The sequence below is a fragment of the Ambystoma mexicanum genome, chromosome 4p, assembly GCF_040938575.1.
Source record: "Ambystoma mexicanum isolate Mex_15411 chromosome 4p, UKY_AmexF1_1, whole genome shotgun sequence".
NCBI lineage: Eukaryota > Metazoa > Chordata > Amphibia > Caudata > Ambystomatidae > Ambystoma > Ambystoma mexicanum.
Genome location: NC_090927.1, coordinates 268,997,572 through 269,141,750, shown reverse-complemented (window position 1 = coordinate 269,141,750; position 144,179 = coordinate 268,997,572).

The following is a 144,179-nucleotide window of genomic DNA, read 5'->3' as shown; positions in this document are numbered from 1 at the left end:
GATCAATGTGGTTGAAGGCATCAAGAGTGTGTCCAGCCAAGTGGGTAGGACCAGAGGGGAGGATGGAGAGGGAGAGCGAGGTGCAGAAGTTACAGAAGAGAGTGGATGCCATGATTGAGGAGTCAAGGTGGATGTTAAAATCACCCACAGTAAGGAGTTTAGAAGTGGTTGTGAGGAGAGAGGAGGATAAATCAGCCCATTCAGAGAGGAACCGGGTGGTCATGCCAGGAGGCCTGTAGATAGTGGCAATGGTCAGAGAGGAGGAAGGAGAGCTGACCAGCTTGCAAACCACGCTCTCAAAGGAAGAGTAGGGTTGGGTGGGTATGAGGGAAGAAGGGACCCACTTAGGGAAGATCGGAGCAACCCCATCACGGTTAAGGCAAGGATTGGAGATGATCTTATAGCCATCGGAGAAAAGGGAGTCAAAAGCAGTGACTGAGCTGGCAGTGACCCACGTTTCGGTAAGAGCAAGGATATCGAGGTCAATGCTTCAAGAAGGAGGCAGATGTCAGCAGAGTGTTTGATGGCAGAACGAGTGTGGCAAAATGCAAGAGGTCTCCACCTTTGAAGTTTTTACGAGGCGGGGAACAGGGGCATGGTACACCTGTCGGAGGAGGAGGACAGAGAGAGTGCAGGAAGAAGTAGCAAGTGTAGGAAGGAAGTTGATGAGGGACGGCAGGTGCCCGTCAAAGAGAAGGAAGTTGGGTTTAGGAACCTGAACCAAGATAGTGCCAGTGTGATAGATATTAATGATACGCCTGGATGATGCAAAGCCCGCCAAGAGGACTTCCCATTTGGTGCCACCATTAATGGAAGAGGATAGGTAATTTGAGAGTATAGAGATGAGATGAGGAGTCCACAGATCTTGGGAGGGGACAGAGAAGAGGATCTCATTGAAGACCTGTCTGGAAGTTGCGCTGACACATATGTCTTCAATGGGTAGGCCAGGGTGCATGGTCAGGATGTCTTTTTTATGTTTTCTTCTTCCAGGCATCGTAAGAGAGGAAGGATAGATGATAGTGTAGCAGTTGGAAAAGATAGCGGAAATGGTGAGTGCCATAGCAGCGGCAGAGGATATTTGATGGTGAGAGGAGTGGCTGCACAGCACAGTTCTAGCACAAACTCACCAGGCGGCCTACTAGCTGCAAAAGGACACAAAATGCAATGCAAATTGGGGTGCAAAGATGTTAAAAAACACAAACCTAAATTCAAATTTCTAAAAAAGCAACACAAAATGCCATGCAAAATGGGGTGCAAAAGATGTTAAAAAACACACACCTAAATTCAAATTTCAAAAAGGGACACAAAATGCAACGCAAAATGGGGTGCGAAAGATGTTAGAAAACACACACCTGAATTCAAATGATATAAAACACACACCTAAATTCGAATTCTAAAAAGGGACACAAGATGCAATGCAAAATGGGGTGCAAAGATGTTAAAAAACCCACACCTAAATTCCAATTTCAAAAAGGCACACAAAATGCAGTGAAAGAGGAGGTATATTAGTAAGGCAAGGAAAGGCAGAGTGAGAGGCACAGTTTTGGTTCAGAGGTTGTTAGTTGAGAAGGCAATTGAAAAGTTCATCCATCACTCATGGGTAGATCTGCAGAGAGCGTAGAGGTGCAGTGGCCCAAGTTCATGGGTTAGCAAGCTGTCAGTCCAGAGGCTGCTTCATAGTTTGCAGAGGGGAAAAAAAGTGGGGGCCCTCCTCGGCACAGACAGGCACAGTCAGGGCCTAGTTGTGGGCCTTGACTGGGGGCCGGTGTTCGTCTGCTGGCTACCGTGATTGGCTGGTAGATATGAGCAGCTGGCCCATCAATGCAGAGCTGGGGAAGCAGATGAGGCACTCTGGTGCAACGAAACAGCGGAGGACATGCTGGAAGTACCAGGCAGGCCCAAAAAAGCAGAGCCCACCAGGGTTTCACTGCAAACGTGCTCAAATGTGCACCAAAACATCAGAAGCAGCGAGGGCCTCCACACGGGCAGTCTCAATCCTCCCAAAAAAGGTAGCAGCTGGAGATCATTCACCGGCAGAGGTGCGAGAGCGAGCGCTTCAGCCCACAATGCCTGGCAAGGCTTACCTTGCTTAGTGATCGTTGGCGAGGCAGCATCAGCTGTTGCCCACAGGCTGGCAGTGACAACGAAGCTTGCATCCCCATGACGTCCAAAATCAAGGGGGAGAGCAACAGCAGAGGAAGGGGCATGTGTAGCATAAGTTAAGCACTTTGCCATGGTGAAATGCCTCCCATACTTCACGCACCATGACCCTTTCTCACCCACTTTAAATCCTTCAGGTTACTTTTGGGAGTCACCATATCATTGTGTTTCAAAAACATAAGAATGAACATGAGAGCGCCTCCAGGTCACACAATTACCAGGCGTCTGCTCCAGCTCTCAGTAAGCTCTTGCCCTCAAATAAAATAAGGCAGAATTGCTCAACCAATGGCGGTCATTATAGATGGGGAACGTAGTTTAATGTAGCCTGACAATACGAATACAAACAGAGGCAGTAGAAAGTAACAATAACTTAACACAAAACTAAAGTGGAAAATTCACTGAAATACCAATGTGCAGGGAAATATATCACCCTTTTAAAAGCATGATTCCCAAAGCTCTCTTCTACTTGGCTTGTTCTCTCAGCACCCAACAATGTCCACTGCTCTACAGAGCATTTCACATGATGCACCCATCATGCTTGTCTAAATATGTTCCTAAAAACAGAAGAAAGATATAGAATTAGAGGAACAAGAAGGAAAATTAAAGAAACAGTAAAGCTGAATGCTGACAAAAATGGAAATGAGGAAAAAAAGGAAAGTAATCAGCAGAAATACAGAAGAAAAAAAGACAGAGAAAAGGAAGCGTTAGGAAAGGAAAGAATGTGGAATAATGAGCCAGATGATGAGGAAAAAGAACAAAAGACAGTAAAAAGTAAAAGAGCCTGACAATGCAATTAGGTAGAGGGAAAATGTGTCTATGTCATTAGGCTGGAGTATGAATGGCACTGGTAAAACATTGCTGCTGGCCTTCCCTTTATGTCTTTATGTATTTTTGTATTTGTTTATTATTTGTATCGCGCACCAAACCCTGAGGTAACTGGGCGATTGAAAAACCTAGGGGTTACATACATAATAAGGCAGGCAGATTACAATCAAGTGTGGAGACAACAAGTGGGACTCTGGTTACAGGTGGGTCAGATAAAGGAGATAATGTACAGTAGTATAACTAAACAAGATGATAAACGGTAGCGTAAATAGACAGTGGTCAGATAGCATATTGATGGCATCTTAGTGAAGAGGCTTGTTGCTCAGCCAATTTTTTATATTGGCTTTAAAGGTGAGGACAGAGGGTTCCTGTCTAAGAGGGATGGGGATAGAGTTCCATCGTTTGGCAGCTTGGACTGGGAAGCTGGCTCCTCTGGCTGTTTTTAGATTGAATCTTGGTACCACCAGGTTGTGGGAGTGAGATGATCTGGTAGTACGTGTGGGTTGGTGTTTACAAATTATGTCAGCCAGGTATTTCGGGGCTGAGTTTGTGAGGCATTTGTGAGTGATGGCCAGGGTGCGTAGTGTGATTCTGTCACGGATGGTCAGCCAGTTGGGGTTGCGTCTGTGATCGGATATACGGCAGGATCTGGGAAGACTAAGTGCTGCTCTCAGAGAGTTATTCTGGAATACCTGGAGTTTATTTAGGTTGTATTCAGAAGAACCAAGGAATAATGTGTTGCAATAGTCAAGTTTAGATAAAGCAAGTGCTCTAGCCAGCCTTAGGCAGCTGCTTGTAGATAAGTAGGATTTACAGCTGTAGATCAGTTTATTAATGTAGGCCGTGGAAGACGTCACAGTGTTGACCTGTTTTTTAAGAGAGAGAGTTGAATAGAGGCAGACCCCCAGTGTTTTTATCTCCTTAGAGACGTTGATTATATTACCGTCAATGACGAAAGATGAGTATCTAGTGTCGAGTTTATTCAAGCGTCCCTGAGTACCCACAATCATTAACTCAGTCTTGTCGTCATTGAGGCAAAGACTTGGTAGCCATCCAGGCCTCGATTTCGACATAGATATTATTTAGCAGTTTGTAATAATGGTTGTAACAGCCAGTGAGGGGGATGAGGACTTGAGTGTCATCTGCATAGTTAGTGTAGATGACACCCAAGTTGTCCAGACGGTCGAAGAGTAGCTTCATAAATATATTGTATAATGTGGGTGACACACAAGACCCGTGCGGGACACCACAGAGTATCGGTGTGGGGTCTGCTGAGGCCGAGGGGGAGAAGACTCTGGTGGTTCGTTTTGATAAGAAGGATTTAACCCAGTAGGATGCATTAGAGGAGAATGCTGCCGCTATGTCAAGGTGATTGGTGAAAATGTGGGGGTCGACGAGGTCGAAGGCCGCGGATAAGTCAAGGAGTAGGAGGATTGCTAACTTACCTTTGTCCTTCGCCTCATCCATTTGGATCTTTAGATCTAAGAGGGCTGTCTCAGTTCCATGTCTGTGTCTGAAGCCTGATTGTCTAAGTCCTAGGAGTTCATTCTCCTTAGGTGCTTCTGGGTTTGCAGATAAGCCACCGATCCAGAATTTTTCGAAGGAACAGGACGGTGGTGATGGGCCTATAGTTTGTGGGGACATTTGGGTCAAGTTTGATTTTTTAATAAAGGCATAACCCAAGCTTCCTTGATGTTTTTAGGTACATGATTGGAAGAGAATGAGGAATTTATCAGTGTGGTGTTGAAGGGGGCTAGCTCCCTCTTTAATGGTGGTGGCAGGGCAGATATTGCCTTGGCAGTGGCATGATTTTAGGCTTTTTATGATGTCTGCAAGTTCCTTTGAAGTTACTTCTGAGAAGGCGAAGGGAGTGCAGGGATGAGGGGTTTTCGCTGGGTCAGGGGTGGGCTGGGAGCCGATAGTAATGCTTCATTTTTTAGCTTTGATCTTATTTTGGAGTAGAGTGATTTTATCTGCAAGGGCTTGCTGGATTTTTGTACACCACTCAACGTCTTTGTTGCAGTCTTGTGTGGGTGGTGCAGGGGATTCAAGCTCTTTTAGGATGCTGAAGAGTTCCTTAGTACTGGATTTGGCTTTAAGGATTCTGGAATTATAGGTTTCTTTTTTTGCAGAAAGGATAGCCGTTTGTAAATGGCAGAAGCTGACGTAAATGCTGTTTTGTTGGCGATGGAAGGTGATTTACGCCAAGTGGATTCAGCTGATCTTTTTGTGTTTCTAAGACTTTTTAGTTTGGGGGTGAACCATTTATTGAGGTGAGCCATGGGTTTGGCTTTCCTAAGTTTAAGAGGGGGCGCAATATCTAGTGCAGATTTAGAAGTGTTGTTGTTGTTGTAGAGGTCTACCAAATTAGGAGGGTCAAGGTTGCTGAATTTAGTCTCGTTAAGGAAGTCGCTGATGAGGGGCTGGAGGCTGTCTATGCTGATGTTGCGGCATTTTCTAGATAGCGAGGGCGGTGCTAATGTAGCTTTAGCAGGAGAGGATCCTGGGATGGAGAACGAGATGAGGTGATGATCTGCCCAGGCTATGGGTTCATTTTGGATAATGGAAATAGAGCAGTTAAGGTCAGACACCCAGTCCAACATTCTGCCTTTGGAGTGGGTGGGTGTTGTGATTCTGTGTATAAAGCCCAGGTTAGAGATAGTGTTATTCACAGCAAGGGCATGATGGTCGTTAGGGTCCTGGAGGCCAAAGTTCAGTTCTCCTAAGGGGATAGTTTGGGATCCAAGTTTGGTATGAGTGGAGAGGAGGTTCAAGATGTCATCCTCGAAGGAGGGAGAGGGGCCGGAGGGCCGGTAGACAAGATGCAAGCATATTGTATGGGTGGGTGCAAGAGTTAGTTTCACTGATAGGAGCTCTGCACAGGGGAAGCTGGACGGGGGAATGGCTCTGAGGGTTAGGTGGGATTTGGCAATGAAGGCCACTCCTCCACCTTTGCACGAAGTTCTATCAGCCCTGATAATGGTATAACCTTCAGGTAGGGCTAAGGCGAGTGCAGGACCTGCTGCCTGGTGTAGCCAGGTTTCTGTAACAGCCAGGAAGTCTAGGCTGTTTGAGATAATAAGATCAGCGATCTCTGAGGCATGGGCAATAAGGGAGCAAGCATTGATAAGGGCTCCTTTAATATTGGAAGATGATGGAATGGTGTTAGGTTCTTTACGGGTTACGTTTGGGGGGAGGGTTGATTGTGGGGTGTGGGAGTACGGTTTCGGGAGAAAGGACGAGCCGTGTCACTACCGGTGTTGAGTTGAGGGTTTTTATACTTAGCAGTGCCTTTGTGGTTAGGGAAGAGAGAGCCTGGGATCTGGCTCCTAGTGTGGACAGAGAGTGGGATAAGTGGCGTTGGTGGTGTGGCGAAACGATGTTAGCATTCGAGAGGGCTGAGTGGGTCACTGGTTGCTGTGTTTGAGGGTGCTATGCTAGAAGGTCCATGGTTGAGTGTCGGTGGGAGAGGTGGTAGAAAGTATGTTGGGGTGACTGAGTGAACTAGAGGAAGGAATGAGGCCAAGGCCAATGTAGCTCTGTGGAATGAGGACATGGTGGTTTGTCAGATGGCTGTCTGAGGCTGGTTCAAGAGTTAAAACAGTGGGCAGAATATCAGCAGTAGGTTGGTTCAAATGTTAAATCAATGGGCAAAATATCAGCAGTAAATTGGTTCAACAGTTAAGTCAATGGGCAAAATATCAACATTAGGTTGGTTCAAAAGTTATCTCAATGGGCAAAATATCAACAGTAGGCTGATTCGAAAGTTCAATCAGTGGGCGAAATGTCAGCAGTGGGGCTCAACAGTTGATAACAGGTTTGCTTATGGCAGGGGTGACTGGTGCTAGCCGACATCTACAACAAGCTGTTTTGAGATGTATACATTTGTAGGAAACAATGCTAGGATCAACTAGTCAGCAGAGTAACAACAGTAGAGTACCCGCAGTATCTGCAGGGTATCAACAATGCAATAGGTTTAATCAAGGGGCACCACAAAGGGTAAGTAGGGTACAATAAATGAGGCTGGCTTGTAACGTGAATGACTGGAGCACAAATGTTGTCCAGGACAGTGATATGTGGGATGAAAGGTTCAAGGAACATCAATACCTGTGATGTGGGATGTTGTAGGAGCAAGTCTCATGGTGAGTATTGGTTCCGAGCCTGGCCTTAAGTGGAGAGGTGGGAAGGATTGCCTCTTAACAGGGTGTGTTATAATGAAAGTACTTAGGGTGGGTTAAGCCATACATGTGCTGGTGCTCTTACCTTGACAGCAGGAACGGGTGGCAAGCGGCGCTCTCTGGCGAACAACGGTAAACAAGGCCTTTTTCCCTGGCCTTCTTCAAATGGCCGGCTTCCTTCCGCATGCCGGCGGATTTGTGTGACCTAAATCAGGATGGTTGCTTAGTAACTAGTGCTATGCAGTCCCCTAAACCTATTCTACATATCACTCTGCCAGCATCCATGCCTGCACCCTTTCCACCTGCAAAGGGGGTGTACAGGGGAAAGGCAATGCCAGAGGTTTTACCAGCCGACATAGTGACCAGGAATGGGAAAGAAAGCATAAAAACATAGGAAGGAAACTGTAGAAAGAAAGAGGGAGAGAAACCTGCTAGAGTGGAAGAAAGAGCAGCTGGAGACTAGCAGAAGAGCAAAGAGAGAATAGAGAAAGAGTGAGAGAAACATTTACCGCAAGGTGGGTCAAAGGAGAGAGAGGATGCCAAGGTAGAACAAGCAGGCACAAGGGGGCAGTAGACGAGTTGATAGATAAGAGGAAAGCAGAAGGTATACAGTAAGGCAAGGGAGAAAGATGGGGGGCATCTGGAGAAGCATACAAGTAAATATGACAAGTGGGGAAGCAATAGAAACTTGAGGAAGGTGCCAGGGGCTCCGGTAGAGATAAAGGCGAGAGGCAAACTTTCACAAATTAAAGTTTGTGAACACAAGAGCCGTTGAGGAAGAGCCTGAGAGGGTTGTAGGTGCAATGTCAATTGGGAAAGGTGGATATGGGAGAAGCAGAGGGGCCTCATCTGGATTCTAGTTGCTTTATTAAAAGGAGGTATTAATATTACCCAGTGTAATGATACTCAAATTGTGGCTGCCTAAAGGATGAAGGGATAAGGCAGATCTTCCATAGTTTGAATCAGTGTTTTGGGGATTGGACACATAAATCTGGGGTGAGCTGCTTATTTGATAAGATACCATACCAGCAAACAACACATCACAATACGTTTGCAGAGTAAGCAGAGTAAGCAACACAGAGAAAAGGTTAATTTTCATATTAAATGAAATTGAGCAGAGGCTTTTTTGCAAGAAGCAGCAGCGGTCTGGACACTGCAAGCGAAGATGAGCAGAAATATTCATGTGCAGTGAGAACAGTAGAGACACTTCTGCATGTACACGAGAAAGAAGAAAGGTGTTTTTACGAGACTGATAGTGGTGTGTGCGAGAGAGAGGAACAAGATCTACATGAGGGTATGAGAGGTGGAGGCATGGTAAGGCAGAGTGTATGTTACAGTGTGAGCGAGGGAGGTGTGTGCAAGAGCAGTGTGCTTCAGAGAAGTTAAGAAGTGAGTCAAATATGAGGGATGGTGAAATAGGTGGGTATAAAGGGGTGGTCAGTCATTTCTTTGAAAACAAAATGTCGAAAGACCATTTTTTTGAAAAAATAATATTGAAAAAAAAAGTCGAATTCCTTTTTTTTAAATTATATTAATTATATATTTATTTTGGGGCCCGGGAATAAAAAAAATGGGTAAAACCAAAATAAATTTAAAAAAGGGGGGTTGGGGGGAACCCCCCCATTTCGAATAAAAAACGTATTAAAAAAAATCGAATTCGAAAAAATGATTATGAACCGTATTAAGGGTATCAGGTAATATTATCCCCACCAAAAATATTGCCGTCGGGAACTGCCATAGGTGATATTTTTAGTGGGGATAATATTTGGGGTTTTTGGGAGCGGCGGCTGGGGGTGTTCCCCGCTCCCATTAAATTATATGGGGGTTGCGGGGGTGTCCCCCTGCAGGTTCCATGCCTTAATATTGCAGCAGAAATATGGCAATATTTTTGTACAGTGATATTTTTGGGGGATATTATCACATGGAACCGTATAAAGAGAGCAGGTGAGTGTTGGGTGTGAGAGGATGGTGTGAGGGTGGTAGGCGTAAGAGAGGATAGCTGAGCAAGATTGAGATAGGTGTGCAAGAAAGAAGGCTGGTTGTCAGAGGGGGAAAAGTGATGGTACAAGAGAAAGGGGTCAGAGAGGCGGTGTGAAAGGCAGCGGGCAGATAAAAGCAGAAAGGGAAGAGAGACCGGAGGGTGACTACAGCACACAGTATAAAGAATGAGCCGAGATGAGAGTGGAAGACTAAGGAATGAAGGGTGAGAAGGCGGAGGGGTATAGAGAGATGACATTGGACTGGATGAGTGGGAGGGGAAGAGAGTGGTAGTTTATATGTGAATGGTGAGAAGGGAACGGGAGTGTATCAGTGAAAGATGATGACAGAAGACTATGAGGGTGAGGACATAGACCGGGAAATTAGTGATGCATGTGGTAAAAGAGGAAGCAAAATAAGAGTGGGGTGACTAAGAAGGGAATAACACCCCAAATAAAAATTAACACATTTGCTGATGGATAAGATGGACTTGGCGGGAGGCATAGTTTTAGTGTTTGTCATGAGAGCCCTTTTGTCTCCAAAAGGTCCAGGACACTGAGACAAGCAGAAGCAGTCACATACTTCTGAGATTGATGAAGATGGCCGCTGGCTGTTCTCATTCCCTCGTGAAGCTACAGACACACTTCTGCTTAAATGAGATTGAACAACTTGCCATAGTGTGGTATCGGTCTATCGACAACGGTTAGCAGTTCAGTTCTGTGTGTGCATGTGTGTGCACTGTGTAGAAACTCAAGCAAACCCGCGGCCATAAAACAAGTGAAAAGGTTGCATTCGGAGGCCAGCAGCATACCACAAACACACAAATGAGTCAACACGAAAAGGCAGAAGTCAATTTCTGAGAACAGTTCAGTGTATTTGGGGTTGACTTTATGAGAAATGAGGACTGACACGATACTGTTCCAAATTGTATGGTTACTGGAGCCAGAAATCATTTACTTCTTTCTTGTAAACACATTTTTTCTAAACTAGCGGATCCAGTTACCTATGCACAAAGTTTTGCAGAAAAATAAATTGCATGGAAAAAAAATATTGTCTTAGCAGCACGTTGCTGGTTTCACATCTAAACATGTGGTGGAGCAGAAACTCCATGTCAGGGAAGTGTCCTCTTGGTTTTCAACCAACATGTTCCTGTCAGATCTACCCACCCCCAGCCCCACCACCCCAAAGAATGACTCAGAGCTGGTAATGGAAAGGGGCATTGCAGGGAAACTAAACATTAACGGTCAGTGTCACATGCAATTCAAATTGGGAAAATGAGGCTTCCCAGTCAGGAGGCTGGCCTGAAATTGTTACTGTTAAGGCAGGCCAACAAAGGAATTCACGCCGTAATAGTGGGTGCAAATTCCTCCTGCGTCATCGTTGCAAATCTTAGATCAATAACAGTGGTACACTTTGCAATGATCCTACCTTGAAGGGAGATGTTTTGTATGTTTCTGATTTTAGCTGAAGCAATTTAGCACTTTATTGAGGATGGGACCGAAATGTGCTAATTTCTTCTAATGCTTGATTCACCCCTTGTGTCCAGGAAACTGACTAGAGACAGTGATCTATCTAGAACTCCTGTGCATGTCCTACTCAGTTTTGTATGAGATCTGGAATTTTTTCACTCCGAGATTGTAATTTTGACATCCAAATTATGTCCAGTATCCTTCAAAAGTGGAAAACGACCTGCCTCTTCAAATCCTGGTATGATCACTCCGAAGAGTTTAATGTCTACAGTGCTTAGATCATGGATCAGCAAAGTGTTGGAAATACTTTGAAAGTAAAAGATGGATTTCAGCCTTTTGCCCCCCTGCTCTTTATCCGGGGTGCAAATGTTTTTTTTTCCTTCCTCTAGAATCTCCAGAGAAAGGGAAACAAAACCAAGATGGCCACCTCCATAAGGAAAAGGGACTATGGTGGCTGCCGGAGTGGGAGGTGCGCCGGACCGGTGCATAAAGCTCTGGTCCTGCAGGTTAGTGGGGAGGGAGGGAGCAGGTGGGGAAGAGGTTTAGTTTGGTTTGTAGGGATCTGGGGGCAACTGGGAGAGGCTCCCGGTTGCCTCCACATATTAAAATTCAAAAGAAAATGGCACCACACGGACATGGGCCTCTGGTGGCTGTAAACAGAGTGTAGAGAATGTATATTTTTTCCCGCTGTTCCAGCCACCTGATAGGCTCAGCACCCTCCCTGTGGTGAGAATATTGTATCACGTAACTGCATGGAAACACTTGTGTATAGGCACCATACAAATATCCAATAAATAAAATAAATGTTGAGAGTAAAAAATAAACAGAAGGCCTCTACTGACCGAACCATAAACGGGGCTGACTCATACAATTTGCATAGGTAGTAGGTGAGTTTGCACAGTAGGCAGACAATTTTGCCCTGCCTTGTGCACCTATGAAACCATGATAAATACCGATGGACATGGGTTAACCACAGGTCAATGAAAATGTCAATACAAAATTGTCCAGCACATGTGCCAAAGTGCCCGGCATTAGTGCAAAACTGTTTGCCACCAATGCATATGATGTGCTTCAGCACTGAACAGTGTGAAAACAATGTACCATTGAAGCACTGCAGTCTTATGTGCACCAATTCACTAGCCAGAATGCCTCAAGCCCAATCCCCACTTCAAATTGGTGCCCGAAACCTGACCTTACATGCAGTGCTTTACAAAGTTCCAGGAAACAAATAAATAAATACCTAGATTAAAAAGAACATTAAACATTGTAAAAATGCAATTAAAAAGGATACGTCCGTTCACTCCACCGTACAAATCCACATGCGTCACCATCATCATCTGATTTTCATGCTGGCGTAATTAATTGGACTCCTATTCTGAACGAATGCAGAACCCTGGGCCGAGTAAAAGGTGGATAGTAAAAATCATGAGTAAAAAACCTGGGAATTAAAGTGAACCTGTTTGGGGAGGAGGCGTTTACGGTGAGGATGGGCAATGCTGCATGGGCATCCCAAAAGCGAGGCAGGGTAACTGCTATTACCATCAGCAGCTGGGAGAGGGGCAGCCCCAACCTTACCTGTGCCTGCTCCTCTCATCCCCCAGCTACAGAGACACGCAGTCTCTGCAGCACAAAGCCATGGAAGGGTGAGGTGTGAACAGTCACCTCACCCTTCCTCCAAACACCAAGGTGTTAAGCACCATAAGGAAACCAAACGTCAGGCAGGGCCCAGGTTCAAAGACCTGCCCCCACCAGTGCACCAGTGGACCAGACAGTCGGCTATCCGGCCGGGGGGCTGCGACAACAGCAGCCCCCACCACATACATAACAAAGACCGAGGGCCTCCCTGGGTCCTATAAATATGAGCAGCATGCTCTGAGTAAACACAATCTGTTTGTGGACCCTGAACGGGGACCCAAGCAAACAGGAGGTTCACTGTTTACTCAGTGTCTTCCAAATCTTTTTTGCTTCTTTACCACAGAACCCGCCCACCCTACAAAAAGGGGAGAAGAACAAAAAGAAGTACAAGGCACTGTACGGTGCCCACAACAAGTCGTGGGACACAAGAAGGCAGCACGGGTCAGAGGGGGTAACCTCAGGACCCGGTGCCCAAAAGTATGATACCATTATGATATGTGATATTGTGTATTGCCATAACCCATATCTGTAAATAAAATCCAGGATCTACGGGACATATTTAGATAGGTGCTGGAGGGAAGAAGGTAATATGGGGGTGGCAGCCCCTAAATACACATATGATGAAATTTCCCTAAAACTCAATCCTTTTTGTAGAGTGTCACATGACACATTTCTCTCACTACAGATTCTCAGTACCCTGCTGACCCAGGGATAACATACCTATCGCCACCCATGAACCAGGTATTTGCAGTTTGTTCAGGAAGGGGAGGATGATAGCCACTCTTATGTTTGAAGAAAGATAACTGAATGATTGCTGTTGTGGGTCATACTCTGTGATGGCTGGTGATTTTCTTATTTGAAGAGGTGTAAATTTGCCACAAATTTGTGGGGGTAACCGAGCGTAGTGATGTAGTCTGAACCAACCAAGAGTGATTCTGTGGGCTATCCCCTGGAGAAAATGTAAAAAATAATAGCACATTTTCTAACACACTTTTGTAAAATAAATTGGTGATGTAGTTTGGAATCGGTTGCTAAGGTTACGGCTGGTTGTTTAGAACAAGAGTCAGCCATCTTAACGTAGCTTACTATGTGGAGAATATGCACGTATACTATTCCTATAGGCAGTGCATGTAATGTTGACAGCCGCCCCTTACAACAATCCTTTGACTTATGTTTTTTAGATTACGAGTTGGAGAAGTTTGATACAGGTCTATTCTAAGAGGGCAGTGTATAACAAACTTTAATGTCTCACATACATCCAGTTAACTTACATCTAATTTTTGCTTTCTTCTGATATTTTTGACATCATATGCAATCTTGATGTGTCACGTACGTATTTGTTTGACTTATTGCAAACTGGTCTGGGTTAACACACACATTACTGCACCCACCATGCATGTTGTGACCTGATAACCGATTAATATGCTTTTTTGGGGTGATTTCACACTGCCGTCAGATTGCGCAATTTATGGTGTTTTTGCCTACTTGATTACGGTTATTGATTATGTTTTTCAATGATGATTCTGATGATTATATTGTAATGTGGAATGAACATCCTGTGTAATGATGTGTGCGTTTAGTAACAACATAAATTAAGATGAGCAGGTCCTGAGGAAGGATATACATCCGAAATGCATAGGCCAACCACAGCTCATTTGACGCATCTGTTAAAACAGTGACATACATCTGTATAGCATGAATATGAACATTAATAAAATTACAGTCTACGCACCTCAATGATTTTCTTGGAGTTCAACTATTTATAAAAGCAACAGCACAAATATTATACCACATTGTGGTAACAGGGAGTGCAGGCTGCACCGCTGGCTTCATGGCCAAGGTCTTCTTTTTCGCTCATATAGTGTGCCTGTTCACGGGGGCACCTTTCCAGTGGGTTTGCACCCCATCATTAATTACACAAATATTGGGCATAGTTGGTTTAAAGACAACAAGTAACTGGTTGTGCACGTTGACCTCGTCCACAACAAAAGCAGAGACCTCTTCAAAGCAGTTAACCCACTAACCAACCCAGCCATAACACACTCCATTGAAAAGTCCACCGCCATTAGTATCTTCTTCATCGACAAAATCCACAGACGCACCTCACGTCCCTCCTCACAAATTCTCCACAGCCTGGACAACATTCAATACACTCTCTACAGAGGACCTGGTAGAAGCCCTGATCACCCTCAAAGCCAAATTGTATACAGACAACAATCTCCCAGCATCCATTGTCAAGACCCTTCCTGCAGAAGTTCTCCTTTCCTACCCGGTGATCATCAACAGCTCCCAAACTCTAGCCATCTAAAGCCTGGACAAATCCTCTCTCTACTAAAGAAACCTACTCTGGATCCCTACAAGCTAGGTAACTATCGCCCCATCACCCACCTTCCCTTCCTAGGTAAGATCATTGAGAAAGAGGTAGGTGCATAACTGCAGCAAAGACATTGACACCAATAATCTCCTCCAAACCTACCAAACTGTGTTCAGACCCAGATGCAACTTGGAGACGGCAACCATACAGGTTGTTTTCGACACAGTAGACCACCAGGCACTTACTAATACCCTAAATCGATGCATGGGGATCAGCGACCTTGTCCTATGCTAGTTCAAGTCCTACCTCATCAAACACCAGCAGTTTGTTCAGATGGACTCCTCTAGATTGTGAATGCTACCTGTCACCTGTGGAGTCCTGTAGGGTTCCATCCTCTCTCCAGTGATCTTCAATCTATACATGGAGCCGCTGGGAGCCCTCTTAGACACGCACAACATCCACATCAACAACACACAGCTATACCTTAAGATCGACTCCATCAAGGACATCCGCAGGCTCAAAACCTGCCTCTCGCTGATCCAGGCTTGGATGTCCAGTGCCTACTTGAAGCTCAACCCCTCCAAGAACGAATTCCTACTCCTCACCAACAACACCCAATACCCAGACATACACACCTGGCGATCAACCATGAACCCTGAGGGCTTCACACACGAGCTCACCGACTGCACCAGGTCCATCAGTTTCCACAACAACAAACATCTCTCTTTCAAGACACACATAGCTAAGAAACCTCAGACAGCTCGGTATCAGCTCTCCCTCCTGTGGAAGGTCAAGCCCTTCCTCCCCACGGACAGCTTTAGATCCACCATTCTAGCACTGGTCCTATCCCACCTGGATGGGTGCAATGCCCTCCTCAAAGTAGTCTTACCTAATGACCCTACATGCAGCCGAACACCTCATCAAGGGTCTCCGACCATATCACCCCAGCTCTCATTGATCTTCACTGGCTCCCACTGCACACACGAATCACCTTCAAGTCTTGCTGCATCATCTATAAGGCAGTCGCCCTCAAGTCATCCAGCTACCTCGCAGAGAATCTCAGCATCTCTGGTGGACAGCACACCACCAGAAGCCAGGACACTTGCCAACTTGAAATCCGTCGCTGCAAAAAAGGAAAGGACCAGAAAACAAGCCTTCTCTGTCTATGCCCCAAGACTATGGAACCTCCTCCCCATCAGCATCAGACTTGCCTCCACGCTACCACAGTTCAGAAAGGAACTCAAGACCCACCTCATCAAGGAGTCTCTGCTCCTCAACACCTAGACCACCACGTCCCCCTCACTGCCACCTGAATTGCTAGGCATCGTCTGCCCCCTAACCCCACCACCCTGTGCAGCTGTACCCCTCCTCTTTGCCCCTCTGTATCCTACCCTGCTGTATTTTTGTTTTGATTTTACCTCTGAAAAGCACTCCGTTATGCAGGACAGTCAGTCAGCAGCTATTACACCAGTGAGAGGCAGAGGGGCTGATGTTCGTGTGCCACATCGGCCTCTTATCATTATGCTCTGTTCATTCTGAGGAGCCTGAAAGGCACCAATTTGAAAATGTTTTACAAACAAAGCGGCGGGCATTTCAGTCCACTTGCAAAAAATTAACTGAGCTGCCTGCCATTCAGGCGAGTGGGGTCACCTCCCAGCCCATACATATGGGTCCCCACTGGCTGCAGTGACATGCTGGATGTAAGTTTAGGGTTGGTCAAGGTGTGCAATATCCCAGACAACGAACTCTTGACTCCAAGCATAACTGAACAAACAGGCACCTTCGAGAGACCGGGCAGAGGGTATGCAGTGATATTTCAAATGATGAAAGAAATGTGTTTTTTTTTAGATGTTTTTTGTTTGTTCAAAATTCATTCTTTGTTTTCTCATTCATTATAATCACATGTAACCCTGACAGACCTCCATGGATTAGATGGCCAACGACAGCTAAGACCCATCATGCCCAGTATGTCCAATATCATAACATCTATCTCTGCCTCTAATGAACGCTTATGCTGATGGTTGAGATAAGCAGATAACACCACACCCGCACTGGATACAGTTTCTTAACCACAACCAACTTTGGTTAACTGTCCACTACACATTCTGTATAGCTACTGCCTGGTTTACTTTGTGGTTGGCAACTCCATGTGTCACTTTTTATCTGCCTGGGGAATCAGGTTATTGGGCAAAGGGGTCAAAACAATAGTCAATTAATATGTGCAACTCCACTTCATCTGAACATTGGTACTTCGAATGTATACATATTAAACTAGGTTCTCTGTTATGCTTCATGTATTTAGTTGTCAGGATGCTGCCATATTAAGCTTTTTTAACAAATATCTACTGATACACATCATTCACTGCTATTTATACAGAAACCTAAAAAAAGTATTTCATAAAACACAATGGGCCTCATCACGAGTTGGGCAGTATCCTGGCGGTATTACTGCTGGGATACCGCCCAGGCTAATAGCGTTACCACCAACCAGTCTGGCACTGTTAGTGCCAGATCTTGGGTTGGGCGGTAATGGGTAGTCCCCATTTTCCATTGGACCGAATGGGGCATTTTCAGCGCAATTAGCACGCGCTAATAGCGCTGCGCTAATTGCACCTGAAAATGGGTGTTACATTGGCACATTTACCCCCAACACTCAAACTGCACCTCATCTCATTCGCAATTTAGCCCACAGTGCTCACACCACCCTCTACACTGTTCACACTGCAGCAACAAACACAATGGGCCTCATTACAAGTTGAGCAGTGCAGGTAAAATGCAGCGGTATTACCGTATACCGCTGCATCGGCCAACTATAAGTTGGGCGGAAATTTGGAGGGTTCACTTCCAGCTATGAGTTGGAGGTATATCCGCTGACTTTCTGCCAAATTTCGGCAGAATTACCTCTGTGGTAATTCTGCCAAAATCCCCTATTGAGTCCTATGGACTCAAACTAAATGGTGACTTACACCTGCTACCGCCACTTGTAATCCGGCGATACCGGTAAGGCTGTTTGGTGGTATCTGTGCAGATTTACTGCAGAGATACCACCAAACTTACAATGAGGCCCAGTATCCCAGAGTACACCCTGCGTACCACGACGGAGGGTCCCAGCATGCACATCATGTGTCACAGCACTCACATGTCACCCTACAATTGCAAACAAATGATTTGCCTCTGTCCTCTCCCATCACCTTGTTTGCTACTATCCCTCGTATAAACGTATTTGAAGGCATTGCTCTATGGTGTGAGAAACAGATTACTGTCATTGATAATTTTTTTCTTCTTTCTCCATATCTGCCTAGGCACACTCTTTAAAGAATCGCTTATACGTTACAATATTTGCTCCTTTCCTACATCATAAACATATGGCCCACCAACAGGACTGACACAACCCCCCTCCCCGGCTGCAGCATCCCTCCCTAAATTTTGTTTATATTTTACATTTTTTTATTTTATTGTTTGCTTGTTAGGTGCCTATACAATAAGAAATACTGTTTCAAAGCGCCCACAGGGCAGAGAGGGAGCAGGAGTGGGGAATACATTAAAATACATTAAAAACTAGCATGCTCTTTGTATTTGTATTTTTCTGTATGTAACTAAATTATAATCCCACTGTAACAAGTGCCACGATGCCCGCGGGATGCTGAGCGCTCAACAAATGTGAATAAATAAATAAATAAATAAGGGCCTATCACGAGTTGGGCGGTATCCCGACTGGGATTCCGCCAAACTGTATTAATGTTACCGCCCAACCCTCTGGCAGCATTACCGCTGGATCACGGGTTGAGCGGTAACAGTAATTCCCCATTCTCCATTGGATCCATTGGATCCAATGGGGAATTTTTGGTGCAATTAGCACGTGCCAATAGCGCGGCCCTATTTGTGCCCGAAAATGGGAATATTCCCAGCGCATTTACCCCCAGCTTATAGCTAGAGGAAAATGCTGCCACTCCGAGATTGGGCAGACCCATAATTGCAGCGGTAATAGCGTTACCACTGCATTTAAGGGTTACCGCCCAACTCGTGATGAGACCATAAATATAAGAGCATTTGGGGGGTGGGTGGAGGGGGAACCTGCTATGCCTTGTGAGTATTCAGAAGGTGCAAGTGCAGCAAGGAAGAAGGCAGGGGTCAGTGCTGTGGAGGCTGAGCTCACGGTGAGCCGCGCCCATTCCATCTTCCCCTTCGTCTTGTACTTCCCCTTGCTATTGTCACTCTGCAGACTAAAGTCTGGATGACCCTGGCAAGAGCACAACTCGACAATTTATGGACATGGCTAGACTGTCCCAGACTACTGAGGTGGTGATGTGGTGCGGCATAAAAGACCCATCACACAACACCTGCTGGCTGACGTCTGTGGGGGGGAGGCAGGAGGAGCTGGCCTGGTTTATCTCGCCGTCCACCAAGGACACTGCGCCATTCAATCACAGGGAGGCCGCTGGCCCCAAGCGCCCAGAGACATTGGCATTTGCCTAACATGCACGTACGCCACGCTCTCTGTAGCTGAAATACCGCCTTTGGGGCAACGCCATAGGAATTCCGTCCTCAAGAAAGAAATAAACGCCTCGTGAATTCTGGCTCGCGCTGTAACAAAAAGCTGCGTACATGAAAAATAAAAGACATTTTCTAAGGCCCTTGGAAATGACCGGCCAGAGATTATGGAATCGAAATGCCTACAGGACATTTGTAGTGTAGTCACGTGACACTGGATTCTTAATTGCATTTATAAACACACTTTATATGTAAGCAAAATAATGCTGGAAGTTGGCCCCATGGCAGGGCTGCCTCCGTGTCCAGAGTGTGAATAATTGAACTGAAGTCTCTGTCTAGTGAATACACACATGAAGCAACACCGTGTAGGGCGATGTGGGCGAAATATGGTTTAAATCGAGCTCCCACTAATGAGCCCAAGCCTCCCAGACTGACCATTCGGGGGAGGGCACTGCCGTGCCAACACCCCGGAACGCTTATAACCAGTACAGCTGCGGGGTTAGTCAAAAGGCGATTACTGTTACTAGTGTTATGCTAGGCACGCCGCCTCGTGTTTGTTTTTGGTTTCCCGTTTTTTAAAAGAGCGGTTTGAGAATTACCGTGGACGTCGTCAGCGCCCCAACGTACCACATCCTCCGCCCACATCCACGGGTTTGGTAACACCACCGTCGGCGCAGGGCAGAGGCGAGTAGTGTGCAAGTCTGGGCTTGTCTTTTTGTGGGCAGCGGGATGTGTAGACTGCGGGCTCTGTTTACAATCATCTGGAGATTGTTCAGGAAAACACAATGAATGCAGAAGACGGAACAACATTGGTCGCTGACCAGAGAGAACCCGGTCGCGTTGCCCCTCCCCTGCCCTCACAGGCTGGTTGCTCACACGCTCGTTTTTTTTGTTTGGGCTATTAGGTGCATAAACTGAAACGATTACACTAGAGTACAGATATGGAGAAAAGGCTTGAAAGTGTTGTTTGGTAATTTGCCCACCCATTGACTGTCCATGCCAATCCCTATAGCCATTCCTACCCACTTCCTGCCCCTCCCTGCCCAGATCACCTCCTCATGGAAAATCTTTTTGCTCACTTTAAAGAAGCCTTCCATCAAACTTTGCACTCAAATTGACTGGCAGTATTTTTTCAAAGCAGTCTTCTGAGTGTTAATGACTGGTGTAATACAAATGCCTAAACTAGGTCTGCCTTCAGCCCCTAGATTTATAAGCACTATGCATGTCCTTCACTGAAGTCTTGTTAAAAACAAACATTGGCAAAGCAAACAGTTGTGGCTTGTGTATAAGTATTAGGCATTTGAGAGGCACTCCGATTAGCTGCCCAGGTACTTGCACCATTTTGCACCTGCTACCACCGTCAATGGCCAGCATCTGGCAAATACCTGTTCTGGCAAACACCACACAGTTACAAGACAGCATAAATCCCAAAAAGCGGTATCCTCCGCGTGGAAGGCACTGAGGGCATAGGAGGAGCTGCAGTCGGAGCATCCAGTCAACATGAGGCTGGAGCGTTGAATGCCACCTCGGACTCTGTATGCCTAATCAGATAGCCACAGACCCCATGCTAATGGCCTTTCAAATGGCAATGTAACCAATCACACAGCAACATGTATGTTAAAGGTAATGTTAAAGATCATTTGTACCGCGCACTATCACCACCAGAGTGGTCCCTTGGCACTCTGGATGATCTTAAAGGTAAGAGTGTGCGGGAAGATAGTAGGGTATAGCGGGAATAGGTAGAGCCAGAGTTGTGATGTGATTTCCTGTTGATAGCTTCAGTTGGGTTTGCGCCATTTGCTGAACTTTGGTGCGGTTTATGGCTCGGTAGATTCCCATGTGCTGTTGTGCAGAGCTATGTGTAGTTTGTTTTGTCGTTGTAGTGTGGTGAAGTGCGTGCGGATTAGTGTGCAGAGAGGTGGTTGTGTATGTTTTGCGTTTGAGAAGTGTATGCAGAACTTGAAGTTTTAGGGTTAGGATAGTAGGCCTTTTCTTACCTCATTGCTTAGTACGTCTGTGCTCATTGTTTTTGTCTGTGCTTTGTGTTGGGCGTTTTGTAGTGGTTTATTCTCTCGATATGGGGCATGGGCACCGTGGCTTTCCTCTGTAATTGTTTAGTGGTTTGTGGGCGTGAGGTTGTGAGGGCCTCCCCCACCCCCGGGCTGGATATGGTTTAGGTTGCCTCCCCGGGTTTCTTGTGTGGGACCCCCACCCACCCAGGACAGGGTATATGATAGTTTATTTATATAGCACCTATACACAATTTGTTTCAAAGTGCTTCAAGGCAAGAGAGTGAACAAGGGAAAATACAATGACATTCTTACAGGCCATGAACAGTAAGGATGTGAAATTAACTATCGCACTTGGCCTGGCGACATTTCAGATAGTGCAAGAGCTAAGACACAGATAAGGAAAGGAGGGGGAGAGTGGGAAGGAAATGGAAACAGACAGGTGACCGCCGTACTAGGCCTGACGACATTTCTGGTAGAGCCGGAGGAAAACAAAAGGTTAGGGAGAGGGATGTAGAAAGAGAGGGTAGAACACAACAAGCGACTATCGTACTAGGCCTGACAACGTTTCAGATAGTGCAGGAGGGAGGGCAGAGGGACAGTAAGGGGATGGAGGAGCGACAGACGAGTTTGCTATCATACTAGGTCCAGGGACAATTCTGATAGAGTAAGTGCACAGAAGAAAGTAAGGGAAGGAGGGGAGGAGATAGGAAAAGGGAGAGGGGAGGGGCGAGAGAACAGTGAGTAAGCAGTCAAAAAGAGTGGAGAAGCAAGAGGGGAGAGCGAATACAATTGCAGAAGTCAGTAGTACATAATGTTGCAAGCCAAGATACAAGATGAAGATGGGAACAGCATGATTCAGGGCCACCATGAGGACAAGATGGTAATAATAATGATCAGAGTGGTCTTGCTGGTAGGTTTATGGTTATTTTCTTTTGTAGGAATTCTGCTCCTGGGCCGTGGATTGCTCTGTGCGTTATGCACATTGTTTTGAACCCTATTTGTTGTCTGATGGGTAGCCAATGTAGCTGGGGTAATGTAGTCCCTCCGTGGTAGTCTGAGCAGGAGTCTGGCCACTGCGTTTTTGGATATGTTGCAGTTTCCTTATTAGGCGTTCCAGCATAGAAAGTTATAGGCTGTGGGCATAGTCTATTCTGGACATGATGAGGGAGATGATGTAAGTGTTTTATGGGTGAAGGAGAGGAAAGGTAGGATCCTTTTAACTGTGTGCAGGAGGAAGAAACATTTCTTGATTATGGTGTTTACTTGTGGTTCTAGTGTTAGTTTTTATTGTCCATCAGGACTCCCAGATTTTTGATTGTTGTCAACGGCGTCGGTGCAGTTCCTAGTTCTGTGGGTCATGTGGTGTAGTGGTTGTTTTCCTGGTTTTTGGGTATAACTATTATTTTGCTTGGGCTGAGTTTGAGGTTGAGTTTGAGGCTGTTTGTGTTCATCCATTCATAGAGTTCTTGTAGACAGCCTTCCGTGTTGTGTTTCCTTCTTGTGCCTCTTCTATTTTGTATATGATTTGTGTGTCGTCTCCGTAGTTGTAGAATGTAAAGCTGTGTCTTTTAATGAGCTTTATTAATGGAGTCAGGTAGATATTGAAGAGCAGTGGGGATAGGTACGATCCTTGTGGTACTCCACAGTTGGTGTGCCTTTGGAGTGGATTTAAAAGGTTTGATCCAGGTGGCTTCCATTCTATCTATTAGGAATGATTTAATCCAGAGTAGGGTTAGGTCGGTGATTCCTATTTGTTCTAGTCTCCTGATGAGGACATCATAGCTGACTGTGTCGAATGCCGCAGAGAGGTCCAGAAGTATCAGAGCTGACCTTGTGTCGGAGTCTGCATTTGTCTTTAGATCATTCCAGATTGAGAGGAATGCCATCTCAGTTCATCTCTTAGGCCTAAAGCCACCCTGTGCCTGGTCCAGCAGTTGGTGTTTTTCTATGTGTTCAAGTGTTAGTCCATAGACATAGGTTTCAAGTAATTTTCCTGGGTAGGAGATGTTTGAGATAGGTCTTTAGTTGGAGAGGTCTTCCACGTTGCCTGCCTTTTCCTCGAGGAGTGGTTTGATATGCGCCAAGTTGAATGATCACAGTAATTTCCCTTTTGCGAGTGATAGTTTGAAGAGGTTTCTGTAATATTCCAAGCGTGTGCCCTGTGTAAGGATTGAATTGTAGATGTCTGGATGGCAGGGGCACATGGTACAGCCTGCTTTGTTGCTTTTTCTTACCAGCTTGATGAATGTCTCTACCTATATTTGGGGGAAGCTTTAGAGTTTGTTTTGACGATCCTCCGTTGGGCGTGTGGGTTGTGTATTTTGGTTGACTCGTCTGCTTTGTATAATTTGGTGGATGACAATGAATTTGTTTTTGAAGTGGGCTGCGAGTTCATTGCATAGTTTCAGTGGGGGTACCGGAATGTTGTTGTATCCAAGTGGGTTCCTCATTTCGTTTATGATGTTGAACTGTTTTTTTTTAGTGTTTGTGGCTTTGGTGATCCGGTTGTCGTAGTGGTTCTTTTTGGCCTTTTGAATTTCCTTTTTGTATGAACAGATGTGTCGTTGAAATTGTGAGAACATCATGTCCAAGGTGGGACACCATGTCCACAAGACTGTGAAAATAGAAATATACCATTTCATTTATGGGCATGCAATCAATAGAGATTCTCATCAGCAGACACTCCCATCAGGGTAGGGCATGATCGTGTGCCAACAGAAACCCCCTCTGCCCATATACATCCCAGAAACACCCAAAAGCCAATCAATCCAGATAGGAAACACCACATCAACTACTTGCCCGGCACATGTTAATGTCATTTGATCAAACCATCTGCCAATGAGAGCCTGCATACATGGCAGGGAAAGTCCTCATGCCATCTCAGCCTACTCCATACTTTCAGGTGCAATGTATGGGACCCATCAAACTACCCTGCCTATGTCCCATGCTGACCCCAGTGAACAATCCACAAATGAGACTTCACACCTAACATCATGTCACACAAAAGTCAGTCCTCATTCCCTACAATGTGTGTGAGCCACACCCACACCTGCTGCCATGATCACTACTATGTATGCCTCTTATGAGACCAGTGACAACCCCCATACCACCATGGCCATCAATGTGGTGACACAGGCAACCACTCTCCTGGCCCCTGACTCTCTCTCTTCACCTGTGTACTCGATTCAATGCCACCATCATCCAGACTCTAACACAGGGACTGATGATGATGGCATTGGACCCGTGGGTGCATCTGGTCAGGGGGAGGTGCCCTAGTGAGAGCTTCCGAGAGTGTGCAACAGCATTCCTTAGAAGGGATATGGAGGAGGTTCAACGTGATCGAGCAGCACCAGGAGCATATTGAGAACATAGCCAAGCTGCAACAGCAACACCGACAGTCTTTCAGAGATGCCGTGCAGGGTTCATCCTGCAGAATTGCAAGGGTCATGGATTGGCAGTGTCATCATACTATCAGCAGCAACTGCATCAAATACTGTAGTGGGCCAGAGTGTCAGGGAGCCAAAAGAGGCAATTGTTTCAGGTGCAGAGACCATGAAGAGTACCCTGGTCCTCACATTGCAACACAGCCGATGGCCAGGAATCTCAGCCTTCCACTCCCCTGTCCATGAAAGAGTCCTCACTGGCTGGCAGCCCCATCAGTGGTCACAATGAAACATGACGCATGTGCAGACACAGAAAGCTGCCATGCCCAAGAAGTCGTTCAAACTACACTGCAATATATGTGACGCTCATACCAGGCACAAGGGAGGTGGAATGGCATGGGTGCTGGGGATTGAGGGAGGTGGGAGGGCATGGGTGTTGGGAATTGAGGGAGGTGGCAGGCCATGGGTGTTTCTTTCTAAATAAATTGCCTAAAAATTAACACTTGAACAGATGTGAGGACAGTCATTTTTGAGTGGGACATGTTGCCTAATGCACTTGCTGTGCAGCATGGCACCCACCAGAACAATGTTGTCCACTTCGTCTGGTTTGTACATCAGGGTGTTTCCTGTCTGATAGAGACACCAGAAATGTCCCTTGAGTAGGCTAAATGTATGCTCTCCACACCATTTAAAGCCTGGTCCTTATATGTTGCTCATTGCAGGTCTCCTCTTGTGCTGTTCATGGGTTTCAGACAGGTGTCATCAGCCACACAAGATCAGGATATCCAGAGTCACCTGCAAAGGAAATGGGTGTAGGTGTTGTTTGCATAAATATGTCACAATTGGTCATGACATATTGGTCAACATGTCTCTTACTATCGTTATGGCACATTTGGGATCACTATGGTTGTCTAACCCTCCATCATATGATGCCTCATATACTACAGGGGGAATGGTCAATGTCCCTAGTGGAATCCCCCATTTTACACATCATTGAACCACCAGATGTAACATACACTGTAACCGGATTTGTGAAATAACATGTTGTCGGTGGAGGTCCTGTATTGGGCTCTTGTTGTGAAGTTATATGTCACCCCGTTCCACACGGAACAACAGAATGTTCTCCCCTCCTTGTTCCACATGGAACACTGTTCGCATTTCCCCTCCGACTGCCCTTACCTCCGGGGGCCGTTGAATAAAGCTCCTCTCACATTACCTCTACCTCGCATCGGTATTTGTTTCATTTGGCAACGAGGACCCACGAACGAGCGACATCCGGCCCCCGGAACTCCCCGCCAGCATACCTGCCATCCTCTGGCATGACAGCGGACCCGGCGGCTCCCCTGTGGCCCTCTCCCACCGCCGCCCCCGGCCACCCCCCACCCCGCTGCCCCAAAGGGGGTGGAGGAAGGAGCCGAGCCGCCAACAGCACAGATGCAGCGACGCTGACAGAGGTACGATCCCTCTATATTCATTTTCGGCCAAAACCCCCTCACGCTATCACTTAGCAATGCACGAGCGCGCATCATTCGAACCGCCGATCAACGACAATTAGAGGAAAGAACCTCTATACGTGCCGTACGTGCGGCCATTTTGGCAGGCCCGATCATTGTTTCCACGGCGACGACGCCGTAATCAGTCATCAGCTGTGTTTGACGGCCCCGACACAGTAAAAGATAACACATAATTCACAATGTCATGCACTGCTTCAAATTAAAGGGGCACCAAGTAAAGATTACATATCAACACAAGCAATCAGCTCGGACCATATTAAACACCAGCATTCAAGTGGTGTTATGGTGAAACTGTGACACCAGGCACAGTGCACATTCCCTGGACTGAACGTGCATCCAATATTTACACTCAAGCGACATTATGAATTAACTGTGACCACGAGCAACGCTGCACAGCCCCCAAGACACCCAGGATTGAAGTGTACCAGAAATTACACTCCTCATCACACCGTCAGCCATCCACAGCGCCACGACGGAGCACACCACTATGAACACTGCCCGAGATAGTTCACCAAGCGCCATAACGCATTGCATCACTGCCCCCTTGTCTTCCTCCACCGGCAGCGCAATTTGAACCGCAGAACTTCCACCATCCATACCAACCAACCATGCAGAACGTGCCACACCCCACTAAGTTTCTTCCCTGCCCTGTAACCCCAACCTGCCCTTGGGAACAATGGCTTGACAGCTTCCAGATATATCTCAGGGCCATCGGAGGAAGTAAATTCAATGATGACCTCAAGGAAGCAACCCTCTTAAACTGCATAGGAACCGAGGGCCTGAGAATATTTAGAGCGCTTACAGACCCAGATGGTGCAGGGGGAAATGGCAATCGAAAGCTTGAGAGTGCCTTGGCAAACCCACTAAGCACTTGGGCAGCAAAACAAATGTGGTGCTAGAAAGATACAAGTTCTTTTCCCGAAAACAAACCAAGGGCAATTCAGTTGATGCATACCTTGCTTCACTTAGAGTATTCATGTCCACGTGTGAATTCACAGGTGTCTGCGACGAGTACTTGAGAGATCAACTAGTGCTCAACGTAGCTGATCCCTGCATACAGCAAAAACTATGGCAGACAAAGACTCCCTCAATAGATCAAGCCACTGAAATAGTGAGAAGTATGGAATTTGGGGACCGTTGCATGAAGAAGAGGCTGGTCCTGAAAGAAGGTGTTGAGGTGAAGTCTGTGGAAGGCGGTTTTGACCCCGACCGGGATGGGGCGTTAGTAGCAGCTGTAAGAAGTGCTCCTCAAAATACTAGAGGAGACTCCAGAAGGGGAAGAGCATCAGCCTACGACAACCAAAACCCCACGCGCTGCCAGAAGTGTGAAATGTATAAACGCCACGACGCTGGGAAAACGTGCCCAGCTAATAATGTTGAATGTTACAAGTGTGGCCAGTTGGGTCACTTTGCCAAAGTCTGACGAAACACCCGAGGGGTCCACGTAGATCTGGCAACAACAACAGACGACCTGTCAACAGATATGGGTCAGTGAAAACAGTGGACTACGACCAAATGTCAGACAGCATGCTGTCTGTGAATGAGACATGCCCACGAGTACAAATCCTCACAGTCACCTCCTTCCAAGAATCGAGTGGCCCATGGGTTGACATGTATATCAACGACATACCATTGAAAGTGATGGTGGACACGGGGTCCCCTATACTATGGTGGATCTCGAAACCTTCGTGAAAGTGCTTTCGGGCAAGGTCCACGATCTACGAAGCTCTTCGGTGGGAGCCACAGGGTATGGAAAGACACCCATTGACATCATGGGGTACACGTGGATCAAACTCAAGTTTCATGACAGACAAACTTACTGCAAATTGTTTGTAGCCAAAAATGGATCCTCGGTAGTAGGATGGGAAGAGCAAGCAGCCCTCCAAGTAAGAATTCACCCGGGGAGGATATCCCCATACTGAGTGTGTTCAAAAAACACTACTAACATCAAAGCTAGCTTGGCTGAACTTTTTCCCAAAGTGTTCCGCAATGAAATAGGATTGCTTAAAGGGTTCCAACACAGAATCATATTGCAAAGAGGTGCTGTCCCTGTGGTCCATCGAGTGCGTGGAGTACCTTTCGGGACCAAAGCAGCAATTAAGGACAAACTCACACGTCTGTGCAAGGAGAACATCATACAAGACATAGAGAGTTCTGACTGGCTTGCCCCCATTGTCCTAGTAAAGAAACCCGACAATTCCATACGAATGTGCGTTGACCTAAGAGATCTAAACAAAAACATATGGGTCGACAGACACCCACTTCCTAACATATCCGAACTTCTCTCGACCATGCTCGAAAGCCCTCACGTCCTTTGTTACACCACTAGGAGCATACATGTTCAACAGAATGCCATTTGGACTTGCTTCGGCTGCAGCAGTGTTCCAGAGACTCATGTCACATCTTTTCGGAGGTCTCAATGGAGTACAATGCTTCCAAGATGACATTCTCATATCAGCTAAATGCAACATAAAGTGCAGTCAGGTCTCCTATCTTGGCCATTCCATCGACGCTAGAGGCATCCGTCCCAAAAAAAAACTCCTGGACACAATACTGAGTTTAACAGAACCCACCAACAAAGACCAATTGAAACATTTTTTAGGGATGACGGAGTACTAGTCCAAATTTGTGAGCAATTATGCCAACAGCACGGAAAACATGAGGAAACTCATGAAAAAATCATACAGATTTGAGTGGTCCACAGAATGCAAAAACGAATTTGAAAACCTCAAGTCCGATATCAACCAAGCTCCAGCCCTAAGCATGTTTGATTATAAAGCCAAAACAATGGTGTCAGTAGATGCCAGCAAGATCGGCCTTGGTGCAGTATTAGAACAGCAACAGAATGGCAATATCGTGACCATCGCATTTGCATCCAGAGCACTTAGGAGTGCTGAACTTAACTATTCCACCATCAAAAGAGAGGCTTTAGCTGTCAAGTGAGGCGTACAACATTTCAGGAACCTGATCTGGGGCCTACCAATCCTTCTAAAGACTGATCACAAACCTCTTGTCAACATCTTGCAATCGAAAACGCTGCACCTTATATCGCTGAGAATAAGGCGCTGGTTCCTAGACATTATGCAATACAATCTTCAAGTCTGCTACACTCCTGGCCCACAGAACCAAGTAGCCGATTGCCTCTCCAGGTTACCCACTATCCAAGACAAACAAGACATTGAAAACGAAGATCTATATGAAGACATCATAGCCACCATAAACCCTGCCATCCCCTCCGATGAATGGGCACGCATCACCAAGGCCGACACAGAACAACAAGAAATCAGAAGAGCTGTGATGAACGACTGGGTTGATGTTAGTGAAGAATTGGCGAACTTTTCACCTTTTAAAGATGTAATATCCATGAACGAAAATCACATCTTTAGGGGAAATAGAGTAATTCCAGCCGTGGCACTCAGAAGGAAACTGCTTGATCTAGCCCATGAAGGGCATCTGGGAAGGAGTTTGACGAAGAATAGACTGAGAAACAACTACTGGTGGCCCAACATGTGGAAAGAGGCGGAAGAGACAGTCAAAAACTGCTATGCCTGCGCTTCCAGTGACAAATCTAAAAGCTTAAGGAAAACACCACTCCAGCCTGTGGAAACCCCTGAACATGTATGATCAAAGTTGGCGATAGACATCATGGGCTCCTTCGAAAACCTAGAGGCAGTAAAAATATTCATCATCGTAATTGTTGACTACACATCCAAATGGACCGAATGGGGAGTGGTGGAAGGCAGTGTAACCACTAAGAACGTCATCGACTTTCTCACCAAAATATTCAACAGGGAAGGTGACCCCAGAGAAATTGTATCAGACAACGGGTCCCAGTTCATTTCGTCAGAATTCAAAGAGTTCCTAAAAAACAAATCTATCAATCACATCACCACATCACTGTACCATCCGATGTCCAATGGATTGGTAGAAAGAATGAATAGACTGATAAAAAGTGTCATCCAACTAGCTACAGCGAATGCTCTACCATGGATAGAAACCCTCAAGGAAGCTATATACGCATTTAGAACAACGCCACACTCCACCACCAAATTAGAGCCCTTCACCTTAATGCGGGGCAGAACCGCAACCAACCAACTGAGACCAGCATGGATCTTCTTAGATACTGGTGAGGGAAGAATGAAATCGAAAACCAAGAGTAGATATGGAACAAGTCCACAAAACCATAAAGGAGAAACAAAAGAAGTATAAAACATACTATGACCAGAAGAATGGGGCAAAACAAATGATCCTCCAAGAAGGAGATTGGGTTTGTGTCAGAGAACCCAAGAAAACACTCAAGGGTGAATCCACATTCAGACCTCCACAAAAAGTCATACACTGCCACCGAAAATCTGTCACATTAGATGATGGAAAGAGATGGTCCCACGATGATCTCGTGAAAATAACCAACGACACATGCAGACCCAGTACTTCCACAAACTCACATGATGGTGCAGTGTCAAGAAACAAACTCAATCCTAAAGGGACGTACCACACCAAAAATACAAGAAGCAGCGAACACCGTCCCGATGATAAAGAAATTTCCGCTAGCAGCCTGTCGAAGAGGAATCGCAGGATCATCCGGAATTTCAGCAACGATTTCGTCTACTATTGATCAACCACTGCCAACCTGCCTAGCTCCCTAACCAACCTTCCCGCTCCCTCTTCCCTGTTTCTTCCCCCCCTTCCGAGCCCCTTTTTTCCCATAGATAAGGAGATGTTGTGAAGTTATATGTCACCCCGTTCCACACGGAACAACAGAATGTTCTCCCCTCCCCGTTCCACATGGAACACTGTTCGCATTTCCCCTCCGACTGCCCTTACCTCCGGGGGCCGTTGAATAAAGCTCCTCTCACATTACCTCTACCTCGCCTCGGTATTTATTTCAGCTCTCAAGCATGTGCTCTGATGAGGGTATTGGTAATTTTGTGCACTTTGCATTAGCGTTTCTGCTCTTGAGAAATTACATTCAAGGTTTGCATCATACATGCCAGCACTGCCTATCAGTGTTGTGCTGTCAACGTGCACTGGAAAACTGTGCTGTTGCCTGTGTAGTTATGGTTTCCCTATTGCATTGTGGTACCTGTAGCTCACTCATTTCTTAGTGCATTGGGCATCAAGCAGTTCTGTCATGCTATGACACTGTCCTGCACAGCCTTCTTTGGTGGGGTGGTGCTGCTTATGAGTTGTGTCAGAGGGCAGGACCGTCATGCACAGGGCTGTGACAGGGCATGAATTGTATTGACATCAAACCTGTGTTTGCTCCACCCCCATCATCGGGACCATTTTCACTTGTGAAGCATATGTATGTTGTATGATAGCAAATATACTTACCCAGAACTCCGGTTTGTTGCCCTCTGTGGATCTCCATATGTACAGGCAGTGTACTGTTTCGCAGTATAATGTCATTATGGGTGGACCTGGGAAGCGGTGCAGCAGTGTGGCATGGTGAGGTCTGAATCAAAGGTCACCTGTACCTTAAGGGAATGTTGTTGTTTCATGTTCCTTTAGACCTCTTCCAGTGCCTGGGGGCCCACCAATGCCACATATATGCAGTCCAGAGTAGGAATGATGTTAGGGAAGTGGGCAGCTGTGTAAAAGAGTGGCTTTGTTGCATTTACCTATGCAGGGGCAGTGGGTAGAGAGATGTTCCGGGGTACATGCTGCATAAGCACGTCCAACAGCTGGCAAAGCATGCTGGAAAATGTGAACTGTAAAATGACATGCATGCGCAGAGTGTTCTGGAAGGTGCTTGTGGCAAGAATGTGCAACATCGAAACAAGCTTCAGAAATGGTGGTATTGCTGTTATGATGTTGATTCTGTTTTGTACATCATCCTGTATCAGACTGAGTAGCTGTGCTGTGGTCTCCCTGTTGAGGCGGTATATTGTTATTAGCTGCCTATCAGCAAGTGCTTGGGTGATGTCCTGACCTGGGGAATGTGCACACTCCTCACATGGTGTCTCCTCCCCCTTTCTCTTGCTTACACTCAGTAGTGCTGTTGTGCATGCGTGTGCAGCTTGATGTAGGGCAGGAGGTACTAGATATCGAGGTTTGCTACTTCTAGTGGCAGCATGGTGTTCGGAAGTGTGTTTGGGGAAGGTGTGGCTCTTACTTACCCTTTCTGAGTCTATTGGGGGAACCTGTGCCTTTATTTCCATCATCTGTTTGCATTAACCTCCAACTTTTGGGTGAAGGTAACTGCATTGTGTTTTTGGCAGAATTAGTACCCATTTCTGTGGTCATTCAGCAGTATTTTGACTTGTAATACAGTGACATTTCCGTTTTTGTTTATGGTGCTAATTCTGCCAACAGAATTACTGTCATGGCTAATTCTGCCGGGTTCCGGTGCTAATTCCGCAGCCCGTAAATACAACAGGGCTGATTCTGCCAATGGAATTTGAGCCCATTTTCAGCTACCCTTAATTTGTCAGAGCGCTAAAAGTGGCAGTAATTCTCTTACTGCCACTTTTTCCACTTAATGTTGTCGAATATTTATAGACAATAAAGATGATAGCTAAACTGTATAAAAAGAGAAAGCCCTTTCTGGAAGGAGTGACAGAAATCAAATGTTTGAACTTTGGCGCTTATTAGGGATTTCTGTCTCTTGATTGCTGTCAAGTTAAATTGCGATGCACATCCAGATGTTAGAAAAATTACTCTGGAAGTAATTGAATTTCAAAGAGAGAATTCATAATAAAAATGTACAGTGAGATAGGTTCTTTCAGCCATTGTGCATTCCACAGAATTGTAATTTCATAAATGCCATCTTGAATGTGTTGTGGAGTATGCAAGCCTTCTTGTAAAGCAGCCCCATGTTGTATGTGAAATCCTTGAGCCCAAAACATTAAGCGCATGATGTGGGCATTTGTAATGCAGTTTCGAGCAGAGAAAACTGTAAGGTTTAATGTGTTTCAAGAATGAGCCATGCTTCATGTGAAATGCAAGCCCAGAATTTAAAGTAGTTATTTTGCAGTGAATGCTACAAGCCATTTAATCAAAGGTTGTGCTCGGAATTCACCATGTGTCTTTGAAGGTGGCTTGCATATGCAAAGATGATGTAATTACAGCAAATGATTCCTGGCAATGTGAAAATATATAACATGTTTCTTCACTCTGCCATGTTAGTAATTCAATCAGACTATAATGTTTGAAACTCGAGACCACTTGTAGGCATGCTGAGGAACACACACTAATGGCACTTGGCCTTGCTTCTAAGAAATGTCACATGCTTTATTTTACAGCAATTTATGACCAAATCCATTAGCCTATGAAAAAGTCAGCAGAAAGGGTCACTGACATTTGATGCACAGCATCTGCAAGCTGCTTTGGATTAGTTAGCATTAAAGGTCACTGAAGATATCCATAACCAAGACCTTTTACTAGGAATAGAGAGAACATGGAGAATGGATATTTAGATGGCATGTCATTTCTATCCTGTTGAGGGAAACTGTTCAAGAGCACATCAGAGACAACTCAATGCATTCACATGTACAATATAATGCATTAAAATGTGCAAATCTAAATTAAGCCTTGCATTGTCAGGAAAGCTCTGATTAATCTGAGATGTTGTTACATTGTAGATAAAATACAATAATAGAATATTGAAACACAGTTTTATGTGATCATTGGTAAGTGGCTCAAATATGCAAAAAACATGTAAAGTTATCAAACATTATCAGAATTCGATGATTTCCAAAATATCCGCCCCAATGTGTAGAAACGAAAAATATAAGTTCTATCACGGTAGCACCAATGAGTCAAAGGTTAGAACATCACAACAAAATTAGCTTCTCTTTTGAAAGAGCAGCGGCCCCCTCCTTTTTGGTAAGGTGGCTGGGAATCCACACCTCTATGCTTAGAGCAGGGATGGGGTGAAGGATTATAAGAATAGCAGATGTGGGATTTACTACATCACTCTGTGCTTATCACTCATATGGGTTCCAACACATGGACTGTCACTACATGGAGTGATCTAAGGTATCCTCATACCTTATTTAAATGAAACATAACACAGTATAGCACTTCTTCTTTGTGCCTCTCCCATTAGGCTTGTAATTATTGACTTAACTCCAGTATTGATATTTCACATTAGACTTTATTTGTACGTGTTGCCTTATGTCAATACGTGTTTCGACCATTTGGTCTTCTTCAAGACAGGGCTAATCTTACATATATAATATACTATTTTTTTTTTTATTTGGTTTTGAAAAACCTTTACAAAACAATTTATATAAAATTTCAATTTACAAAATATGACATATAAGGAACAAACAAAATAAGAAAGAATGAAAAAAAATCTCACAATAGTTAATAGTATTGGAACAACAGTTACATAGTTTGTTAATCCAGTTGTATTGTTAAGCTGATTCATATCAGAGTCCGCCATGTAGGTGATGGCCCCTTACTAAATGTACCAGTGAAACCTTTAAACGTTTCTAACCAGCAGGCAAATCAATACTTCAATATGAACATGGGAAATGCTTGTTGAAATAAACCAAGAATATATATCCCTTACAAATGAAGGCAAAATAAATATAATGAATAAAGTGGAGAGAGGCCAGATTATTTTCCCTCCTAAAAACTAGTAAAATGGAATCCAACATTAAACAATAAGACATAAGGTTGCATAAAGGGGGAATCAAAGTTGCGTCTAAATTGAAGCAGACACAAGATCATTTGTAAATAGGTATGCCTAAATTGGGAGATATTGTTTATGCGTGGGCTTTTGAAAATGGTTCTGCACATCCTAGGGGATTTGCCAGCATGAATAATTAATGACTTATAGTAGGTCTGTAAAACAACCATAACGCAATACATGAGGAGTTGGTAATATAGGGAACCAATGCTAATGCTTCAACAATACTGTTAGGTATTATGAAATGGATAAGAACCATCGGAAAATGGCTGCAAGAAAAGCATGATGTTCGTGCAACATCATAATGTAATCAAACATAAAACATGAGTCCAAAATGGCACTAGAGACTGAAAATGACTGCGGAATGCCAGCATAGTGCTGCCCATTGGCAAAATGAGGGCGCATTCAGGTAAGCATTGGGTTTTGAGTATGGTACTATGCTGTGAGATAATGGGACATCAATTCCAAGTGGAATGTAGAATGTATATACAAGGCTGGCATATCTTATATGCTATATATTACAGGTAATAACCTAACAGGTGGATTTAAGTTCAAGAAGGGGTGCATTAGCTAAGATCCTATGAGATACATTTTGGAATGGGCTATAGTGATTAGTATCATCTGAATTAAATAGATAATTTACAATCAAGAGCAGTGGAATTGAATGAATATTAAGCATATAGAATACATGTAACATAAGAATGTTTGCAGTGATTGAAAATGGGAAACCACATATATAAGTATATCGGAATATTCCTCGGATTGGAAATGAATGGTTAGTGGATGAATTATCAAAACTTGGGAATTACAGGAGGAATTAAGGAAGCACCTAAAAAAGGGATTGTTTTGAAAGGAATTAGACCTGTGGAATTAACTCGAATTTGGAATTGGATATGTGATTGAATACTCAGGTGAGAAACCTGTTGCTAATGCACTTTTGGGCACCAGAAACCACACTAAGCCTATAGGTTAATGGGTAATGTAGAAATTGAGCATGATCTAAGAATAATTCTGACATAACAGATGATGGACACTAATACAAATCTAATGGTGAATTTGATGCAAACAAGTACAAGTGAAATCACACAGGAGATATAGAGAACAAGAACATGGATACCAGAATTATCACTGTGGTGACAATATTTTAACACAAGGTGAAGGTTTCACTAATACAAGGAGCCATCACATACCGGTGGACTTTGATATCAATCAGGTTAACAATACTAATAAAAATGTATATATATATAGTTGGTCTCTCCCCCCACCAACCCTCCTTTTCTCCAACCCTATAATTTTTGTTTTTGGTCAAAATAGTTATTTTATATAATTATTATTTTTTGTACATTGAATATGCAAACATGTGATAATTATTACTTGTGATAAGGAATGATTATTATTTTATATATGTGAGATTAGCCCTGTCTTGAAGAAGGCCAAATGGCGAAAACACATGTCGACATATGGAAGCACATACAAATAAAGTCTAATGCGAAATATCAATAATGAAATTAAGTCAATAATTACAAGCCTGTTGGGACAGGTGCAAAGAAGGAGTGGTATACTGTGTTATGTTATAAGAATAGCATTCACATAGGAAAGAGAAAGGAGAGGATTCTTGATTCTGAAATATTGAGCAAGGAGGAGACATAAGGGGAAAAAACTGAAGTTTGGAGAAAAAAAGAACTGATTGCACCCAGAAATGGATGACTATTCCATTTTAAGAGGGAGGCCAGAGCAGCCAGTTGATGTCCAGTTTGCACAGGATAATTGGCTTCTAAGCTAGTCACCTGATTTGAGGGCTTTTGCTGATGGAATGATGCTCCCTGACTGGTTCCCTGGCTTATCAGAAATCAGAAATTGCATCTTGAAAAGGTAAATAAAATAATAAAATAAATGTCTACCCACTCCCTAAATATTGTCCAACTATTATCATGGTAAAATTTAGGAATGTAAAAGGACTGGCAATGCAGAGGGGTACAAATCGAAATCGGAGGCACATGTGCTAACATCCTAATGCTTTGGGTTTCCTCATGTATATATCAAATACAAGGTGAGATGAGTTTGTTCTTTTAGTTTCCTTCCACTCTAGACATTTTGGAATTTCTACTTTGGCAAAACGAAATAAAAAAATGAAAGTGTTTTGGCTGCCACCTTAAAGTGGGACTGCATTGGTAAAGTTAAATATCAGTTGAGAATATAGGCAATGGTGAAAACTGGTGTTGAGTCATGGTGGGTCGTAGTACAAAGCTAACAATATTGCCTGGGATGATATCATGCAGTTAATGACAACAGCGAAGGCCATGCTATAGAATGTATATTTGTGTAACGAAATGTAAGATGAAAGAATTGATTCTATGTATTAAGAACCAACTGTGAGAAGTGAAAACCCTCGGCATTATCCTGTCTTTCAAGGCCTAGGCAGAGGCAGCTACTGTGTGGGAGGGAAGGGTATTCTCAAATAAGTATCTGTTACTGGAGAACAGTACATCTCCAGCCCAGACATGTAAACCATTCAAAGCATCACATGCAGGCCCCTTTAAAAGTATGCATGTATATAAATTGAGAAGAACATTCTATATTTTGCAAAAACACACACAACTGCATTAATATTGTGCAGGTCTATACACACTGAAAGATGAGCACTCCAGCAGATGGGAAACACACAAACACGCATCTGACCATCCACAAACATGCTTACATTGTAAATCACAAATTAACTGTGAATCAAAACTTACATGGGCCTTAATAATGTACTCCCTTCTTTCCATATATACAGAGGAGTAAGTGCATATGTATATTTTTCAATTTTAGTGAGACCTCAGTTATGTTCAGAACGAGATGAATGCTAAGCAAACATGTCAGTATGGCTAGTGTTTATTAGAATGCAGCAGATTTATGTGACGATCATTGTAATTGGAAGTGGATGCCTGTGGGGACTTGTAATAGTGAAATTCATATAGGCAGGTAGGATTTTGTTTGAAAGATCATATATATACTACATTGTGGTGGGCTCCATGGTAAAGCTGGAGACCCAATTATATAAAATTGATCTATTTCTTTTAAGTACATTTGGATGTTTGAATACCTCACTGTCTAGCCATTGTCCAGAAATGTGAGTGGGATTGTATAAAGAGGGGGTTGTTAAATCGGCAATTCAGATCTATACAAACCAGCCGAATGTATATCAATTACACCTACACTGCTCAACACGTAATGAAGCCCAATGTCGTTTTCATATTTCATATACTTTCCTACTCTGTTTATTTCCATTTCTATGGTAATTTGGCACACAAAGAAAACATGCCACCAAGAACTATCACCACACCGGATGAATGTGCTAGTGTGCTAGTAGCAACAACCCCTAGGTTCAGGGTCTGACAGGGGTACTAACCTCCTGACTACATATTGGCCTCGATTGGGCTGGTGGGCCATTACCACCCCTGTCTGCACCTGAATGAGGGGGTTATCACTATAGGAGTGCGGTAGAGGGGGGATGCCATATCAGCAGAGCCGTGCAGCATTCAGACATCCTTTGTCTATGCACCCACTATCCAATGCCTTTGGCCATGGTAGGACCTTTTATGCATTTGTGCCCACTCTCCAATCTTCTCAGCCCAAACCTTTAAATTGGGTTCTTAACTCCAGGCACTCACGCGAGGTGCTCATCTTGTAAGGGCATGTTATTGCAACATATTAGACAAATGCCATCTGATAAAGAAAATACACTTCTCCTTATACAAATTTGCTTGGACAGCAGGTTTTAATTGGTAATTATAAGAACAGTTTTTTCACACAAAAAACATTGCCTGTTTATAATATAACATTAATATTCCCTTTCAAGATGGTCACCCCTTTTGCATGCCTCAGGTTTAGATGACAAACTAGTCGCTTATCTTTGTCTATGACAGTGTGAGCAGTCAGGTCCACAGCCAAAGAAGTAAAAGGGCTGAGCTAACAGGGCAAGGGTTGAGGAGCAGAGCTCTTGCAGGAGTCGGAGCCAAAGGCAAACCAAAATTAATCCTGTGCGGAGGTGCACCAGTTCATTGGGCATCAGGGCACTGCGACTGTCTGCTCCTGAAACAGAGGAGCTTCCACCTCAGAGGAATGTTGCCTTCTTGACACTGCATGCTGCCCAGTGTCCCAGCCCTCGCTGCTCACTTAATGCAGCCCTCCAGCAGGTTGAGAGAGGCAGTGCGCTGTGCTGTGCCTCAGGACCACTGCCAATCGTCATGTGGCCCTGCTACCCTTCCCAACTTTCTAGCAGGCATGGGGGTATTAGTGCAATAATAGTATGATAACATTGTGTGCTGAGTTGGCGATTTGATTAATACATGTGCTTTTGCCATGGGCGTATGACATGAAGGGTACAGGGGGGATAAATCCCCCCCACAATTTTAAGTGGGGGGATACAATGGCATGTATCCCCTCCCTGTTTCCCCCAGTTTGTGTGTCTCTCTGGAGTCTGCAGGCATGCGCACTGATGCGTGCAAACTTCAGACTCTGAAGTTTGCATGCAGACAGTTCAGCAGCAGCGGGTATTGGATTCTTGTTACAACAACAAAAACTCTTGCTTGTGCGTTCCCCTCCCTGACCCTCGCCCCGCGCCTGCACATTTGAGCATCACGTACCCATGCCGGGGCATGGGGAACAAACTGCATGTGCCAGCCACAGCCAGTCCATGCGACTCAAGTGCGTAGTTCACTGCTGCGCAGCCTCCTCCTCACCTTCCAGAAGCCACTAGCCCAGCAGGCAGTGACGCGTAATTTGGCAGCTCCTGAGAGTATGACTAGACTGCTCTTCCGATGCAGTCACGCCGACTCGACCTCCTGGAGTCTAAGTCCTGGCAGAGACTCGACGAGACCTCACTAGTTACTACACGGAAGGTGTTAAGGGTTAACGGTCGCCGGTAATGCTACCGGTGACCGTTAACCCTTAATGCCTTATTAGGAGGTCCCTTTGCGGGTTGGTACTTTAACGCCTGCTTTTAGCAGGCGTTAAAAAACGAACCCGCAAAGGGACCTTGGTGCTAATTACGGTACCGCAATTTGAGGTACCGTAATTAGCGCCTTCCCCATTCCCATTATGCCCTATGGGGGCAAAAATGGGAATGGGGAAGGGCCTTGGTGAATGGGGAATTACCGCCCCCGCTCACCTTGGAGTAGGGTGGTAATTCCACCATCCACCAAGGCGGACACGGTAAAATACCGGAGTCAACCGTGGTGCTAATAGTGCCATGGTTACCGCCTGCTGTGTAATGAGGCCCAGCTAAGGTAAGTCAAAGTGGGCGGCCCGGCCGGGCCGCGGTGCCGGGGGCGCATTGGGTCGGAATGGGGAGGTGGGAGCCTTGGAGGAGTGCAGCGGTGTGCCTGCCTGCGATTGGGTGTGCGTGTGTGACTGTGTGTGAATGGTGAGGTTGGACTGTGGACAACATTGGCACCGAGTAAAGTCTGTAGTATGGCCTGTCTGGGATGGGAGCAGATCTCATTCTCATCACACATAACATAGCACTGGGATGGACCGGGCAGGATGCATTGGCGCATGCTGTCTTCTACTCCCCAGGTGGCTGTTGATATGGTACAGTGTCTCATGCACAATTTGGTGGCAAGTGTGCCAATTGTTGATTGAGCACTGCACGCGGCAAGTGTGCCAATTGTTGATTGAGCACTGCATGCAAGCATTGCATGTCCACAGGGAGAGTGATCCGCTTTCCTGGAGACAGATGATATCGACGCACAGAGAGATGCTCAAGCAGCACTGCGTTGCTCACTCCATGCGAATTGCCACTGGCTCCCAGCTGTGGAACACGTCACAGCGGGGCCTTCTCTGTGAATGAATGGATGGAGGGGATTTGTAGATACCATTGAGGGAAAAAAAGAGAAGTTTAGTTTTGCACTTGAGATTGGATCTTGAGTCCCGGAGTGGCACTTGAAGGTGGTCTGGTGTGGTGATATAGTGCAACCTTCTGCCTGACTCCTCTTGGTGCCATCATGGGCAAAAAGCAGAGCTGAGAATGATCCTGGACCTTGTGTTGTAAAAGTAAGTGCCATGCAGATGGAGTAGTAGAAATTGGCATTCCGCATTCAGCCTAATAACAAAGCCTATCACCTATTCAAATTCCACCGGCGTTATTGGTGCACTGAAGTGTTTCCCAGGTTTCTTGCAGCACCAAGAGCTAGCTCCAGACAGCAATGTTCAGGATTGGGGTGGGGGGGTGCAGATCAGTGTCCTGACTGGCTCATTGAATCAGGGTCAAGGATTTCAGGAAGAATTGCAAGCACTAAGTCTAATGCACAGTAGGCCCTCAGAATGTCCCTTCCTGCCCGGCTGGACCAATTCAAAGGTCTTCAATGTTCGGCCCTTTTCTCAGCCATAACCTTCCAGACTCTTTCCCAATCACCCCCTCTTCGGGACCCTCATGGAAGATGCTGACCGCTCCGTTTTGGCGGATCCTGAGGACACCTTTCTGTGCACGGCATGGCTTCCTCATGTTTGACTGCCCTACCTATGCAGTTCACTCCTGTCTGCATACCTGCCCCTTCACAGAAGCCATTGACCGCTCCATGCTGCAAGGACGCCATGTACTGTGCCAAAAAGGTTTTTTACAGATTGGGAGTACAGCCACCCTCCAGTTGCTAAATGTTTTAGGGTAGCAGTCCTCGGCATTATATGTGCCATAGCGCCCTCCTTAACGGACCTTGCTTCGCTCATGTCTGTTTAGATGGGATTTCCAGAACCTACTGCCTACATGTGACACTCACTGCGGGCAGTAAGGCTTAATTACATGTCCTGCTGTGTTTGTGTTTGTCTTTCTCTCCCTCTCGCCCTCTATTTCTCTCTCTCAATCTCTCTGCTTCCTCTGCTTCCCTGCCGAGTGTCTCCCATAGCCAACCTTCCACCACATTTCAAGAAACGTTTTTTGTTTTTTTACCTGTTAAGTATTTATTAATCAGTATTCATGGACAAATAGATAGTGTGTTAGCAGGCCCCCAGCTACACGGCACGCTTCTCTCCTCCAGCTGTTACCGAACCGCCATCCCATTTTCACTAAGGTCAACTTCTACATTTGAATCTCGAGCGCACATGAACTATGTGCATATTTACACAGTCTCCAGGTTGGAGTTGCTTTGAAACCAAATACAAACACAAGTTATAACAAGTACACATGTTACATTGTCCTAGAACTCTGAAGGGGAAAAAAGGTGCAACACAAATTAACATCACTAAGGGAGGCGAAAACCTCAACATTAGGCAACATGAAAGAGACAAGATCTGACTTAGCCGGCATACTGAGCCGTGTAGAGATGTGAACATCAAGTGTCGTCTCAGGTAGGTAAGCTGCCCTCACAGGGCTTGGGCAACACAAAAATAGACAATTCTCTCCAGAAGGTCCAAGATCACATGTATCTCATTCTCCCCTCACGATTTTGCCAGCTTGCCTTTGTGGGGCTTCTAGTGGTGGCATTATGGCCGGTGGACAAGGGCACTCTTGTGCAGCAGAAAGCGCTGCTCTTCCCCCAATGAAACGCATGCACCGCCGCGTTCTTTCCTAAACGCCCACGTAGGCTGGAGTTCTAGGCTTGCCCTAAACTAGTTAACAATTAGCCCCTTTTTTCATCGGCCAGCCACCTTACCCGAGCCCTGGCTTTTTAGCCTACATCACTTTGCATGCTGGGACATGTTGTCCTGTACTTATAACGGGAAATCTAACACTCGTGTAGCAGAATGCAAAGCGCTGTGGGTTAAAAGCCTAGGACTCATACATGTGACTTTAATGGCATGGGGTCACCCCATCGGGGCCAGTGTGGGCACCTGTGGAAGCCTGGCTCGTACTATCACTTTAAAAATAAATCATCATCGGTATAACCGAAAAAGTCGGACTGTTGGCCACAGGATCTGATGCAGGGCTGGATTGGCCTATAGGAAACTGTAAAGGTTTCCTGGTAGGCCTCTGCACCCTGGGCCTCTTTTGTGTGGGAACCTAATGAATGTTCTAATTTTCTCATAAGAAAAGGGTTGAGCCTGCTGAAAATGTGTAATATAGGGCCACTTTGAACATTATTTTTGGTTACCAGTCCACCCCTGATCTGATGTGCTGTTGGGCAGTTCTGGCTGAAGGCTGTGAGGGCCGCTAAAATACTCATTTTAGCATTTAATGTATTAATCGTTGCTGCCGATTATTTGTTGTTATTGCTCAAGTCATGTATATGTTTAATCTCACTTGTCAAATGAAACTCCAGCTCATGGTCTAGACTCTGATTGTACCCATAATGTAAACTGTATAGACCTAAATGATATAAAACACACTATTCACTCGATCCAGCATCCAACACATTTTAACTCTTTGCAAGTTTTCCTCCTCTGCTTGTGTTCAATACTCTGTCGCATTATTTTCTTTTGGTGGAGGGGGCGTACGGCTTTTTCTTTTCAACATGTTTCAACCTTCAAACACCCTATGTTTTATGACAGTTTATAAATGAATCTATTGCCTAAAAGGGAGGGCCTAAACCAAACATGACTGTTTGTGTGTATTGTGTAGGATTTCATTTAGAACAAACATACCAACAGTGCCCTGCCTGATGCCCCTCGTTGAGGTGTCCACATTCTTCCCCTGTGTCCCCTCCCAATCTGGTGGACATACAAACAATAGCAAAACAATGTATCATGCATACCGAACGCCGGAATGTATTTTTTGTTTTTTTGGCCAAATGCTCATGATCATCACGCACTACAAAATAATTGGCAGATCATTTTACTCTGTGGTTTGTGTCTGCAGCAAATCCCCCGTTAAGAGGGTTGTACAGTGTGTGAGATTTCTGGACAAACCAGGAATGGTGGTGGACAGCCAATCTTCTTGGGACGAGCTATGTGCAGGCCATGGAAGCTTTTTGACATAGGAAGACACGTTTTTACCCGACCTGAGCCTTCTGATGTGAGACGCCAAATAAAAGAATTTTGTACTCTGAGCTACTTTTCTTTTTCTTAATTTTCTTCTGTTTTCTTTTCTTCTTTTCTCTTGTGTTATACAGTGATGATATATGTGATTTAATAGGTACTGCTATTTTTTTTTGCGAAAAGTCGAGTTTTTGACTAAAACACAATAAATAAATAAATAAATAAACAAACAAATAAATAAATAAATAAGGCAAAGTCCCAAGGTGTCTCAGTCCCCCCACCAGATTTTATGGGTCTCCTACGCCCCTGGGTTTTGCTGGTACTCTGTAATCCTGTACTACTCTTCTACTATTTACTATTTACCCTTCTTCCACTTGCACAGCACTCTGATCCTGTCCAATTGTGTGTTTTCCCACACATACCTGAAAATCTGGTGAGTACAGTGCTTTGTTGTTTACGAAGCTAGGTTTACACCATATATAACCCCAAATACAAAAGTGGGAAATGTGTCTGCCTATGTGGTGAGTGCCTGGCCTCTGATGGCAATGACTGACAATCAAGTGAGTTGCTGACCCTTTGATGGCAATACTTGCTAAATATGTGAGTGCCTGGCCATTTGATGGTAATACCTAGCAATGGTGTGAGTTCCCGAGCATTTGATGGTGATGCTTGTGAAGTTCCTGGACATATTCATCGGAAAGATTATCAGTGCTTTTGATAGCAATGCCTGGTATATGAAAGCAATACCTTCAGGATCATGTGATGTGATTACCAAAGCAGGTCCTAGTCATTCCTGATAAATAATAGTAGCAGGTGTATGCTATGGTTACACACCAGTATAGAATGGCAGATCCTGGCAAATGCATATACACTATCATGCGTGTGTTTGTGTGTTAGATACACACACACACACACACACACTCTCTCTCTCTCTCTCTCTCTCTCTCTCTCTCTGATGGGCTAAAATGAGGGAACATGTTCAGGGGTTTACATACAAGAGTACAGCTTTAAGTGGCCAATAGAATTCTATACGCCGTGCATGGGAGCATCACCAGGCCACACAGTAGAGCCGACTAAGGCCATGTTCTCACATTATAAATGCTGAATACAGTTCAATTGAATACATACAAATAAAAGCTTCTAACAACTGTTACTGTTAACATCTGTCATATGGTAAATTCAATTAAACATTTTGAGAAAATTGAAGAACTGAACCTTTGAAGAATTGACTCTTGCACAGTGTGTTAACATACAAGCACTTGAACCACACCCAAACTCAGTGGGGTGGGAGAAATTCCATTTTAATACACTTTTAATACATTTCAAATTAACTTTGTTGGCGTGAGGAGATATACCAGTGTTTGCCAATGTTAATACATGACAAAGCCCCACAGAAAAAAGAGCTGTGTGGGCTCATTGTTACTCCTCAGGTTTGACACAATTCTATACACATTCAGATAAACACAGCTGGGCAGACACGCGTGCCATTGCATTTCATGTCCATCCTGATTACAGAATGACACACGCCTGGCAGTGACTTCTTCCCTGCCTCTGTGTTCTCTTCAGATGATGCTGTGGTATCCCTACATCTTCGCGGGAAGACCTTTCCCTTGAGAGCTTTAGAAAGGGGCTTACTCCCAGTTCTCAATATCTTGGCTCCTGAGCAAGTGGCTCTTAGTATCTCTGTCTCTTCTGCCCCATTGCTAGAGTTTGAACACTCTGGACACTCCTTCTCTGTTTGCGCCATCCTGTTTGATCTCCAGGTTGCGGTGACTATGCCTGCATCTGGTGAGCATATGTCTCTGCTGTGTACACCTGACAGTGGAGACGTGCATTTCTGAGCTAGAGTTCCTCTAGAGAGATATCCAGCTGTCTAGCACAGTCTTTATTTGTAGATGCCATTTCCAGTGACCCGTGTTGACTTTCTGATGCTGGCTTGCTCTTGTTTCGAGATGCTGCTCTCCTCATTAGCTGAGCTAGAGACGTCATAGTCTGAGCTATTGATGCTTGCATAGCCTTTCTGGGTTGGTATGAAATTGCACTCCGTTCTGCTTCTGTTGTGGTTTCTGTTCTCTGCTAACTGTGCACCTGGCAGTGCAGTCAGATTGTATCACATGTACTCTGGTGGAATCAAAATTTTACTGTCCATTTGTGGATGCTTAACCACAAGGAACCCTCCTTAACTGTGCTTTGAAGCCATTGATCAGGGACTTTCTAAGTTAAATTTATTTAGGGTTGAAAGCCGATCCTCACTGATGATACCCTCAAGGGAAATACGTGCCCCTTCTCTTTCAAGCTAGACTGGCTTGACTGGTTTGCCCAAAAGGGTTGATCACAGACTTTCTAGTCCAGAGGGCGTAGCTTGCCCAGACAGTATGGCTGAAGATTGCCTAGAGAAGCTCATTGACTGTTAGATTAATGAGAGTGCCAAGAGAGGCTATGGTGGTATCATGTTGTTTGGTGACTAGGGCATCCCTGATCAAGTCAGTCTTACGGATGCCATTTTCTGCCATTTTGCTTTCGTTTGCTACAGAAGCTAAAACCTTTTCTTGTTCATTTGCATGATCATATTTTAGTGGCCTAAAAACAGGTTCTTCCAAAATCGTTGTTAGAATCACCCTTTGTATTTGAATGCCTTTGAGTTTAGAATACAAACTTCATGCAACTAAACAAATGATGCCCAGGCTGACACCTAGAGGAGCAATTTCATAGTGAGCACTACCACTGGATGTTAATGATTTCTTAAGCTTTAGTGCACTTCCAGGTGAAACATCGTTAAACGTATATTTATCTCAGGTCTTCAGAATTTAATTTATTTAGTAATACAACTAAACCGAACAAGTGGAATATTGACTTACAGAACTTTAATGTTAAATCTTTGATGGATACAATACTGAGTCATGTGACAAAGTGACAGTGTGGTTTTTGTCACATAGAGCTTGGAATGAGAACCCCAGGTACATGAAGCAATCTGTTGTATTGTAAACCAAGAAACTTGGACCAATGGGGAAAATCCAATGTACAAGAATTGCAACTCCAGAAGTCAACTCTTTCTCAGAGGGAAAGCCTGTATGGAATCTGGGAAAGTCATTTGCAGGTTAGCGAGGAATCAGGCCTCCAAGATAGGAACAACAATAAAGAACATGAACCAAGCCCAGACTTGGCTGACAGACCAAACAGACAGCAACCTCAATTCCTATAATCCCCTCCTTCCCTTACTACAAGACAAAACCCCAGTTTCCCATTGGCTATTGGCACAGAAGTGGGAGGAGAAGCTTTATCCCTGCCACACCATTTCAAAATTGATGGGAAAAAAACACTTGACTTTTAATTTGGAAGAAATCGGTTTTTAGCCTCCCCAGGAATAAGAAAGATTGCCCAGAGCTGGCCTTGAGCTGCTGGATATAGATGTCAGAAACAATGAACTCCAGAGGGGAGGGGCCATTCAGCCTGACCAGGGAGGAAAACGAGCACCTGCATCCTCATCAGTAGCCAACAAACAATTAGAACACATTTGAAATGTATGTGTTGCACAGATCACACTCAAGTCTTCAGATAAGCTTTATAGGTACGTTTCTTTATCCACTTAACATTACTTGAAATAGTAACTATGCACATGGAACCACTGGGGCCCACCACCAAGATAACTGTTCTCAACTGTCCTGGGTGGAACACTATAGGGAACATTCCATATGACATCAAGCTCAATGACAAAACTGAAGTCAGGCACACACATCGGGACAGGGACAGGCAACCAGGACACCTCACATCTCCCCTCTTTAACAAGATTAGGATAACCAGGTATCTGGGTGTCGTATTTAAGAATACAATACAGATGTCAAATGTTGTTGCCAGCTGCAGTTAATGGAATCCTAGGCTACCCCTACCTAGTACAATGGAAGAAGAATGCAATGCAAACTGAGAATGCACAAAGCCACTTTGACCACGAAACCCAGACCTCTGTACACTGAAAGGAAACAATATCTCCAGATAGGTCTTGGACTTTGTTACATTCTCACATTGAAATCTGGAGGCTGCACAAATAAGTGTAATGGTTTTATGTTACAATGTTCCAAACATCAGTGTTAAGCTGAGTGTTCTGAAAAAATCCAAATAAGCACTAAATTCAGGGTGCATTATTTGCTCAGTGATTCAAGCATACAGCCTGTTTATCACATGTATATGTGTCATATATAAATGTCTGTGGTCATTCTTATGTTCCTAAATGTGCTTCCATTTCATGCAAAGCAGTCTGGAATACTCACTGGTGCTATTTGCTACATTTCTCCATTTATTGGGAAATGTTCAAAAGCATGCAATATGAGTGTATCAGCCCTACATATAAGGGGTGTATTGGCCACTTTTACTCCCAAATTGGGAAAAAGCCAAGTAGAATCTTGCTCACCTGCTTTTACCCTCACAGCTCACACTACAGCTAGCCGGCACCCAGCCAGCCCTCCTCATCTATCTACACCATGCCAGGTTGGTTACTACTCATGATGTTTCCCTTTTGTATTGTACCGCATGACACACCCTGTATAGGCTCCCACTTTATTACCCATGATAATGGCTTCTCTAGAGGAGCATTCCCCCGTCACCACCCCATCCCCTGCCCCACGCCCTTCTTGCCTCTCACCAACCTGTTTCCCCAATATCACCATCTGATTAATAGTCCTACAGACTACATAGGGATACAAAAGTCACAAAGAGCCAGCACACCCTATTCATCTACTACTAATAAATTACCTAAAATGACTACTCCGGTCCTCAGTTCACTTAGACGTTCCAGACTCAGGTCACGGACCTTCACCACTTTTTGCTCTCCGAGCAGGGACTTCCCCAAAGTTAAGCAAACAAAAGAAATCCCTCTAGTAGGACTTATAAGAACCCAAAGACTCAGAACCCGATTCATAAACCATCCCAGCATAAGTGCCTCCTCCATCTCTGCAGTGGAGTAACTTTGCCGAAAATGTGGGGGGGGGGACATGACATCTGAAGAAAAGGTGCCCCAGCCAAACGAATGGGGACAAAATGATGTGCCATGAAAGTTGGGGTGGACAAACACCCCCGTTCCCCCCTAAAATGATGCCCATGCACCTCTGCCACCACAGGAAGCTCACCTCCACTAGTGACCCAATCTAAACGCCCCAAAAGGATCACCACAACTAAACAATCCATAATTATAGGGACCTCCAATACACACCCATCCCCCCCAGCCCAAGAGCCATCCCCTCCTATACACCTCAAAGCAGCACTCATTAATGCCGAACCTTCACTCTCTATTGCCATCCCTCCAGATTACACAATCCTTAGGACAGACAGAATGAAATCAGTAGGTGGGGGAGTAGCTATTATTGCTAAAACCCATCTCAAAATAAGAACCTGTCCTATTAAGAACCCAGATGGTTACGAAGTCCTGTTAGCCAAACTAGCTATGAACCACAAGACTACTATAAACATAATAACTATCTATAGAGCACCTAACGCCAAATCCCAGCCAGAAATAGACATATCTCTACTGCTAGCGCCACTTATCAAACTGAACACAAAATGTCTAGTCCTAGTGTGAAAACAAAACAAAAATATCGAGGCTGAGTACCCCAAAAGGAAATACGCCGAACACGGGTTCCAAAGGAACATACAAAGATCTTTTATTTTATACTGAACAATTTTGAAGAAAAGTAACAGATAGCTATCGGCCCTCAGTACAACACAACAAACTCCAGCGTGGTTCAGTGTGCTTAGTGAGAGACGCTGTACATTAGAATTCGTTGCTCTTGTATACCATTTGCGAACATGATGTCCAACCCTACTTTGGGTTAATATTCCTCTAATACATTAGTGAACTAGGGTTCATGCCGAGTTCGCATATCCACATGTAACTAGTTTGCCTTTAATACATATGTCAACAAGCCTACACAGCAACTGTGTATTTTGGGATTTCCCATGCGGGTCTACTCAAACATTAATACAATGTAGTTAAACTAGTGTTCTCAGTTCAGTATTTGAATAGATTGTTCTTAACATATGCTCGCGGATTAGATTCATTGGCACGAGTAATCCTTTACACACAGTTCAACGAAGGACAAGGTCTCAGTTCATGACCCCAACAAGTGGCCTGCAGGCAAGTTACATATTAATTACACACAGAGGTCAAGACGGCCATGTTGTATTTCGGAATGGCATCGTCCACCATTTTAACTCACAGGGTGACTTTACAGAGAGAACCTAAAATGGCGGATTGACCTAAAATGGCGGCTTACATTGGTTCTAAGGTCAGGACCTTGAAACAAGTGGCTTATAAGCAGCTTGGCGTAGGCTAATATACATATATTTGTTGCAATAGGAGGTACGATATAATTTCCCATTTGACAAACCCTCCTTTTGGCCTATGCCAAGTGTTAAACTACTTCGGATCTCCTTGCAAATAACTCCATGCATCATCGTCCATGCACCCTGAATCGCTGTCAGAAATATCTATTGCCATCAGGTCATTCGCTAAAATTTCCTTTAACACTTATTCCTTGGAGGTTTTATCCAGGGCATACACTTTATGTCCTATCGTACCTATCGCTTGTGCGCAACATCCCCCTAGCATCGAACATATACTAGGTAGACACTGGATACAACAACAAAGGAACAACAGAATTCCCAAAATGATCAGTAAGACCGAAAGTACCTTCCAACCCCAAGATCGCAAGAAGTCCCAGAACCAAGCGCTAACATCCCAGTTTCCCTCCGGAACATGCACTTCTGAACTGAAGACGTGCAGATTCTGCATTGCCTTGAAGATAGTTGGGGAGGAATCTGGCACTAAAACACAGCAAGCGGTCCCCACTAATTTACACACTCCACCACGTTCAGCCAGAATGACATCTAATGCCATCCGGTTCTGAAGCGCTACTAGTCTTATCGCTTTCTGTTCTAATGTCATATTATAGAGTATGTCCGTGGTCCGGTTGATGGTTCTCTCCAGTACTCTCGCTAGTCTTCTGATATCTTCGGAGTTCACTATCTGCCCCCAAAATGGCAAAAGTTTGTTTTTGCTATGTCACCCCGAGTGGGACGGGTATGCCCAGACGTGGGTCCCGTGCCTGCTGAGCCTAGAGACCCAAGCTACTCCTCACTGATGAGCCCCAACAAGGGCGAAACATGTTTGGGGATGCTTGTGGTCTCGTGCAGAAGGGATGTGGCCTAGCAGTTCGGGCTGGACCGCCCCTTTTGGGGTGGGGCCAAGCCTGATTTGCATATGGTCTTTCCCTTCTGTGATGGCTTGGCAGGCAAAGAACGGTGGTCTGGAGGGTTGCCCAGAGCATTGCCAGTGGTTAAGATTAATTCTAAACCTTCCAGCCATCACCTCTTTGTTTTTGCTATGTCACCCCGAGTGGGACCGGTATGCCCAGACGTGGGTCCCGTGCCTGCTGGGCCTAGAGACCCAAGCTACTCCTCACTGATGAGCCCCAACAAGGGCGAAACATGTTTGGGGATGCTTGTGGTCTCGTGCAGAAGGGATGTGGCCTAGCAGTTCGGGCTGGACCGCCCCTTTTGGGGTGGGGCCAAGCCTGATTTGCATATGGTCTTTCCCTTCTGTAATGGCTTGGCAGGCAAAGAACGGTGGTCTGGAGGGTTGCCCAGAGCATTGCCAGTGGTTAAGATTAATTCTAAACCTTCCAGCCATCACCTCTTTGTTTTTGCTATGTCACCCCGAGTGGGACGGGTATGCCCAGACTTGGGTCCCGTGCCTGCTGGGCCTAGAGACCCAAGCTACTCCTCACTGATGAGCCCCAACAAGGGCGAAACATGTTTGGGGATGCTTTTGGTCTCGTGCAGAAGGGATGTGGCCTAGCAGTTTGGGCTGGACCTCCCCTTTTGGGGTGAGGCCAAGCCTGATTTGCATATGGTCTTTCCCTTCTGTAATGGCTTGGCAGGCGAAGAACGGTGGTCTGGATGGTTGCCCAGAGCATTGCCAGTGGTTAAGATTAATTCTAAACCTTCCAGCCATCACCTCTTTGTTTTTGCTATGTCACCCCGAGTGGGACGGGTATGCCCAGACGTGGGTCCCGTGCCTGATGGGCCTAGAGACCCAAGCTACTCCTCACTGATGAGCCCCAACAAGGGCGAAACATGTTTAGGGATGCTTGTGTCTCGTGCAGAAGGGATGTGGCCTAGCAGTTCGGGTTGGACCGCCCCTTTTGGGGTGGGGCCAAGCCTGATTTGCATATGGTCTTTCCCTTCTGTAACGGCTTGGCAGGTGAAGAACGGTGGTCTGGAGGGTTGCCCAGAGCATTGCCAGTGGTTAAGATTAATTCTAAACCTTCCAGCCATCACCTCTTTGTTTTTGCTATGTCACCCCGAGTGGGACGGGTATGCCCAGATGTGGGTCCTGTGCCTGCTGGGCCTAGAGACCCAAGCTACTCCTCACTGATGAGCCCCAACAAGGGCGAAACATGTTTGGGGATGCTTGTGGTCTCGTGCAACAGGGATGTGGCCTAGCAGTTCGGGCTGGACTGCCCCTTTTGGGGTGGGGCCAAGCCTGATTTGCATATGGTCTTTCCCTTCTGTAATGGCTTGGCAGGTGAAGAACGGTGGTCTGGAGGGTTGCCCAGAGCATTGCCAGTGGTTAAGATTAATTCTAAACCTTCCAGCCATCACCTCTTTGTTTTTGCTATGTCACCCCGAGTGGGACGGGTATGTCCAGACGTGGGTCCCGTGCCTGCTGGGCCTAGAGACCCAAGCTACTCCTCACTGATGAGCCCCAACAAGGGCGAAACATGTTTGGGGATGCTTGTGGTCTCGTGCAGAAGGGATGTGGCCTAGCAGTTCGGGCTGGACCACCCCTTTTGGGGTGGGGCCAAGCCTGATTTGCATATGGTCTTTCCCTTCTGTAATGGCTTTGCAGGCGAAGAACGGTGGTCTGGAGGGTTGCCCAGAGCATTGCCAGTGGTTAAGATTAATTCTAAACCTTCCAGCCATCACCTCTTTGTTTTTGCTATGTCACCCCGAGTGGGACAGGTATGCCCAGACGTGGGTCCCGTGCCTGCTGGGCCTAGAGACCCAAGCTACTCCTCACTGATGAGCCCCAAGAAGGGCGAAACATGTTTGGGGATGCTTGTGGTCTCGTGCAGAAGGGATGTGGCCTAGCAGTTCGGGCTGGACCGCCCCTTTTGGGGTGGGGCCAAGCCTGATTTGCATATGGTCTTCCCCTTCTGTAATGGCTTGGCAGGCGAAGAACGGTGGTCTGGAGGGTTGCCCAGAGCATTGCCAGTTGTTAAGATTAATTCTAAACCTTCCAGCCATCACCTCTTTGTTTTTGTTAAAAATGAATTTGCTACATCTCCCAAGACCTGTGCTGGAGTGTCACCATTCTCGTCCCACCATGGACGAGCCTTTGAAACCTCTATTGTACTAGCTTTAAATACCCCAGGTAATAGGATCCCCAAATAACAGGTCCCCTGCCAATCCCTGCGCAACCATGGAAATGCTACATTACCGCAAACAAAGTAGACAGGTTCGGCTACATACAAAGGTCTGTATTCCCCAGTCAAATTTGCAACGTTGGCACAACCTCTAAAATCTCCCATTGACTGAGTACCATTCCTCTGTATGCAGAAAGAAACTGAATCGGGGCTATGGTTAACAGTGTAAGAAGGAGGCATGGCATCCTTATTGCCTATCGAAGCCATCTTAAAGAAAATCAAAGATCGGAAAGGACGAGACAGACTATCAGAAGGCCTAATAGAAGCAACGTTGAGCTTACTCCTGGTTGCGAAAGCGAGCATCCCAGGGGAGTCAGAACACGTTTCTCAAAACTATTCAAATTAGTGCCATCAAAGTTCCCTGAGATGCTATTGTTCCAACGGCCAAAGAACAGTGCTCTAAGAGAAGCATAACAAGCAGTTGTCAAAGGTAAAGGATGAATATACCAACCTAGCCCCTTATACCCGTGTTGCGGTAAATGTGAGCAGACCCAACAGTTGGATTTATTAAAAATGGCATGCGTGGCATTCATGATAAGTAACAGAGTATTATTGTGGTACCTTTGTCTATGCTGGGAGTCCCTTGGGGACAGAGTATGAAAATGTACATAGGGAGTAGGAACAGTGGGTACATTTTCAGTCGGTAACAAGGACTCTAAAGGATGAGTTTCCTCGAGGTACCATACGCCTAAGACAGTGACTATTATAAAACCAAATATTATTATAAAAACAGAGCAATACGTTTTCAGGGCCCGAGTACTTTGTCCATTATCCCGGGTGGTCACACAATCATTTACAAGTCCCATACGAGCGTTAGCGGTGGCAGGCATTGTAGTCTTCAAACGGAAACCCCCAACGTTCATTGCTGGCGACCTCCCGGCCGCGTGACTTCTTAGTCCTTCCACAACCCTAGCCAACAGAATCCCCTTTCTCAAATTTGGAAAAAAACAAGCCCTCAATGATCCTTTCCTTCTCCAAATGCACAGCCGAACCGTGCTGTAAGTCTATTTTCTTGGACGCAGATTGTACCTTGCTTTTCTTGGTACTGATTGATCCAGAAACAATGCATCGTCGTTTCCTGTTGGAAGCAACGTATCAAGAGCAAGTGAAGATGCCAAATTTGAAACGACAGTTTCCGGAAGCAAAACTTTTGGAGAGTGTGGAGACAAAATGGCAGGTTTCCCAATCCTCACGGGCTCAGAAAGATTCTCCGATACACTCTCAGCGCTATCTACTGCTTTGGGATCGTTAGTTGCAGCGTTAGCGAGGGGTTCTGTTTCTTCTGTATCATGTGGCACTGAGTGAGGATGTTTCTTGACATGTGACGCGTGGATCCAGTTTTTTCTGCCAGAAACCCCCACCGCCGTCTGTGTGACCAACAGGACCTTGAATAGGCCCCGCCAGCGAGGTGCAAGGCAGGAAGAACGCTCAAATGCCTTGATGAGCACCCAGTTCCCAGGCAATATGCTGTGGCCCGGGCCCTCGTATCGCACAGGTAAAGCCTCTCGCACATGGTGATAAATCAAATACATGTTTTTAGTCAACTGGCTGCAATAATCTGAAAGTAATACATTTTCAACATTTCTCAATGATCTACATTTAGGAAGGTTCCAGATATTGGCAGGTCTCCCCATTACCACCTCAACTGGAGAGAGCCCAGTCTTAGTTTGAGGGGTTGTACGCATGGCTAATAACACGATCGGTAAGGCTTCCGGCCATTTTAATTTAGTGCCGGCACACGTTTTAGCAAGTTTGTTCTTGATGATACCATTGTGTCTTAGTCCGGCGCTCAGAGCGTGTCTGGCCGAATGGAACCGTTTGTCGAATTGTAATGCCGCACATATCTGCAGAATTACAGCAGCAACAAAAATGTGGACCATTGTCCGACCAGATGACTCTTGATAGCCTGAACCGCGGGAAGTATTCTCTTAACATGGTTTTCGCAGTAGTCATGGCTGTAGCATCTTTGACAGGGAAAGCCTCAACCCATTTACTAAAAGCACAGATGACCACTAATACATACTTCATATTATTGCACCGTTCCATTTCAATAAAGTCGAAATGGATGAGTTCGAAGGGGACAGAGGGTGGCCCAAAACTTCCCCTTGGAGTTGCTGTCCCCTTTCCCACATTGTGTTGTAGGCAAATCATGCAGTCCTGAACATAGCGCTGGGCAATTAACGAAATTTTGTCAGTTGTCCAAACTTTCTCTAACATTTTCGTGACTTTCTGGGCACATATATGCGTAGGACCATGGGCCATGATGACCATCATCATTACATTAGCGTCAGGGAGTAGCCATTTCCCTTCAACTATGTCCACCCAACACCCATCATCATCGAGTTTCCCCAAGCCTTCAGCCCACCTCATGGGTTCCTCTAATGTGGCATTGACTTGGATATCCCATACAGACCCAACACCCTTGTCCATTGCATAGGCATTTACAGTCTCCCTTGAAACACACATCTCCGTAAAGAGATTGGTAGCAGTTTGTCTAGCTATCTGATCAGCGAAAGCATTCCCTTTTCCTACGTCATCTGTAATCGTTCGATGTGCTGCACATTTTATGACAGCTAACTGAATTGGGAGCGCCAGTGCTGAGAGTAGTTGTACTATTAGGGAGCCATGCTGGATTTATATGCCATGTGAAGTTAAGAACCCTCTCTCTGACGAAAGTCTCCCAAAGTTGTGAACCACCCCAAAGGCATACTGACTATCAGTATATATGTTTACTGTAAGCCCTTCGGAAAGTTCACATGCTCGGGTCAATGCTATAATCTCTGCGGCCTGCGCAGAGTTATGCGTGATTCTCTTGGTTTCCACAACCGTGCTTAATGTAGTGATTGCATAAGCAGCTGTGGATGTACCATCCGGGAGTTTGAAGCAGGAGCCATCACAAAACAGCTCTCCTTGCGGATTATTCAAAGGAGTGTCTTCAAATCAATTCTACCTTTTGTCTCTTGTTCGGTAGTATACAGACAGTCATGTGACTCTTCATCGCCGCAAGCAGTACCTTGCGAGAAAGGTAGGAGTTCAGCCGGATTAAGAACACAACACCTCCTAATTGGATGTGAGGAGCAAACAAGATCAATTCATATTTCGTCAACCGTGCGGAAGTGAGGTGTTGCGTTTGGGTTCGGCACCATCAGGGTTAGATCATGGCCTAGGACCATTCCCTCACACTGTTTTACAGACGCAGCAGCGACAGCTCGCAAACATCTTGGGAAAGCACATGCTACAGGATCAAGGGCGGAAGAAAAGTAACTGCACGGCCTATTCTTCCCTCCATGTTCCTGCGTTAATACTGCCAAAGCACATCCATCACATTCATGCACAAACAACACAAAGGCCTTTTCATAGTTTGGTGTGCCCAAAACCGGTGCCGAGCATAATGCAGTCTTGAGCAAGTCAAACGATTGCTGGTGCTCCGTGTTCCATGGCAATGGCGAAGAAATGCCCTTCTTTGTCAAAGCCAACATCGGTTTGATCACTAGTGAGAAATTTGGGATCCACAACCTACAGTAAGAAGCCATACCTATCGAGGCTCTAACTTCCTTCTGTGTATTTGGGACAGACATGCCAGAAATGTGTTTTATTCTTTCAGGTGTCAATCTTCTTCCCTCCTTTGACAGGAGATAGCCTAAATAGGCGACCTCCTGGCAACAATATTGAAACTTTTTAAGCGAAGCTTTGTGACCATGTTTAGCTAAATGAATAAGCAACAACACAGTGCCCTCCTTACAGGCGCTCTCAGAGTCAGCAGCTAAAAGCAGGTCATCAACATATTGAAGCAATGTACAAGTAGAAGGCAATTCAAGGGTATCAAGCTGTTCTTTCAAAGCCCTACTGTAGATAATGGGACTCTCTGTGTACCCTTGAGGTGCACAAGTAAATGTGAACGAGCGTCCCCCTAAGGTGAACGCGAACAAGTATCTACTATCCGTGTGTATAGGAATACTAAAGAAAGCAAGTAGCTGTAGCTGGAATCATGGTCAATATTGTCGTCACATCAGGCACAATTGGAAATTGCGGAGCGACGACTTTATTAATGGCACGTAAATCAATTATGAAACGGAATGGAATTGCATTATTGCCTTTCTTGTACATGGGTAAAATTGGACTATTGCACAAACTTCCTGAAATTTCCTTAATCACCCCACGATGCACAAAATTGGAAACAATGCATTTCAAAACTCGCTCGCCCTCAGCTGAAATCTTATACTGGGGAATGCGTAGCAGCTCAATTCTATTTTTCAAGACTATCTTAACAGGCTCAATCTGTAAAACATCGACATCATTGTCGTCAACAGCCCATAAGCACTCTGGTACATCACTGAATTCTGGCAGCAAAGGTCTGGTTAAGAATTGAGAGACAGAAAGTTGCTGTGGTGAAATCGTCAAGCGCACTCCATCGGAAGAACAATAAATTATTGCATTTAATTCTTTCAATAGATTCAACCCCAGCAAATTCTCTCCACAATTTGAAGTCAAAAAGAATGGACAGTGGTCCGTAAAGGGACCCAAAGAAATAGGTACCGGCGAAGAAACTGGACAAACAACTGGTGTGCCAGAAAACCCTACAGAAAGATTGGTTTGCCCTGACAGTGGAATGTTTGGAACCCATGAATGATCAATGGAACACTTCTGTGCTCCAGTATCTATCAAAAACCGATGTTTCCTATTTCCCACCACCATTTCAATGTAGGGACTTTTCTGATTGACGGGAATAGGTGTAGCTTTCAAACCCTGCTTCGGGCAATCCTAACGAAACAGAATATCATCAAAAGGAAGCTCTTCATATAGATATGCAGCAGAAGGATGATCAAATATGTTCCTAGTATCCACACTCGGAGTATGATTATCCTGTGAAAAAGGTTGCCTAGGATCCTGTGCAAACTGACCTCTACCAGGACCCCCTACATCCGGACGACCTCTGGATCGTCTAACCATATTCCCAAATGTGTTATTTGACCTATGTCGAAGAACGGGGCATTGTGCATGCCAATGACCCTCTTGTCGACAATAGGCACACTGATTAATGTTCACAGGACCCAAGAGCACATTCCCTTGTGGAACATACTGACCTCTAATCTGCAAACTACCCCCTCTGGGGCCTCTAACAAGTTGCTATAATAATACTTTAGTCTTTAAATCACCTTTTCGTTTTTCAACTCTATCTTTTTCATTGTTGACACGATTCTCGTAGTACTGAGCCATGTGCAGTACTTCTGATTGGGACTTCGCCTGCCAAGCGCTCTCAGAAGACATAATTTGTGACTGGATGTCAGGCAGCAATCCACACATAGAATTTGTCCACAAATAATCTTTTCCCAGACTCTGTGCCTAAGTCTTGTCTGCTGAAATCCGAGAATACCTGTTCGAACCAATTAAAGAACTCGGTAGCACCCCCAGACTTCCCTTGGACACATGCCGTAAATTTGTCCCAAATAATTCTTTTCTCAGGAATTATGGTTTTCAATTTTGTAATAATTCTATCAGGCAAAGTTAGTATCACCTGGGTCAGTCTTTCACCAGCTGGCCTTTCTCCATCGAATCTAGTTATGTTCGCCCATGTATCTCCCAACCCCGGTACATCGTCTATAGTCCTAACTTGTTTCCACAAATATACGGGCAGGAGTACAGGAAATAACAAATCAATATCGCCTAGGGTGAACACTGAGGACTGCAAGACAGATTTTTCCTAATATCAGGAATAGATTGTCTATTAGTATTCACTTCCTGTCTTGAGAACGGGACATGAACAAACTGCAAAACATAATGTGCAGGAATGTTCACAGCGATTACATTTGTTGCAGGATCAGCCTCAATCTCAACTTTCAGGATAAATGTCGGAGGAACCTCTTTCATAGGCAACTGAGAAGTAGGCAACTCCGAACGCTTACTAAGCAACAGAGCACTAAAGCAGTCGAAGAAGTGTCAAGCGAAAAAGTTCTCTTATAAATACTCAATAACTCTGTGGGACAACTAATCTTTCTCTTTACACAATCATCCTGTAGGTACTCTATCATTGCATGTATCACTTTCCTCTGCATTTCTGGCGTATACTGACTGTATGTGTCATATACCTCAACTGGAGTTATCGACATATCTGAAATCCATCTAAGCGCGTCTTTCGTACAAATTCGTGCTTCCTCAGATATCGGTTTTCAACAAGGAAGGAACCGTTTCTGTACATACATACTTTCCCCCTCGTCATCCTCATTCTGTAACCTTTCCAACTCCTTTCTATACTCAAATAACCTCTCGACATGCTCATTTACTCTCTCCACAGTGTCTCTTGAAAACGCTAAAGTGTTTAGATCCCTTAACTCTTGCGGGAGATCTGTATTATTTAATTTGCCCCACATTACACATAAATGAATCCTTAAACCTTCAATAAAAACATTTTTCTCAGGAAAATTATCCATATTAAAAAGTGTGGCAAAAACATTAGTTTGATCATCTCTCTCCATACAATGCTTAGCCCATGAAATCTAATCCCATTTCGTCTCTGGAGGTACAGTATTGCGAGTGACAACCCTTGACCACGCACCCTGATCAGCTACAAGCGGCACAAGACCACTTGGAAGAGGGGGAGCAGGCAAATTCAATGGAGGTACTGTTACTGGTGCAATAGGAAGGGGTGGAAGAATAGGTGGAGGAACAGTAACTGGAGGAAGAGGAACATTAGGAGGAGCAGGAACAACAGGCCGAGGCAAAGCAGCGGGAAGAGGAACATACAGAGGTGGCGCAGAGGCACCAGGCCTTTGTTCATTTAACAATTTGTCAATGAATTCGTCGGAAATATGAAGCTCTTTAGAAGGATACATTTTCTGAATTCCAAGTGAGAAAGCCCTATCCATATTCCTAGTCTACTCAGAATGTTTATCTTGGTCATACAATAATGCTTTTTCGGTGTTCGTTTTATGACGGTGAGCATGTTTTTCTCTACTCTTAAGTTGCTGCAACGCTTCTTTTTTCCAATTCTGCAGAACATCGAATGCTGCAGGTCTAGCTTTTTTCTTTAATAGAATTGACTCTAAATACTCAATACGAGGGATTTCAAAATTACCATTGATTGGCCACTGAAGTTCGGAGGCATGTCTGGTTTGTCTGTGCCAAATATCATCAAACACTATACTTCCAATGCCATGCTTACAGTACATAGTACACACAGACAACCCCTCCTGTGGTGCTGGATGGCTAAATTCCAAAGATTGTCTATCGCTGCAGAACAACGCCCTGAAGCAGGTAGACAATTTCCCAGGCATATCAAATTATTGGTTTTACCGGGTCAATAATTGTGTCTGCAGATACAACACGCCAAAATCAAACCATCAGGATATTTAAGAATCGGGTCACGACTCACCTGATCAATCCTAAGGGGGTCCGATCGGATTACAAAGAATCTTACCTAACTAATCTTACCTCGTGTTTGGTGATTTCGGCAAATCTGCCCGTCTCGATAAGTGGACCCTCGTCAAGATGCCGCCTCGGACCACAAGCTAATCGACCAGGAATCGGGTCATGCAGCGCTGCTGAGGTGTCACGTCTCGTTCAGAAGGGGCCCCTTATTTTGTCACACCGTCCAATGCCGGTCCGATAGCGTGTGTCAACCTTCGACAATCCGGCATCAATCTTTAGGGTCCCTATTCGGGCACCAACTGTGAAAACAAAACAAAAATATTGAGGCAGAGTATCCCAAAAGGAAATACACCGAACATGGGTTACAAAGGAACATACAAAGATCTTTTATTTTATATTGAACAGTTTTCGAAGAAAAGTAACAGATAGCTATCGGCCCTCAGTACAACACAACGAACGTGGTTCAGTGTGCTTAGTGAGAGACGCTGTACATTAGAATTCGTTGCTCTTTTATACCATTTTGCGAACATGATGTCCAACCCTACTTCGGGTTAATATTCCTCTAATACATTACTGATCTAGGGTTCATGCCGAGTTCGCACATCTACATACAACAAGTTTGCCTTTAATACATACGTCAATAAGCCTACACAGCAACAGTGTATTTTAGGATTTCTCATAAAGTTCTTCTCAAACATTAATACAATGTAGTTAAACAAGTGTTCTTAGTTCAGTATTTGGATACATTGTTCTTAACATATACTCGCGGATTAGTTTCATTGGCACAAGTAATCCTTTACACACAAGTCAACGAAGGACAAGGTCTCAGTTCACAACCCCAACAAGTGGCCTGCAGGCAAGTTACATATTAATTACACACAGAGGTCAAGACGGCCATGTTGTAATTCGGAATGGCATCGTCCACCATTTTAACTCACAGGGTGACTTTACAGAGAGAACCTAAAATGGCGGATTGACCTAAAATGGCGGCTTACATTGATTCTAAGGTCAGGACCTTGCAACACAGATTTCTTCGCAAGTGGCTTATAAGCAGCTTGGCGTAGGCCAATGTACATATATTTGTTGCCATAGGAGGTACGATATAATTTCCCGTTTGACACTAGGGGACTTTAACTTAGGATTCAACTATACCCAAGACCACAAAGCAGAAGCACTACATAGTGCACTCAAAGACATGGCATTCATACAACTAGTGAACGCCCCTACCCACACAAAAGGGAGAATATTAGATTGGATACTACCACTCAATACCATAGTATCCATAGACTCCATTAACTCGGTGCCCTGGTCAGACCATCACAGTATAAATTTCTCTATTTTGTGCAACAAACCAGACCCACCCAAAACGGTCATTGAGGAATCTTACATAACTAGAAACATCAGCAAACTTAGAGCAGAAAACCTCAACCCTTTATTAGCCACCTCCCTCAATAATAAAAAGATCAATACTGAAAACCCCTGTGCCCTGGCTGACTTTTATCATAATTGTCTCACCAGTACAATTGATACCTTAGCACCCTGTGTTAACAAAACCAAACGCAAGGACAAACAATCTTCTTTTTGGTTCAATGAGGAATTAGTCTCTCTTAGATGGATTAAAAGATCGCTCAAACACTGGTTAAATAAAACCCATACCCTGGAAGCCATGAAAGCATTCAACTCCGCAAACAAAATCTAGAAATCAGCCATCATTGCCCATTAAGCAGACGCCTTCAATACTAGAATCAGTAATGCATCCTCTGACAGCAAAGAACTATTCACCATACTCAAGTTGGAGAATCTGACCCAGTCCAACCAAGTAAAGAATGGTGTACCACCATCCAAGATGCCCTGGCATCAAAAATCAAGCTATTACAAAATAAAATCATCTCCAAAAGAAATCTCCTATCTGACAAGCACTCCAAGTCTAACCAAATCACCATGAACATAGAAGATACCACCCCTCTCTTCAACTTCACTCCAGTCTCCCATGATGTAGTACTTAATACTATAGCCAAACTTAAAGCTTCAAATTGCAAAGGAGACAACTTTCCAGCGCACCTAATTAAAGTTTGTGCCTCTACCCTCACACCTATAATTACCAATTTTGTGAATGCCTCTTTCTACACCAATCAGGTCCCAGTCAGCATTAAAGCGGCATGGGTCACCCCTCTACTAAAAAAAACCCACATTAGATGCATTAGTGCCTACGAACTACCGGGATTTGACTGTCCCCTCCTTACTTAAAATTATCGACAAAATAGCCTACAACCAAATACAAACCCACCTCAAACAAAATAACTTACTAGGAGCTAGACAATCTGGCTTTAGGCCCAACCACAGTACGGAGACAGCCCTCTTGGATTTGAAAATCCAACTGGACTCTATCATAGACTCAGGGAAATTAGCCACCCTACTGTTACTGGACCTATCAGCAGCATTCGACCTGGTAGACCAGGACAAACTATGCAACACTCTAAAAAAAGATTTTAATTTCTCCAGTAACGCCACTCAATGGATCAAATCCTTTTTAACAGACCGCACATCCAGAGTTGCCATCGGAAACTATGCAGCGGACCCTATAGTTGTACCCATAGGAGTCCCCCAGGGATCCTGCCTCTCTCCCACCCTCGACAATGCATACACTAAACTCCTATTCTCGGCCCTTGATGATATGGGTGTCAGATACACCAACTTTGCAGATGACACCCAGATCCTCATCCCCATCACAGGCACTACACCCAAGACACCTACACATTAATGAAGTATACGCTATAATTCAAAATTGGATGGCCCTAAACAGTCTCTGCCTTAACGATGAGAAAACGGAGGTCCTCATCATGAGCTCCCAAAAAAGAATAAGCACCCTCCATTCTGACTACTCTCACATCAACATTGACGGTACACTGATCCCAGTACTCAAACAAGTCAAAACTCTTGGTGTATATATAGATGCCAACCTCACTATGCACAAACAAATAGCAGCCCTCTCCTCGTCCACAGCTTACACAGCAAAACGTATTGCACACAGCCGCCAATTTCTCACCCCTACAAATTGCATTACTTTGGCTAGAGCGCTGATCTTAACGAAACTGGATTATTGTAACATCCTCTTTCTAGGAAGCTCCAAAACCAACTTAAATAAAATCCAATTACTACAGAATAAAGCCCTTAGCGCGGCACTGGGTATAAAGAAATCCGAACATATATCTAGCATCAGAAGAGAAAACCACTGGCTGCCAATTGAAGCAAGAATCATCTTCAAAACACTTAGCATCGTCCATAAATGCATCACCAACAAAGCGCCTAGCTACCTCAACAACACCATCAAGAAAAAACTGGCCCTCTTGGAAGTTCCTCAATACAAATACAGTAGAGCAGTAGGAAGTAGTTTCAAAGCCCTAGCCCCATCGCACTGGAACGCACTACCCCTTAGCATCAAAAAGGAGGACTCCCTATTAAGATTCAAAAAAGCGCTAAAAACTTGGTTATTCAACAAATATTAATCCCAACTAGTCCCACTCCACCTCAGTAATGGAAAGCTTCTGGTTTACCTCCTTTCTTTGAACAAAACACTATAGTCGCCATGGGTATCATGTATCTCCAGGGGTCACCTCTAGATCTGCAACTAGTGATTAAACAAATTGTGACCTGCTACTTTGACCGATTGTAACTTTGTATAAGAAATCTGATCACATGACTTTATTTGTAATTTAGTATAAAATATGTTTTATATGATTGTAACTGTAACACTGTATAAAAATGCGAGAACTCACCTGAAATTTCGCTGTGATACCCTCGGGTCTGGGAGAGTAACAAATGTAATAAATAAATGTATATCTTTGGACCAGTAGTACGCATAGTACGACAGGAAAAATTACAATTTTAACTGCTCGCTTGTAAGAAGTAAACATGTATCTTTTAATGTCAGTTAAAACATATTTTTACTCGCTCATATAATACTCTCACTGGGAAATTGACTTATATTTTTACCCCCTAAAAAATAATTTTACTCCCAACTTTAAAAAATAGGAAGTAAAATTCTCCCATTTACAAATCTTATCTGGAGCACTGAGTGTACCACATGTCTCGAAAGTATAGCCTTCTATCAGAAAACAATGTGTGTGGTTATTCTTGGTTTAAATAAGGTCTTATCATAACTGTCAAAATATCAGAAGTGCAGATTAGAATTAAATGGTACCATTTTAAACATGCCAAGTTCACAATGCTAGTAAAATTATATATTTTTATTTTTTTCAAATAGCTGCTTCCCTCCTCATCCTCCACTCCAAATATCATTTGTTTACCTCTGGTCACATAGCTGTCCCCAACAATGGAGGTGGGTGCTCCTAGCAAACAACCTTCTTACTATGTAAGTCTCATCCACACAGCAACAGAAAGGGAATGCAGGGAACAAGCTAGATCCGTATATGATAGACCAGCTACTGACACAAATTAGGTGCTTGCTACTGCATGTCCTATTCAGAAGGTGCACTCAGGGGCATCTGAGAAGGCCATTTTCTGGTAGCTTTTACAGGATGATTGTTTTGCAAAGTACTCAACCTCTCCTTTTTGGATATTGAATGTTGGAATTATGTAAATATGTATATCAAACTGCTTCTATCTTGTGTTCATTCCAACTTTCAGATAGTGTTTTCTCCACTAACAGTCCCTCAGGGCTTCTCCATGCCTCCCTATGTTCTTCATTGATTACCTCTTGCCTTTCACCCCACCGAGCTTGCCCTTTGGCCTTTCATTATACAGCTATTCAGAAGACACCTGGATTCTTTTGAATCTGTGGCGATGTTATGAGTGTATATCTTCCATCCATAAATATCCTAATGTACATCAAACCCTGCATGCCAGAGCCTAACTCCACCAACCCCCCCATCCACCCCAAAGTTGTCTGAATGCCCCACTCAGACTGTGGCAGGTTTTGCAGCAGAGAATAGTGCTGTACCTGAAGCAAGATTCTGGAGAAAATTAGGTCTCTGCAATTTAGTGCAAGAGAAACTACTACCCCTGGGCACCAGACAGGCCTACTATTGGTCAACAATATTGTTGTGCATTCCCCTTCTGGGGGAATCTATCTATCAATGCTTATTACCATGATGTGTATGACAACCATTAGATGCTATCGATATCTTCAATACACTGTCTATCACTAACCCAAGTATTTGCACTTGTAATATAGTGTCTCATTCTCTTGTTTAGCATGTATGTATATGTATTCTCTTGCAGAGATAAAATATGAGCATTACAAATTGAATGTTATGTTGTGTTGATTTATACCATGCACCGCTACTGCACGGGACGGTCTCCAGGCGTTCACGTAGCTCTGCAAGAAAAGAGGGCGCGTTGTGTTACTGAGGATACGATGATAGGATAGGTTCAGAAGCCGGAGAAACTGTTGTCTGTGTGGGCTGTCGTGCAAGCGCATTGGTTGTGCGACCCGGTTTGTTGTAACCATAAGGGCAAAACTCAGTGCCTGAGCTGTGTACTAGTCTTTATGTTGGGTGTGTGAATCGTGTGCAGTTAGGGTGGAAGTATAATCATGTGCATTGTTTGTTGTATCCATAAGGCGGAGTCCATTGTTGTGGTTGTTTGTTACATGCCTGAGTGAGTTGTGCTGGTGTGATTTAGTGCATTTGTGTGTGGTTAGGCTCGGTTTTATGGATTGTATACACTAGTATGGTCGCTCTGAGATTATGACCATGTCTCTGAAGCTTGCTGAGTGTGAACGTTAATTAATGCTTGATATGTGTATGTGTATTTTGGCTAGCCCATAGACGTATATAGTGGTTGTGGATTGTGTTGGAGGAGCAGGAGTGGGGTGGATTGGTTAGCAAATTGGTTAATATCGAGGGTACTTCCAAAATATGTCCTCAGTCCTGTTGCAACTTAATGGTACCCTCCAACACTTCCGGCTGAGGTCCGCTGGACATTCCTGCCACCACTCCAGGCTCAGGGCGCTACCTTCCCCGAACTGCTTCCTCTGAGTGCCATAGATCAGTTGCACCCAATAGTTCTCCAATTGCTCAGCAAACATTATTTGGTATAATTGTGCTTCTGCTTGTTAGATTGGCAGTTAAAGTGATGCATGCCTGGACTTCTAGTAGATTTCACATCCAAGAACAGAATATTGCACAAGAAGATTGGCAAATTTGAGTGCGATGGTACCAGGGAACATCGAAAGGCTACTAACCTACCAAATATACACTATGGTGTCTTTTAATACTCACCCATGGAAAATAAAAATGCATGTTGAAAAATGGGTACACATGGTTTATGTATGCCCCCAAAATATTGAAACAGTCAGGCAACTAGAATTTGGATAATTTGGCAAAGTGCCAAATTGTGATCCCATGAGCAATTCGCCATCTCAAGGGGAAGGCATCTGAAAGCTGTTTTCTGGTTGTAATTTAGTTTTGCCACCACATTATTGAAGAAAACATTATAAAAAATGTGGATACATTGGTTAAGTGCCACTTTTAAGGTCAACACACTACAATTACAGGCTTGAAATGAAAGTTTCTGCTTGCTTCCTTACCCAGGCAGTTCAAACTCCTGTGGGTCAGTAGGGTCCTTCAGACCCTTGCCTAATCAGCATTCCCAGAGGTGTAGCTTTTGGTGAAATCTCAGGAATTTCTCAGGGCTGTTAAAAAAGCTGTCTTTTAAAGGCTAAGACCCACTCCTGTTTCTTGGTTAGCCAACCAAATATCAGATAATGATACCATTCCTGTAATGAGTATAACAGCAGAACAACATTGCCAAGGGTTGCCAGCTGCTCGCTTGCATTATTGCTACACACAGACAATGCAGTACTAGCGGCACGTACACCAAAGGTGCTACAGACTATTGTGAATACATTTGTGGAATTCATGGATATGCGTGGGTTGATAGTGAACACCTCTAAATCTAAACTGATGATGTTGATGGTAGGAAATTGAAGACTCAGGGCACCTGGTGTAAAACGGAAAACCTTGAATTTGCAGAAAATTCTGGTTATTTCGGTATCACTTTTTCCAAATTTCTAGTATGGAGGACCCATATCAAAAGAGCATCTGCTCGCATTAGGCAGACAAATGGTACCATATTTAGTTTTGCCTCCAAATATTGTGTACTTCCCAGTGAATGATATGCAGTCATATGGGCGGATGTTTGGGGGTACTCAAAACTTCACCTACTGGACTGATATGAAAATGATTTCTTAAAGAGTGTTCTTGGGGTCCTGAAGGGGGCCCCATCTCTTTCAGTACCCATCGAACTTGGTGTTATGCATCATAAAGACTACTTGAGTGGAAAACCACTTTTGCTATGGTTGTGTTTGAAAGGTGGAGTGACTGCGGTATATGCTATAATATGTGTATGCAGCAAGATGTACATTGGATCCATGACGCAGCAGTTGAGAATTAGGATACGAGAACATATGACAAATTTAAATAGCCAGGATCCTAAGATACCACTTGCTACTCATTGGCAGACCTCACACCAACTTGATGATAGAGCTGGCTTACGGTTCATAGGACTCATGAGAGCAAAAATGGGCAAAAGGGGTGGCAACACCCAGATTAACCTTAGGCAAATGGAACTTACAGCACAGGTAAGACCCGTTCACAATACAGATCGGGTTTCTTTTAAAGGGTGCCATTCTTTTCAAGACTGTGATTTATGGCTCCTCTTTCTAACGCTGCAGACTTGGAGTTACTGTCAGCATCTGAGGACTCATCCGGGTTTAAACACACTTCCTGTGTGCTTATTGGGGAGCAGTGCTTATTTGATGAATGAACTTTAGAAACACATCTCATTCTTTATTGCTGATCACATTTGAATAGTTTCAGTTCACAGACTGGGATTTTTCTAACAGTCTATTGACTGCTCACATGTCCAAACACATGAACCTTCTTAGCCAGATATTGAGACTGCATGCTCCAATGGTCACCCCGGTTGTTGGTTACCAACATTAATTGATTGTATTTTCGCTAAATTTCCCCTGGTCTGCACCTATGGGGGGGAACCTCTCTGCACTCTGAAGTCATTACTTTATTTATAAAAAAACAGTACAACTTGCTTGCCATAACGAAATATGTAGCAACCAACTCCAGCTTCTTTTTGTTTTATGTTTTCGGCAACCTCCAAATGCCTCATTCCTCTTGTGTTTGTACAACATATGTGGAATGTACATTATGGTAATTTTTTTCACAAATGGTATTCCTGCAATGTTTATTTCAATACGTTTAATTTAACTTGTTACTTTTGACTATTGCAATCAAATGATCATGTTATTATTACCCAATGTTAATGTTTCACTATTATTTGATTCTCATGAATTTTGTGTGACTATGTCAGCCGTGAACAAGACTTATGCCGAAACACGTGTCAGCATTAAATGCATACCAATGATTTCTACATATTGATGTGAAAACCATGTGCTGCCACTTACTGCACAGACTTGGAGTTACTGTCAGCATTTGAGGACTCATCCTGGTTTAAATACACATCCCGTGCCCTTAGTGTCATGAACAAGACTTATGTCGAAACACGTGTCGGGTGAACCTCCAACACATTAAAGAATTAGTTACTTTGTACTCTTTGGACTTTGACAATTTTGATTTCATAAATAATTACAGGCCGAGTGCATTATCCAGTCACTCCACCTTCCAAACACAACTTTTTGCCATGGTGTTTCCGGGTACACCCAGTGCCTGTGAATCTGCGGCTGCATTTTTTTACCTACCCCCTTGTTTGGCTCTACTGCACACTCCAGCGACCTACCCGTAATCTTTCTTACCACTTTTGCTGTGGGTTTCAATATCGTCAAACCCCCAGGCATCCCAAGCAAAGAGTATATTAGAAGATGCATGCATGAGTGATGTGGAGGATAGAGACTGGGGGACTGATATTTGGTTACTGAATCCAAACTCAAAAATCCTACTAAAATAATCTTTCTATGGGTTTACAGTAGCCAGGCAGAAGAACAGGAGCTCATGAAGCAAAAGGTCCAAAGTCATGCAATTCTGAACTATAACAGAACTTGTGAGCACTATTTATTATGAGTTACACAAAGTTATGGCCGTTCGTTGATAACAAAATTCAAATTCAGTATGCTCCCACTAAAACCTGAAACAAACAAATGGAGTAAATTGTTTAATGACTTGTGGGGGTGCATATGTAATGGCAAGGTTGTGGAGATTGTGGCACATTTTAACTTCTTTTGCCCTTTATATAGAGCGGGTAAAAATAATGTTATCGATTTTAAAGGGAGTAAAGTTTTCAGGCTATCAACTGTCTCTCCGTTTTCTTATGTTGTGCAAGAAACCATTACTATGCCGCACTGTGGAATGCTACTTAGTTAATGCTATGCGACTCAGGAAAAACCTTTTGACTCTGTGACCTGTGATATTTTCTTTTCTATTTTTATCTTAATTGTTATATTCTTTATTGCAACTGTTTTTATCACTAATAGGATGATTTTGTATGGGTTTGTATTATATTGTAATATGCTATTGATATATCAGTGAATTAAGTCGCCTGCCAGCATGAGGCTGATTTTAATAGCTTTAATAGTTGTATTTATTATCTGCAATTTTTAGGGATTGTTTTCACTCCGTTATAAAGATGGATTTGATTTTATTTGCATTGAAGCCAATCTTGTCATTATCTGTCACTTGTGTGTTTAAGCATGATGGGCTTTTGTCAAAGCAATGTCACTGCTTAATTCATTACATTTTCTACCGTCATCATGTCCAAATTAAGCATTCAACCTTAGTTACTGTCTTATCAGTATTGGCCTGGGCTTGGTTATTTTTGTTTATATAAACATCTGATATCTCTACAGCTTGCAATTAAATCATTTCAAAATAATTCTCCTGTGTAACAAATATTGCATATGTTTCTGAATTTGTGTGCTCTTCTGCTGCCATGTTTTAATAATACTGCAATCAAGTTGTTACTCTCAACACAATACTAATACTGATAAAGTGCTCATGGGCTCATTAAAGCAAAGCATGTAGATTATTTTGAATAACAATTTAGCAAACTGTACAAGGATATCAGATAAGAAATTACCTAAAAAAAAACTAGCCTTGTGCTTTTCACATATAAATAAATCTATTTTCTGAATTCACCAAGCTTTTTTGGTTTTCAGATAACACATTATGTTATGTATATTTCCATTTGTGCTTCAGAAGAGAGGTCTGGCAAAGTCACTAGTTGGAATTGACATTTGTGGAATGTATCAGATGTGTGTTAAAAGACCGTATCCCAAAAGATCGAATTACAAAATTACAGAGACCACTTGTCCGCATTTTATAATTCAATCTTTTGGGATTTTGCCCGTTTGTCCCCCACACTGCCTTTAAAGTATGTGGGGGACACCCCTGCAAGCCCCACAACCCATAATACCGAACTGGGGGAGCGTGGACACCCCCTTTATCCCATGTTCCCCTCTTCGTTATTATCGGCTTTGATCTAATCTACTAAGCCGAATGAACACTAAACATGCATTCAACATTGTAGATTTGATATTCTCGTCCATTCCCAAACTTATATATCTGTCAAATCTAACAGGAATGTTTCATATGTGGAAACAGGATGGTTTGGCCTGGCTTGGAGTTTACAGCTATTCATATTTTAGGCATATAATGCAATGTATGTCATAAGTGGATTTACACAAATAAGCTCACAGTAAAATGACTCAAAATGGAAATTCTTTTGACTGACCCTCAACTCCACATGTGGGGGTCCTACTTTTTTACACACAGCTATAAGGAAATGTTCTATCCAATTAAACCATGTTCTGACATTTAGTTACATTTTTGACTGTAGACCTTCAGGATAAGATCAATAAAAATAGCAGACTTTCATGCATGTTGCATTTCTTACAATTTTCCAATAGGTGGAAATGCATACATGTGCACCCCAATTGTGCTATCTAACTCTGATCATGGGCTTATGGTTTTCATTTTAGATTGTAAACTGGTACTCTGTAGATTTAAGCAGATTTTAACTGGGTATCATAAAAATAGACTTCTTCCATTATTAGTATATCTTTGGTACATAAAAGCTTATAGCAATATTAGTCAGACACTGTGACCTAGATGGCATTATGAAATGCTACTCTGCAGCATTTAATGAAATATTCCACTTTACACTGTTAACCCCCAACAGTCATTTCACACCTATCCTCTGAGAAATTAATTTCTATTTCTGCAAAGAGTTATCCACTTCCCCGCACCCATCTGCCTTGGTAAATAACCAGCCTCGTGTTTCCCTGCTTCTCATTCCACCTCCTGGAAACACTGACGTTACACACACTCTTGTGAGCATTTCTTCACCAATGGCATGTTTTCTTTTCTGAAACATGGTTACATGTTGTGGCATGGCGTTGCATCTCACATCTCACATGCCACTGGTTGTGCTCATTTGAATAACTCTTCACCTTTAAGACGAGCCTACTGTAACCTGTCCTAACTACATGGAGTGAGAAGAGTGACAGTGCTGCTACTTATGTATATTATGTGAATGATATACATCTGCTTCCGGTCTACCACAGTGGCTGCTGCTAAGCTTACAGAGATTGCTGAAATTGGCAGCTACAGGTCTGAAGCGCAGGGTGAATGATTTGCTGACTTTGTTTTCTGCATTGTTTGCCTACAGTGGATTTCTGAGAAGCCCATCAGGCTTTTCTTCATAGGCAATGCACACTATTTCCTCAAAGCACATGTCTTGGGTAATTCCTTATGTGCACACTGGCTCAGGCTATGAGGCAACTCCAGAGGTGGCAAAGGCTTGTCATGGTAAGAATATTTTCTAACCTGATATAATTTCTTTGGAATGGATTATCTGCCTCACATAAAGCATTTCAGGATAAATTCCTTTAGACAGGCTCCAATTAATTCTCATGTCAGTCATCAATCATTAATATTGTGCATGTGTTATCTTAACTTTCCAGCAGCCACATGGCGCCAAGGGCCTCTCAGGCATATGGGCATGCAGCATCTTTCTTCCTTTGCCCTTGCTACCCTATTCTTGTTCACCTCAAGAACCTGACTTACAGCACCACCCACTTGTCCTCCCCCCAGCACTTGCACACTTTTGGATTTCAGGAATGTGGTGGGTCTGTTAGAGATAGACCCACCACAGTGCAACTTCAAAGGGTTGAGGGGACCATTTTGCACTTAAACACATGCAAACTAACACAAATATTCACACATTCAATCCAATGTCCATTAATTGAATGAACTTAATTAGGTAGACCAACGTTCAAGATGACTGTGTAAACAATGATCAATTTTACCCATATATAATTGATTGAAATTCCTCCTCCAAAAATGACACTTAAATAATAATTTAAGATAGATAGCAAAAAGTGACAAGATACAATCTATATGTCCAGCAGATGCAATATTTGCATTTTCATAGTCATGAGTTATGGTCTAAAAGGGGAGCACAGATACACATTTTTCTCCTGTATGATCCTAGGTTTTCCTTAACCTGTCATCAAATGCAGTTGACATCTCTAAAATTGTCATATTGACATCATCGACATATGTTTCAATAGAAACTCTAGTTTCTTATACTCTCGTCAGGAAGAAAAAGTCTAAACATTTCAGATTTACAAAAAAAGTACAGTCATTTTTCTGACATCTTGTTTGAGGTATCAGCAGATGAATCTTTTAATATTCAGCAAAAATACAAATAGCGTTAGATTGAAAAACATAATACATGTCTAGCCCATCTTTCAGTACACTAATGTGCAACCAAAAGAACCATGAGTCCTATGTTTGTTCAAACCCTTCAACCTGTGAGATTGAGGACATAACCATAATCATGGCACTCCAATCATGTTATTATTGCATGAACACCTGCTAGGACTAAATCCTCAGCCTCTAAACAGACCTTTAGAAGGTAGCGAGGGAGGAGGAAGGTCGTTTCCTCCTTTAGCCCAGTGTGTAATTCAGGAAAGAAATAAATAACTTAAGCCACTCAGGTCTAATCCCAAAATGTACAGAGATGCTGCCACATCCATTCATGTTTACCTGAAGATGCTGCCACATCCATTCATGTTTACCTGAAGATGCTGCCACATCCATTCATGTTTACCTGAAGATGCTGCCACATCCATTCATGTTTACCTGAAGATGCTGCCACATCCATTCATGTTTACCTGAATTATCTAATTGATGTTGTTTTCAATGTAACTTGGAAACATTTCTATTTGACTTTTGAGGGTTTTTTTTTTTACTCTGGATCGTTTATCCCCCCATTTGTGCTAGCTCTTACAAAGATTATAATCCTGTCAAAAGGAAAAACAAGAATGAAATAATTATGAAATACAAATAAATATGGCAAATAAACCAAGTTGCAAACCCCGATTTTCCTTTCCTCGTATTACAATCATAGTGTATGTCTTAAACTCATCAATTCCATCAAGACACCGTTGATGGCTAGCATCCCACTTCCTAACTCTACCAATCCATATATATCTTGTAATGCTCTCTTTGTTTGGGTTCTCTGCCCATCATCTACCTCATCGATCAATTACTAAGACTTGTCTGTTAAAATACCTCATTGTTTCTTTCTGGTAGAGGCATCCTTTCTTATTTCTATTCTATCTACCTTCCTGGTCCACTTTAAAATAAATCAAACCTGAAAGGGATGTGAGTCTGCTAAAATTCAGAGCGTCCTTTACTATTACCGTAACAAGTCCTTTTCTGGTCCAAGTGTAGAAACCAGCCTAGACACAAGTCTTGTCTCTCTCTCTGGTCCACTCATTGCATATTGATTGTCAGAAGACGGGTCAATGGGAACTAAGGATCACTCAAACTCAAGATGCCCACTTTTATTCATGCTATCACTTTCTTTCTGGGCTGCTTTAACACTGATCCGCACTGACAGAGACATGCATTATGGTCCAGTCATGCTACTTAATCCCTCTTCACAAAGAGAAGCCTGGCGTCTCTCTTTAACACATTTTTCCTCCTTTGTTAATAGCACAAATTCCCCTTACATAAGTCATTATAACCATTTATATCAATTTGACTCATTTATCCAATTATTCTTCATGATCACAAGAAAATACAGGCAAGATTTTGAAATGTGAACTGTGAACGTTTTGGCTCTTGTACCTACTAATTCATGTTTCATGTCCCAATTTTTAAGAACACAGACCAAACTCTCAGTTCACTGTCTTTGTTGTACTTCCAATAGAGTGTCTCTTTGGCTATTTGAATCTATATGTTTTGCTCTGCTGATGATCTTACAACGGTGCCCCCAGACTGCCATTTTTTTAGAGGGGATATATGAATGGGTCTCAACATAATGCTTATGATAGCAAATTGTTTGTACCAACAACAATTGGTCATAAGGTGTGTGCTGTTTCAAGTTCTGTGGATGGTAGCTATTCTTTCACTTGATACAATGTGGTGTGCACATGCCCCTCTTCTGCAACAATCATTATATCAAGAAACAGAATCAACAGTTTATTAAGATTCATCATGGATTTCAAATACATGTTTTATATATTCAACCAGTGGCGAAACTCATATAGTGTCTCCACAAAGATATGCTAGATTAAAAAATAAAATTCATTAATGAAACGCTGCCACATCCAAATGTTAAACCTAAATGAATTTGCTTTGTTTTCTATAAATATTCTCTCAAAACTCACCAAATCCAAATTGACCACTCTGGTGGCAAAGCTTGCACCCATAATAATTTCCTTAATGTATCCATACACAATTTCTTTAAAGATAAACATATTTTTGTGAGGGTGATCCTGGCTAGAGATATTCAGAAATCTGTGGACACTAGTGGAGGGGTTTTTCTTCATTGTGGAACATCCTTAAAAAATGGTCGAACCTACTACCATCAGCCAGCTCATCAACCCATCTTCTGGTGGGCCATAGCTTGGAGGCTGCACGAAAAGTACGGTGGAAGAATTGAAAGAAATCCTTATTGGAAGAAACCCAACATTGTTTGTCTCTCATTGCCATCAAGGAACTTACATCAAATTGTGACTTCTTCTCTGCCTCAAACCACATCAATTTAGATAACCTGTGGGATAACATGGAACCCACCTGTGCAAGATGGTAGCTCAAACACCACAAAAAGGATGCCTCCACACAAGAACAGCCAGCCCATCATATGATGCAACATAACATTTGTTTCAGCATTCTCAATCAACAGTGAGGACATTTAATTTCCCTTATTTCACAATGTACAGGAAATGGTCAAGGTGGTATTAGCTCCTTATTTACATGACACTAGCAGCTTAAGTTAGGGTTTGAACTTGGCATGAACCTTTACTTCACCGCTACCTATCCACGTCGACTAAGGTGATAGTTCTGCCTACTCCTCCAGACTGCCCCAGAAGAGCATCTAGGTTTTCCGATTTTCAAGTCCCGAGTCCAAAAACAGAATAATCCATGGCTCTGCTATCAGAGTCATGGAATGCACAAGTACTGCCTTGTTTTAGACCAGCTAGTACTCTAAGCACAGACACGGAATCCATACCAAACTCATTAAAGGATAGTTCCGGGACTTTTTTTTTATTGTCCCTACGGGTCGGCCATGTGTTTGTAAGCATAAATCCGTAGATCGTAGGAAACTTTCCTATGGACCTTACCCGACTTTTCGCCCATTGTCGCACTCGAAATCAGCCTCCATTTTGTGATAATCCTATCATTCCGCCGCATCGACCTGGCTCACCTGCCTTTGCGGCACTAAATCAAATCCCCCGCCCCTGAAACAGACTTTATCAAAACATTCATATTCCCCGCCTCTATCCGTGACGTGACTGAGCTGCGTAGGCAAACGCGCCCAGGCGTCTTCTACGCGACTCCACACAGACCCCGGAAATCAACACAGATCAGCTCACAATACAGCGCACCACAATTCGGAATATGAAACTGTACTTTGAAATCAAACCGCAAGATTGTAAATGTGGTAAAGTACATTTATTTGACATCAAATGTTTAGAGAATATTCAGCGATTTGCATTTTTATTTGCTCATGTTCCAAAAAGTTCGTATTGAGGAACGCGATGGTCCTTTGCTGTACACAGGGTCTTAGAGCATCTCACAATACAGCACCACAATTCGGAATGTGAAACCGTGGTTTAAAAGCAAACTGCAAGATTGTACATTTGGCAAAGTACGTTTATTGGACATCAAATGTTTAGAGAATATTCAGCGATTTGCATTTTTCTTTGCTCTCGATCCAAATTAGTTCGTCTTGAGGGAAGCGATGTTCGTGTGCAGTACACAGGGTGTTGGTTTACGATAAAAATAAGCTCTTCTGTCGCACTGATAATCGCATGGCTGTTCCAACAACGAGGCACTAGGCCACCACAACGGTAGGTATGTTGCATCTAACCGTTAGTACCGCGTAAGGGCATACTTGTACTTGGCGATCGTCCCATAAAATGGTCAGGGTGGTAACGTTGTTCACGCGGAGAAGCAACTGGTGGCTGTAGAAGCCGTCCGCCGGTGTCTGGTACTCGTGACACAGACAGTAGTGAATGATGTACCTAAAAACATAAAAAATGAAATTAGTCTCACCATCAGATCCTTATTAAAATTATTCATTTCATAGCGAGGACAGCGCTACTGGGTGTACACAAGTGTTTAAAGGCGTGGCGAGGCATGGAGGGGGGGGGGGGAGTGGAGTACAAGGTAAGTAGCATAAAATAATAAATAAATAGGGCCAGCTGGTGGCAAGTGCAAGGTAAGTGCAGAACAAGTGCTGGGAAGGGGGGGCTGTAGGATACTGAGACAGTCCCCCAGTGCAGGGGTTGACAGGGAGGCAGTGCAGGTGGAGAGTGGAAGGGCCCAGGACCGAGGTCGCAGACAGTGGACCAGTTGTAGCAGGGGAGAGGGAGAGAGAAAGCAGAAGCAAAGAGGAAGGTTTTGAGGTGCTTCAGTAAAAGCAGATGTTTCTCCTCCAGATAGTGCGCGGTAGAAAACACTATGCCACATAGAACGAACAAGTACAACTGAACCCGTCTTTAAAGCCACTGTATAGTAATGAAATTGCGGTATAAACTCATCAAAAGTTACTTACATTATATTTGCATTTTCCATTGTGTCTCTGTGTAGGGCAGACCCGAAACACCACTCCTTCTTTGCCGACGTTACTTCTTCTAATGAACGTGGCTCATCGTTTAGTTTCTGAAATTTTATTCATTATCTTTTCTTAGTCTTTCAGGATGGTCCTGGCCTGTCAAGGTCAAATCACAATAGAACCTTATATTGGGTCGTGGGCCGTTCCGCCACCCGAGCAAAACATCAAAGCAGCTGACCTTCACTTTGAGCGAGCACACATTTCTAGTTAGCTCCAGTTAGTGTAAGGGCATCTTGTCTGCGTGCCTTTTTTTTTATTGTCCCTATGGGTCGGCCATGTGTTTGTAATACGGAAACATTCTATAATTTTTGTAAAAATGATTTATATTACTGTTTGGTTTAATTGCAATGGGCCTGCAACATGAGGAGACTCGAGAGAACAGACAATCGAATTACAATCATTTAAACCGTGATGTGTATTTCTCAATGAGCTCTGCTTTAGGTGGACATGGAACAGAGGCAATGTTGGGTGGCAATGCAGTTGTCCCCTGCATAGGTTCGTTCACCACTCCATGTATGTGCCTATCGAGGACATCTACGATAAGTCTCTCAATAAACTCATATTGCATATCCTCAAACACTGGTTTGATCACCCATTGTTTACTTCTTTTAGTGAAGGCCTTATTGTAGCGAAGCGTCCCTAAAGTTCCGGTCGTCCTACTTTGTTGACGGCCAACATTATGGTTATGTGCCAAGACCGCTAGAAGAGTCCGATTTATCATGCCCTCCATGCCAAAATGCAATCTTTTGGGCCTGTACTTTAGGCACATATTGTGGAACACCTCCAAATCTCCTGTGTGGCAGAATTCCGTGAGTCCCCTCAAATCTCTTGTTATAGTTTTATCAAATACAATCTTTTCAATGGCCTTGTGAGTGGGTGATGAAGGAATCAACCACTTCTTCTTCCGTGCCTCCTCTGTGGACAAATGGCCATGTTCACATTTGTGGAAATGCTCATTTGTCGACCATCGATGTACGTTGCTACAGTGCAACATTACTGACCGCCATTTTTCCAGTAGAATTTCCAACGACCCTTCACATGTTTTTGAGCTCCACCAAAGATGGTTGCTGATTGACTTGGACCACTGTGAAATACCTTGCATATCTTTTTTTTTTCCTGCAGCCGACAATTTTTTATTGATTGATTTTGCAAGATGCCAAACGTCAAATTGGTGATTTATATTTTTGTACTGTTCTCTCATTGTCTTGGCAATTGAAACGTGTCTGTCCGTGGCTATCAGGTCGATCACCATTCCCCGCGATTGTAGTTCTTGCAATGATGCTACAAAGCCAACTTTCTCCATGGCCACTGAGGATGTACTTTGTGACACCTGCACGACCACCGAACTCACAATTTTCTTACTTTCCATGTCCTGAAAGTGGTAGGTGCAGTACTTGGCTGAAAATCCTGGACTGTCGCATTGTCCATCACCGGCTAGCCTGAAGCGTTTGCCCGCGAATGTACTTTCCATTGACATTTTTTCCATTCTCCAAGCTTCGCTGATGGCTGGAAATAGATAATCGGTTTGGTATTTGTAGAACTGACTTTTCGCAATGAAATGGATTCCCACAAACTGAAAGAAATACTGTAACTTTTTAAAACTTGAACCACTAAAAAGTGCGGCCGCTGCACAAAATAGATTGCCTGCTGGCAGTTGCCCCAGCATGGGTTGTGCAGACCATGCGAACGGATGATATTGTGTACAGGTGGCATGTATTTTAAGGTTAGTGCCTCGAATTGCACGAGTCACATTAATCAATGGCTCCCCACATACTTCCCCACCAACCCAATGCCCACATTTCATCATCATAATAATATCCATCAAACAGCTATCGAATACAATGAATTTGGCCTCTTTCCTTATACTGTCACTCTGCATCCCAGCTGGTTCGGCCTGTAACGTTGAGGACATGTCACTCGCATGAAAGGTACAATCTCTGATATCGTCTTCCGCTATGCTGAGTGATATTGATGGTGTTTCATTGTCGTCCACTTCATTCTCTTCCATTGCAACATCTGTTCCTTGTCCGGAGATGGGAGAAAAAAACAATGTCTTCAACTTTCGCGTGCTCTTATTTTTTGCGGGTGTGGATTCTGTGAATTGATCTACGACTGCATCCAAACTACCAGGAGGACATTCACTATCAATGGCTGGTGGTGGTATAGCTCCGTTGTCAATCACTTCATATTCTTCCCATTGGCACGATGCATCTCCAGTCTCAAGTCCCTGCCAAAAGGTTTGACAAGCAACATCTCTCGTTCGCTTCACTGTCTGTGTAGATCTAGTTCTTACACCCACTCGCAACTAGAGGACAGATTAGAAAAGGGATGTTCAGTTTAAACACAATTTACAGTATTGAACTATTGACAGTGAAAGACAACATAATATAGTGAACAGGACACTAACCTTCTTTTGCTTTCTTTTCTTTGAAACTTTCTTTCCTCGAACTTCAACATCTGGACGCTGTTGCTCCGACTCGTGTGTGCATGTCTCCACTTCCTCTCGCGCTGCAACGACTATACTTTCATGATAAGCACATCCATCACTCACTGAGGCTCCATCGACTCGCTGAAACATAGAACTTTCATTAGTATGTATAATAATATTGAAAACACAAAATGTACTTGGGGACCAATACCCATACGTACATCTCAATAGCAAAACACGAATGAACGCATTGTGTAGAACATTCAAACGACAATAGTTCACGCATTGTTGATCTAGTTAGATTGAACTGTCAAGATCCATACCTCGGGCTCCGCATAGACTTCCATTGATGATATTATTGAAGATGACGCTTCAGCAACTCCCTGAAACACAGTAATTGCATTAGTATGGTTTTCTATTTTGTTTAAAAGAACATAAACTTTCTGCAGGCGTCAACGGCTCATCTAAATAGACCTGCACAAATGATCAGTTGTCTAAAATAAATAATGGATATCCAAATATGATTCGATTTGCTCCATCGTTGGAAGTGTCACCACCCAGAGATCTGCATCAACTACTAGGGGTGATGTTCTTGTTGAAGAAGCTCCGTCAGCTCCCTGAAACATAGTACTTGCGTTAATAAAGAAGGAAGTATAGCGGATGTAATCACGTCATTTGATCTCGCATGATTGATCTGTCAGTATCCATACCTCGAAATGCATAAGAACATCAAGGGACGCTGTAACTGCGGTGCACACTTCTGCAAGCTGTTGCGCCGACCCGTAACTGCATGCTCCCCCTTCCTCTTGGACTAATGCTCCATCGACTCCCTGAAACATAGGACTTTCATTAGTAATGAACACAATATTGAAAAAAGAAGACACATAGGAGGGCGACGACAGAAGGACATACCAATGGCTAAAAACGAAAGAAACATTGTGTGTAACAATCACGCTACAAGAATGCAAGATCTGATGATCTCCATCGATGGAACTGTCCGGAAACGTACCTCGAGCATCTGAGTGACATCTACGGTTGTCGTCAATGCGTTGGACTCCTCAGCATCTCCCTGAAAGACAGCATTATTTTGGATAACAATAATTATAACTGAAAACAAAGACTAGAGGACGAGTACTGTGGTGTACCATTAGGTAAAATAATTACACGATCAATTAAAACTATTGATTTACATGCCTAAAACAAGTCAGTGTCAGAATAGCTAAGTAAGATTACCCGATAGGCGCTTGAAGTGGCTGATGACTGCAATAACGACACGGATGGAGAATCTTCAGCCTTCATATTGAGTGGATACATAAATGGGGAAATTATTGTTAGCTAATGCTACACACTACCGCAATGCCGAGAGATAAATACGTAAACTTGACTCACCAGTGGAGGGATGTGGACGAATAGAGTGGGAATAGCGGTTGAGAGCAATTTTCGCCTCGCTCGCGGTGTTTTCGTCCTTATTAGCAATGATGTGGAGTACATGTCTGGGCTAAAGTGCCTGCTGCAGATGCGGTATCGATCACCCCTCTTGTCCGCAAAGACTTCTAGGACTCTACTTTCTATCTCAGAGGCTGGATATCCGCAATATCGGACCCATTCTCTTATCTGATCTATTGTCTTAGGGAAAACATGCATTATAGTACCTTCAGATTTGTTATGGGTCTTCGAAGGGCAACCGCCAATGGAACAGGCAGGCATTATGGAAAGTTCTGAAAAGTAAAGATCAACAATTCTCTATGAATACCAATGTGTTAAAACATTAAATGACACATAAAAGGTTCAATGCAAGGTCCGTTTTGGTTCTTGGAACTATACATGTTATTCACATGCGGATAGGTATTTCAATAACTTTCAAAAAATAGAAAAAGTAATTTGACTAAACTCAGAACATGTGACTAGTTCCTTGCATGTACTGTCGTGAACGAAAAGAAAACATGGATGCAATTTGATGACTACTAGCAAATAGATATAAATTAAAAAATTGGACGCAAAATGATTATGGTACATGGACTTACCTTGACGAACAAACAGTTAGATGCAGGGATCAGAGTAGTTTCTTGTCGTAGAACAGGGAGCAGTTCACAGGTTGCAAACTGACGAGTTTGCTCAAAGTGGTCACGGAAGTTCACAGAGACGAAGAGCAGATAACCAGCACCTTCACGGGTTGACTAGCAAAGCGCAAAGAAGTTCTCATTAGAAATATGAAGTGGGTTATAAAGAATTCGAAACAGGGGTGAGTTTGTGAATGAATGACGTGTATATGTCGTGGCATTATGCGGTCTGCAGGGGGCCGTCCAGCGTGAGCGGGGATGCTTGGCAGGAGACACGGGGTCTGGAGGTAGACATGGGAACAACAACCCATGCTCTATAGACCACTTTGAAGTGTACATGGTCTTTGGCACCTCTTGGCCTTTATCGCTCCCTGACAGCTCCACTTGCCAGCACAAGTACCCCGGTGCGAACTGCCTTTGATAGGGCGGGGGGTGGATCGGGGCGGTGGTCGTGCAGACAAGACACAGGAAGACTCGTGAATGGAGACACACTTATGTGGATTGCAGGGGGCCGTCCAGCGTGAGGGGGGATGCTTGGCAGGAGACACGGGGTCTGGAGGTAGACATGGGAACAACAACCCATGCTCTATAGACCACTTTGAAGTGTACATGGTCTTTGGCACCTCTTGGCCTTTATCGCTCCCTGACAGCTCCACTTGCCAGCACAAGTACCCCGGTGCGAACTGCCTTTGATAGGGCGGGGGGTGGATCGGGGCGGTGGTCGTGCAGACAAGACACAGGAAGACTCGTGAATGGAGACACACTTATGTGGATTGCAGGGGGCCGTCCAGCGTGAGGGGGGATGCTTGGCAGGAGACACGGGGTCTGGAGGTAGACATGGGAACAACAACCCATGCTCTATAGACCACTTTGAAGTGTACATGGTCTTTGGCACCTCTTGGCCTTTATCGCTCCCTGACAGCTCCACTTGCCAGCACAAGTACCCCGGTGCGAACTGCCTTTGATAGGGCGGGGGGTGGATCGGGGCGGTGGTCGTGCAGACAAGACACAGGAAGACTCGTGAATGGAGACACACTTATGTGGATTGCAGGGGGCCGTCCAGCGTGAGGGGGGATGCTTGGCAGGAGACACGGGGTCTGGAGGTAGACATGGGAACAACAACCCATGCTCTATAGACCACTTTGAAGTGTACATGGTCTTTGGCACCTCTTGGCCTTTATCGCTCCCTGACAGCTCCACTTGCCAGCACAAGTACCCCGGTGCGAACTGCCTTTGATAGGGCGGGGGGTGGATCGGGGCGGTGGTCGTGCAGACAAGACCCGTTTGCCGCAGGGCCTCACCAAGGAGAGGCCATCTAACTGAATGTAAGAGGATGGCTGCAGGATCTACTACATGGAATGCAGGGGGGTGAGTTTATAAATACCTCACCCTCCCAGGAGAATATACACTAGATTCATTTAAAAAATCAAAACAACCATTGTTAAAATATATGTTGGGCTTTATTTTAGATTTTAATTAAACATAAATAATAAACATTACACATTGTAAAGTTGAGGTTGCAGCACATCGAGGGAAAATCCGCGGTATTGTCCACTGTCACTGGGGAAATGTTGTCTAATGGCAAGTACCGCACAGGCAGGTATTACTCTCCGAACGCGGTGTCCGAGCCTCCCGTGAAGCCACCAAGTGAAGCAACGATAGGCCACCAGCCTGTACCACCTGTGAAAAAAAAAGATGCAAACTGTATTAAACTGACCAAACTTTCTTATCAATGTCGATTCAGGTAACACATGTCATTTTTCTTAGAAAAAAATTATATCTAGAAAATGCACTATATGGAACAAATTTACATGCGTTCGAATGATATGTAAATGTAATTTTATATGTGGGAGACGACCATGAAATAGTGGTGGCATCACTGACATCACAAACAGAGTATACTTACTCGTTACTCGGATTACGCGGACGAACAGTGCCGCGAAGTTCGTGCATAAGCACCATCATCATCCTCAACACGGTCCGTGAGAGGCAGGCTTCCCTGAACTCTGGCAGCTCGGTGATGCATTGCGGACTTTGCTCGCCTTCCTGCAGACTTTGCTCGCTTTCCGAAATGTAGGCCAAGCACCCGGAATTTTCACGGCAGCAGCAGTTCTCCTCCTCAGTTGGCATTAGCTCGCACCGATTGCACGTGCACCAGGTGGAGACGCCGTCCATGCGACATGGTCCAGGCTCTTCATCCGTTGACTGGTCCTCCCAACTGCCGTCCGAATCCCCATTGTTTTCGCGTGCTTGACTTTCCAGTAGTTCTTCCTCGGTGTACTCGGGCTCGTACATATACGGCATTATTGTGGCCATTGTGCGGTAAAGATAGTAAAATAATTTACAGAGATGGTACAGGTGTTCACACGGGCTACAAGCGGCGAAGGTAGCTGACCAGAGCACTGAAACGAGTCACAGAATACTCAAAGTAACACAGAGAGAGGAATGGAATCGAAAATCTGCTGCTGTGTGTTGTGAAACGGTCTGTTTATACTTATTGGGGAAAGAGGCGTCCTGCCATTTCCATGGCAACACGTCAATAGCTGAGGCGCAGCGATTGTTGACACGAGACGTGCTTGAAATGGGCAGTACGCGTCTGCTGATGTCAGGCTCAGGGGCGGGGGATTTGATTTAGTGCCGCAAAGGCAGGTGAGCCAGGTCGATGCGGCGGAATGATAGGATTATCACAAAATGGAGGCTGATTTCGAGTGCGACAATGGGCGAAAAGTCGGGTAAGGTCCATAGGAAAGTTTCCTACGATCTACCGATTTATGCTTACAAACACATGGCCGACCCGTAGGGACAATAAAAAAAAAGTCCCGGAACTATCCTTTAATGAAATGCACCATAATACTAGGTGGTGGCCTAGACCAAAAATCAACATATTCTAAGTGTCATTCAATCTGGTAATCACCAGTCAAGTTGTAATCACCATGGGTCCATTCACAACAGTGACTCAATGATCCTTAGGAACACTGTCACAATACTGATGGAGCCCGAAAGGCCAAATGACCACAACCATGCACGGCCAAGAAATATATATGTTTGAAAAAGCAAATAATTTCTATGTGGCCATGGCTCATGTCTCAGAGCTCACAAGAGATGGGAACCTCTTCTTGCTAGTGTCTGGAGGGGGGTGTTGGCAGATTACTGCACATCCGAATTGGTTGAATCCGATTTGGTTGCAGTTTTTGTAATCGCAAATATTGACCGCAAATATATGTGGGGGGATCCTGAATGTAAATACATGGGGTGGTCAAGGGTCTCCCCCGCATATATGTGTGGCCAATTCGAGATAGATAAAAATAAAACTCGACCAAATCGTATTCGACCAATTCGATTCGATGGAATCAACCCAAACCTGGAGGACAGGCAACTCTGGCCCCACAACCGCGTTCTGTAGCAATGTATGATATTGTGTAACTGTTTCACGTTCAATTACTTTGGTCCATCCATTCCCATCCTCGGCAGAGTCCAGTGACAACACTCTGCCATCTCTGCTCTTCATCATATCTGCTGCTGCATCACAGGACCCGTTAGGACAGGGCAGCATTACTGCCAATGATTTCACCATACATATCACATGCCAGCACACCGCTCCCCTTTCAAAGGTGTACATGTTTAACACATGGCAACGTGAAACTAGCCAGAATAGTACCAGTTACTGGACATCGAAACTACAGTTGCACCACCTTCCAGAAGCTTCTACTTGTGTCCTAATTGTGATGCCCCTCCTCATTTATAGACCTAACGCGCACACTGGTTCTAGGGAGTGCTTGTGACATGTCTAACTGTGAATCCGGGAAATAATCAGGTTTCTTGCCTTCGTCTAACATGTCTAATCAGATGAGCTTAATAGTAATCACACTACCATCAACATGTCACAGCTTTGCATGCAAACAGCATTTCTGGTGAGGAAACCATCATTTCTCCCCTCACCTCAGTGAAACGTTACCCTTGCAGTGGCAGGGGCTTAGCATGCACTCTATACATGCTGTGTACATAGCAGATGTCACTTCCTGTTTCAGGGTTTTAAGGTCGGCCACAAAATGGAGGGCAATCCGAGTAAGGACCAACAATTAAACATTATTTATTTATTTGCATTTTTAAAGCACTCACACAGTCCGCGGGCATCGAGGCGCTGTTAAATGAATTGTTTGTTTTTTTGTTGCGTAATTGTTTTGGTCTTAGTTGCATATTTATAACGCGCTTAAATACCCAGAAGTTTCTAAGCGCGTACCTGGGGATCAAACCTGTGTGGCTTTGTGTCAGCTTGCCTCCAAGGCGAGCACGTTGCCACTGAGCTATCCTCCCGGGACATTAAAATAACATTAGGGAGATTTTAATTGGGAAATCAGTCAACAGTTAAAACATTCATAATATGAAATCAACTACGTAATTTAAGAAAAAGCTATGTCCACCTCAATTGGTTACACTGCGCTTACAAGCCATGCTGCACCCTGTCCACAGACTGCTTTTATGAAATGCTCGACCAACCCATTATGTTTCCTCTCTTATGGATAAAAAAATTCAGCCAACGCAGAGCACACTACCAAAATGGTCTTGCCAGGAAAAAGAAGAGGCTAAAAATACGCATGCACGTTGTTTTGAAATGTCAGTACCTAGGAATGGAAACAAAAGTTGACAAGCCAAATTACCGTTTAAGTGCAAAAATCTGCCCAAGATATATTAAGAATGTTTATAAATTTTTTTATTCCTTACTCACATCTGCATCTCATATTGTGCAACACAAACATATTTAGACAAAAGCTGAGATACTGCGGATTACAATTGCGTCAAAGAACAATATAAATAACAATTTACTGTTTCCAATTAAATAATATTATTTTTTTTTTTTAAAGTTCCAAAGGCAGCTGGGGATTGCCTAAGTTAGAATTGCCACTGGTGCAGAAATGGAGCAACATGAATGTTTCCCCAGTATTGATGCTGACGTAATTTGTGATAGCGTAGGGACGGGTTTCCAATGGGGCAAACTACATCAGGTTATTGCACCAGGGTAAAAATTGAGCAAAGTGACTATGTTTGCTACCCAGATTATACTCCTTGCTATGTACTGTATAATTAATGCAGAAAATTGAGTTGGCCTCAAAATTAAATGCTGATGTTCCCTGGGGCGGGCTGGGAAGGGGAGCAACAGGGAAATTGCCCCCCAGGCGAAGGAGCCGTTCAGCTTCTGTTTAGATGGGGCGAGGCACTCGTTTGGATTTCAGGAATGTTGGAGGAGTTTGTTATGTAATGAATATAGTGATGTGGTTCATAGAACCCCGTCACCACTTGAGTAAGGTGAGAACGACACATTCGCAAAGTGTCAGTTGCTGTTGGTCCATCTTCCTGGGGCCTCACAATAAAGCTCACAAGCTCATAATTGTGTCTCGCCTGATTTACTACATTTGGCGACGAGGAACGTACCCGAAACGGCCCCCGGAGCGCACCGGACTGTGCTGCCTGTCAGTCAACCCGCGACCCCCAGCCGCGAACAGCACCCGCTACGAGGCGGCGCTGCGAGTGCTGCTGCTACGCTTCCCCCAGCCCCGAAGAGCAGAGTGTCCCAAGCGGCCCCGCCCCCTCCGACGGCGAGAGCGGACATCCTGCACCGCAACACAAGGATCGGCCACTTGCGGCAGCCACCCAGCGCCGTGCCCGCTCTGAAATTCACCGCCAGAGAAACGGAAGGAAAAGCAAAGTGGCAGGTGGCTCCAGCAGTGCGGTCCGGCCCCAACATCCCGACGCCAACCGGAGGTGGAGAGGTACCGTATCTATTTATTTGGGGGTTCCGCTCACAGCTACAGGGCATTTTTACGAATCGCCGTCTAACGACGATTCGAGGAACGGACCTTAGGGCGTAACATTACGCGTGGCCATTTTGGCCCTTTGTGGAGAGTAACCATGGCAACAACATCACTGAGATCGCCTAAATCAAGTGAAAGGTGAAAACTTCCACATTGAAAAGGCTTATAGTTGCGAAAGAAAGCATGTTTTGAAGTAAAGTACAGTTTTAAAGAAGTAAAGCACATTCTTAAACTCAATGTACAGCAGTTGCAGCTATTGTGATTTCTGAACCCAGACAGTGCAGAGAGCTGAAGAAAAATTGTCCGTGTCGCCGTGTTAAAAAGTTGCATGCAGATGTGTGACACAGAAGGCACACATACATTGAGACTCGCAAAACCCTGAAATCTGACAGAAACTGGCCGCAGAAGCAAACGCAATCACTAACCCAAAATCAGCCTACCCTATTGTGCACAGCAGCCCATCCATACAAACCAGGACACCTGGATCCTGAATTTCCCGCGAGCCACTAGCCAATCCTCAACAATTGCTAAGTCGTGCCCCACCATTGCCACAACTCAGAGACCACCCACACACCTTCGGACCTCTTCAACAGTCACCCCCGCCACACGTGAATACCATGCAGAATATTCCTCACCCTACAAAGTTCCTTGCTTGCCCTGGAACCCCAACATGTCCGTGGGAACAATGGGTTGACGGGTTCCACGTCTACCTTAGGGCCATTGGGGGCAACAAGTTCAATGATGACCTTAAGGAAGCAACGCTTTTGAACTGCATAGGAGCTGAGGCTCTAAGACTATTCAGGGCTCTACCAGAACCAGATGATACCGGGGGTGATGGCAACCGCAAATTTGACACGGCCCTAACCAAACTCACCAGGCATTTTGGAATTAAAACCAACATAGAACTGGAGAGGTACAGATTCTTTACTAGGAAACAATTGAAAGGTGAGTCAATTGACTCGTACATCGCATCCTTGAGAGTGTTAATGTCATCTTGCGAATTCACTGGGGTTGGCGACGAATACCTTAGAGACCAGGTTGTCCTTAATGTGGCCGATCCATGCATTCAACAAAAATTGTGGCAAACGAAAAACCCCTCCCTAGACCAAGCCACCGTAATAGCGAGAAGCATGGAGTTTGGTGAGCATTGTATGAAGGAGAGAATGGCCCAAACCCAAAGAGAGAGCATTGAAGTCAAGTCCGTTGAGACCAATTTCGAAACTGATCCCACCAAAAATATATTAGCTCTGGTGAGAAGAGCTCCAAACTCACGAGGCTCAAGATTTAACCCTGGAAGAGGGAGGAGTTCGTCCAGTGACAACAGAGACTCTGCCCACTGTCAAAAGTGTGGATGGTTTAAACATGGAGATACTGACAAGACATGTCCTGCAATCAACGCTGAGTGTTACAAGTGTGGCCAGTTTGGCCATTTTGCAAAAGTCTGCAGAAACATGCAAGGAAAACCTAGATTCATAGAAAGTGATCCGGGTCACAATGATATGTTACTCATTGACCAAGCTTGTCTACCAATACAGATTCTCACCATCACCTCTTCACATGAACCCAGAGGCCCTTGGGTCAGCATGCACATTGATGAAACACTGTTGCAGGTAATGGTGGATACGGGCTTCCCTTACACGATAGACGTCCAGAAATCTCTAGGGGCACTATCCAGGAAAATGCAAGACCTACGACACACCCTGGTGAGAGCCACAGGCCATGGAAAAAGTCCAATTGAAATAATCGGATACACATGGGTGAGACTCAAATTTCATGACAGAGAGACATATTGCAAACTTTTCGTGGCCAAGAACGGCTCTTCAGTTGTAGGGTGGGAAGAACAAGCCGCTCTGCATATAAGAATCCACCCTGGAGAAACAGTCCCTGTGTTGAGTGTGCTCAGTGATCCTACTGACATGGGGTCCACCGACATAAAGTCCACTTTGAGCAAAAAGTTTCCCAAAGTTTTCACTGATAAGGTGGGACTACTCCAGGGTTTTCAGCAAAGGATAGTCTTGAAGAAGGGCGCCATTCCTGTAGCCCATCGTGTCAGAGGAATTCCTTTCGGTACCAAAGACGCATTAAGAAAGGAGCTCACACGCCTGTGTGAAGAAAATATCATCCAGCCGATTGAAAGTTCTGAGTGGCTCGCCCCGATCGTCCTGGTAGGCAAGCCCGACAACTCCATAAGAAAGTGTGTTGACCTAAGAGACCTAAATAAGAACATATGGGTCGATAGACACCCCCTCCCCAACATATCTGAACTTCTATCAACCATAAAACCGGCAAAATATTTCAGTACTCTTGACCTCTCGTCAGCATACCACCAGATCGCATTAGAGGAGTCCTCAAAGAACCTCACGTCATTTGTCACACCCCTGGGGGCGTTCATGTTCAACAGGATGCCCTTTGGCCTCGCCTTGGCTGCGGCAGTGTTCCAGAGGCTAATGTCACACCTGTTTTTTCAAGACGACATCCTCATATCGGCCAGTACAGAAGATGAACATGATGCAAAACTCATGGGTGTTCTCCAGGTGATCCAGAAAAGCGGAATCACCCTCAAATTTGAAAAATGCAACATAAAATGCAGGCAGGTATCTTATCTTGGCCATTCCATCAACGCCAAGGGGATCAGCCCCAAGAAAAAGCTCATGGATGCCATAATGAGTATCGCTGAACCTGAAAACAAGGACCAACTCAGGAGTTTCCTCGGCATGAATGAATACTATTCCAAATTCATAAATAATTATGCCAACAAGACGAAACATATGAGGAATCTCATGAAAAAGGCCACCAAATATGTCTGGTCCACTGAATGTAAGAGTGAGTTTGAAGAAGTCAAATCCAACATCAATCAAGCTCCTGCCTTAGCGATGTTTGACTGTAAAGCAAAAGCCATCATTTCTGTGGACGCCAGCAAGATCAGACTTGGCGGTGTCCTTGAGCAACAACAAAAAGGGGGCATTGTGACTATCGCCTTCGCCTCAAGAGTACTGAGAGGTGCAAAACTAAATTATTCCACCATTGAGAGAGAAGCTCTGGGCGTAAAGTGGATCTTACAATACTTCAGAAATTTAATATGGGGCTTACCCATAATACTCAAAACAGATCACAAACCGTTGATAAACGTCCTTCAATCCAAGACACCTCACTTCATTTCACCTAGGATTAGGCGTTGGTTCCTCGACATCATGCAGTACAATCTCCAAGTGTGCTATACCCCTGGTCCCTCTAATCAAGTGGCTGACTGTCTCTCTAGGTTATCCACCAACCAGGAAGATGAGATCAAATACTCCGACGAGGACATTGTAGCTACCATCTATCCTGCCATTCCCAAAGATGACTGGGTAAACATCGCCAGCACTGATGTAGAGCAACAAGAAATAAGGAAAGCCATAGTCAACGACTGGGTTGAACCTAGTCGAGCCCTGGCAGAATTCATACCCATCAGAGATGAGATAACTATGGATGAGAAACATATCTTCAGAGGTGACAGACTGATTCCACCGATGCCAATAAGAAAACAACTGCTCGATTTGGCCCATGAAGGTCATTTAGGGAGAAGTCTGACATAAAATAGATTGAGGAGCAACTACTGGTGGCCGAACATGTGGAAAGAAGCTGAGGAGGTGGTCAAAAACTGTACCACCTGTGCCATGAGTGACAAATCGAACATTCTGAGGAAGACCCCTCTACAACCCATAGAGCCACCCGTAAATGTGTGGTCAAGAATTGCTATAGACATTATGGGTCCCTTTGAAAATATAGAAGCAGTGAAAATATACATAATAGTACTTGTTGATTATACCTCCAAGTGGACTGAGTGGGGAATTGCCGAAATGAATGTTACCACCAGAAAAGTGACAGAGTTCCTCACAGAAATTTTCAACAGGGAAGGAGATCCCAAAGAAGTAGTCTCGGACAACGGGTCTCAGTTTATATCTTCTGAATTTCAATAATTTCTCAAAAACAGATCCATCAAACATGTGACCACGTCCTTGTACCACCCAATATCCAACGGACTAGTCGAGAGAATGAACAGACTCGTAAAAAGCATAGTCCAACTAGCCATTGCTAATACTCTCCCATGGAGAGAAACACTCAAAGAATCCCTGTGTGCGTACAGAACGACGCCGCATACCACTACTAACATTGAGCCATTCACCATGATGCGAGGTAGAGCTGCAACCAACCGTCTCAGACCAGCGTGGATCTTCATGAACAGTGATGAAGCCAAATTAAACATGGAACGAATTCAAGAAAGAGTACACGAGAAGCAAGCCAAGTACAAATCATACTATGACTCAAGAAATGCTGTAAGAGGAATGCAAATTCAAGAAGGAAACTGGGTCTGTGTCAGAAAACCAAAAAAGACACTTAAGGGTGAAACCAACTTAAGATCTTCACAAAGAGTTATCCGATGCCAAGTCAAATTTGCCATATTGGATGATGGGAAGAAGTGGTCGGGAGATGCCCTGGTAAAATTAACAACTGATATTCACAGACCCAGCACATCCGAATACATGACACACAAAACTACATAAAAATCTTCTCCCGGAGGAACACCTCATCATGGCCAATTGGATGAAGACAAAATACATGGAAACATAGATGGAACTTCAGTTGGGAGACTGTCGAGGAGAAACCGGAAAATCATCCGAAACTTCAACAATGATTACATCTACTACTAAACATTCTTCTGTGTATTGTGTTACATGAAATATTCCTTACCATTGTTTCTGTCACTTCTTCCCCTTCCTTCCTTCCCCCTTCCCTTCCTGCCCTCCTCTTCCTAACCTCCCCTTTCTTTGTTTTCTCCCAGTAAGGGAGATGTTATGTAATGACTATAGTGACGTGGTTCATAGAACCCTGTCACCACTTGAGTAAGGTGAGAACGACACGTTCGAAAAGTGTCAGTTGCTGTTGGTCCGTCCTCCGGGGCCCTCACAATAAAGCTTACAAGCTCATAATTGTGTCTCGCCTGATTTACTACAGAGGTCTGGTCAGCCCCCACACCTGGACCTCCCAGTCAGCGAGTGAGAGGGAGAAGAGCTGGGGCACAGAGGCATGTTAATAACACCCAACAGCAAGGTAAGCATTTACATGGAAGATTCTGTGACTCTGGATGGTAATATTGGGACCACTGCAGCCCATACACAATTTGTCTCTTACAATCCTCACCAGCTTATCACGGCTCCTGCTTCCAAATGAAGTAAGTGGCCATATCGAATTAGAGTTCGTCCTCAGTGGCATTCTGTGAGAATGCTTTCCCTATGCTATGGTGAATTTCTAGATCAGTGGTAAGTTTATTACATACATAATTTAATAGTACCCGGAATAGCACTCATGGATGTTAATGTATGGTTTTTATAGAAACGGCCTTTGGGCACAGTTGAAAATATGCAAATAAAAGATGCAATTATCAGGTTTTAATTATTAGTAGACTGCAAACTAAGGGGTCATTCAGATATTTTTAATGAAATATCAATGGAGCAAGTTATCACTTCCACCAGTGGTATTTCTGAAAATTCTGCCAATTCAGATTTTACCACCGGCCGAGATGGTATTTTCGGAATACCTCTTGAAGTATTTTAGAAATACCACCTACACTGGTGATAACGTGAACAGGTTTTTTTTACATTTGTTTCAACCATTCAATGTGACGGTGAAAGTGGATTTTGTACAGTAGTGGCTGATGCCGCCACTGTACACTTTCTCATGCACAAAAGGGTCAACTCTGACCCTTTTCTGTATTACTTGGATATGGTGGTGAGGGGGCATCAGAGATGCCCACCCTTTCACCCCCTCACCCTGGTCATGTGTAAAAACATGTTTCACTCTATTGAGAGGAAGCGCATGCACTTCCCTTCTGTACAGTAAAAAGAGTATTAAAATACTTGGATGCTTGGGGAACATTTGGCTTTTTAACTTCAAAGGGCAATTATTTACAGAAAGTCCCCCTAAAATACTGCTTCATGTATTCCCATCGTATTTGATCAAACCCTGAATTGGGCAGACAGTAAAGCCAGCGGTGTTTGCCATATGCTGATGAAATGTGTTCTGTTATCAGCCAACTCTGAATGACCCTCTAAGTTTTTTTCTTGTCCCCCACACTCTTATCTGACCAACAAAAGACACACAAACAAATGAACAATGTGCTCGCTCTTTTTTTTTCTTTTTCGAAACACTTTTTATTTGCATTTTCATAATAAGAAACAACAGACATTAAGGTTTCAACATTTCCATCCCCCTTACCCCCTTGTACACATTCTTAGTGTAGTCCAGTCTAGATTCTTCTTATCCCATCCCCTTCTCACGGGGATCGGCACTTCTTATCTTCCAACCTCTTCGGGAACCACACAAGCAATGTCATGTCACTTCTTCCCCTCCCCCTGCTCCCTATCCCCCACTCTCCCTGTAACAAGTGTTTCATGGTGGTTTCAGATCGTTAGATTTTGATAGGTCATTCAGTAGTTGGCTCCAATGTACAGTGACCTCTGACCCCTCTTGTCAGATCCCATCCACTGTAGTATTGCCAGTTCGGCAATCCCCCATCTACGGGCATCCGTTAGCCACATGGATAGTGCCGGTCCCTGTGGGTGTTTCCATGCGATAGCCACTTGTCGTTTAGCCAACAGTAGTAAGAACCGTATCATCCTGTTTCTTGTTTTGTGCTTCCCCCTGGGAGCATCCCCCAGATCCATATTTCTGGGTTGCACTCCAGTTTTGAGCCCACTAACCTGTTCACCTCCTCCATGACCCTAGTCCAATAAACTGCAATAACCCCGCAGTCCCATATCATGTGCCAGAATCCCGCTGGGGCATTCATCCGATAGCCTGTTGTTCATTGCGCTCAATCTGGCCGTAGTCACACATGTCCTGTGCATAATATTAAACTGGATCAGCTGAAATCGAGCGTTTCGCGAAATCTTTCGGACTGATTCCCATATTGCCTCCCATTCCTTGTCCGGGATCTGATACCCCATATCACTGTCCATTTCTCCTTAACCTTCAGTGCTGTCTTAGGTTCCCCTTCTCGTAGGGCTTTATGGATGTGTGAGCTCCTCGGTGTGTCCCCCGATTGTTCCAACAGTACCCGCAGCAGCTGACTCGTTTCCGGTTCTTCCAGAGTTTCATCCCTTAGATTCGCTAATCTACGGACTATTACACTGTACGCCAAGAAGAAGCCCTTCGGCAGATCAAACTTTGTGGACCACTATGCAAAGGTCAATAGTATTCCCCCTTCAAACAAGTCCCCTACCTTCTCACATCCCTTTTCTTGAAGCCTCTGTAGCCCTGCTCTCCCTATTGCCAGTCACAATTTTCGGTCTATCCCCCAGGGCAAGAACAATGAGCTCATTCTTAAACTTAGTCAAAAGTATACTTACACCATTCCTTTGACTCAAGCAGCAAAAACAGTGCAATATAATGGTGACCCGTTTGTTCACAACAATGCAAATACTTAGTTCACTGGAACTTCTAGAATAACTGCACAACGCTGTCTCATTCAAATCTTATATTTTCAACAAGATTCGACCAATTTACTCAAATTAAGATTTAAAACCTGTAGGCCTTTGGTGCAGGTGTTTTTGGTTTTACAACATAGGACAAGCAAGTGTAGTAAAGATAGAGAGAATGGCCACCTAGAAAACTAACATAGATATAATGCTTGCATTCTGTTTTATTAGGAGAAGTCAAATGGAACTTAACGTTATGCTCTGTTAGGGTTCTTTTTTAGTTGGGCAGGAGTCATCAGGATGAATCAACCAATTGGCTGGGCCACGCGGCTCCTCGTCATTCACCAAATGGGCGGGGCAGTGATATATCAAGTGAAGGAGGATGAGCCAGTGGGATCAGATATGCACCTAAGAGTGACTCCAAAGATGTTTGCTTGTTTGTGACACCGTCAGTTGATTTCTCTGATTGGTCAATTTTCATTGTGTATACAACACAACATTTACGTGTGGAAAGCTATCTTCTTGAATATAATACCACCACTTATCCCGCAAGGACACATGGAGAAGCAATTCAGTATGTGTTGTGGTGCCTCATGGGTTTCCCAATTGCATCATGTGTGATCATAGCTGCTCATGAACTGTTAAGCCAGTGTAATATGCTTTCATATTTTATCAACAGCTAAGCAAATGGTCTACACAATTCTTGATCCCAGGAAGGGAAGCTATCCCATCTACTTCACTCCACCTATACCCACCCAATTATCATACTGCCTATTACTAGGATAAACAGAGTCACCCCAGGAAGGGAAGCTCTCCCATCTCCTCCACACCACCTATCCCTACCCAATTATCATACAGCCCTTTGCTAGGATGAATAAAGTCACCCCAGGAAGGGATGCTCTCCCATCACCTCAACACCACGTATCCCTACCCAATTAATTTACTTCCCTTTACTAGTACACATAAAATCGCCCCAGCAAGGAGGATAGCTCTGGGGTAAAGCGTTTGTCTTGGAAGCAAGACAACACAGCACAGCACAGGTTCGAATCCCAATCCCGTGCTTTGAAACCACTCGCTGGTATTAAGCGTGCTATAAATGAACAACAAAATAAATAAATAGATCTCCTCCACACCACCTACCCCTAACCAATTGCATGTAACCAATGAACCATTAAGATCAAAGAACATAACAGATGTAAGCACTGATGCATTGCCTCAAAACACTTGACAGCATACATTTTCCAAAGGATATTATTGCGTTATGTGGTGTAAAAGAGAGCAGCATCATATTCTGTTGTGCAATTATAGCTTAGTGGGGAATGATGGGGAATACTATGACTTGATCCTATTTAAAGCCAACATCTACATCTAATCCTGGATAAAGAGTAGGCACAGTGGGCATGATCTATCTGAAGGCATATCAAGTAATGACATGGATGGTAGTATTTCTTTATTAGCTATTTGATATAGCAGAGGCATAGTTCCAAGAAGCAGAGGAGAGCTTTACAGACAACATGAATGATAGCAAGAACATCTGAAATATAAGATGTAGGGAATGTGTGTGTGCGTGTGTGTGTGTGTGTGTGTCTGTTTTTGTGCAGATTACAGGAAACTAGCAGGGGAGCAGAGACTGGAACATTTATTCTTGACCAATGTTGGGATGCATATCAAAGTGCCCTGTCCCCCAAAGAGATTTAGGTTGACTGAAATATATTAGGGGTTTAAATAGACAAAGAAGTATGACTGTATAAAGAAGGGGGTTGAAGAAATAGGCACCATATAGGTAGGATGGGAGGGTAGGGAGTAGGCAGTTCGGTGTCTTGAGGGGACTCTGGGGAGGAGGGTGCACTCCAGGGGTGAGGGAAATGTCGCAGTCTTTAGTACAAAGAGTGCATGTGAGAGCCAGCCTCGGTTTGCGGTACAAAGTACTGAATCGCCGCCATATTAAGATTGATGCCTAGAAAGGCCAGGCCCCGGTACCAGCAACTGCAGATCCTGGTATTCTGCATTAATGCACGTTCTGATCCCCATTCCCATTTCAGGCGATAGACCAAAAGGCCTTCACACTGAATACATACAACCATCCATTGGCTCACGTTGCAGGCCAATGCAATCTGAATACAAATATGCAAGCACGGGTAGGGCTGCACCTATCTATGAAGGACAATATCCTGGGAGGTAGGGCAGAGACCCTGAGCTGCCAAAACAGCCCAGTCCAGATTTAGGGTCCTGACGCCCCCATGATACTGGTCACCCTATTTGAACTACCAGATGCCCACCATAGTGGCCCTGGAGGAGCCCAGGTGAAAGTCCGGGGAGGGGACAGATGCAAAGGGAGGAACACAGAGTAAGATATTGGGTCTCATTACGACCCGTGCGGTAACCATGGCGCTAGTAGTGCCATGGTTGCCGCCGGTATTTTACCGATTCCGCCATCGTGAATGGCGGAATTACCGCCCCATTCCAAGGTTGGTGGGGCGGTAATTCCCCATTCACCATTGGCCCTTCCCCATTCCCATTTTTGCCCCATAGGGCTCAATGGAAATGGGGAAGACGGTAGTTACGGTACCGCAAATTGCAGTACCGTAATTACCTCCAAGGTCCATTTGCAGGTCCAATCCTTAACGGCTGGTAAAACCAGCCGTTAAGGTAGGGACCCGCAAAGGGACCTCGTAATTAGGCGGTAAGGGGTTAACAGCGCCGCCACCTTTTAACCCCTTACCGCCTGGGTCAAAATGAGGCCCATTGTGTTATTTGTACTTTGAGGTGCATGGAGTGATGTGAACAAATCTAGGTCAGTGCCGGGGAGGCATGGTGGGGGTGCCCGCATATCTGGGATCCGAAGAAGTGGCTCAAATTACAGAAGCAAATTTGACCTTGAGAGTATCCACTGAGCTCATGTCCAACTACCAGGTGCACATCACGTGAGTTGCTCAAGAGGGTAAAAAACTTTGCAATTAGGGAACCAATCATGTTTCTGGATCCTAAAGTGGCAAGGCCATGTGGAAAGGCACTGGCACATAAAACTCCTAACCAACCACTCTGCATTCCCATAGAGCGAGAGTAGTATGTATATAGGGGAAGACCAATGAAAGTGGAGAATGAGTACTGTAAATTGCTTGCATCATCTGTGATGACAACTGCCTTTAAAATGTATTGTCCTGCTTTGAACTAACCTGTGTGCTCCATGGCAGTCAGGATCGAATGCCCCTACTGATATCGTTTCTTTATATGAGAAATAAAACTTTGTTATCCTTGCAAGAGGTGCACCAAGCTTTTTTCTTTGGAAGATTGTCTTTTACTTGTCAGGTTGCCGATGGTCTGCTCTACACCCATACTGGTCACTATACTGCACTATTGGTGTGTACATACCTCCATTGCCTTACACATGCCTACACATTGAGGCATACACATAAGAATTAATTTGCCAAAAATCACATCATTGCTTTGGTCAGGTGCAGCTGTCGAAGCTGGGATTAAAACCCATATATATAAGCTTTAAGGTCTGTTACTTGGCCACTAGACAAAAATGAACTCCATCAAAATCTTGTGCCCGCCCGCTAAGACGTTGCACAATGAGCAAAACTGGTCACTAATATATTATTTTCTATAATGTGCTTAATACTGGAGGCCAGTTTCTAAGCACAAGACTGGGACTCAAACCAGTGTTGCTATGCATCTTGCTCCCAAGACAAACACATGGCCACTGAGCTATAGCCAGTGAGATAGATCTGGGACTTAAAAGATCACCTTTGGGATCTGAGTGTAGCCTGCAGAGACAGGTTGAAAACCCAGGAGAATTCACTCAGACCTTCATCTATTCCAGGAGTGCCATTTGGTTGTGTAAATGTAACACCTGGTATCATCACCAAGAGATCATTCGGTTTGCAGTCTGAGATAAATAAATGCTCAGTATTATTACTATTATAACAGCATTGATATGCGAGACGCTGAGTTATGGGATACAACTTTTTGGAAGAAAGTTTGAATCTGGCCAAATGCCTTAAACTCCGACAAATAAGTGTGAGATAAAAAACTGGATTCAGAAGCAAGACAATAGATACCTTAAGGAGCCAGTAGATTGTCTGGATGTACTGTGGCTCAAGTGATTCTGTAAAGTATGTATGAGGCAGTATTTATTGAGTAAAATATTTATTCATACAGGTAGGTAACCCGGCGCCCCGCACTGCGACTACATCCATCCACTCCCTCACTCGATCCTAACCGTCCTCTAGAATACTCCCTGTCCTAACACAAACATTCCATCTCACGCGCAGGCGGGGAGCCAAGGAAACATGAAACAATAACATGAAGAATACTACATCATACCCCCCTTTTCAATATAGAAAGGCAAACAAAAATAACAACCTTATAAATATACATAACAATAACCAACTATGAAAACCATGTTGAATTACTATATTCTTACGTGAAGATTAATTCTGCTGAAGATAAATTCTGCATGACATAATCTCTGGACCAAAACGGTAATCTCCTTTCTCTTGAACTACACACAAACCTTTGTTCAGAAACATAATTACCTTGTCGCATGTTTGCTTCCCCAATTGTCTCACTATGTCCCCATTTACATTCTCCATTCCATATTGAATATGATCATCTCCAAATAAATCAGTCACTCTTCTCTCATTTCTGAATTGTCTATCTCTTTCATGCTTACCTTTCCACCTCCATTTACTGACCCTATCCAAATTCCACACTGCTCCACCAGTAACTCTAACAGCTCCCCTGAACACTTGTATCACCTTAACAGGACTGCTGTATTTTGAGTCACCCTTTCTCACATTTCGTCCAAACTTGATACGCACAAAATCTCCTGGTAAGATTCACAACTTAGGCTCTTCTGAAGATAAACTACACTTATCTTGATGTTTTACCAAACTTTGTTTTGCCCCATGTAAAACTCTCCTGTGATTAACCCATTCTGGATTCAGCAAAGTATTGGGAACTCTTCCCCTCATTAATTCAAAAGGTGAAACATCCATTCCCCTCTTAACAGACATCCTAGTACTCCATATCCTCTCCTTGAGAACGTCATCAACAGACAAATTATTACTCAAAGCCAACTCCACCGCCTCCACAATCACACGGTTATATCTCTTCACTAACCCATTGGTTTGTGGATGATATAATGCTGAAAACCTCCATTCAATTCCCAATCTCTCAGCAAATTCTCTCACCTCTCTACCTTTGAATTGAACTCCATTGTCACTTATGATTATTTTGGAAAGTCCTTCCCTTCTGCATATCTGCATAATAAATTTCATTATCTCATGACTATCTACTTTACTCACCGCTTCAACTTCAAGCCATCCTGAGTAGTAATCAACCAAAACTATTAAAAATGTCTTCTCGCCAATCAACCTCACATATGGCCCAACAATATCAATCCCTATCATCTCCCATTGTGCTTCACCTTTACAAATACTAATTGGCTCTGATTAGACAACTTTGCAACTCTTGTCACTGTTCTGACATGGCCAGCAATTCCTAATGAATCTCTCGATCATCAGATCCCTACCTGGCCACCAGTATTTCAACCTCAGATTGTGCTTTGTGCCAGTGATACCAGGATGACCCTGGTGTGCCTTTTCAATAAGATCACTACATAACTTACGTGGGGGAATCAATGTATCTCCCCTCACTAAAAATCCATCCTCCATTGACAATTCATCCTTTACTTCCCAGAATCTCAAACATCCTTCACTAACCATTTCCTTTCAGCCCACCCTGATTCAGTATATTTCCTGATTTCTTGTAACTCGTCGTCCTTACCCAACTCCTCAATCCAATCATCCTTGGAAGTAACCTCAAAAACAACAGCCACCATTTCATCATCGACATCTACACTTGACTCTTTACTCTTCAATGCTAACCTCGACAAAAAATCAGCCACCACATTCCTTTTACCAGGTATATATTTCACTAAAAAATTATAATCTTGCATTTTAAGACTAAGTCTTGCTAATCTCGGCGAAGCTTTGCACATTCCCTTGACCGTAAGAACTTCAATCAATGGCTTATGGTCCGTCTGAATCACAAACTTAGTTCCCCACAGATATTTCCTGAAATAATTCACTGCCCAAGAACAGGCCAGCAACTCCCTTTCAATTGCCGAATATCTGCCCTCTGTTTCTGAAATGGCTCTTGAGGCATGACTGATTATCTTCTCATTAACCTCTTCATCTATCTGTGATAAAACTGCCCCTAAACCACTCCCACTGGCATCCACCGTGATCTTAGTCAATCTTCCAAACTCAAATCCTCCCAACTCCAAAGAGTTACAAATTCCTGATTTTATGCAATCCACCGCTTTATTGCAATCATCACTCCATGCAAACTTTACATCCTTTTTCAACAACTTTCTCAAAGGTTCTATAACACTTGCAAAGTTCTTAACAAATCTGTTGTAATACTCACACAACCCCAAAAATGATCTTAATTCATCTTTGTTTTTTGGATTAGGTGACTCCTTAATCGCTTTCATGGCATCACCTTTAGTCTTATACCCTTTGCCATTTACAGTATGCCCTAAATATTCCCCCTCTTGTACACCAAACTTACACTTGCTCTGCTCAAGTTTTAACCCAACATCCTCTAACACATCTTTCAACCTGTTATCATGTTCCTCAGATCCCTTTCCAAACACAATAACATCATCTTGATAAACAAACGTTCCTCTCAACCCCTTAAGGACATGCATCATAATTCTCTGAAATACTGCTGCCGCAGAAGCTAAACCAAATGGCATGCGTTTATATCTATATAAACCATGTGGCGTAATAAAAGCCGTAATGTCCCTACAATCCTCAGTAAGTGAAATTTGATGATCTGCTTTTGAGAGATCCAATGTGGAAAACAAATCAGCATTACCAATACAATTCTACATTTCAGATATAATAGGAAGAGGAAAAGTATCAATTATGATGTTCTTGTTGACATCCCTCAAGTCCACACAAATCCTGAGTGTGCCATTTTCTTTCAATGCCACCACAATGGGGCTCACCCATTCAGATGACTCAATTTTTTCTATAACTCCTTCAGACTCCAACAAAGTCAACTCTTGCTCAACCTTGTCGGCAATGGCAAATGGAACCCGTCTGGCCTTTGTGTGTCTAACCGGTAGCGCTCCCTTCTTGAGTTGAATCCTGTGTGCAAAACTTTTTAACAAGCCCAGATTCGATTTGGCTTCATTAGTCTCCTATGACACTACCCTTCCTTGCTCTTGACTACTGTTCACCAGCAGGATTTGCTCTTCATTACATGGATCCAACCCGATCCTCAATCCAGCTTGATCTCTCCACCCTATAATGTTCATACCTTTCTCTGCAACATAAACCTTAACCTGGGCACGTCTGTCCTTAAATTGAATTATGCAAGAAAACCCTCCAAGCATCTTGATCCTAGATCCTTCAAACCCACCAGGATTCCTTATGTCTGGTGAATTCAACGTACTCATAAGACCACGTGTTATTAAGATCTGCCAAGTATTTTTTGTAATAATTGTCCACGGTGAACAACTATCCACCTTCACCTTAAGTTTCCAATTATCCAGAGTCACCTCACAACTCGGGCATTTAAATTCCCCAACTGGAGGTTCATGTATGAAGAATACCCTTTCTTCTTCCGACTCTTCTTCTTCATCCAAGATGGCAGAAACCGTTTTCTTCCTTCTACATGTGACTGCAAAATGGCCCTTTATACCACAATTTCCACATTTCTGCCCTAGTGCCGGGCACTGTTTTGCATACACATAATGGCCAATTCTGCCACAGTTATAACACCTGTCTCCTTCTTTAGGGTGGACATTCTGAAATCTCTGATCATATTGGCCTCGAGGCTCATTCTTTGCCCAATTCCTTCCTCTAAAGGAACCTCCTCTATATTCAAAACTTTTCGTCTTATTATTCTTCCCTGGAATGGCTTCACCCTTGTCTTTAGTCCGCAGTGCACTGACTTGACTTTGTTTTTCTGGTTCCTGTATCACCTTGGCACTTTGTCGCTGCATACTCTGCACAGCCTCTTCTTTCTTGCTTTTCATCTCCTTGGAGCATAACTGACCATGCTCTACACGTTTAGCAATGGCTATAGTCTCAGGTAGGGATACCAACCATCCACAACCTGTCTTGAACCAAACTGTCTTTTGAGTGAATAATTATTTGATCTCGTATCAATTCATCAAGCGTGATGCCATTACCAAATTGACAAGTTCGTGATAATACCCTCAATGCTGAAACATATTCTTCAATAGTTTCTTGTCCTTTTTGCACTCTTGTGTAGAATTTGTATCTATTTATCGCTACATTAGTTTCTGGGGCATAGTACTTGCTAATTGTCTTATTGCCCTGTCATGTTCATCAGCATCCCCAGCTTCATCTCTCGTTAAGTCTGGAAACTCTCTACATTTTCTCTGACCTTCTAATCCAAGGGCATGTAATAAGAGCAACTTCTTCTTCCGAGATGTGAGCTCCTCTTGGTCCACAGCTTGAATATAATTCAACCAAAATTCCTTCCAACTGCTGGTTGTCCTGGAGTTGGCAAAAAACTTGCTGGAGGCTGAATACTGATGCCTTGCATCTTAAAATAACAGTGCCCACGTGAGGATCCTTAAGTGTAAATAACAGTTACAATTGTAAGTCTCTCCTGCCCACCGAATGGGCTAAGGTTTCTCCAAAAGCTACTTAAAGCTCGTTATGGCAACGTTTTTCTCTACTTGAAAGAAAAAAAAATCAGCATCAGGCTTATTTACCATGCAATTATTATTTCCAATGCAAGGAAACAAGTAAAGGAGAGAAAAAAAGAATCTTTCTTTTTTTATTTTTATAAGTACTGGGACGAGGATGAAGATGCCTTTTCTTCAACCTCCTCAGACTTCCTGGTCTCGATAATAGACACGGTCACGTGACTGCAAGCTGCTTTAAGGTCCTTTTCTTAATATCAACGCGATGCTACGCGCGTATGAAGGAAAAAAATCACAACGTTGGAAGTGACGCGATCGATGCCTCTGTATTTATAAATATCCAGGGCCGGAACCACTTACCCAAACTCCCGACAAGTTCAGCTTCACTTCTCCTAGGATGCTCCCACTCACGGCACAAGCAAACGTTAAACAAATATTCACTTGGAGCCCCAGCTCTCTCTCCAATGTGGGCTCTATGGACGCCGGGTTATCCCACCTCCGTCGCCAAATTGAAGTATCTACGAGGCAGTATTTGTTGAGTAAAATGTTTATTCATACAGGTAAGTAACCCGGCGCCCCGCACTACGACTACATCCATCCACTCCCTCACTCGATCCTAACCGTCCTCTAGAATACTCCCTGTCCTAACACAAACATTCCATCTCACGCGCAGGCAGGGAGCCAAGGAAACATGAAACGATAACATAAAGAATACTACATTCTGAATCCAACACACAAAACCGGCCACTCCCTCCCAAAATGTAAAATATGCAGCTGTGAAATTCCACCTCATACTGTGCCAGGAAACCTTCAGATCTCCTTTCAACAACTAACAGGCTCAATTGAAATTAGCCTTTAAATCTGCTGGTGCGCACCACCTCTGCAGTTGTGTCGGCACCGGTGGATCATGGTCGTTTCCTGGATTTGTTGGGAAAAAGGAACAAAAGTCCAGGTGGTTCGCAGATTCCTTTCATTTTAACCCCAGATCGATAGAAACAGTAATGTCGCCTATCATGTGAGAGCATGGCGGCTGTCATTATAATTACCCCAAATCGATTCTGCCTGCTTTTTTTAAACATAAAAAGCAGGCAAAGAGCTAATGGGATGTCAGCCTCTCCAACCACATGGAAAAAACAGGCAGCAATCTTGTTGACTCCCGTTGTCACAAACCTATACCATTTTACACCTTTAGGCTGGATATGCTTCCTATCCCTGGACTATGACAAAATAAAACCTAATAGTCTTCTGACCCAACAGAAATATCGCCAGGAATTACCTTCTACAAGACACTTGACTTAGTCTCAATTTCTTCATAATGGTACCATGACAAACAATTGTCTAGCTTACATACGTGTAAACATCACCAGCAGCCCAAACGTGATAGCACCTGTAAGCAAGGATGCAGATATCTTACACTAAAGTTGGCAAACTGATCAACGTGATTAAAAAAAGAGTTATTCCCAAAAAACCAAGAAGATCAGCCAGAGCCGACTGTGTGGCAAACATGTTTTAAATAATTGGTTGAAGTGGTTACTTTTACTGTGCAAGGTTAAATACATTGTGTAAAAAGCCATAGGATTTAATTTAATTTCATTATATATAAATAATTACAATGGATATCATATCACCAACAGTATATAGGAGCATTTCAGACATTTTCACGCTAGCTGTGCAAGGAGAGAATCGTGTGGCATGTCTCAGAAATATATGCCATACTTGCAACTGTTAACACCTTTTCATGCTGCTTGTGCCAAAAGGCAGTTTCCCCACTGAACTGAAAGGTCTGTGCCCAGAGGCGTCGCTAGGGAAGGCTAAGGGGGCTATAGCCCCTTATCTTTTGGTTGTAGGAGCTACAACCAAAAGGCAGCTAGCCCCCAGTCCCGACAGTTCTGACATCAGCGTAGCCCCAGGTCTTTTCCAGACCTAGCAACACCCCTCTCTGTGCCTCTGAAGCGTTAACCTCAAGACCTTTGGGTTGAGGCCCACCAGGAAAACAGGGCTGTTTCGGTTAAATGCTAGGAAATACAGAATTTGTGATTGAATCCATGAAGGGGATAGATAAGGAAAATGAAGGCCTGACCTCTGTTCCCATAAACTGTGCATTAACTTCAAACAGAGACCTTTGAAGACACTTAATGGCAGTGTTAGAATAACATGGAGCCAGGCAGATGTCCATGTCATGTGACTTGGGAGAAATGGAAGCTCATCAGGGTTTGAGCTAGATGTGGCAATGCTTATGCATTTATCCGAAACGAGAAGATAGTTGCCATTATGTGACGTTGGGAGAAAATCAAACAAGTGAGAAAAAAAGTGCCATTTGAAATGATGCATTTTTCTCCTCCCCCATCATCCATAATACATACCTCTAAACTCCTTGCCCAATCAGCTGGCAGTGGGCAGATTAGTGTGAGGGGGAGAAAAAGAGATGTCCAATCTGTAGCGTGGGAATATTCATAATATGTGAGTGTCATCAGCACTATATAATATCAGTTTTCAATCTAAAGGGGGACAAAAGGGCAAAAAGAGGAGAGCAGACTGACAACAACAGAGAGCTGACAAAAAGGAAGGCTGACACCCAGGAGAGCAGATAGACAGGAGATCCTGGGACATTTGCTGGAGACTTTTGCCTGGAAGCTGGGCGCGTATCTGAGAGAGAGGCGTACAATCTGCCTTGAGGGACCTTGCTGTGAATAGAGGCCTGTGGTTTGAGCTGCCTACCAAAAGAGGGTCTTAAAATCTGTCTGGCCTCCTTAGCTAAGAACAGAGATGTCTCAGGTAAGTAGATACATCCCAAAGCTATGCATTGAGTGGGGAGCTACCTGCCTTAATCCCTTTCCATTAATGAGTGGGGTGGGCAAAACTGTGTAGACCCTGGTGATATTTGACTAAAAATATCACTTAGTTAATTCCCTTAGAGAAAAACACCATATCTGTTTTAACCGGAAGTGTGAGGGGAAGCAATCTGTTTTAACCCATTCCTTTTCATTAGTGGGTGCTCTTCCATTAGTGGGATGGGGGGGTAAAACCGTTATACCACTAGCTCAAATATAATTTAATTAATTTCCATAGGGTCAGCTATCATGGGGTGATGGTTTTGTCAAAATTCGAAATTGACAAAGATTATCCCAGTACACAGTCAATGCTCTAGTCTTTAATGTAATTGGGTAACCCTGATATTCATTTGAATGTGCTAGTGTATCCAAAACAAAAACCCCAACACCCTGCATTCCCTGTGAAAAATATTGTCCCAAACTAATTTTTCCATTCATTCCAAACTCCCCAAACCCTGCATTTCATTTGAATGTGTGTTCCCCAAACAACGTTCCCATTGAATTCATTTCCCAGACCTTGCATTTCAAATAAAAAGCCCAAACAGAATTCCCATTCTATTCAGGACTCTCAGACCTAGGTGTGTTGTCTCTGCTGTTTAACTACACTGTGAAAGTAGTGCTGTCTTTGGTTTTGTCTTCTTAGCAAAGCGTTCATCTAGCAAACTGTTCTACTATTGTCTGAGATCTGTCGTTTAGTTCAATTGTCTGCTATTGTCTTGTCTCTCTTGTCTCGTCTGCTTGCACCCCTCCCTGTGTCCTTCCCTAGTGTTCTCCCCTCCATCCCCCTTCCTCATCTCTCCTCTCCCTACCTACTCTATGGTGCTCTCTGTCTCTCCTATCTTTTCTATTAACTATCCTGCTCTCCTCACTAAATCTTGTTGGAAGAAGTTTAAAAAGGACATCCTGGTCTCCAACCCAGGCTTCCCTATCAATGACACCTATACCAGTGCTTCCTCCAGGCAAACCCTCACCAACATCTTCATATGGTCTCAGTGCTTTCTCTTCTCCGATTAATGGTGGCACCCGTTGGGAGGCCCTCCTGGTATCCGTCCAGTCCTTTGAAGCCGTCATTAATGTTTGCCTCAATGGTGCCGTCTTGGTCCATGGCCCTTATCAAAACTTCTCCTCATCAATTTCCTCTCATCTCCTGCTGCCCTCTCTCTTCCCTCCATGGCTTCCTTGCCTCTCCCTGCTGTCTCCTCCTTGGATACCTTGTCCTCTCCTGCTTCCTCTCCTACCCCTACTCGAGCTTCTTCTACTCCTCCGTAGGGCATACCTCTGATTTGTACCCCTCTCCGGAATTCTTTTAAGGACGGTATCCTTCTCTATATTGCCACTCTAAACTCTCACTCAGCTGTCAAAGACTCCTCTGACATCTGCTGCCGCCTTGAAGAACTTGACCTCAATGTCCTCCGTCTCAGCGAGTCATGGTTCACGGCCAGCTCTGTCACAAGCTTTGACACTCTCCTCTCTGATGGCTAGAAGATCCTCTCCACACCCAGGTCCAATAGGTCTGGAGGGGGTGTATCTCTGATCTTCCCTGAGTGTATTCCTGCCTCTTTCATTCCTACGCAGACCTACTCCTCTTTCAAATGCCTCGCCTGCAGGCTCTCTCTCTCTCTCTCTCTCTCTCTCCTAGCAATTCCCCTCCTGTGGCTACCATCTATCAGACACCTGGTCAGATCTCCTCCTTCCTCCCTTCCTCTCTGAGTGGGGGGACCTCTCCTCTTCCCTCCTGGTCTCGACCACTCAACAACTCCTTCTTGGAGATTTTAACATCCACCTGGATGCTTCCTGTCCTTCCTCTGGACTCTTTCGCGACCTCTGCGACTCTCTCTCACTCTCTATCCTCGCCTCTTGCCTGACTCACTCTGCAGGGCACACTCTGGATGTTCTGATCCCTACAGGCCTTCCCCTTTCTATCCCTCTTACCACTCCTCTCTCCAGGAGTGGTCACTTTCTCCTTCACTCCCAGCTCACTCTCTCCACCCCTCAGGCCATGCCAACTCCAGCACTGGCATCTACCTTCTCAGTTATCCGACCCATGAAGCGGGTGTCAGTTGAGGCTTTCACCACCACTTTCTCACCCCACCCTCCTCCTTCAGCTGACTCACACCTTGACAGAGCCCTTTTTATGTTCCACTCTGCTATATCTGATACTCTTGATGTTCTTGCCCCTGTCACGAGGATCCGCTTGAATCCCAAAGGCAAGTGCAATGCCTGGTACGACTCAGATCTCGTCACCCTTAAACGCAAGTGCAGGGTGACGAGAGGAAATGGTGTGCTTCCTGGCCTGCCGCCTGCTCCAAAAGTAATACCGGCTCCCTGTTTGCACCAAGAAGAGAGCCCTCATCCAAGCCCCCGTCTCTGCGGCATCCACCAACTCGGCCAAACTCTTTAAAATCTGCAAGGAGCCAGCCAATCCTGCTGCAGTCTCTACCTCTCCTGTCACCTCTCAGGCCCTCTGCATGGCCCTGGCTTCTCATTTCATCTCTAAAGCTCATGACATCCTGTCCTCTCATTCTTCCTCTTGTGGGATGTTTTACCCATGCAACCGAGCCCTACCACAAAAACTGTGCATTACTGGCATTGAAAACATCCTGATGGCCAGAACACCCAAGTAAATGCACAGGGAAAACATGAAGAATAGGATGCCACCCATTTTTGCCTATGTTGTGAGCACAGGAGGGCACTGCCTAAAACCACCATTGGGCTACACACACAGTAGCCTGAAACCATTGGGAATGGCAAGGCTGATTGCCAAAAGCAACCCAGAGCTGTTGGGAATTCATTTTCTTGATGTCAAAAAGTTGCTAAAATCATGGGGGTGCAGTACCAGCTTTGTCCACAAACCAGCGCTAGCGGTCTAAACTCGGACAGGAGAGCTGTCTTGCAGAACTGTGCATTGATCAGAAAGAGTCTTAGTTAATTAAAAGTTCAAAGAGTCTCTGTTCATGGGAGGCATTCACACCAGCCCTGAGCAGCAACAGCCCAGGAAATCACAGGTCTCTGTTAATCAAATGCAGAGTGGCCCCCTGGTCTGTTGACCTCAGCCTGCTGGACCCAACACAATAGACCCTTGCAATTGAATGGGGTATGTTGATTTTCAGTGTGGACTGTAAACAGAGCCCTGCCTGGAAGGAGAGACATGTGTTTCCTGACTTACCCAGTTTCTGGGGGTGGGCTCAGACACTTTTGTGGAATCATATTGCAGCAAATATATGTTTAAGTTAAATGCTTCTAAAATATTGTATTAAGCTTACAAAAATGTGTAATTTGGAGATCCTTAATCTAAGAAATGTACCCACAATTCAAGACTTGATTCAACTTTGTACCATGTTCTGAGACAAAACCCCGCTATTTATTGATACTACAGACACTGTGTTTATGCTAGAGACCTAGTAAATTAATGGAATATTGGTAGAAGCGCGGTTTACATGTGTGCCATTTTTGGTAAACGTCCGATATTGGTAAATCAACTAAAAATGAAAATAAGTTGTCATTTTTTAATGCAAGCTCTTAGGAAGATCAGAGTTGAACAAGCATGGACCTTAAGTAATCTGTAATATGTACATGTAATGTCAAACAACTGTGTATCTGGGAAATATGTGTAGTTATGAAAATTGATTTCTAAGGTAAAAGCAAAGGGGCGTTTCTTCAATAGAACGTAAATGGCTGACATCACTCTGACACACTATCCTTTCTGAAATCAGGGACCAAAGAATCCTTTGGCCTATCAAATCTTGAGAGGGTTGGGCATGCAGAATTAGCTGACCCACCCACTTTCTAAACACATAAAAAGAGCCACTGGAAGCCAGATAGGATTTTCTTTTTCACTTTCTGCGGAGCATTTTGACGGACAACTCCACATCCAGACTTCAGACTTCACATCCAGAGACTCCTGACTCCAGAACAAAACTCCAAGAACTCTAGAAACCAACAGCTGAACTCCTATCAGCAGGCCTTCAAAACCTAGCAACCAAACCCAGCTATCCAGACAGCCGGGATGAGCTGTCTGATTCTGGCTAGTACCCTGTGCCAGTACCCAGAAAGCAGTGCTGAATCCAGAACCACAGACTAGACCAGAAAGCAGAGCTGTACCCAGACCAGACCGCTGTGAGCAGAACCGGTGCCTGACAGACCCAGAAGACAGAATTATCCAGTGAGCAGAACCAGGCAGAGACCGTCCATGGTGAGGGAAACGCAGTCCAATCCTGACCCGATCCGTGGCGAAGTCGAATTCCTGTCCAAAATATAGTGTGAGTACCGCCAGAACTGTGCAAAACTCAATCTCTTAGTTTAAAATAATCTAATTCAAACAATTTTAACCTATTGAGAACTGCATCCTAGAAATCTTGTGTTCCTTCTGTGATCTCAAACCTGAAAACTGTCATCTGTCATTCTGATCTTGACTTTCTTTTGAGAATCTACCTTCACGAAATCCTCCGTATCTCCAGAACCGTATGTCCTAGAAACGAATTTAACTTTCACCATAAAGCTAAGATTCTGGCCTTTCCAACGAACCCAGAACCGACTTTCTGTTCATTATACTTTTTCCGTAATCGCGCTCAATGCACTCGGAAAAATATCCGCGAATTGCGATTTGGCTCAATTTCTTCACTTGGCAAAATAGCAGCTTCTTGCTTTCCTTTGCTGAAATTCGTTTGCCACCTGACAATCATTCATAGAGCATTGCTAAAGTGATCCTGAACTAATACAAAGTAGCTGTCACCCACCCTGAACCTCCAGAGGGAATGAAAATCATTTTAGCATATTTTTCACTTTTTTGCATACCACCTTTAAAGTACTTTGCCTGTGTTTAAAATCATCCCTTTTTTTCAAGCTTGATAGGGGGGAACTGAATTCGTATTGTACTGTGATTGTATTCCTGAAGACTGTGTGTGTCACTTCCACCTCCTTACATTGCATAGGGGGGGGGGGGTGAATTGCCAAAAGGGGAAAAGTGATTATATTATGTTTTGCTGAAATCATATCAAGTTTATTCTGGTGTTGCTTTTATTCATCTTTGCATCTCCTTGAAACCATAAAGCATTCTCTGATACCTTATTCCCCTGTTCCTAGTCATGAGTCACCAGAACTGTGCTACTATAGGATTAACTATTGCTGATTACTGCTCATATTCACAAGTGTGATATCAATTATTAATTTATTATAAAAGTGCGATATATATATATATATATTGTTTAATTCTCAAATAAACCTTTTAAATTTGCAAAACAAACTTACTTCTTGGCTCAGTGGGGTCAGGTGGATTCTAAGAGAGGGGTGTTATATAAGGGTTGTCATCCAGAGTACACGAACTGGACATAAAAATATATAAATAAGGGCTTTCCTTGAGCAATCCCAGACAAGGCACTGACTTAGTGGGACTGCTTGATTGGAGTCTTTAACAAAGTGGGGGCTCGTAGCTGGGGATTCTGGATTAGATCTATCACTTGTGCAGATTAATACAGTGTGCCAGCTAACAGGATATATATCTGGTTAGATCGCCACGCTGTGTTACGCTGTAAAGCACTCCTCAAAGGAACGCTCTAAGAAAATGGTCTGTTTTGCAAAATAAAATATAAACGTCTGTAAGTCAGGAAAGAAATCAATCTCCAGAATGATTACCTTGGTAGATATGAAGATAGCTAGGGAGCACCTCTTACATAAACTGTTTGTGAGAGGTGAAAGGTCTGAACAGGACCAAAATGTATGGTTGCAGGCGATCACACAACAGGTCACTACAACTGGGTCAGATATGTGGAGAGATCAGGGTCCCTTACATGTGGCCATGAGTGAACTATATATGGCTCCTAAAGCCAAAGATGAACACAATAAGATTGCTAGGATAGCGGCATATTTGTATCTATATATGGGAGCCATGCAGGACAAATGCGCTGTAGGCCAAGATCTGGTAAATAGGCAACAGATGGCGTTAGAAAAGGCCCAATCTGACCTGGTCTCTTCTGAGCAGAGGCTGCACAGTAGCCAGGAGTCAGAAAACGAGAGTAGACAATACATCATTAAAATGAAGGAGGATATGGATATCCTGCAACAGGAAAAGGCTGACCAGGATACCAGAATCCTGGCTTTGAAGAAGGAGTGCCAAGACAGTTTGGACTCCTTACTGCAGTGCCAGAAAAAGCTGGAGCAACAGATCAATTTCAATAGGGCATGCACAGAGCAGGTAGCCACCCTGCAAATCCAACTAGAAAGAGAGAAAGATGAAAACAATAACATGATTTTGAAAGACCTGGCAGAGTTTGATGAAGAGCGCCAGAAAGCTGGTGCCCTTCAATGGCAGAGGGACGACCTGGTGGCACAGATGCAGGTTCTTAGTCAGGAAAGGGACACCTTAGGCCAGGAAGTCTGCCAATTAAAAAAAAAATTGAAGAAAATCACCTGGCCCTCCAGGGGCTGGGTGACCTCCAAAAAGAGCATCACGACTTGCTAGAGCACACCAGGAGGGTGGAAGATGCTCTGGCAAGAAAGAGGCAGGCCAGTAGGGATGAGACTCAGGAGGTAACCCTCCTGCAGCAAAGACTGGCCCAGTACTCCAGGACCAATCAGGAGGCATAGAGAGAGAATGAGGCTCTCTGTCAGCACAATGATAGGGTCCAGCAACAGGTAGCCATGCAGGAGAGACTGATAGAGTCTAGTAAGGCCTTAACTGAGGAACTGAAAGCGCAGGCTCTTGCATTGCAACAGGGAGCAGGGGCTGATAGAGATGAAGTTCGCTGGGAAAGGGAAACACCTGAGCATAACCTCAGGAGCCCTAGTACCAGAGGCCTTCATCCCTCCCAGTCCCTGGACTCTGCCACCCTCATGTCCCCGGGCGCACATGAGCACAGGGCCACAGGGATGGCAGATTACTATCCAGCCAAAAGGATGGGGCTCATAGGCCAGTACCTCCAGGAATGGATGGGCGGGCATCCGGGCATGGGCACCTAAGCACAGTGCAATATAGTGGGGAACCCCAGGAGAGTAGACCCACTAAGGGCATCCTTAAAACCTCTGCCCAGTTAGGTCAGTGGGGGGTACCCAGCAAATCCTGGTAGCAAGGAGGGATCTGAAGACTCCTCTGAGCGTCACAGGACACAGGAGACCAGGTCCCCACATTCTGCCAGCCATTCCCAGGCTCGCACAATCCGGGAAAACCTGAAAGATAAGATAGGCACCTCTGGGAAGAGTGCTTCTGAGTCGGAGGATGAATGGACCAGGGTTACCCGAACCAAAAAGGCCAATAAGGCAAAAAGGGCCTTGCTTAAGGACCCCTTAAAACAGATTAAGGCAATCAGGAGTGTCATCACGCCTTATCACAAGAACTCCAAGTATTCTGTGTGGCAACACTTGAGCTCTTTGAACAAATGATGGAGACCTTCCATTTGAAGGACAGCAGTAGCTGCATCCAGTACGTCAAATGGACATTCTCCCCAGAATACTCCAGTTTCTTTGCGGGGCTGGAGGACCAAAATCATTCAAGATGGTCCACCTATAGGGCGGCCATCTTGAAACACTTTTCTGTGCATAGAAATCCCCAAGAGGCTCGCAAGGCAGCCTACAATTTGCAATATGGGGAGGATCAGGCCCCACAAGAATTTGTGTAAGAATTGAAGCGGGCCTTTGCGCAGACCACCAGAAGGGTGCGCTCGGACAGCAGAGAATTCATCAACACATTTTTCCATGCTCTCCCCAAATACATAAGGACCCAGCTCGTGAGAGATTTTCACGAGAAAAGATCTTTAGACTGGGTCATTGAGCAAGCCAGCCGCATCTATGAGGTGCAGAAACCGGTGGAAAACAAGAATCATACAAAAAAAAAAAACAACAACAGCACCCCTGCTGTTGCCAAGGTGGCAGAGGTAAAGGTTGACCCCGTTTTAGATTTGGAGACGGGGGGACCTAAAAACCTGCCTGCACCAAATAATTCACAGCCCAGAAGGCCCTCAGGCCAGTCACAGACAGGGAGTCAAGGAGGAAGTCCCACAAATGGGGTCCCCCGCTCTCCTGACTATGTAAGTCCCCGCTAAAAGGGAAACAGACCAATCCTGGGTTATGTGTGGACTCCTCCAGCCCAAGGGGGGGAATCCAGCCAAGCACCTGACCCAGGGAACCTCCCTCCTAACTTCCCACAGGAGGGCAGAAATTCCTCAAACACTGGCAGAGCTTTTTTCCCAGGTATCCACCCAATTTCCAACCCCAAAACCATCCATCCTTCTTTCCCCAATTCCCTGAGCCCAGACAACCTAATCCGGGAGAGTGGAGGCCAAGGGTGGAGGGGTACCAAAATCTTCCCAACCCAGGATATTACCAGAGAAGGGATAGCTACCCTTCCCGGGATCAGCCCAGGGGAGAAAACAGAACCCTGTATCAGCCTGAGCGGGTTTCCTAACTTGAGCGCCAGGTCCAAAACATGGCACGGGATCTGGGTCACATGCTGAGGGCACAACAGAACCCTCAGATGAGCATGCCAGCGCAGAATGCCCCAAACTCTGGGCCTGGTACTCCAGAACAATGACGGGGGCAGCACCCCGATAACCCACCGGTTCCCAGGGAGGAGGCACAAGGAGAAGTGGGGTGTAAAGCCTTGGAGAATGCTTTCTTTCCAACTTGTAAACAGCCCCTGGAAAACTAGGAACCAGAAGCAAAATCTCCTACCCCTGAAAGTCTGCCACCCAAGGAGCAGAGAGGAGGTAGGAGAAACAAAGGACCCAAACAGACCCACTTTGTGGAGGAGGTACAGGTCTTCCAATTTGAGGGAGAGGGATCCTCAGAGGATGCTGGGAAAAAGATCTTCTTCTTCAGAGATGGGGGAACTCATCCCAAGGAAAAATGGGTCCCAAGAGATTCCAATCCAGACTGGGTAGATGTGGGGATTGAGCTGCCGCTGCCCATCATTTTATCCCAGAACCAACAAAACCAAACTTCCCTGGTTCAAACCCATCCGGGTGACTGCCTCCAAAGAGCGGGGGGCGGCCCAGAACCGGAACCAGGGGAACCTAAAACCGAATCAATAGACTGGGTAGATGTGGGGATTGAGCTGTCGCCGCCCATCATCCTATCCCAGAACCAACAATACCAAAATCCCATGGGTCAAACCCATCCTGTTGACTGCCTCCAAAAGGGGGGGGGGGCAGCCCAGAACTCGAAACCATTTCCAGTTGTCAACTATTTCTTTCAGATTCCCCAGGCTCTTCACAGAATTCTGCCCAAATCTCTTCTCTCTTAATGTCCAAAACCAGAAAGTTAGCCCACCAGTTGTCCAAAAATGTGCATTATCTGTGCCCCCTTGAGGAGAAGGAGGGAAGATACTATGCCCCGGTACAAGTACAGGGGCAGGGTACAATTTTGGCGCTTGTGGACACTGGATCTCAAGCTACCCTTCTGTCCAGAAGGGCCTTTGATTAACTGAATTCAGGTAGGGGGAGAAGTACCAAATTTCCCTCACGTCTCTTCCTGGACAACTGCAGAACTTTGACGGGAAGGAAATTCCTGTCGAGGGGACTGCAGATTTGGACATCAAAATTGGGCGACACAAGGTGAAACACCCGGTCATAGTAGTGACTCCAGAGGGCACTCGTTGTTTACTAGGGAATGACCTCCTGAGAAGTTTGTCACCCCTAATAGATTGCGTAAACAGGGTCCTCTGGACCCAGACTAGCCGACCAATAAAATTAAAACAGAGTGTCAACCATGTTAAACTAAACGGCACCTGCCACATGGTTGAACAAAAATCTGACCAAGTAGAATTTCACTTCCAGAACAACCAAATTCCAGACGTGACAGTAATAGCAGTAGGACAACAGACTGGTGATGGGGGGTCCTGTCTATTTCTGAAAATCAACCTTCCTTCCAGTTTAAGGTGGTATTCCACACTGGAAGGAAACACTCTGAAATTCTTTACCAATCCACAATCAGACACTCCCACTCCTATAGTCCAGAAAGATTTGAAATCAGCTCAGAGCCTGGCTGATATTCAGCAAATTGGAGAGCAATTGTTCATCCCTGTTCAGTTAAATGATGGGAAGGACTCTGTTCTCACTCGAGTGTGTGTGAACAACGGTAAGAGCTTCATCAGCGAAGCCATGTTCCGCCAACTCCCAAAAGATCCAGCCATTCCCACATTCAAACTGATAGACAAATGGGAAATGGATCTGGAAACATCCAATTCCAAACATCTCCTGCCAAGCAGGTGTATGCTCAAAATCTCCATTGGCAACAAGAGCATAGCCCATAATTGTTGGGTCGTGCGAGACGTCACTGCCGCCTTTTACTTAGGCAGTGACATTCTCAATCGCTTCGCCATTAGTTTGGACCTAATAAACTGCAAAGCTTGGTCCCGATTAGCGGATAATCCCATGGGCTTTGATGAGCCAGAAAAAGCATTTAGGTCAGCTCAATTGCTACCTTATGCAGTTGAAATTCAGATTAAAGAGGAAGTCACCATCCCAGAAAGGACCCGACAATTCTCCCTGGAAGTGAAAGTTAAAAGAGGACAAAAATTGAAACACCATGATGCTTAAATTCATTTAAATGCTTCTCTCCAACAGCAAGGGTTAAGGGTAAACCCAACATCATTAGTCAACATAGAACATGACACCATTCCAATAGAGGTGGATAACAGCGACTTAAAGAGTATTACTCTAGCTGCAGGCACCATTATTGGAATGGCTGTTGATGGCTGACATTTCTCCATTGATTTAGGAAATGAACTGTTAGGACCAATCCCCAAGGACTGCTTTGACAGTGACAGTGATGACAATACAACACCAGACAGGATCTTTACCCGGCATGGGGGGAACTTCCTGGTGTACACTTCTTGCCCTTATGGTAAGGAAGACGTGACTTGTGACTTCAGAAGGGATGAGGTGATTTTCCAGGTCCATGAGGGCTGCCTTTCCCACCTGAATCCTCCAGTCCAAATCAGCACTCTGACCAGGGACTTCTCCACCCAGCTGGAGGAGGCCACTGAGATAGCAAATCCAGAAGTCTTTCCAGGCTTCAGGAAGATGGTGGAAGTGAGAGTCAACCTGGCTGATGCCTGTGTGACTCTGGAACAGAAGCAAAAGTTGAAACAAGTTTTCTTGGATTTCCAAGATCTCTTTACGGTAGACTCATATGACTGTGGTTGCACCGACATCCACACAACAACAATTCCCACGGACCCTGACATGACTCCAGTGTTTGTGAAGCAATATCGCTTGCCTCTCGCATCCATGGAGTCCCTTACTGAATAATCCGTCCAGTACACAGCACCTTCAATAATCCGGTGCTGGGAATATTGAAGCTAAACGGCCAGTGGAGACTCTGCGCCGACCTTAGGGAGCTCAACAAACGGGTCCATACTTCCCAATGGCCTCTGCCCTACATTGACCAAGGGCTGGCCCAGATTCAGGGGTCACAGGTATTCACTGCAATAGACCTGACAATGAATACTGGACCGTGCCTGTCAGTAGGGAGGACTAATACAAACTGGCTTTTACCTTTGGGGGCCAGCAGTACACATGGACCCGGACTCCCTTCGGATACCTCAACTCCGGCAATGAATTCAACATTTTCCTACATAAGGCCATGCCCGACCTGGGTGCGAGGGGTAACCTGGCTTATGTAGATGATGTCCTCATCAAAAGTTCATCTGTGAAAGAACACATAGCGGAGATCCGTTATGTTCTGACACAGTTGAGGGCCGCCGGAGCAAAACTTTCCTTTCAGAAAGCACTGTGGTGTAGAACCCGTGTTAATTTCTTGGGGCATGAGATTACTCCTCAGGGTCTCTGTCCCCAGGAAAAGAAAGTGGAAGCACTTCAGAAACTGAAAGACCCCACCACTCTGCGGGAACTAAGGAGCCTCCTTGGACTGACTAATTACAGCAGAAAGTTCATTGAGGGCTACGCAGAGATCACCAGACCACTGATTCATCTTTTGAAGGGGGGGTCAAGTGGGAATGGGGTCCAGAACAATCCGAGGCAGTAAGACAACTCAAAATAAGCCTTTCACAAGCGCCTTGCCTAGCTTACCCTGTCAGAAACAAGGAGTTCTTCCTGGAGACAGGGTTTTGTAATACGTGCTTGACGGCAGTATTATACCAAAAGCATGACAAGGTCAATAAAGTAATCTCCTATGCGAGCAAAACTTTATCCTCTGTGGAGGAAAAATTCAACGATTGTGAAAAGGCACTCCTGGCAACGGTGTGGGCATTGAAGAATTACCGCCCGTTCATCCAGGGGGAACACATCATAGTGGAGACTCCACACCAGCCTCTGCAATATCTCCAAAGTGACAGAATCCGGGCAGGAAATGTGAGAAATTCCCGAATTACTTCTTGGATTCTGTCAATGCAAGGCTTTCCTGTGGAGGTCAGATATGGCCAAAACAAGAAGAGTCCCCTCGCTCAAGGTCTGGCTGACTTGCATGATTGCGCCAGAGAAAACTGTCTCGAGGACGAAAGTCTAAAACTCAAGGACAACATGGAGGCATACCTTAATTCCCCACACAAAGTCTTTGAAGAAGACAAGTGTGAGGGAATGCCCACTGTCTATGTGGATGGATGCTCTTACCATGTTGACAACAACGGGGGAAAAAGAACTGGTGGCCGGCGTAGGGAATGCATGGGTGAAGGAGTTTCCAGAACCCTCCGCTGGGTACAAAATTGGTCCCCAAAGTAGTCAGGTGGCAGAGTTGATGGCTGTGCATCAGGCCATCCTCACTGCTGTCCAACATCAACTCCGCGAACTGGTCATAATCACAGATTCAGATTATGTACGGAACGGGTTCGTGGAGCACCTGGAAAACCAGAGGCATGTTATGTGCTAATAACAAACCCCTGAAACATGGGAAGTTAATCCAAAACATTGATGATCTGGTCACCTTGAATGGGATGACCATCTATTGGAAAAAGATCAAGGGTCATTCCAAAGTAGAGGGACCAGACAAAATTGGAAATGACTTAGCTGATTAGCTGGCCAAAACCGGGGCCATCCAAGGGGATCTAATAGAAATAGAATCCTTGTTGGGGGAAATCCAGGTCACTGCTATCACTAGGTCCCAGACAAATGCTCACAATGATCTTTCAACTGCACAATGGAGTAAGGAGACCCCTGATGCTGATTTAATTACAGCTCAAAAGGGGGATCCAATAATTGGTAAGTTTTACCAACACATTGAGGACCCTGGGAACTTTCCCCTGATGGATACCGATTACATTGGGAAAGAGGACCTTAGAGTGTTGATGAAATGTCCAAAGATGTTCCGAATCCAAGACGGTTTGTTGGTAAGGAAATCCCAAGCTGACCATGATCAGTGGGTGGTCCCTACCTCATTCCGAAGCCTGATGTTAAGTCACGCCCATGATGCGGCCACCACTGGTCATAGGGGGTTTCATACAAAACTTGAGATCTTAAGAGAGGTTGCATACTGGCCACACATGGGGCAGGACCTCGACCAATACTTGAAGGGGTGTCTGGTGTGTGCACAATTTCAGCCATCATCTCTCACACACCGTGCGCCTCTCCAAAAGAGGGGGATGACACTGCCATGGTCAGATTTGCAAATCGACTTCGTAGGCCCTGTAATTCGCTCGTCTAGAAGAAACAAGTACATGTTGACTGTCACATGCTTGTTTACCAAGTGGGTGGAATGTCTCCCGGCCCCAAACTGCAAGGCAGAAACAGCAGCTGCCCTGATGATTAACCACATATTTTCCCGTTTTGATCTACCTCAAATGATTGAGTCAGACAGAGGTAGCCATTTCACCAGTGAAGTAATGACAAAGATGTGGGAGGTACTGGGGGTTAAAAGGAAGCTACACATTTGTAAGCGATATTCAATCAACACTACAGCTAAGTCAATGCCTAGTCTGGGATGCTGAGCAAAACCCTTATTGATGTATTATTATGTCCAGTTCAGTAATCTGGATGACAACCCTTGTATAACACCCCCCTCTTAGAATCCCCCTGACCCCACTGCGCCAAGGAGTAGGTTTGTTTTGCAAATTAAAAGGTTTATTTGAAAAATTAAACAATAAATATATATCACACTTTTATAATAAATTAATAATTGATATCACACTTATGAATATAATGTTGATCAACAATGGGTAATCTGACACTAGCACACCTCTTTACAATCAATGAGGAGTTGATATAGGATGGATAAGGCAGCGAAAATACTTTTATGGTTTCAAGGGAAAAGCAATGAGAAATGAAATGCAGTACAGAAATACTTGATATGATTTTAGCAAAAGATAAGATAATCACTTTTTCTCTGGCAATTCACCCCCCCCTATGCAATGTAAGAAATGTTAGGAGATGGAAAGAGGAGCACACAGTTCTCAGGAATGCAATCAAATACAATACGAAATTCGGTTCCCCCCCAGCAAGCTTCGAGGAAACAGGTAGAAGTTTGAAACACAGGCCCAAAATGCTTTTAAATGTGATGGCAATGGATGGGAAAATGTGCTAACTGATTTTAATTCCTTCTAGAAATTCAGGGTGAGTGAGAGATGCTTGTTGGTATTAGTTCAGGCTCACTTTAGCAATGCTCTATGAGTTATTACCTGGTTGCAAACGGATTTTAAGAAAGGAAAGAATCGAGCTGCTATTTTGACAAGTGGAGAAATTGAGCCAAATCGCAAATCGCAGTAAATTGCGCGAGTGCGTAAATCGCGATTGCGGAAGAAGTATAGGGAGTAGGAAGTCGGTTCTAGGTTCGTTGGAATGCCTAGCTTTAAAATGAAAGTTAAACCACGTTCCTATGACAAACGGTTCCAGAGATACAGACGATTTTGTGAAGGTAGTTCTTCAGAAATGAATCACAGTTTCAGAATGACAGTTGACAGCTTTCAGCTTTAAAATGACAGGTGACAGTTGTGCAGCTTTAGAATGACAGATGACAGCTTTCTAGGAGGCAGTTCTAATTAAGTTAAAATAGTTTGAATTAGATTATTTTAAACTAATATATTGGGTTTTGCACAGTTCTGGCGGTACTCACAATATATTTTGGACAGGAATGGGCCTCGCCATGGATCTGGTCAGGTTTTGGACTGGACTCCGGTTCTGGTCTCGGCACTTCACAGCGATCTGGGTCAGCTCTGTGGTTCTCTGGATCTCTGGTCTGGTTTCTGGTACTCGCCAAAGTTCTCTGGATCGGGTTCTGCTTTCTCTGGACACAGCACGGCTCCTGGATACTGCTACCGGTTCTGGCAAAAGTTCTTGGCAAAGATTTCAAACAGCTCGCCCGGCTGTTGAATAGTTTGGTTAGGTTTGCTGGATTCTGAAGGCCTGCTGAGAATACTTTTGCTTGCAGTGGGCCTTCTAGGTTCAAAGTTCTGTAGTCTATGGGTCCCTGGTTCTGGTCTCTGTCTGGATGGGATGTCGGCCGTCAAAATGCTCCGCAGAAATGGAAAATGAATCTCTCTACCTGGGTTTCAATGTTCCTTTTATGTGTTTTGAAAGTGAGTGTGTGCGTAGCATCACTAAGCCTGCCCCTCTCTTGATTTGATCGGTCAATAGATTCTTTGGTCCCTGATTTGGGAAGGGATGGTGTTTCAGAGTGATGTCATTTTTATGACCTACAGAAATGACACTCCCCTGGTCAATGTGCACACAAATCTATTTCTGATCCAAATACATATTTCCCAGGTACACAAGTGGTTGACATTACATGTACATATTACACATTGCTTCCGGTAGTCTCTGTTCCGACTCTGGCGTTTCTAGGAGCTTGCATTCAAAAATGGCAACTTATTTTCGATTTTAGTGGGTTTTGCAACATTGGTTTTTCATCAAAAATTATACAAAGGTACACCCACCTTCTCCAAATATCCCAGTAAATTTCCAGGTCTCTAGCTTAAATACCGTGTCTACAATATTCATAATTAGCGGGGTTTTGCCCCAGAACATGGTACAAATTGGAGTTTGGACTCAAATCGTGAGGGCATTTTTCATACTAAGACTCTCAAAGTTGTACATTCCTGTCATTTGGTTACAATAAGTTATCAATGTTTCTATAAAATATATATTTGTTGCAATTCAACTCCCCAAAGTGTTTGGGTCCGCCTCCAGAAGTTTGGGTGGGTCAGTGATCACATGTCTCTCCTTGTTGGCAGAGGGCTGTTGACAGGGAACACTCAAAATTAACATACCCCATTCAACTGAAAGGGGCTATTGTCTCTCTCCTCTAGGCTGAAGGGGAAACCCCCTCCCTCTCACTCAGAAGGGCCATGTGATATCCTGCCTCCTGTTTTGAGTCTCTGGGGTGTTAAGAGTTCTCAGCCTCTTGGCCTCTGGGAACAGCAGGTGGCTAAGATTTTCAATTAACCAACAAGCTTTGAAGTCCCTGCCCCTCTTGCAGCTCCTAAATACAGTTTCCCTGTCAGAGGTTAGACCGCTAGCGCCGCCTTGTGGAATTTGTCGGTACTGCATCCATTTAGGAGTTGTCTTGAATTTGACAGGAGATTTTTGCTATTGTTCTGATAGGCATCCTGACATTAGAGTGGTTATGTCGAACCCCCCCCACAAGAAGGTTGAATCTTTAGAGTGGTCTTGTGCCCATGATTTCAGCAACTTTTTGACATCAGTAAAACGGATTTTTGAACAAAGGTCTCCGATATTAGCTTGTAATGTTTGAACTTGACATTTGGAGCTTGCCCTCAAAGAAACAGAGGTGATTTTAAAGTGCTTTTGCTCTGACAGGTGCTGCTATTTTTCCTTTGGCACCACCTTTCACCCCTGGCGCTTTTGGTATGCGCACAACTGCGCGGTTCCCCTGGACTCTGGGATGGAATGATGGGCGGCGACAGCTCATCCCCACATCTACCCAGTCTATTGATTCAGCATGGGTCAAAACCCTTCACACATTGCTTACAGGCCAGCTTTTTCTGGAGCAGTGAGCGATACAACCGAACCATTTTGAGCATTTTAAAAAAGTTTGTGGCAGATTCTGGGCCAAGTTGGGATATCCGATTACCTCTGGTCCTAATGGCCATCAGATCTACCCCTTCATCTGCAACTAAAATGTCACAGTTTGAGCTGCTGACTGGACGCAAGATGGTGCTTCCCCAGCATTTGCTCTACAGGACCCAAGAGCAGACGTTGAAAAACGCCTCCACAACTCATGAGTATGTGGAGAATTTAAGGAAACACCTCCAACATGCTTTTGCCTATGCTCAGCGGAATCTAGAAAGATCAGCTGATAGCATGAAGACCCACTACGACCTGAAGACCACCAGGCAGGAATATAATGTGGGAGACCGGGTTTATCTATAAAATTTCCAAAGAAACCAGGCCAAACAGCGAAAATGTTTGCCTACATGGAAGGGACCGTTTGAAATTATATCAAGATATCCCCAGTAGCTTATAAGATCCGCATCCCCAAAGGTAGTCTGGCGGAAGGCGAAGACAAGTGAGTCCATATAAATCAGCTAAAGTGTTGCCATCCCAGGTACACTCTGCAGCAACTGGAGGAGTCCTCTGCAATACCAGAGGGGACCGCTCCAAATTAATTCAGTTCCAACCCTAAAATATCCCACATATAGTCTCAAAAATATTATGATTCTTGTATGCAACTGTCTTTGAATTATAACTTGTTTTTCAAAATAAGAATGCTATGTCTCTTGATTTATAAAATGTACATGCAGCCCCACTATATCAATAGTGGGGGAGAAATGTCTACGAATAGGTTTTGCTGCTTTTGCTTTATCATCCTAGGAGAGATGAAACCATGGAGACTGACCAAGGAGAACGATCCGGGGACCGGGAGCAGAGATCCGAGGGGCCTGGGGTACCGCCCAATATTCCCATCAGGACCGGCGAGGAGAACCGATCGATCCACCTGATGGAGGAAAAGATACAGAACTGTGCCATCTACCGGAAGAAGATGAGGCGAACATCCCAGATCTTGCGAGTTCCATCAGTGAAAGTCAGAATGGCCATCGCAAGAGGGGAGGAGGCTTGTGGGATGTTTTACCCATGCAACCGAGCCCTACCACAAAAACTGTGCATTACTGGCATTGAAAACATCATGATGGCCAGAACTCCCCAGAAAATGCACAGGGAAAACATGAAGAATAGGCTGCCACCCATTTTTGCCTGTGTTGTGAGCACAGGAGGGCACTGCCTAAAACCACCATTGGGCTACACACACAGTAGCCTGAAACCATTGGGAATGGCAAGGCTGATTGCCAAAAGCAACCCAGAGCTGTTGGGAATTCATTTTCTTGATGTTAAAAAGTTGCTAAAATCATAGGGGTGCAGTACCAGCTTTGTCCACAAACCGGCGCTAGCGGTCTAAATTCGGACAGGAGAGCTGTCTTGCAGAACTGTGCATCAGAAAGAGTCTTAGTTAATTAAATGTTCAAAGAGTCTCTGTTCATGGGAGGCATTCACACCAGCCCTGAGCAGCAACAGCCCAGGCAATCACAGGTCTCTGTTAATCAAATGCAGAGTGGCCCCCTAGTCTGTTGACCTCAGCCTGCTGGACCCAACACAATAGACCCTTGCAATTGAATGGGGTATGTTGATTTTCAGTGTGGACTGTCAACAGAGCCCTGCCTGGAAGGAGATACATGTGTTTCCTGACTTACCCAGTTTCTGGGGGTGGGCTCAGACACTTTTGTGGAATCATATTGAAGCAAATATATGTTTAAGTTAAATTGCTTCTAAAATATTGTATTAAGCTTACCTAAATGTGCAATTTGGAGATCCTTAATCTAAGAAATGTACCCACAATTCAAGACTTGATTCAACTTTGTACCATGTTCTGAGGCAAAACCCTGCTATTTATTGATACTACCGACACTGTGTTTATGCTAGAGACCTAGTAAATTAATGGAATATGGGTAGAAAGGCGGTGTACATGTGTGCCATTTTCTGTAAACGTCAGATATTGGTAAATCAACTAAAAATGAAAATAAGTTGTCATTTTTGAATGCAAGCTCTTAGGAAGATCAGAGTTGAATAAGCATGGACCTTAAGTAATCTGCAATATGTACATGTAATGTCAAACAACTGTGTATCTGGGAAATATGTGTAGTTATGAAAAATGATTTCTAAGGTAAAAGCAAAGGGGCGTTTCTACAATGGATCGTAAATGGCTGACATCACTCTGACACACTATCCTTTCTCAAATCAGGGACCAAAGAATCCTTTGGCCTATCAAATCTTGAGAGGGTTGGGCATGCAGAATTAGCCGACCCACCCACTTTCTAAACACATAAAAAGAGCCACTGGAAGCCAGATAGGATTTTCTTTTTCACTTTCTGCAGAGCATTTTGACAGACAACTCCACATCCAGACTTCAGACTTCACATCCAGAGACTCCTGACTCCAGAACAAAACTCCAAGAACTCTAGAACCCAACAGCTGAACTCCTATCAGCAGGCCTTCAAAACCTAGCAAACAAACCAAACTATCCAGACAGCCAGGCTGAGCTGTCTGATTCTGACTAGTACCCTGTGCCAGTACCCAGAAAGCAGTGCTGAATCCAGAACCACAGACTAGACCAGAAAGCAGAGCTGTACCCAGACCAGACCACTGTGAGCAGAACCGGTGCCTGACAGACCCAGAAGGCAGAATTATCCAGTGAGCAGAACCAGGCAGAGACCGTCCGTGGCGAGGGAACCGCAGTCCAATCCTGACCCGATCCGTGGCGAAGTCGCATTCCTGTCCAAAATATAGTGTGAGTACCGCCAGAACTGTGCAAAACCCAATCTCTTAGTTTAAAATAATCTATTTCAAACTATTTTAACCTATTGAGAACTGCATCCTAGAAATATTGTGTTCCTTCTGTGATCTCAAACCTGAAAACTGTCATCTGTCATTCTGAGCTTGACTTTTCTTTTGAGAATCTACCTTCACGAAATCGTCCGTATCTCCGGAACCGTTTGTCCTAGGAACGAAATTTAACTTTCATCTTAAAGCTAAGATTCTGGGATTTCCAGGGAACCCAGACCCGACCTTCTATTTATTATACTTTTTCCGGAATCGCGCTCGAAGCACTCGGGAAAATTGCCGCGAATTGCGATTTGGCTCAATTTCTTCACTTGGCAAAATAGCAGCTCCTTGCTTTCCTTTGCTGAAATTCGTTTGCCACCTGACAATCATTCATAGAGAATTGATAAATTGATCCTGGACTAATACAAAGTAGCTGTCACCCACCCTGAACCTCTAGAGGGAATTAAAATCATTTTAGCATATTTTTCACTTCTTTGCATACCAACTTTAAAGTACTTTGCCTGTGTTTAGAATCATCCTTGTTTCTCTAAGCTTGCTAGGGGGGAACTGAATTTGTATTGTACTGTGATTGTATTCCTGAAGACTGTGTGTGCCACTTCCACCTCCTTACATTGCATAGAGGGGGGTGAATTGCCAAAAGGGGAAAAGTGATTATATTATGTTTTGCTGAAATCATATCAAGTTTATTCCTGTGTTGCTTTTATTCATCTTTGCATCTCCTTGAAACCATAGAGCATTCTCTGATACCTTATTCCCCTGTTCCTAGTCATAAGTCACCAGAACTGTGCTACTGTAGGATTACCTATTGCTGATTACTGCTCATATTCGTAAGTGTGATATCAATTATTAATTTATTATAAAAGTGCGATATATATATATATATATATGTATATATATATATATATTTATATATATATTGTTTAATTCTCAAATATACCTTTTAAATTTGCAAAACAAACTTACTTCTTGGCTCAGTGGGGTCAGGGGGATTCTAAGAGAGGGGTGTTATATAAGGGTTGTCATCCAGAGTACACGAACTGGACATAAAAATATATAAATAAGGGCTTCCCTTGAGCAATCCCAGACAAGGCACTGACTTAGTGGGACTGCTTGATTGGAGTCTTTAACACTCTCCTCCTCCTCCCTCTACTCCCCGCTCTTCCTCTGGCCCTTCTGTGGCCACCCCTCCTTCCTTCTCTGCCTTTCCTCCGTTCTCCCCAGACGAGGTTTCTAGAGAAGTCCAATCTATGAAAGTCTTGTCAAAACAGGTTCTCCCCTGTTCTTCTAAAACCATCACGGACCACATTGATACCCTGGCCCCTGCTTTGGCCGACTTCCGTAACCACTCATTTGTCACTGGAGTCTTCCTTTCCCCCCTGAAGCACTCCCCTGTGCACTCTTTTCTTAAGAAACCCTCAGCCGACCCATCCTGCCTTGCTAACTACCGCCCAATCTCCATCACTCCTTTCCTGGGCCAACTCCTGGAAAAGCTCGCCATCTCCCAGCTTAATCTTCACACTGAATCAGTTGGTTGTCTCCATGACCATCAGTATGGCTTCAGAGCTGCCAGAAGCATGGAAACTGCTCTCCTGAACATCCCTGAAGACCTGCTCTCAAACATTGACTCCAGTACCCCTTGTGTCCTCATTTTACTTGATCCTTCTTCTGCCTTTCACATGGTCAATCATGCCATCCTGCTCAACTTTCTCCTTGATAACCTTGGTATCACCGATCAGGCTCTGGCCTGGCTGACCTCTTTCCTATCCGATCGACCCTCCCAGGTTCAACTTGGGTCCTTCCTCTCCTCTATCTCTAGCGCTACCTGTGGTGTTCCCCAGGGGTCTAACGTCTCTCCCTGGCTGTTCACCAATACCTGGCACTTCCTACCCAAAGCAATGCTGCTCTCTTACCCAACTTTCAGTGTTATGCGGACAACACCCAGCTAATTTTCAGGCTCCCTTCCACCACCTCTTCTCCTTCTCTCATCTCTGACTGTCCGCTATCCAGGAGTGGTGTGCCGCCAATGATCTCTACCTTAATGCCAGTAAGACTGAGATTCTCCTCATCGGCAGACCTGCCCCCTCCTTTCCGATCGCTCTCTGGCTGGCCTCTCTTGGCCTTCTTCCTTCTCCCAGCTGTGAGGCTAAAATCTCGGGTTCATCTTCGACTCCACACTCTCCTTCTCTCCTTACATCTCTGACGTCTCTAAGAAGTCACACTACCAGCAACACCCCCTCGAGGTATTCTTCCTTTTCTCTCCTTTCCCCAGAAGCTCAAAGTCTCCATAGCTCTGGTTCGTTCTAGGCTGGACTACTGCAACAGCCTCTTTCTAAATCTGCCTGCTTTTACTCTCCGAACACTGCAACTCATCCAGAACAGACTTGTCCTTGGCCTCAAGTCCAGGGATGGTATCTCTCCAGGAATGAAATCTCTGCACTGGCTCCCAGTGGCTGCGAGGATTAATTCAAAACACTCTGCCTTGTCCACAAGACGTTCTGGGGCCTCAATACCTTCAACTCTCTCTTCCGAAATAACTTCCTTCTCGAGCTCTTCGCTCATCCGCCTCCAACTCCCTCAGGGTCAGTCGCTTCTCCAAGCAACGAGTTGGTGGTAGATCTCTTTCCTCGGCTGAGGCCTCCCTCTGGAACAGACTCACTGCCTCCCTGAAACTTGAGGAGAACCATCTTTGGTACTGGAAGTACCTCAAGACCTTTGCTTCTGCTTTCTCTCCTCCTCTCCCCTGCTGCACTCCTGACTGAAACTGCACTGGTCACCTGGCTACCCTCTGATCTAGGGCCCAGGTCCCCTCCGCCACAAGCTGCACACCTGCACTGCATCCCTGGCAACCCCTGCACGTGGGGGCTGTTTCAGTATCCCTACAGTCCCTACCAGCTCTTGGCACTTGATGTCTGCACTTACCCCTGCACTTGCCACAAGCTGGCTGCACCCTTACCTATTTTCATTTATTCTATTTATTATTACTATTGATCGTATGCACTGCACTTCCTACTCCCTCTTCCCTCCGCACTTTCCCTTTCCCCCTACCCCTGCACTTGCACAATCTCAATGACACCTGGCCTAATAAGATCGTTGTCTCTGTCTTCCCTCTATTGCCCCTCCCTTGCCTCGTCGCGGCTTGCACCACTTGTGTATAGGCCTGGTATAAATGCCATATCATACCCACACATGTCCCTTGCCTTCAAACCAAAGGGGTCATAAATAACTGATGCCTGTGGGTGGGGTGTTGCTGGGAGCAAACAGTAGTGTGATAAACAAAGCAATCACTGTGTGTTTTTAAAGCTCTGTTAATGTGCAAAGAAATCCTATGTGTGTTTTGACTTAAAATTTAAATCTATGTTTGTTGTGGTAACTGAAAGTCTATTAAGGAATACATGTCAGTCCATTGAGGCAAGTAATTTGCATTTGTGCTTATTGTGCTGTGCCACGTAGTTGGTGGCTGGTCTTCTTGGGATTTGTTTATTATTCATTACAGAAATTTAAATAAATATATGCTATTATCTCTATGCACCAGCCTGGTTTCTAGCGTGTTGGTGAAACAGAGGGGATCTGCTGAATGGTGTAATACAGGTTGGAGGTCTAACAAAATTTGAATCTGCTAAGCGATTTATTGTGTGTGACCGTCCAATAAACTGTGACATACTATTTGTGGCCAAAGGAAATCACAAAGCTGATCTAAAAATAAATGTCGGCATTTTTACTGTAAAACACATGTTCATGCAGCTTGTACCCAAAGAAATTTGAGAAGTGCCTCAAAAGTATATACCTGCATTGTCACTGTAAAACATTTTCATTCTGTTTGTGGTCCCACTTTTTCCCATGTCTCTCTTCTTGCCAAAGCCCATCCTGCTCACACTGACCCAGTTCTAGGCCACGTGGCACTCAATGCCACAGCTATGCCTTAATGTCTATCACATTGCTCAATTCCTGCCCTGTGCAGGTCTCACTGTCACTGTCAGAGGTCTGCCCGATGTCACTCCCAGTACAGATGTTCCACCCTAACCGTGTTCTCTAAGTGCCCAAGTTCTGCCACTGTGGATTTCACTACCCAGTTCTTCTTCACTGTCACTCTCGGTGGCCAAAAAAATGTGCCCCATGGGGCTCTCAACACCCAGTTCTGCCCCAATATTACTCTCTCCATTCCCAAGTGGCTCTTTTTGCCATTTTTGATGGGATAGTGACAGATTGAGATGCTGGTTTTTGTTCTAGCAGCCAAGCCGGTCAGATAGCACAGCGAGTAGATCCTTGCAGAGAGCCAAACTCAGCCTTTCATTCTTTCCTTTCATTCTTTCGAGGTTGATAAATGAGCACCACACACCTTGGGTAATAAACAGCGCTCAGATGCCTGAGGGTTCATAGCGCTATATAAATGCAAAATTATTATTTGTTTTACGATTAAACCTTGCCACCCTAGTGGGATTGTTTTACTTGTGCACTGGTAGAAGAGGAAGTGCCAATAGTTCCCTTTTTTGAACCACAACTGAGTTTTACGACATTGGTATGTATGGGTTGAAATGCCAGTTCCATTTTCTGCCTTTGATTTAATTGAGGAACGAGACGGTTCTCCTGGGCTGCTTGCACACACATCGAAGGGACCGGTTGAGGAGCCTGTAACATGCTTGCTTGCAGTTGAATAAGTCCATAAAATGCTTAGATAATATTCCCCACACAGGGTGTATTACACAACATAAAGGACTACGGTAGAACAAAACAATCAGCATAGGTCGGCAGCAATGATATGTATGAAATCGTGTGCAATATTTTAACTTCGGGTGAGCTTTGCACACCACTGACATCTGTTAGCATTGTTGTGCGAACCTGTTAGAAAATCATATACAGAAATGATTTTCATTAACGCCCTTTTCTATTTTTGCTTTTCAAATGATACTTAAATTCCAGAACTTGCCCTCCCCACGGTTCTGGTAGTGAAGGTTTGGCCCACCATGCGCGGAAACATTACTTCCGGGGTCTGTGAGCCATTAGCTCCGGCCTTGTCAGCCTCTTAAATTAATGAAGTTCCTGTTTGGGACATTTATTTTTTTAATTTTAATTCGCCACTCATTTTCGTTCCAACACGTTTCTTTCATTTGAAACCCGAGCGCTCTGCCAAGCGGCCCTGCTAGTTGGAGAGAGGGTGCGTTTTGTGGGCGAGGGGAGTGGGGTGGTGGGGGCGAGCAGCACTACAGGAGTCTTTCTGTTCAGCTTAACCAGCTCTGTGGAATGATGTCAAATGACAAGCTTCCATATTTTGACATGCGCCTATTTAGGCTGAAGTGGAAGCATAACACAATCAGGCCCAGCTTGGCGTCTGTCTCACAATATCTGTAGCTGTGGTTAATAGTCCGATGTGTATTTTTGTATTTAGAATAGTGATGACTTTTACAGTCTGGAGTATGCTTCAAATGCCACACACTTCATGCGGTTACTGACGCCGCTGTATAAACTCCTATCTCTCAAGCCGAGTTATGAACTCCTGCTCCCGTGCAGATGTGTCAGAGAAACAGGAAAAAAACTTGAAATTCAGGAGCCTGTCTCTTGACCGCAGATAATTCCACAAGGATCCAGAGTTAGAGTCATTCCTGGCACTGTCCATTCATTTACACTACTTTTCCTACACCACTGCTGTTGTAGCTAATGTAATGTATTGAGGACTTGGTAAACACTGGGAAAAAAAGCCATCCGAATCGAATCGCGAAATTCGTAGAAAAAAAATCAACATTTGCACTTTTTGTTTAGTGGCCCAAATTTCGGGTCTTTTTGCTGCAATAATGGGATTCTCACTCCTAAACCATTCAAAATCTAATAAATCACAAAATAAGCTGCACCGGCGCTTGTGGTGCGTGTGGCTGTTTCAGGTCTCGCGCAGTGGTTTTTGTGGTACTGTGAAAAAAGACAGAAGTAAGATATGGTGTCTAGTCAAATGGTCGACAGACAAATGGTCGACACAATTTGGTCGACAGGACAAATGATCCAATTTTTTTTTGTTATATATATTTTTTTAGGTTTTCGTTTAGGGAAAAAAAGGGGTTTTTAGCAAAAAAAGGGGATTAAAAAAAAAAAATGTGACAAAAAAAAAAAAATCGACCATTTGTCCTGTTGACCATTTAGATTCGACCAGTTGACCTACAACCAAGTAAGATATATAGGGGGAATTTCGATGATTTCAATCACTGCCAGAAATTCTGCCCACCCCTATTCACTAACCTGTGTGTTCTTGTATTTGTGTGTATATGTTGTGGGTTTTGTAATGCGCAAGCAATCATTAAGAAGAGTTCATAGCGTTGATGCAGGCAGAAATGAATGGAGACATTTAGCAGTTAGCCGGTACATGGATCAAAAAAGAACTGGTTTTCAGACTATACAAAAAGAAGACCCGAAAGATTTCTCTTGCAGGATAAAAGGTTGTCATATTTTCTTAAGGCTTGTGGGAGGCTATTTCATTATTTAGGGGCCAAAACAGAGAAAGTACATAAACCCTGTCATTTTTTACTTTTAAATCTTTGGACCTTGAAGGAGCAGGAGAATTGAGACCTACGTCGGTGCCAGTGGTGAATCGTCATGGACAATGGGGTCCTCCTTTTTCTATGAATGGATTTATATAGAAGACACATGTGACCTCATTAAAGTTAAAATTGCTGGTATAATTGCCAGTAATTCCGGAACTAGCAATTTTACCGGACCGGCAAACCACAAGTTTGCTGGTGGCAGCACTGATTTATTGCCCTTTCTGTCACTTGTAAAATCCTGGTAATACCGGGATATCAGGCAGCGGGAAATGGTAAGGATAGTTTGCTGGTATCCCACCGGAATTACCAGCGGGATACCGCAATCTTGTCATGAGGCCCATTGACTTGAAGATGATTGGCTGCTTGATGAGTAGCCAAGGCTACTGTCAAACCGGACAAAACATGATGCATTATTTCAGTACAATGTGCTCTGGCACTTTGAAGCTTCTTCAATGAGCTAGAGGGTATTACCAGTAAATATCTTAGACCAAATAACCGGACTGTCACAGTTTATTGGGCGTAACTCTCAACTCAGGGAGTTCCTTCCCCCTCCAATCACGATGTTGCATAACAAACCACTTAGCAGATTCAAACTTGGTCAGGTTTCCAAACTGTATAATACCACTGCGCTTGTACCCCTGTGTCACCAATAAGCCAGGAACCAGGCCGGTATACTCAAAAAATCCTATATTTTTATTGACATTTTCACAATTGATAATATCTTCATCATAATCATCCGCCACCAAATCTGTGACACAACACAATAATTACATATGGAATGTACTTGCATTTCTAGACTGACTTCCATTTCTTTTTTTAAAATATCTTTTTATTCGTTTCTTTTCCAAAATAAGCATAGTGTAAGAGCAATACATTTCAGCAATCATTTTTCACATGTTTCCATCATTACAACTATTATCGCCATCCCTTTTATGTCCTTCTCATTGACATGTAGTCCGCTCTAGCGCCCATATTGCGCAGGTTGCCCCGAGCTGCCCCCTTAGGGTGCTCAGTCTTTATGCTCTATCGCTCTAACAAGAAACTTTAATAAACTTGCAATTGCAACAACAACACGGATTGAATTTCAAATCAGAGCACATTCTCTGCACATTAACACACAGGAAAACTTTTAAAACACACAGTCATAGGTCTATTTATCACAATGTTCTTTTCTCTCAGCACCCTTCCCACAGGCATCAGTTATATGTGACCCCTTTGGATTTGAATAAAAGGAACATGGAGTGGGAATATATTGGGCATTTTGTTTGGCTTATATTTTGAAAGGTAAGGTTTGGAAAATGTACTCAATGGGAAAATTAATTTTGTAACACACAGTCAAATGAAATGCAGGGCTTTGGGATTATGGTCTAGGAATGAAAGGGAAACATTAGTTTTGGCACACTCTACATTAAAAGGAAATGCAGGGTTTTGGGGATTCTATTTTTGGAATCAAGGCCACCCCTCTTCTGTAAGGAAATCATGGGTTACAGGAAAAGAGGGTTACCCGATTATTTTATCGGCTACAGTGGCTATAACACACTGGGAATGAGATTTGTTAATTTCAAATGTTAACAAAAATCATCCAGTGATCTTTTCTATAGAGGAATTAATTTAATACATTTAATTAAATATGCTAACAGTCTACAAAGTTTTGCCCCCCCACCCACAATTACATGGAAAGATTAAGGCAGGTAGTTCCCCACACAATGGATTGCTTTGGGAGATATCTACTTAGTTAGGAGACTCTGTTCTTACCTCAGGTGGCTAGACAGAATTAGGACCCTGTTTTGGTAACAGGTAGGCAGCTCACACCTCAGGCCACTATTCGCAGCAAGGTCCCATCAGCCACAGGCCTCTCTTAGATAGGGTCCCAGTTTGCCAAGCAGAAGTCCCCAGCAAGTGTCTAGGGGTCTCCTTTTCTCTGTCTGCCCTTTTGTCCTTCTGTTGTTTTCTGTCACTCTCTGAGTCTCCCTTTTGGTTTTCCTTCTTTCCTTGGTTCCCCTTTGTAGATAGGAAATAGCTTTTATATAGTACTCATAACACATCCACATAATGAATATAACCACGCTTTGGATTGGACATTAATTTTCCTTCGCTATCACCAATCCAGCCACTGCTAGCTGACAGGGCAAGGGGTTTTGGAGGTCATGATTATGGAGGGGAGGAGAAAAATGCATAATTTCAAAATGATATTTAAGTTAAGTTTTTCTGCAATTTTCAGATAACTACAACAAAGTATATATTTGGGGATTCTATGATTTATGATGGATCTGGTGAGACTAATTTGATTGTGGCACAACCTTACTTGGGAGAGCTATCATTTTTCATGGTTTATTCATGAGCTGAAATAGCTATTAACATCAAACTTCACAAAACGCACAGTAATTTTACTTTCTATCAGCTCACCAAGTTGTGGATTTCTCTGAGTTAGAGAAGTGTCACAAACACATTTTATTCTCTAACTCAAATTACACACATTGCACATGGTTAATATTCACACAGAACTGACAGGCTTCTGGTGAACTTCGAAATGAGTCCTTAATGAGCCCATTATGACACACGGTTCTCCTATTATTAATGAAAAGGTGTCCCATGTTATTTGAATGGCAAGACATTAATGTAGAAGAATTCAGTTTCATATTCAGATCACCCCCTAACAGTTTCATTTTCTCCAAAGTCATATGACTTGGACATCTGCTTATCTAGTCTTTCAAGTTCCATTACGATTCTCTGAGAGGCAGTTTATTGGGGAAATGACAGTCCTGAAAGGTCAGTTCTGTTGGCTGCCTTATCTGACCCTTCTACAATTTTGATCTAAAAATGGATGTATATCTTTGGATTTAACTGAAACAGACCTGTTTTTATGGTGAGCCTCAGCTAAAGGTCTCTGAGGTTAGAACTTCAGATACACAGCCTGCAGTTCAGTGGGGGAAGCTGCAGCAGCAAGTTACATGCATAATTCTGAGAAAAATAGCATTTTAAATCGAAAAGATGTGTTTTACATTTAAAATTTTACATTGTTTCTGGACCTTCTGTCCATGTGTAAGGTATTTCTTTAATATAATAGTTGAAAAGACACGAGTCCCTTCTGTATGGTTCACACATAGGCCACAGTTTAACATGGGAAACTGATGTCCATTTTATAACTCCAAATAAGCGTTTCCATTTAATGTCAGTTTGTTGGACAGTAAGTGATTTTATCTGTGTCAATGAAATGTCACTTTGCCTACTTAGATTTCAAGATCACAGTCTTGTATTGCATAACTTCAATGTAACATGCTGCTACCTTTCTCCGCCAAATTGTGCTTTTCCCAATCTATGGAGTCAAAATTTGCAGCAACGCATGTCTTTTGGAATGCATTGGGCACATTCAGCAATTTTCAGTCCTAAGGCTGAGTGCCTTTCCAATATGGTAAATCTGAGGGAGGCTCCATTTTGTTCATTAACTAGGACTCATGTTGGAAAGCAATGTTTTGAACTGGTCTGCATGTTCCAATGGGTCTCACCCATCAGTCAGCTCTACTCTCATCATAGGGGCCTTCTTTGGCCTTTGAATTTCTGTCACTCTGGGGCTGAATTTGCACCCCACAGATTCCCCCCTTGGCTAAGGGAGAGTGGGGTTTTTCTTCTGTCTCTTTTTATTTATTTATGTATTTGTTGGAGCCGGTCCGTTCTTTTTCCCATCCTGAGGGAGTGGGCACCCTGGCCTGCATCCCTCTCTTTGGATTTTGGGGTATGGTCCTGGAACCCCTACCATTTAGGACCTTCTTCCCCCAGGCTGTGAAGGTAATGAAGTTATTGAGTCTGCCAAGAGGAGTAAAAGAGAGGTGAAATATTTTATACAACACCGATTTCCGCGGTGTTACGGACAAACAATTTGAAAACAGACAGTATCACATAACGATACAACCAAACCACACATTGATATTTATTTGACTTACAGAAAAATGTTTCACACAAACATTATTATTTTCAATCCTGAAGAGTATTAATTATTTTACTCCCTTAATATATGTGATCTTCTCCCACTGAGGTTCCATTCTTTCCTTTCATCTTTCAGATGGTTCCTGGGCTCTACCCTCACCAGGCTCCTCAATTGCAGATGATACCCAGATCCTCCTTCCGCTTTCTGGAGATTATGGAAAGGATTTGGCCTTGCTAAATGAGGTGTACATCATCATCCAGACATGGATGGCCACGGATGGTCTATGCCTGAATGATGATAAAAGAGAACTTATCATCTTAGGCACTACATCCAGCCTAAAGAAAGTTGGCCCGGCCTATAATTCCTTCATGATTGACGGGAACAACATCAAAGTCGGACAGGAAGTCAAAACTTTGGGATTCTATCTAGACTCCAATTTCTCCTTCAAAAGACAAGTGCGCTCTTTGGCATCCTCCACGGCTTATACGTGTAAACTAATCTGCGCAGCCAAACCATTCTTGTTGGACACCAGCTGTCTTACATTTGCCAGAGCCCTCATATTGTCTTGTCTCGATTACTGTAACGCCCTCTACCTGGGATCTTCCAAAGCCACCACCAAAAAACTGCAAACCTTACAAAATAACGCTATTAGAGCAGCTTGGGCATCTCTAAAAGGACTTAGCCAACAGAACAACTGGATCTCCATCAGAGATAAAATTCTCATAAAAACAGCAGCCCTCACCCACAAGTCTCTCAATAATGCTACCCCAACCTACCTGATTAACAGATTCCACAGATAGTCCTCCTCAAGACCTGTTAGAAGTGTATACAAAAACTGCTTATCCGTTCCTCATTTCAAACGTGCCACCATAGGGGGCAATAGCTTCCCAGTGAAAGCAGCCAAACTGTGGAACTCCCTACCTCCTCCAAATCTCAGAATGGACTTGCCCTTTCAGAACGTCCGTTCCAAGGTAGTCTCATGGCTGAAATTGGACGCCACCCAAGACTACTAAATGCCTAACGTTACCCGCACACACTGTAACCACCTGTGCCTTCTTGCCTCATGTATATAACGGCCTGCCGGCTGTACTGCTGCTATGTATATAACATTGGTGTACCTCATCTTCTATTATGTATATTATATGTGTATTGTAACTAAGCTTTGAACATTCTTTTAACCACCTGTGCCTTCTTGCCTCATGTATATAACGGCCTGCCGGCTGTACTGCTGCTATGTATATAACATTGGTGTACCTCATCTTCTATTATGTATATTATATGTGTATTGTAACTAAGCTTCAAAAATTCTTGTAAAGGCTGCGCCCTGATACCTCCAGGTAAGCTCGCGCATTATAAATAATAAAAACAAACAAAGAAACAAACAAACAATTGGTCATAAAGCTTGTCTGGGGTGTGTAAGAAAGGCATTGTATCAAGCAGTGAAGACAGGCACAGGTGATCACAGTTTAAGAGTGTTTATTGAACTTCAATCGGTTGCTTAAACGCCTATCTAACCCTAAATCTAAAGATGGAGCAAGCTACGACCATCATAAATGCAGTCCTAGTGGAGTCTTTGTCAAATTAAAAGGGCCTATACTAATAAACCTATTGCCAATCCTTACTTCTAAATACAAATGGTGTGGGATAACATAGTATGCAAAAGAAAAATGTCCAAGAAAGAATATGTCAGGATAGTTGAGAAGTTGGCTTAACTTCCCCATGTTTTCATCATGGGACAAGGCTGCACATTCGAGCTTTGCACACACTCTGGCTTCTCTGCCACAAGGATACAGTTCAAAGCATAGTTTCAGGGCCTGCTGTGCCAATGTTTCTTTACCATTTAAAGTATCTTTATTACAGAGGTTCTGACAAAACAAACAATCACTAAAGTTCCTTTCTTCCCAGGTTTTTCACATTCACAAGTGCTCGGGTTCACTATTCACTCTGGGTCTCTCTCCTTCAGTTTTGGAGCCCCTTTAGCACAATATTCACATTTGGCCTCCATCATTCGGGCTCAGATCACGGAGCTCCCTCATTCAGGCTCGGACCCCTTCACACAGTGTTCTCAATTGGTCTCCCTTGTTCTGGCTCGGGCCGTGTTAAAAGTCAAAGACCTTCAATTATGTGATGGATTTTGCTTAACTGTCGCAGGACCACTTAATTCACTTCATTTCTCTCTTTCATCTTTTACTTCACCTTTTTATCACTTTTAGCTGGACACCTTACAGAGACCTTCGATTGGGCGCACTCGTGATGCCTGACTACTCTCTCACAGGTGTTGTATCTTTGTTTTCTAAGTTCAAACATCAATCAGCAATTCAGATTTCCGTGTGTCTTTCCTCACGCACACTGCAAATCTTTCTTCTTACGCTCTTCATACAATGTTGCTGCTTGCAACCTTGACTTCCACACAGACTAGTCTTGCATCGGTCTCCCCAACTTACCGGCTGTTTTAATCTCACTGGTGCTACTTTAATCTTGGAGCCGAGGACGGTATCACAGCAGCTTCTGCTTCTCCCCGACTGGATCAGCTATGCAGGAGGGACCCGAGTATCTCTGACACCACAATGCAGAATTCTTCAGTCTTGTTTCTTGGCCTTACGCCTTTCAATGTGAAGGACTTTGGAAAGTAATTGTTTTCCCCTGGAAAGGTCACCCTTGTTGTGCACCTTTCTTTGTTTGCCATCTTTTTCCCCTCATTCAGCTGCTGTCTCGAAAACACTGTTCCTTCATTTGCTTTGCCTCGCTCAGAGTGTGCTCTCCTACTCTGCCTTTTATCCATGTGGGGAAGCTTAATGGAAGTCAGGTGTGAGTGGTTACCATTAATTGCTTGACCTTGCCTGACCATAGTAGTGCGATGTCAGGCACAATGCTTGGGTGTGAGTCTGTTTACTCCCAGAGTCGGCTGTCTGTGTGAAAGTGTTCGTGTTGGAAAAGGGGAGGGCTAGAGTTTGTAAATATTCTACCTGATAGGATGGGATAAAGGTGTTAAAGAGAAGGGGATATTGCATCTGACTCCAGGAACTGGATTCAAAAGTGATGGCCATGTCCTGGCCCCCTGGATGACAGATCCCCCATGTTTAGTGGGTAACACCTTCTAGTTTATCACAGGTGACAGCTCTGGAACTGATTGATATGGACCCATTCTCTTCCATCTGTTCTACTTTCGGATCTTATAGACAATGGGTCAAATTCTATCAACAATTTCAAAAGCACTGCGCCGAGAGGGAAGGAACTTCCGCTCCTTGGTTTGAGTCCTCTGAAAATTCTACAGGTACACCCATTCCTCTACTTCGTACTGCGTCTTAGTGATCTTTAGTTCGTAGTAGGTTTTCATTCCTTACGCTGATTTTTCTAGGTTTTGCTGAGCATACGCAAAAGCATGCTTAAAGTGTTTCCTTAAATTTTCAATGTACTCATGGGTAGTGAACACATTTATTAGTGTCTGCTCCTAAGTTTGGCAGAGCAGATGCTGAGGAAGCACCATCTTTTGTCCAGTCATGAGCTCAAATGGAGACCTTTTTGTTGCAGAAGATGGTGCGGACCTAATGGCCAACAGGACAAGCGGTAATTGGATGTCCCAACTAGGCCCAGATTCTGCCACAAACTTCTTCAAAAGGCCCAAAATTGTCTTATTGTACCTCTCAACCCACCCCCCCTCCCGCTCATGGCTGGGTGGTAGGCAACGTGAAGTTTTCTTTTCATCCCTAGAATTACTTCTTCTGTCTGACTCACTCTATTTTGGAGTGACCTCTGATATTTTTCCAATAGATGATCATCTCATTTGAGGTTACCAGATCATCAATTGATTGGATTCATTTCCCATGCTTTTGCGGTTTATTGTTTGCAGACTGCATGCCTTTATTTTCCAATTAATCAGGTGTTCCCCAAACCCATTCCAGGCATAATCAGAGTCAGTGATTATAGACAGTTTTTGAGCTGGAGGTGTGCTGCAGTGAGGATGGCTTGGTGTACCGCCATCAACTCTGTCACTTGACTACTTTGGCGACCTGTGTTGTAACCTGCAGAAGCCTCTGGGGTATTATTCACCCAGGCATTTCCAATGCCAGCCACTAGTTCCTTTCCCCCGTTATTGTCAACATGGTAGGAGCACCCATCCATGGGTATCCCCTGACACGTGTCTTCTTCATAGACTTTGTGCGTGGAAGTAAGTTACGCCTTCATATTGTCATTGGTCCTTAGACTTTCTTCCTCGAGACAGTTCTCTTGAGCACAGTCATGCAAGTCAGCCAATCCTTGCTCGAGAGGACTCTTCTTGTTTTGGCCATATCTGACCTCCACATAAAAGCCTTGCATGGACAGAATCCATGAAGTAATTCTGGAATTACTTACATTCCCTGCTCGGATTTGGTCACTTTGTAAGTATTGCAAGGGTTAGTGCGGCGTCTCCACAATGATGTGCTCTCCCTGGATAAACAGGCGGTAATTTTTCAATCCCCACACCATTGCCAGGAGTGTCTTTTCGCAATCCTTGAATCTTTCCTCCAAATAGGACAAAGCTTTGCTTGCATATGAGATTACTTTGTTTACTTTGTCATGCATTTGATACAATACCATTGTTAGGCAGGTATCTATAAACCGTGTCTTCAAGAAGAACACCTTATTGACCGGTTTGTTCAACTCACTCAGGTCTGCACATAGACTCCATTGGCTGTTGGGTTTGAGTATCCCCAGTACTGGATTGTTAAAGGTACTGTGGATTGTACAAATTGTCCCATGGGATTCTAGATTCTCAATAATCTCTGTGCGCGACTCCATGGACACGAGGGGTAACCGGTATTGCTTCACAAATATTTGAGCCATTTCCGGATCCATGGGTATGGTGGTTGAATGTATATCTGTACATCCACATTCATATGAGTCCACTGTCCACTGAAAAGATATTCTGGAAATCTGAAACACCTGTTGTAGCTTCAGTTTTTGCTCCTCGGTTTTCACAGGCATCCGCAAGATTGATCCTTTCTTCGACCATCTGCTTGAAACCTGGAAGACATTGGGCTTAGCAATTTCTGCGGTATCCTCCAGTTGGGTGGAGAGGTCTCTTGTTATGGTGTTGACCTGAACTGAAGGTTCCAGGGATGCGAGGTAGCCATTTTTGACTCAGAATACCACCTCGTCCTTCCCTTCACAGATCACCTCTCCCACCCCATAAGGAGAGGAAATTTACGCCAAGATATCGACCCCTTGTCTGGTGAAAATCTTCTCTGGAGGGATACCATTGTTGATATTGAAGCAGTCATTTGGGATTGGCTCAAGGATTTCAGTACCTAAATCAATAGAATAATGTTGGGCATCAACCGCCATTCCTATAAAGGTGTCTGCGCCCAAAGTGATACTTCGAGGGTCGCTGTAATCCATCAATATACGAATGGTGTTGTGTTCTAGGTTGACAAGGGGAGTTGGATGTAAATACAAACCTTGTTCTTGGAGATAATAATTCAAATTTATGTGGGTGTCCATATTTTTGAGGTTCTGTCCTAGCTTAATTTTTAGGGGAATTACAATTGGTGCACCTGTTCTGGGATGGTGACCGCTTCTCTCATTTGAACTTAAACCACATAAGGCAGCAATTGAGCTGACCAGAATGCTTTTTCAGTGTGGTCAAAGCCCATGGGGTTACACCCAGTCATGACCAGGCTATATAATTAATCAGGTTCAAATTGATTGCGAATCAGTTGAGAATGTCACTACATAAATAAAAGGAAGAAGGGACATCTCTGACGACCCAACAATTATGTTCTATACTTTTGTCGTCAATGGCTATTTTTAGCATGCACCTGCTAGGCAGGAGATGTTTGGAATTTGGAGTTTCCAGACCTACTTCCCATTTATTAATAAACTTGAATGTGAGAATGGTCTGATCTTTTGGGAGTTTCCTGAATAATGCTTCGCTGATGAAGCTTCTTCCGTTATTCAGGCATACTTTGGTCAAGAACAGGCTCCTGCCTCTTATTTATCTGAATAGGGGAAAACAACTGCTCACCCTTTTTCTAAATGTCAGTTAGACTTTGAGCCAGTTTTTCCATCCTCCCTTCTTATGGGAGTCATGTTTTCTTCTGTTTTTTGACTAATATAACATTTCATTGTTGCCACTTACAACTTGGAGGAAGGTTGATTTTCAAGAAATGAGAAGAGGCCCCATCACCAGATTGTTCTCCTATAGAGATGACAGTGATGTCTGGGACCTGATTGTTCTGGAAATGAAACTCCACTTTCTCTGAACGCTGTTCAATCACATGGCATGTTCCATTCAAACTCACCTAATTTGTTCTTTGATTTATTTTGATCATCTGGTTAGTTTGGGTCCAGAGGACCTTGTCCACACAGTCATTCAGGGGTGATAGCCTCCGAATTCCCCAATAGACAAGGTTTTCCCTCTGGCGTCACAAATATCACTGGCTACTTCACCATATGTCGCCCATTTTATATGTCTAGATCTGCAGTCGGTTCGACGGAAATATCATTCTCCATCGAAATTCTGGAGTTGTCTGGGAAGAGGTTTGAGGGGAATTTGTTGACTCTCCCCCTTTCTGAATTTAGTTGGTCAAAGGCCTTTTTGGAAAGGAGGGTGGCTTGCAAACCAATGTCCACCAGCGCTGATAATGCACACTGACCCTGTACCTTGACCTGAGCATAAAATCTTCCTTCTTTCTCCTCGAGGGGACAAAGAAAATGTGCATTATGTGCAAGCATGGCAGTAAACCTTTTAAAATTCAACTCTGACTCTGTGTGATCTTAGACAGTTTTCGGTGTCGGAGTTCGGGAGTCTGTAAAAAAATGTATCATCCAGACAAACATGGAGTTGGGGGATACTCTTTGTTCCCTGATTCTTTGCTGCCCTTCTTTTCCTAGAGACAGTTCCCTGCACCTGTTTGGGGGAGGATACCTCTGTGATTTCAGGGTCATCTGGGAGACAATTTTGGGGTTTAAGAACTTCTTGCTCTGGGCCGGTCTCCATACTTACAAAGTCAAAATCAGGGTCTTTTGGGAACAGTTTATCTTTGGGAGGGATCCCTCCATCCCTGTAAGAGAAGCTTTCCGACTTTGTATTATTCAAGGTTTCTTCTCCTTTAAAGGGGATGATCCTGAGTTCCTCCACAAAGTGGGTTCTCTTTTCACATCTCCTACTTATCCTCGGTTCTTTAGGTTCCAGCTTTTCGGGGGTAGCAGATTCATATTCAGGCTCAGAAGTTTATAGGGTTTTTTTTCTGGTGGGAAAGGCAGCTTCCTCTAGGGTTC